We start from the raw sequence: 120,055 nt of genomic DNA, 5'->3' as shown, positions 1-120,055 counted from the left end.
AAACTCGTGGTTGCGGCGACGTGCCAAATGAAGTATGGCGTGTGGTCTCAAGACTTGATCAATGTACCGAACTGCTATGACACCATTGCCTCTCCCTGGACCGATGTTCTGGAAGACCACAGGGCCGACCCTCGGTGCAAGACCAATTCCAGCCCACACCATGATGCTCGGACCACCACAAGAGTCTCTCTCAACAACAGAAGCATCCGAAAAACGTTCCCCACGGCGTCGCCATACTCTCTCTCTCTCTCTCTGCCATATAGTAACGGCTCTCGTCTGAAAAGAGGACTCTTCTCCACTGCTGGTGGCGCCAATGTTGGTCCCGGCGATGACGTGGTGTCAGAATGGGTCCTCGGTGTGGCCTGTGACAGTGGAGGTGTCTGCTCGTCAATCGTCGACGCACTAATGTGTCGCTGGTGGTTCCCCATGGTCTTTCGAGCAGTTTTCGCAGCAGTAACAAAGCGATCTTGAAGATGCTGTCGCACAATCTGACGATCCTGACGTCGGATGCTGACCCTTGGTCTTCCACTACGTGGTCGGTCATCTGTAGTGTTGGTCGTCTGGTACCGTTGCTGGAGCCTGTATATGGTACTTACGTGGACTTGAAACGCATTGGCTACTTGCCGGGCGGTTTGTCCAGCTTGCAATCTCCCAAGGGCTTGATGTCGCTGATTTCTTGTCAATCTTGGCATGTGGTAGCAATTCAATAACGAATGAATGTTATCCGATCTGGGTGGATATTTATAGGGCAAGAAATGGGGGAACGCATGTGCATCGGGTTACCATGGCCGTTGCCGTGGTGCGTTTGGGCGATCGGTTTTATTGTAATCTGGTTTGGGTTTTTTATCGTCAAATTTCATTTTTCTGGACAAGGCAATGTTAAATTTCCGAAACTTTGACAAAAATTTCCCAGATATTTAAATGACAACTTTTCATGCAATGTTACTTGGGGTGACGTTTTTTTTGCGGTTCAGTATATAAACGCGGACCGAAAGTTGTTTCAAGTAGATCCTTCAGTATAGATTAGATAAGCATAAATTTCTATCAAGTAACGTTCAATTATTCAAGTTCATTCAAATGGACTTGTATAATATTCATATTGTCCAATGAGAACGTAGCATTTTACAGGTAAACGACAGCCAATGATATCATTCTTCTGTTGATTTAATTATTATCATGTATATATAAACAGCGTGTCGAGTTAGTTGTCAGGCTCTTGGTCGAAGCCTACCAGTGTCCGTTTATCAAAGGCTCTGCTTACAGAAAGACTTATGTTTTATGTTCGATCCCATATGGCCAGTATGTGACCTTGTTAGCCATTACAGTGTCAGTTATACCTGGGCTACGTACGTGGCATAAGTGAATGCTGCCACCATTGTGAGTGCATGGTGTGTGAATGCTGCCACCATTGTGAGTGCATGGTGTGTGAATGCTGCCATTATTGTGAGTGCATGGTGTGTGAATGCTGCCACCATTGTGAGTGCATGGTGTGTGAATGCTGCCAACATTGTGAGTGCATGGTGTGTGAATGCTGCCACCATTGTGAGTGCATGGTGTGTGAATACTGCCACCATTGTGAGTGCATGGTGTGTGAATGCTGCCATTATTGTGAGTGCATGGTGTGTGAATGCTGCCACCATTGTGAGTGCATGGTGTGTGAATGCTGCCAACATTGTGAGTGCATGGTGTGTGAATGCTGCCACCATTGTGAGTGCATGGTGTGTGAATGCTGCCATTATTGTGAGTGCATGGTGTGTGAATGCTGCCACCATTGTGAGTGCATGGTGTGTGAATGCTGCCATTATTGTGAGTGCATGGTGTGTGAATGCTGCCACTACTGTGAGTGCATGGTGTGTGAATGCTGCCACTATTGTGAGTGCATGATTTGTGAATGCTGCCACCATTGTGAGTGCATGGTGTGTGAATGCTGCCACTATTGTGAGTGCATGGTGTGTGAATGCTGCCATTATTGTGAGTGCATGGTGTGTGAATGCTGCCACTACTGTGAGTGCATGGTGTGTGAATGCTGCCATTATTGTGAGTGCATGGTGTGTGAATGCTGCCACCATTGTGAGTGCATGGTGTGTGAATGCTGCCATTATTGTGAGTGCATGGTGTGTGAATGCTGCCACCATTGTGAGTGCATGGTGTGTGAATGCTGCCATTATTGTGAGTGCATGGTGTGTGAATGCTGCCACTATTGTGAGTGCATGGTGTGTGAATGCTGCCACCATTGTGAGTGCATGGTGTGTAAATGCTGCCAACATTGTGAGTGCATGGTGTGTGAATGCTGCCACCATTGTGAGTGCATGGTGTGTGAATGCTGCCATTATTGTGAGTGCATGGTGTGTGAATGCTGCCACCATTGTGAGTGCATGGTGTGTGAATGCTGCCATTATTGTGAGTGCATGGTGTGTGAATGCTGCCACTACTGTGAGTGCATGGTGTGTGAATGCTGCCACTATTGTGAGTGCATGATTTGTGAATGCTGCCACCATTGTGAGTGCATGGTGTGTGAATGCTGCCACTATTGTGAGTGCATGGTGTGTGAATGCTGCCATTATTGTGAGTGCATGGTGTGTGAATGCTGCCACCATTGTGAGTGCATGGTGTGTGAATGCTGCCATTATTGTGAGTGCATGGTGTGTGAATGCTGCCACTACTGTGAGTGCATGGTGTGTGAATGCTGCCACTATTGTGAGTGCATGATTTGTGAATGCTGCCACCATTGTGAGTGCATGGTGTGTGAATGCTGCCACTATTGTGAGTGCATGGTGTGTGAATGCTGCCACCATTGTGAGTGCATGGTGTGTGAATGCTGCCACCATTGTGAGTGCATGGTGTGTGAATGCTGCCACCATTGTGAGTGCATGGTGTGTGAATGCTGCCACCATTGTGAGTGCATGGTGTGTGAATGCTGCCACCATTGTGAGTGCATGGTGTGTGAATGCTGCCATCATTGTGAGTGCATGGTGTGTGAATGCTGCCACCATTGTGAGTGCATGGTGTGTGAATGCTGCCACTATTGTGAGTGCATGGTGTGTGAATGCTGCCACCATTGTGAGTGCATGGTGTGTGAATACTGCCACTATTGTGAGTGCATGGTGTGTGAATACTGCCACTATTGTGAGTGCATGGTGTGTGAATGCTGCCACCATTGTGAGTGCATGGTGTGTGAATGCTGCCACTATTGTGAGTGCATGGTGTGTGAATGCTGCCACCATTGTGAGTGCATGGTGTGTGAATGCTGCCACTATTGTGAGTGCATGGTGTGTGAATGCTGCCATCATTGTGAGTGCATGGTGTGTGAATGCTGCCACTATTGTGAGTGCATGGTGTGTGAATGCTGCCACCATTATGAGTGCATGGTGTGTGAATGCTGCCACTATTGTGAGTGCATGGTGTGTGAATGCTGCCACTATTATGAGTGCATGGTGTGTGAATGCTGCCACCATTGTGAGTGCATGGTGTGTGAATGCTGCCACCATTGTGAGTGCATGGTGTGTGAATGCTGCCACTATTGTGAGTGCATGGTGTGTGAATACTGCCAATATTGTGAGTGCATGGTGTGTGAATGCTGCCACCATTGCGAGTGCATGGTGTGTGAATGCAGCCCCATTGTGAGTGCATGGTGTGTGAATGCTGCCACCATTGTGAGTGCATGGTGTGTGAATGCTGCCATCATTGTGAGTGCATGGTGTGTGAATGCTGCCACTATTGTGAGTGCATGATTTGTGAATGCTGCCACTATTTTGAGTGCATGGTGTGTGAATGCTGCCACTATTGTGAGTGCATGGTGTGTGAATGCTGCCACCATTGTGAGTGCATGGTGTGTGAATGCTGCCACTACTGTGAGTGCATGGTGTGTGAATGCTGCCATTATTGTGAGTGCATGGTGTGTGAATGCTGCCACTCCTGTGAGTGCATGGCGTGTGAATGCTGCCGCTGCTGTGAGTGCATGGTGTGTGAATGCTGCCGCCACTGTGAGTGCATGGTGTTTGAATGCTGCCACATTGTGATGTGTCCCCTCGGCGCAAGACCCTCACTCACACACTCACTCCAAGCTATGGCTGATTTAATCTAACGAATAATGTATTTGACCTGAGATATTAAAAACGCCACACTTCCCAGGACGAATTCGCTTACTTTCAGGACAGCCTCGCCTATTGTCTGGCAGAAAGAAAAAATGTCTCTCATGTCGTTAAAATTGAAAATTTGTACCAAGATATTATCTTGGCCTGGGGATGTCAGTGTGCCTTTAAGATCGCCGTCATATAACCGGCGTGACGACGCAACTCTTGCATTTCTCGGTCAGCTGTCGACATGCTTCTGGCACTGCTCCTCGCTCTGTGTGTTGGATCACAAGGTCAGTCTCGAATCTGTACATTTAGCAAAGTATCACAACAAAAATATGAGGATTGATAACGAAATGTATTAGGTTTTTTTCTTTACTGTTAATTTTTTCTATTTCGTGATTAGCATAACTAAGGTGAATTGTGTAAAGAGGTGATCCAGTACACCTTTGGTGACTGGAGTAAGAGGATATTTACTTCATATTGACACGTATGTAAATGATATTTGGTTCAATATTCAAAACACACATATGCGCATGGATCTATCCATGGAGCTATTTCTCTCGTTGTTTTTCTACGTGGCAGTAAGATCTGTACTTTCACCGACAAACAGTTGGTAAGGTTTGTTATTCTGCATTTTCTACACCGTCATTTGTTCTTCAACCGTCGCTGGTTTTGGAAATAGATAAATATAAAAAAACAGATCTGATTTTAATTTACAATGCAGGGAATATTCGCTAATACAAAACCCAACAGTTTTCTTGATATATTTGGTTATTGGTATAATTGTAGAGTAATTACATATCCCGTCCTATTGGTTTCACTGGGCCTTTTCGTAGAATAACCTCCTACCATTGACCTTCTACAAAAAGTCCATGGGTCTTCCAGAGGGAAACCAGCATAGTGGGTTTGACATGTTTTGAAAGTTTTACGTTATGGTTAAAACACGACTCTGAGGGTTTGGTTGAGATTGAAAACACGATGGGGAGGTGCAAACCCGAGGGTCGAAAGTGCCTCTGTCCCGGAGAAATTCCATAGACAGTCCCTCATTTGCACGCATATTCTGTAGATAGTCCCTCTGTCTCAGAGATATTCTACAGAATGCCGCTTCTGTCCCACGCATATTCCATAGAAAGACCCTCTGTCTCAGAGATATTCTACAGAATGCCGCTTCTGTCCCACGCATATTCCATAGAAAGACCCTCTGTCTCAGAGATATTCTACAGAATGCCGCTTCTGTCCCACGCATATTCCAAAGAAAGTCCCTCTGTCTCAGAGATATTCTACAGAATGCCGCTTCTGTCCCACGCATATTCCATAGAAAGTCCCTCTGTCTCAGAGATATTCTACAGAATGCCGCTTCTGTCCCACGCATATTCCATAAAAAGTCCCTCTGTCCAGAGATATTCTACAGAAGGCCCCTTCTGTCCCACGCATATTCCATAGAAAGACCCTCTGTCTCAGAGATATTCTACAGAAGGCCCCTTCTGTCACACGCATATTCCATAGAAAGTCCTTCTGTCTCAGAGATATTCTACAGAAGGCCCCTTCTGTCCCACGCACATTCCATAGAAAGCCCCTCATTCGCACGCATATTCAATAGAAATTCCTCATTCGCACGCATATTCAATAGAAAGTTCCTCTGTTCCAGGGAAATTCTGCAGAAAGCCCCTCTGTCTCAGAGATATTCCATAGACAGTCCCTCTGTCCCACGCATATTCTGTAGAAAGTCGCTGTCACACGCATAATCTGTAGACGTCCATCTGTACCACGCATATTCTGTAGAAGTCCCTCTGTACCACGCATATTCTGTAGAAAGTCGCTGTCCCACGCATATTCTAGAGAATGTCAGTCTGTACCACGCATATTCTGTAGACAGTCGCTGTCCCACGCATATTCTGTAGAAAGTCGCTGTCCCACGCATATTCTGTAGAAGTCCCTCTGTCCCACGCATATTCTGTGGAAAGTCGCTGTCCCACGCATATTCTAGAGAAAGTCCCTCTGTCCCACGCATATTCTGTAGAAGTCCCTCTGTGCCACGCATATTCTAGAGAATGTCAGTCTGGTTTGTCACCCTATCCCTATACGGTTCTTGTTTGTGCTCATGATGGAGTGGAAATCGTACAATTGACTTTGTTTTTTGGCAGAGATTTCTTATCAAAAAGGGTTTTGTCGCTTATATTCTATCCTTTACGTAAATACCTCAGAGATCTAATAGCAAGCAAATATAGTAGATTTTATATATATATATATATAAATTTACACTTTGGTGTGTTCGACACTGACGTCCATTGTGAGGTGACATTCACCACATGGGACTTCAGTTGCCGCACCCTCATCAGGGGAGATAACCCACATACCGCACCTCAGTAGATGGATCACCAGCAATGATGGTCAAGGTCGAGAAATTTGAATTGACTATCGAAACGTTCAATAAAATAAACCTACGTACCTGCAACGTGGGCAGATATTTATGTGGGTGCATGTGTAAGTGTGTCCGTCTAACAATTATGTGGTGAAGGTGGTGAATTGTTTAATAACATAAGGATCACATTTCAATCTTCCAATATATATACTTGATAAGAGCATAATCCCGTCAGATAAACGTTTTATATTACCCACATGTGGTGAGATACTGACCTTGTGTGACCTCGTATTTGTATCTGGATTAGACGTGAGCTCACTTCGGTCAGTCCATGATAGGTCCTAGATGAACCACGTGTGTCTTTCAACAAGCGCTAGGTGTAATCATGAATATATACACAGTTCTACTCAACATATACAAAAGTGTTCAACAAGCGCTCGGTGTAATCATGAATATATACACAGTTCTACTCAACATATACAAAAGTGTTCAACAAGCCCTAGGTGTAATCATGAATATATACACATTCTACTCAACATACACAGAAGTGGTCAACATATGCCTGGTGTAATCATGAACACATACACAGTTCTACTCAACATATACACAAGTGTTCCAGAAGCGCTAGGTGTAATCATGAATATATACACAGTTCTACTCAACATATACAGAAGTGTTCCAGAAGCGCTAGGTGTAATCATGAATATATACACAGTTCTACTCAACATATACAAAAGTGTTCCAGAAGCGCTAGGTGTAATCATGAATATATACACAGTTCTACTCAACATATACAAAAGTGTTCAACAAGCGCTCGGTGTAATCATGAATATATACACAGTTCTACTCAACATATACAAAAGTGTTCAACAAGCGCTCGGTGTAATCATGAATATATACACAGTTCTACTCAACATATACAAAAGTGTTCAACAAGCGCTAGGTGTAATCATGAATATATACACAGTTCTACTCAACATATACAAAAGTGTTCAACAAGCGCTAGGTGTAATCATGAATATATACACAGTTCTACTCAACATATACAGAAGTGGTCAACAAGCGCTAGGTGTAATCATGAATATATACACAGTTCTACTCAACATATACAGAAGTGGTCAACAAGCGCTAGGTGTAATCATGAATAGTTGTGCAGGGAATGTGGGTTCACTGACACCAAGACCAGATTCATACCCCAAAAATACTACCACAGAGGTAATTTTTTAAGCAAATTATGCAATGCAATCCAGTGATCGTCATGGATCAAGATGCATATCGAGGAAACAATGTATTCTTTTGATCGAATCTCCTGCTTAATTGCGTTGTATTTGTTGAGTTCTGACAAAACTAAATGAAACTCCTCCTCGGATATCTTGCAATCAGCTTGTGATATGATATTCAGTAACCATTCAATTTTTGTTTCGAGCGTAACATATTTATTGTTTTCGGCGTGAACAAGATTGTGTAAAGTGTTTTTATGGAGTCTACTAACGTAGACATAATTTAAATCCCCTAAATTAGGTGCTGGGACATAACGTGCTATGAATATAACTTCTTTCCACTTGTATACATTATCTTGTAAGTGTAAAGCATATAATATGCTCTAGATACCGGGTTTATCAAATCCTTCTGTGCCTCCAAGATCGGAAAGTGCAAATGTATTACATTGTCTGAGGTTATGCTTTCCAGGACCTGAAGAGTCAACCATTATTTATAATATGGAGTGACACACTCAAATATCCTAATTGTACAGGTTGATGTTTTACATCTAAAACAGAAATGTTGAGCTTTGTAATAATATCCCGCCTTAACTTCTTATACTGCAACGGTGAGAAAGATTCTGTTCTACCACTATTGTATTTTTCATCTTTGACTGAAATAGCTCTTAGCAGAGTTGAAGGACTTTTGAGTTGAATATTGTCTGTTGTACTAATCTGTTCAAGATGGATGCACAAATCTTGATAGGGAACTATATCGGGTAATTTAACTCCGTGCACTGTTGTGATGGCTGCCACTTCTCTTCTAATAAATCCCAGTGTATTTGCTAAGTCCCTAAGTCAAGTTTTTCAAAATAATTTTACTAACCCAGGAGTTGTAAGAGTTTATGAATCAATAAAATCTTATGTATGGGCAATCCTTGGTGCACAGTCACAAAGACAAACAGGAATAATTGGTTCTGGGACGTCGCTTGATGCACAAAAACAGTTTGTTGCAAAAGTAGAGGATGCTATTGCTTCACCAGTTGAAATACCATCTTCTATAAAGCGTTATCAAGATGTATTACACTACGCTCAATCAAAAGTAGACTATGTTTTGGTGGCAGGACTATACATGACTGTCTCCGAGTAGAATGGAACTTGAAATTGGTAATGTTGTAGGCCATAATAATAAAATTGTTATTGCTTACTTTCAACAAAAAACAGGTATAAATTCAGATATTAACACAGAATTTATACACAAAAAGTTACAGGCAAACAGGAAAAGTAAAACCACAGTCATCTTCAAAACCACAAGTTGTAAAGCCACATTTTATGGCCAAAAATCAACAATATATCAATGAAAAACAGTGCTTAAAGTAGGTAGAGTCACAGCGGGTTTACTCATGATTTGGATAAATAGTCTTTAGTGGCCACATACAACAGACCAGCAATCGCCACTATCACTGCCCACACGTATTGACTTAGCCAAGTGAAGTGGTGGTCTGGGCTAATAAATTCAAGAACTAGGATACAATGCTCCCTATTATACGAGGAAGTGCAGACGCGGCTTTCCAAGCGAGCTTTGCTAGTGCTTCTCCTAATGCTTTTAAATGCTTTTCTATCCACTCTTTTACACCATCCCTATCACTAGGTGGTGTGCCACCGCCTGTACCACCACCTCCAGTTAACGCGAGAGCCAAAGTTGATGTAATAAATCCCGATGCGGTTAAAATACTGGTAATGGTTATCCTCTGTTCTCTGAACAAGGTTTTAATTTTTTCAGCCAGTGTAGTATTATCATTGAGGAATTGATCAATAGTTTCTCAGATTCGACTGATTTGTGAACAAAGTGCTTCTCTATTAGTGGAAGCTGCTTCCAAACGGGCTGATCTTTCGTCTTCCAAGTTACGCAATCTTTCGAATTATAATATAACAAATCACAATACTGATTGGTTAACACGGCATTTGTTGCTAAGAAAAGGTTATATCCCTACGAATGTATGGATGATTGATCTAGATTCGACGAAACTAAATTACCACCCGTTGAATCCTTCTATAGAAACTGAACAGAATCTAAACTATCTGATGCTGATTATAAACACGCTGTAAATGTGTGGGATAAATTAGGCTGTAAGAATGTGGCGAATATCACGATCAGTACTTAAAAACAGATGTACTGTTACTTGCCAATATATTCGTGATATTTAGAAAGACATCTAGCATGGTACTATTCCAGTCCCGGACTATCGTGGGATGCATTGTTGAAGAAGACCGGTGTAGAACTAAAATTACTCACCGATTATGATATGCACTTGTTTGTTTAGAAAGGATTAAGAGGCCGTATATCAATGACGACGAAAAGGTATTGTAAGGCCAATAATATATTAGTGGAAGAATATGATTTGAGTAAACCTACTACACACATATTATATCTCGACGCCAACAATTTGTACAGATGGGCTAAGTGAGTGAGTGAGTGAGTATGGTTTTACGCCGCTTTTAGCAATATTCCAGCAATATCACGGCGGGGACACCAGAAATGGGCTTCACACATTGTACTAATGTCGGGAATCGAACCCGGGTCTTCGGCGTGACGAGCGAACGCTTTAACCACCAGGCTACCCGACCGCCCCAGATGGGCTAAGAGTCAACATTTACCCACGGACATTTTTGAGATGGTAAACAATATTGATGTGAATAATATTCCCACAGATTCCGATAAAGGGAACATACTAGGAGTTGACTTAGAAATATTCAATAGAGTTACACAAAAACCAAGTTATCCGCTAGCTCCCGAATGATTAATTTTTAATAGAGATTGGATATCAACATAACTTGATGGGAAAGACTAGGTAAGCTAATGTAGAAAAAACCCGTACCAAATTCTAGGATAAGACAAAATATATAATCCACAATAGAAATCTTCAGTTATATCTATCGTTAGGCATGAAACTAAAGAAAATACACAGAGTTCTTAAGTTTGATCAAAGCCCTTGGATGGAGCCATATATAAGGCTGAACACAGATTTAAGAAAGATGACTTCTAGTGATTTCGAAAAGAACATATATAAGCTCATGGATAACTCAGTATTTGGTAAAACTATGGATAATTTAAGGAAGCAAGTTGATGTTAAATTGGTCAGATCTAATGAGGAAGAAACTTACAGCTAGTCCAGCTTTTAACAGAACTAAGATATCTGATAACCACATAGCTGCATTACATATGCGGAAGTGTCACATTAAATTCAACAGACCAGTGTACGTTGGTATGAGTATTCTTGACTTATCAAAACACTCAATGTATGACTTTTATTACAATGAACTTAAGAAGCAATACGGTGATAGATGCGAGGTGTTATATACCGACACAGATTCTTTGAAATACAAACCAAGGATGTGTATAAAGAATTGGAAGAAAAATAGATATGTACGACACGAGCGGTTACCCAAAAGATAATCCATCGCACAGCGCAGTAAATAAAAGAGGTATTAGGTAAGATGAAAAATGAATGTGTTGGAACTCCTATTGCAGAATATGTTGGATTAAGACCTAAGATGTATTCTATAAAGAAGTCTGATAATGAGGAGATGAGAAAAGCTTAAGGCGTCAAGAAGTATGTGCAACAGTATAAAGAAGCATTATTCAATGTCAGAACATTCAAACATGAGATGAATACTTTAAGAAGTGACAATCACAGAATATATGGATTAAGAATGAACAAGACATCATTATCCCCCTTAGATACAAATAGATTGATTGATAAGGTCGGTGTAATACTGTATCGCTGGGAACAATGAGAAACTCTTCTCGTACAAATACTCTAGAAGTATTTGTTCTTTGCCTCTCCATGGTGCTGAAGATTCGGAAGTCACAGATTTCACTTTCACCACATCGGATGGTTTCTTCAATTATTTAGCGCTGATACAACAGCTGATAACCGTGACACCCATACCATTGGTCTTAATCAATCTGATTTCATTTCAATCCCATACTCATATTCAAACAAACGTTCTGCTTATGTCCTATCTTTCAACAATAGCTTGGCTATGGTGGTCCTCTTTTTCACCATGCCTAATTGCAACATCGTGCTTTGTTAATAGTTTAGATTGCTCCGATAAACTCGCGACCAGGATCTACTTGAAACAATTTATGCCATTTTAGTGGTCCGCGTTTATATACTGAATGAAAAGTTGTCATTTAAATATCTGGGGAATTTTTGTCAAAGTTTCTAAAATTTAACATTACCTTGTCCGGAAAAATGAAATTTGATGATAAAAAACCCAAAGCAGATGAAAATAAAACCGATCGCCTAATCGCATCACGGCAACGGCCATGGTAACCCGATGCATGTGAGTTCCGTGCAAATTTCTTGCCTTATAAAAATCCACCCAGATCATTCGTTATTGAATTGCTACCACATGCCAAAAATCAGTGACACCAAGCCCTTGGACGATTGCAAGCTGGACAAACCGCCTGGCCAGTAACCAATGAATTTCAAGTCCATGTAAGGACCATATACAGGCTCTAGCAACGGTACTAGACTACCAACACTATAGATGACCGACCACGTAGTGGAAGACGTTAGGATCGTCAGATTGTGCGACAGCATCTTCAAGATCGCCTTGTTACTGCTGGGAAACTGCTTAACAAATCATTGGGACACACCAGCAACACATTAGTGCAGACACCATGCGTCGACGATTGACGAGCAGACACCTCCACTGTCAGAGGCCACACCGAGGACCCATTCTGACACCACGTCATCACTGGGACCGTCTTCAGTGGGCAACACAGCACCAGCATTGGCGCCACCAGCCATGGAGAAGAGTCCTCTTCTCAGACGAGAGCCGTTACTGTATCTCAACAGCAGATGGCAGAGAGAGAGAGAGAGAGAGAGAGAGAGAGAGAGAGAGAGAGAGAGAGAGAGAGAGAGAGAGAGAGAGAGAGAGAGAGAGAGAGAGAGAGAGTCTGGCGACGATTATTCGGATGCTTGTGTTGTTGAGAGAGACTCTTGGGGTGGTCTGAGCATCATGGTGTGGGTTGAAATTGGTCAGCCCCGTTGTCTTCCAGAACATCGGTCCAGGGAGAGGCAATGGTGTCACAGCAGCTCGGTACAATGATCGAGTCTTGAGACCACACGCCATACCTCATTTGGCACGTCGCCGCAACCACGAGTTTCAGCAGGATAACGCCCGTGCCCACACTGCGAGAGAGAGACTTCCTCCAGCAGAATGGCATCAGAACCATGCAGTGGCCTGCCCTCAGTCCCGATTTAAATCCCATTGAGCACCTGTGGGATGAGATTCAAAGACAGCTGAATGACGTGCGACCAAGGCCAACAACTGCAGCTGAACTGGGTCAGCATTCCTCAGAGTGTTGGCTCAAGTGCCTATGACCTTCATCAATCACCGCATCCATTCAATGTATCGACGTTGCACGGCAGTTATCAATGCACATGGTGGACATACGTGATACTGACTTGTTTTGCCATTTTCTCAGAGACAAGTCTTGTGTTTCACTTTAAGAACATTTGGCACTTTAATTTCAACCTTGATGATCAGTTTTGCCAAGTTTCATCTTTTAAATATGTCTCAAAGTGTGTTTACATTGTTTGGACAAATAAGGTTTCTCATATATCTATCCATGGTGACGTTTCTTTTGAGGTTTAGTATATATGCGGACTAGTGGATTAGCTACTTCTGATGAATCTTTTGAGGTTAATGGTTCAGCCTACTTGTACCAACTAACCACATTCTGTACGGTTAAAGCATATTCATGTTTTGCGACTTACCTCATCATGTGGAAGAAAAAAGAGGTCAGTCTCATGAACTTCATCCGTTGTGAAAATATCAAACTTTTTCCTCCGTATATAATGCAGGGCTGGTAAGTATATTTGCCATATTGCTTGTTTCTTTAACTATGTTACCTTAGCCACTGCAACTAGTTTTTGTTTTGCCCCTATACCTTTCCAATATCCTCGCGGGCTATAGTAAATTTTATCCATTATTAATTAATATTGATCTTTCTTTAATACAATCATGACGATCATTTAATTGCATTGCATAATTTGCATAAAAAATGACCGCTGTAGTAACATTATTGGGGTATGAATCTGGTCTAGGTGGCAGTGAGCCAGAACCCCAATTCCCTATACTACTTGAATTCGGCAGATAAGGTCATGGTTCGTATGGTGTAAGCGCCGAGGTGGGTGTTCGTCAGATTATATAATAGTGTGTATGATGTACTGTAAGCGCCAATTGGGTGTTCAGCGGGTTAGGCAATGGGGTTTTGGAGTTAGCGCCGACATGACTTGTCTATAATGTTTCTAAGCATCATATAAGCGTCAATGCCGTGTTAAAAACTCGTTTCTTCTTTCCACCCATGTTGTTACAGGGTTCTTGTTGGTCACGAGGCGATGTTACGGCAAGTATGGATGTTTCACAAACCACAAGCCTTTCAACAACGCCAAGGGCTTTCTCCCAGAATCACCAGAAGACCAGGGAATTCAGTTCCTCCTCTACACGCGTAGAAATCCCACGCATGCCCAGATCCTGGACGAAGAACGGTTGCTCTCTGTGCAACAGTCTCATTTCAACCGGCACCACAAAACCCGAATGCTCATCCATGGCTTCACCGGAAGTGCCCACGATCAGTGGGTCCGCGACATGACACATGAGTTGCTGCAAAATGTAATTACAGTAAACTACGGTTATAACGAATTTCTTATTTTAGTTCGTTATAACCGTAGTTCGTTATAAGCGTGCTGGTTATAAACGTAGTTTACTGTACATTGCATAAACTACAGTTTTTTGATGATGTGCAAACCTTTGTTTAAACTATTTCCACTACACTTCCGAAGAAATATTATTTGGGTGAAAACTATCCAACAGTCCTCATAACAATAAAAAACCGATGCCTGATCTCGAAATCGAGGAAAATTGAAAGGTTGTTTTTACCGCTTCATTGTCGAATTTAACGCCATATCTTATATATTCCTGTACCGTCGTGAATTATGCTTTTGCCGCCACCTCATGAAGAAATGGTGACCAATAACTGGTCAGGAGGGTTGAAAAACGCCCAAGATACATAACTAACATGTGATGAACTGAGCTTCTCCGGCTAAGTTCATAGATTAGACTCCTAATGAAACACCAGTTCACGTCTTGAACGTCTTGACGATTGGTGTCATCACTGATTTTTAGTGATTCATTAACATTATGATGACCACATTGCCTTATGGACTCGGCAGTTATTCGAAATTGATTATTGTCTGCCTTGAACGTTTTGAATGTTTCATAATGCCAGCACCAAAGCCTTCGTCAAGGCGACCGATTAAAACATGTTGAATATCGCATTGTGGTGGTATGACACGAACGTCATCGTCATGTTGACGCGATTATAACAAGCTGACTGTAGTGTTGTTGTAGGTTGAGAGGAACGTTATGGCAGTGGTCACTGTAACAGCGATCATAACATGTTGATCGTCATGTGTGTGGAGGTTGACGGTAAAGTTACTGCAATCGTCACTGTAACAGCGATTATAACATGTTGATCGTCATGCTGGTGTAGGTTGACAGGAAAGTTATAGCAATCGTCATGGTTACAGCGATCATAACATGTTGATCGTCATGCTGGTGTAGGTTGACAGGAAAGTTATTGCAATCGTCATGGTTACAGCGATCATAACATGTTGATCGTCATGCTGGTGTAGGTTGACAGGAAAGTTATTGCAATCGTCATGGTTACAGCGATCATAACATGTTGATCGTCATGCTGGTGTAGGTTGACAGGAAAGTAATTGCAATCGTCATGGTTACAGCGATCATAACATGTTGATCGTCATGCTGGTGTAGGTTGACAGGAAAGTTATTGCAATCGTCATGGTTACAGCGATCATAACATGTTGATCGTCATGCTGGTGTAGGTTGACAGGAAAGTTATTGCAATCGTCATGGTTACAGCGATCATAACATGTTGATCGTCATGCTGGTGTAGGTTGACAGGAAAGTTATTGCAATCGTCATGGTTACAGCGATCATAACATGTTGATCGTCATGCTGGTGTTGTTTGACAGGAAATTTATTGCAATCGTCACTGTAACAGCCATTATAACATGTTGATCGTCACGCTGTTATAGGGGCACATAAATCACAGTGACAAAATTATAGTAGTATAACATCATCACGAGCATGATGTGCTGACCAGAATTGTGATGTAGAGGGCTGTGAACGTCATTGCCATCGTTATGGTGAAGCTATTATGTCAAATTGACCGTCACGATGTTGCAGGAGGACATGAACGTCATCGCCGTCAACTGGGAGAAAGGAGCAGATAAGATCAATTATTTTCACGTCGCTGCTAACACCAGAGTCGTCGGTGCCGTTACTGCTGAACTGGTCAAGACCCTCCACTCTGTCGGCGCCGCCTACTCCAACTTCCACCTCATCGGTCACAGCCTTGGCTCCCATATCAGCGGCTACGTCGGCGAGATTGTTCACGGACTCGGCAGAATCACTGGTATGAAGTGTTCTCGGTTTCTTTCTTGTTTTAATTTGAGATTTTACTCTCTTGCCACTTGCTGTAGTCTAATGTGAGTAGAAAGAATCAGATAAGAAAAGGTCTATCACTCATTGCACTACTATATATGGATTGGTAAGTATGTTTCAGGCTAAGCCCCTCTCAATCTTTTCCTTGCTTCCTCGGTATCTTTCTATTCTCTCTACCGTCGCCATACATTTGTTAAAGTTATGTTTCTAGTAAAGGTGATATGCATTCAATACTTTTACAGCTACGTAATAATGTGACCATATCATATTTTCTATTGCATTCATCATTGCTGCGTTTATTTATTGTCAGGCATGAATTACCTCAAGTCGTAGATGTGTGTTTCCACTATGTAGAACCTCAAGCCGAAGATGTGTGTTTCTACTATGTAGTACCTCAAGTCGTAGATGTGTGTTTCTACTATGTAGTACCTCAAGTCGTAGATGTGTGTTTCTACTATGTAGTACCTCAAGCCGTAGATGTGTGTTTCTACTATGTAGTACCTCAAGTCGTAGATGTGTGTTTCTACTATGTAGTACCTCAAGTCGTAGATGTTTGTTTCTACTGTGTAGTACCTTAAGTCGTAGATGTGTGTTTCTACTATGCAGTACCTCAAGTCGTAGATGTGTGTTTCCACTATGTAGAACCTCAAGCCGAAGATGTGTGTTTCTACTATGTAGTACCTCAAGTCGTAGATGTGTGTTTCTACTATGTAGTACCTCAAGTCGTAGATGTGTGTTTCTACTATGTAGTACCTCAAGCCGTAGATGTGTGTTTCTACTATGTAGTACCTCAAGTCGTAGATGTGTGTTTCCACTATGTAGTACCTCAAGTCGTAGATGTTTGTTTCTACTGTGTAGTACCTTAAGTCGTAGATGTGTGTTTCTACTATGCAGTACCTCAAGTCGTAGATGTGTGTTTCTACTATGCAGTACCTCAAGCCGTAGATGTGTGTTTCTACTATGTAGTACCTCAAGCCGTAGATGTGTGTTTCTACTATGTAGTACCTCAAGTCGTAGATGTGTGTTTCTACTATGTAGTACCGCAAGCTTTCCTTCCCAGGCCTCGATCCAGCAGGTCCTTTGTTTGAGAACTTTGATCCTGTTGTCCGTCTTGACCCAACTGATGCCAACTTCGTGGACGTCATCCACACCGACGCCGAGTCACTGCTGCAGCTAGGTACATGTTGACTATCATCAGTGTAGAATTTACCAAATGGTATGTCTGATACCCTGAATAGTGTATCTAGATTCCTGTCATGTACTTATTGAGTTTATCATCCTACATTCTCACTTATGAAATCTGAAGCAGACTTTAACATTAATCTTCAATTCTAACCTACATGACGTTGATAAATCTTAATTATTTAATGCATTACGGCATAACTGTCTCAATTATGCAAGTCGTATTATTTCTTGGTTGAACAGTTAAATCGTGTTAGGTTTCTTTGGGTTATTGTTGAGGTTGAAACAGCACGCGTGAGCTCAGTTGTCTGTCTGTCGCAGGTCTTGGAATGATGAAGGCAATCGGTGACGCCGACTACTACCCTAACGGCGGAGTAGACCAGCCTGGGTGCCCACGACATCATGGCCACCATTTCATCAATCTCATCACTGGCAGTTTTCCGAGTAATAATACACATTTACTCTCAAAGAAAACCCCTGAGTAGATGAATTTTCACACATTTAAAGTAGAATGACCCATCAAATGCGACATCATTTGCAGTTAAATCTCACAATAAGAAAGTCGGAATCGCAGTAACCAGAAATAAAAGTCAGTGATTACGTCAGTTCGCAAGTGGGCGTACCACTTTATGAATCTGAAATTGCTCTGCACCTTTTTGGGATGGAGGAAGCCTTTGGTTCCGAGACGTGGAATCCAAGCCCACTCGTCCTGCAATGTGTGTGACGTTGCTCTGAGGTGGCGGTTGACGTTGACGTACCTGTCTATTGAGTTCACTACACATGTTCTTTTGGGTTTAAGATATGGCATTTTCGAAGGCAATGGGAGAACTGTAATATCTCATTCTGTAGACAGTCAACAATAACACATAAAGTATGTGGCCTGGCATTATCTGGAACAATTCGACCTGGCTATCAATAATCGGAACATTTGAGGATGTAAGATTTCAACCCTGTAGGTGTAACTGTGGAATTCCCCCGTAAGTGCATAAGGTTTGATCTCTTTGTGTCGGAGTGAGTGAGTGAGTATGGTTTTACGCCGCTTTTAGCAATATTCCAGCAATATCACGGCGGGGGACACCAGAAATGGGCTTCACACATTGTACCCATGTCGGGAATCGAACCCGGGTCTCCGGCGTGACGAACGGACGCTTTAACCACTAGGCTACCCGACCGCCCGGCAATGTTTGAGTCTGACGTGTTTAACCCATGGAGAGCACACCGTCGTTGATCGCACCGTACTTTCAGGATGAAACGCATAGAAAGAGTTTTTACGGTGCGGTCAGCAATATGTTATGAATATCACAGTGGGCTGACCGATATATAGCAACAGATCAACGAAGAAAAGCCACACAGCTACACCACTCCAAACAATGTAATCATTGTCAATATTTGAATCCTGGTATTAAAATATCTGTGGTGAATGGATGGTCTTTGATGACAGTTCATATTCCTGATACAGGACATTCACCAACAAATTATTTAAATCAAATCTCATTGTTTATTTCAGAGTTGACTGACGGCGCCGCCTGCAGCCACAACCGCGCAGTCTCCTTCTTCATCTCCTCCATCAACAACCGCTGCCAGTACACCTCCCACCCATGTGTCAATCAGAACACATACGACAGAGGTCACTGCAACACGTGTGCCCCACACGGCTGCCAACACATGGGGTATCACGCCTCCCCGGCGCACCATGGCCGCTTCTACCTCAAAACATCAGCACAGGCTCCGCACTATTGCTGTGAGTTTTATCACTGTTTGTGAGTGAGTGAGTTGTTCAGTGAGTGAGTGAGTGAGTGAGTGAGATTTGGCTTCAGGGTGGAGTGAGTGAGTGATGCGAAAATTACTAAAATACTGAATAAAATGTGATGTTGAAGAAGCAAATACCTGAGACAGAAAAAGGAGACCATTTCATTATCCTAATTAGCTAATTCGTTGTAGATATAAATCAGTACAGGAAACGATATCATCGACAAACCTGTATGCATCACAGTGAAAACAGAAATGACTCTTGGGATTATTCTGAGTGGGCATACATCTTAATCAAACAATGTCTAAATCTATACAGCTCTTACCATGTTAAAACCTATCTATTGACTGTAGTTATTAAACAGAACGACGAATGACATCACCGACAAAACTGTATGCAATAAAGTGAAAAAAAGAAATATGGACCCACATGTTCTTATCTCTTCAAAGAGATGTGTCTGGGTGGGCCACGCTTTTGAAAACTGAGTAAATCTACTTGTCATTCCCCTCACAAACAACGAATGAAAGATCTTCACAGTAAGTAAGCAATAACATATTCTGCAAATGAAACTAACAAATTTTATTCATTCAAAACAAAGCCAAAAGACTCATCATATTATTATCTCCAACAGTTGTATGGTCTGGAGCTACGACCTATACATGTGACATCAGTGGCAATATAACAATGACATTTAGTTCATTGAGTATGTCTAGTTTTGTTATGAATCAACAACGTGCCGCAATATCATCAGTGATCACAATACCAGGTTTTTTATGGGAAATTTGTTTCATTTTATTTTTACAAATAAGGAACTCACACGTGAAGCATCATCTTTACATATTGACAGTTAACGTCCACACATATCTTAAATATATAGAAACAGTAACAAATTAAATAATGCCATCATTACAAACAAAACACCTAGTATGGGTATGTTATCGGGAACTGTAGTGTAATGAATATTTCACACTGAATCCGTGAAACACAATTTAGGCAATTTCAATTATCTGCACAGATGATGAAGTTTTTGTAACACTATCACGGGTAGTGTTGTCAAACTGTTGATAGGAACTATATGATTCATGTATATGCCCACCATGATATTTGTGAAATGTCAATTACATCATAAACATTTTATAGAGTAACAGTGTCACAATAACTGATGCTATTTTCATAATAATCTGAGATCGAAACATTTCTATTTTTTTTTTTAAAATGCATGAGGCACAATGGGAAAATTGATAACATAGATAGTCAATAGATAACGTTCTCATCAAGACATCAGAAATGATCAAATTAGGTTGATGTTCGCACACATGTGTACTATTTGGTAAGAAGGCAAAGAATGAGATTAATATACACGCATCTGTTTTGTTCCATCGGATGGTAATCCCATCAAGATGAGCAACTAGCTGTTCTTTTGGGGTACCATGCATTAACCTAAACTTTGCCATAGCATTGCCCCTCAAATCCCTCAGTGGAATTTGTATCAGCCCCAGTTTCGGGGTTCACATTACCATCCGTGTGTCATGTTCATACTCTGCTTTTTGTAGACCAATATATGATTTAAATTAATCCGTAATTTTTGTGTACTTCAACATGGGCATGAGTGTTGGCTAGGGAATGTCTGTTCTTTTGACATGAATATTAATAAGTAGAACCATTTTACGTTGTCTATCAATAAGACCAACGATCCAGAAGTTTGTTATACTCTGACTGGAATCCATTCTGTAATTTCTCTTCCTTCTTCCGTTTACTTTCATCCATTACCACCTCATTACCAACACCCCGAAGAATAACAGGAACCTCCAGAAGGGATCTTGATATTAAGTCACGGTATAAATTATACCAGTTATAAACAGTGTTCTCACACACGCACAATATTTTTACAGTGATGTGACCTGGAATGTCATGGCAAGCAAAGATACAAAATCATTAACAGTGTGACAAGTAAGGTTTTCTTGCCTTCCAGGAAACTTCCAAATCTCACACGTTTACAGGTTCTACATTTTGTGCAATGCCACACATAACCATCTAAGGCATGGACATATTACATTTATGAACTCCATTGTTGAGGCTATCAGATTGTTTTCTGTCATAAAATCAAAGGTCTTTTCCAAGTCATTACATAATGCACCAATCTGAATTAAATGATGTTTCAACATATAGAATGTCCAGAGACATACTTGAATGGCTTCAAGGCTAACCAACAACTGTATGGCTTAAAGTAACAACAGTGCACAAAGGTGACTCTACCCACCAGAACAATCTTCCAACTAAGGTTAATCAATCAAACCTTCTCACAAGTAGAATATTGAATCCTCCATGGGAAATACTTGCCAACTGGAACATCGTGTAGCTGTTCCCAAAAGATACGTTGGACTGAGTCATCAAGAAATGGTACATCTTCTGAAGAATTTGAAGCAATGCTGTTCACAAAATTAGTGTGGGTAAATATGACAATCTCGGTTTTGTAAGATTTGTTCTTTCTTTACCACCAAACTACAGTAAACTACGGTTAAAACGAACACGCTTATAACGAACTGACGGATATAACGAACTTACTTTTTGGTCCCGACTATTTGCTGTAGTTATGCTGTATATATGCTTATAACGAACTACGGTTATTAGTCCCTTTGAGTTCGTTATAACCGTAGTTTACTGTAGCAACTATTTAATTCTTACCTCTTTGGTAGGCAAATCCTCGGCCACACACCTTAGTTCACTTAAATGAACTGACACAAACATTATTACTTTTATCATGAATAGCAGACACAAATACTAGCACCAAGTTCCTCATACTTTTCACGAAATCCACACAAGTAGTTGGTTAAAAGAGTCCGGATAGTTAATTCAGTTGTATTCTTAGGTGGATACCGAAATGTCAGATGAATATAGAATTTCAAAGTAAGAATGTTCATAGAAAACACTGCATTCAGAGTATTTCTTTTATAGGTCCTTTTGTTGAAGGTTTTCTGTCGTGGTTAGGGTTAGGGCTAGGGTTAATGTTAGGGTTAGGGTTAACACAAGACATCTAAATCAAGTACAGGATATAGTGGTTTTAACTATATAGGGTATATAAGTGTTTGTTTACCTCTTCCTGAAATCCTCAAAAGGGACAAAGCTTTCTTCAGATATAAATCCACAGAAATTGCAGAATCTGTCCTTATTTTTGATGATGAATATTAATATTAATGAGCCCATGGCCTTGTTTTGCGGGACAAGTTTGCGTGTCGTTTGCGTGTCGTTTGCTTGTGTTTTACTTTATTGGTGCTTTTAGTCAAAAAGTGACCCTTAGATTGAGTAAAGAAGTAATTATTTTTGCAAGTATCTTTGATTTCATGTCGACCAAGTTCGAATGTGTGCCCACTTTCGCCCGTATGATTAGTGAGATGGAGACAGCTCCCTTGAAAAAACTGACAAAAAGATTCGCCGTGAGTGAGTGAGTGAGTGAGTGTTGTGTTACGCAACAGTCAACAATATTCAATTATATTCCATTCATAACACCGTAGACCCGTGAAGATCCGGGGTAGAAAATTTTCAGCAAACCAAGGTTGCGGAAAAGGGTTATACTTGTCGTAAGAGGCGACTAGCGGGATTGGGTGGTCAGGCTCGCTGACTTGGTTGACATGTCATTGTATCCCCATTGCGTGGATCGATGCTCATGACATTAATCACTGGTTTGTCTGGTCCAGACTCGATTATTTAAATATAGCTGGAATAATAGTGAGTGCGGCGTTTAACAACAAACAAATAAACAAATCATAACGCCGTACCCCGTGAGTAATTGGATCTCGATCAGGCAAAGAAATGAATGAAAGCACAAACAGGAAGTTACGTCATTGGGATACGATGACACGTCCGGCATTACTCTAAAGTAATTGAATGTTTTAAAGTGGTGCAGTAGACCGTGAACACACTTTGGCTGCTGTAATGTAAGTATTTTTATGCATTACCATGTGTATGTGGATAAGTTTTGTGATGCCAGTTGGACTGTCAGAAACGTTTGACGAAATCAAACTTCTGTGTTCATATTTAAAACAGACAATACGACTTTAACATCGGAATATATGTTCTTATGCAATAACATTCGAATTATTGTTTACAGTGGAACATCGTTTGATTGTGAATGTGATATTTCCTGACTTTGGAAAGTAAAATATATTTTTACATATATTATACATCTTATCAGTACTTGAGTTAATGTCCAACGATATGCACTTGTCACCATGTTCAAATGCTTAACTTTGAAAACTTTGGTAAGGCCTTGAATGCTATAACCCTGATCAAAGAACTTTTGAGAAGAAGTCGTATGACGTTCTTTGAAATCCTCGTAGTAAGGTCGTGATAGATTCTAACTTTAAAAAATTGAGAAAAGAAGACATCTAAAGCTGTAGCTGTTTGAACACTACTCGACATGAAGATGAGTATTGGAAAGTTGAAAACACACCTCTTATGTAGAGTCTTTATGCACTGGGCTTTGAGTGTATTTTGCCAGTCCAAGCAGAAATTCTTTCTCGTGTGCAGAAAGAAACAGATCCACAAGAAGGGGAGCACAATTAGTGTCCATGGGGAACCTACTTCTTGCAAATGTCTTATCCACAAATTGAGGTCGTCAATCACTCAAGCATTTCACATATTGTTTTCTCCTAACATTTTATACTCTTGAAGATCCGGGTTATGAGTTGTCTTCAACAATCCATGCTTGTGGGAAAGAGGCGACTAACAGGATTGGGCGGTCAGACTTGCTCTCGTTGATGCATGTATCGCATCCCATTTGAATATATCAATGCTTATGATGTCATTCTCATGATTGTCTGATCCAGTCACGGTTATTTACAGAACGCCGTCATAGCTGGAATATTGCCGAGTTAAACAACATACAGAAAGTAGTAAACTTCAAATGAGATTTGCTTTAGATTTTGACAAATTGACCTCAACCTTTGAAGATGAGGATGTAACCACATCTATGGTCATCACGTTCAGTGAAACATTCCCTGTGGATACAGGAATGCTGTTTCTCCTTGAGACATTTGATCGGTTTGGTATATGAACAGTAGAATTCAAAACGTCAAAGCCAATGGATGGGGTTTACTCAAATATACTTTTGCAATTTTATTCATAAACGTCCCTTTTCGCTTTTCTTGCCGGGAACTAAAAGGGAATTAGGCGTGAACGTCTAAATACATCATGATATCGTCATCTTTCCCTTTACACAGGAGCACCAGGCGTGTAGGTCTATATGGATCATGATATCCCCATCTTTCTCGTTATAGGAGCACCAGGCGTGTAGGTCTATATGGATAATACTATCCCCATCTTTCTGGTTACAGGAGCACCAGGCGTGTACGTCACTGTACTAGATGAAGTCGGCATCAAGCAGTACAATTACAAGTGCAGAAAATAAAAATGTACACATGTTTGAAACGAGTAGCTTTTCCGTCATTCTTTTCAATATCAGATACATTCAGCGCACAACAATCAGACATCAGGTAATATTGGATAATTAGAAATGTGCGAGTCTTGCGTAAACAAATAAGGTGAATCGACAGATCTCAGCAGTATAATGTAAAGAGGTGATCTCCAAATAGAATTAGTTCGTTGAAAATAATATTCTAAAATCGGTAAATGACCACACAAGATCAATGAACCATCAATAATACAGATGAAATGCCAAAACGTCAACGCCCCACAACAACCAGTCTCCAACAAAAGGGGCAATACAGTGGGAGATATGTGGCAGCAGCAATAATTACAAGAGTGCCTTATCACGAAAGCCTCTTAGCTACCGCCTCCTTGTCTCCACGACCTAGTGTAGGACGTGGTAAGCTGGTTACAAGTGCCCCTTACCTATCGTATGGGGTGTAAAGTTAGAAGGTCTTTTTTCACAACTATTTAAGTGGTGGTTTACGACGTGGTCTATCAGGTCGTAGCTGAGCGACTTTCGTGAAATGGGGGCCAGGCCCTTGACCTTAAGTTAGTGCACACGTGAATGTGCGGAATATGTCAGAAACGTAACTTCTCGAATGAGCAAGGCTGCCATGTCCGTATCCACAGCAAGCGCAGATAAATCTAAGAACAAATAAATCAAGCATTCAACCGCCATTTAATAAATGCACATGTGTGCACAGTCTGACCTTTCAGCAGCAATAAATACAAAAAGTTGACCTGCTTAGCCAGTTCCTTTTCCGAGTTCAGTAAGCAGAACATATTACCCCCAGTCCCGCACTTGCTTGAAAATGTCTGTGGTCACATTCAGCATCAGTTATCATGTTAAAAATAACAGCACTAAATACAGACAAACATCGACAGTTTTAATTCCTGCATTGATGTACATTAAAAAAGCGGAGAGAGCTGTAAGAGTTAAATGATATATATGTCACCAATGTTTTACAAAATGTATTTCATAACGAAGTTTCTACAATCATACACAGACCATGGCTGTTTATTCATGATTCATAAAAGAAGGGGGTCATTGGTCAATTTTATACATGGTTGAGGCTGCCTATGTCATATCACCCTAAAAACTATAAAAAAATAACAACAAATCTTTAAACCTCAAAACCAATAACAATACATGTTTTAAATTCATTAATGGTCGGTTGTTTGCCGCCCTGGTCTGATATCATCAGATCATAGCCGAGTCTTCAACATTCATGGAGTATGGTTTTGACACTCATGACATGATGTGATTGAGATTGTTCGAGATTCCTGGAATTTACATTCCTGAATTGTTTCTACTATCAAACTCCCTGATGACTGTCCACATTTGGTAAATCATCTATGGGAGGGCAAACACAAATGTTTGTGCTTTCCTTTACCCCCAAAATCAAAAGTTTAAGCACCTATGATATAAGCTGGTGACATAAGTACACATGGAAGGAAATCAGAAACATTATTCAGGTTGGACAGAAGGCATGGAATTCAGGCCAAAAATTGGCCATGGACACATAAAGCAGCTTTAAAGTTTTCATACATATTAGGCTAGGTAATGAACTTTTCCAGAAAGTATGAAGTAAAGGGGTGGATTACGGCCAGCAATCTCAAACACTGACCAGTGAACCATACCTATCTATCACAGCCGAGGAACGGAAGTGACCCCTCAAGTATAGAAGAAATCGCTTTGAAACCACAACATTAAAGAAAATAACACTTAAGTTAAATGATTCATTTAGTTAAGACTTTGAAATACTCCCTGGAAATCTATATATAATACTTTCTGTTGAATGTTTGTAGGATGCCAATTTCAATTATTCGCCAGTTTGAAGGAGACAAAGTAAAAAAGTCATATAATTTAGGACATTTGTAGGTTATCCCGACACAGAAGTTGTTATTTCTATTCACAATTGACAGTGTTTGGCAATACCAGCTTATTAGAGTATTTCTCTTCAATAATGTATGGGTTTATAGGGGATGGAACGATACAAGGCGTTTTACTGAACAGGGGAGATAATTTAGTGAATTAGGGTGTGAGTGAGTTGGGATTAACACCGCTTCTAACAGTATTCCAGTTATATCACGGCGTGTCAGCTTAATGTGGGTGGAAAGACCGAAGTGATGCAGGTCTCAGACGTTTCCCACTTCGGTGAAACCCACGAGCACGGGTATGGTGCTGACAAACCTAGAAACATAATCGGACCGAAACGGGATTCGAACCCACAATCATAAGTTTCTGGCGTGCCCAAGGGACGCAACTCTGCACAGAGAATCGCGGCGCCTTAGACAACTGGGCCACCCGTGCCCCCTAGTGAACTAGATGAATGTCACATTTTTTATAGGTAAATTTTAAACCACAATGTTACATTCCACAAGATCCAGTTGGTATTATTTTCATCTCTGCAGGTTCTGGTGAAAACAATTGAGGCAAAACAAGGGATGTCGATCATATTTTGCCAACACCGAACTTCAGCTCGGCTTGTCAAAATACCACTTTGGATGTGAAAGCTTCTGTTTCTTCTGCATGAGTGCACACATACCTCCCCAATCAGCATCAGGCATGCTAAAAGCTGAAGACAGTGTTGTGACAATATTAAATGTCAAATCATTTTGGACATAACTTCCAGGAGACAGGTGTTGAGGGAAATAAATAATTATTCGAAAATCATATAAGTTAAAAAAAGGTTTTTAGAAATATAAAAGATAAATTGGATCATCAACACACAAAAGAGGCCCCAAACGGAAAGAAACGATAGAATGCTACATTGCCAGCATTAAATAGGAGGGTTCGTGACATTTTCTGTATACACGCTTCATACTAATGACACGGGTATAACATGACTTGACCGGCAGGTGATTAAGACAGATACACAATTTGTTGTGGCAGTGGTGACGTTATCCTAATTAGTTGTCAAATTCGTCAGTTTCAACAATTGAGTGAGTGAGTTGGGTTTAACACCGCTTTTAACAGTTTTCCAGTTATATCAGCTTAATGTGGAAGGAAAGCCCGAAGTGATGCAGGTCTCAGACGTTTACCACTTTGTGAAACCCATGGGCACGGGTATGGTGCTGACAAACCTAGAAACATAATCGGGGCGAACCAGGCGTTTACCACTTCGGTGAAATCCACGAGCACGGGTATGGTGCTGACAAACCTAGAAACATAATCGGGGCGAACTGGGATTCGAACCCACAATCATAGGTTTCTGGCGTGCCCAAGGGACGCAACTCTGCACAGCGAATTGCGGCGCCCAGTTTCAACAAATTCAGAAGGAAGGGGGCCGTGAATTGATGTTTAGAGTCAACCTTGAGGGCGCTCTCCTCGGTTCCATCACTATTCGCCTACAGTACCGACTGCCTTCAGTCAAGTGCACTTAGTGCACTTTGCCTATACTATGAAAAATATGGCATATTGAATCACCATGACAACGTCGGACCTCGCACTAACAACCACCTGTGGGGATGGCATGCTCACCTTAACAGCACTGTCCAAAGTGGGCATCCCAACATCTTTGCCTTGACCATGTCCCCGCAACGACAGGAGAAAGCAGAACGAAACAAGCTGGCTCAGTACCTCCATGGCGCCCGACCCCCACCACGACAGAGGATGTACCGTGAACTGGAGCAACGTATCGTTTAGTGAGCCCGCTCCAGTTCCTAGATCCTGCCGGGCGACTGATGACTGTGTCATGACTTTACACAGACATTGCTGTAAAACGTGACCGCCTCAGTGGTCTAGTGGTAGAGCGCCCGCCCGGAGAGCGAAAGGTCCGGGGTTCGATCCCCGGCCGCGTCATACAAAAAGACGTTAAAATATGGTACTTGTTGCTACCCTGTCTGGGGCTAAAACAAGGACTGGTCGGCTCGGAGTCAGTAAACTGTGTCTGAGTGGGTTATTTATGTTAAACTGCGGCATGGTATCTCAGTGTGCTAGCACTATAAATCGGCATTAGTCCGGACTAGTACAAGCAGCCACACAAACACACACACGCACATGCACGTCGCTATATAAGTGCAATAATCTTGGACGCGACGTTAAACCCCATTTCACCTCACCTCACCTGTAAAACGTAATAGAACGTGCGCATAATCTTGAAGTTCCCACAGTTTGATGACGCCAACCCCATCAAATGGCGACAAATTACACATAACACAGGGATTAGTGATGTAGCATGGTACAAACTGATAAAGAGTACTGAATGTGTTCAAAGATCGATGTTGGGTGGAAAAGTAAGGAATAGTCAGTTAGTCAGACACAAATTTGATTTTTTGTTAACATACACTAAGTGCACCCTTTTGAACGTCTGAATAAGATAATTATACAAGGAATTCTAAACGCACACACACACATTTCTTTTGATGCACACACCACCAACAACACAGAACAACCCTGAAATCCACAATAAACTGTAACAACCAAATGTCTCTGGCAACACTTCTCAACCCACTACACGACCTACAAAACTTAAAGCAGTAGGCATTTTCCTAAATAAAACAGGCCTACTAGGCCGCATCTAATAAACTACAAAATAATGCTATCACCAATCTAAAACCCTAAAAAAACACCATAAAAAACAACAACAAAAACAAAATAACGCACAACCACACAAATTCCCTTAGTTCCCCCACGGCATTCTTCAAACTTATAAATTCCCCTAAAATTAATTAAGGAAGCCTTAAGTCCCCCAGGTTGCCCTTTCTTTTCGGACATACCCTCCTCGGCCAAACCACAAATTAGCCTGACTCCCACTAGAAACATGCCGGGACCGCCTCCGTGGTCTAGTGGTAGAGCGTCCGCCCGGAGAGCGAAAGGTCCGGGGTTCGATCCCCGACCGCGTCATACCTAAAGACGTTAAAAGATGGTACTTGTTCTTACCCTGTCTGGCGCTCGGCATTTAGGGGCTAAAACAAGGACTGGTCGGCTCGGAGTCAGTATACTGTGTCTGAGTGGGGTATTCATGTTAAACTGCGGCATGGTATCTCAGTGGGCTAGCACTATAAATCGGCATCAGTCCGGACTAATACAAGCAGCCACACAAACACACACACGTCGCTATATAAGTGCAATAATCTTGGACGCGACGTTAAACCCCATTTCACCTCACCTCACCAACATGCCGGGCAGCGACGACATGGAGAAGACAACCGACATGCCTAGGTTCAAATGTGCGAAATACTGATAAAGTCGGAAAGCGGACGTAAAATCCCCAAAATGTGTCTGAATGCCAATTTCAACAATATTCGACCTGTATCACGGTGTGTCGGCTTGATGTGGGAGGAAATCCTGAAGTGATGCAGGTCTTAGACATTTACTACTTTGGTGAAGCCCACGAGCACGGGTATGGTGCTGACACACACAGAAACCTTCCAGGTGCGAACCCACGATCATAGGTGTCTGGCGTGTCCAGGGGACGGAACTCTGCACAGTTCCCCATCAGTGTACAGACAAGATGTGAATCAGATCACTTCCCTACAGGTATGTCATTGCCAGCTGAACACCTGGGACCCGTTCCACAAAGAGATCGTAGCGCTGAGACGCTCGTAAGTCTATGTTAAAGTATAGGAGTTACGGTTGTCGTAGCGCTACGATCGCTTTGTGAAACGGGCCCCTGACTACCACCATCAACATGCCGGGCGGCGACGACATGGAGAAGACTACCGTCATACCTAGGTTCAAATGGAAAGACTCGGTAAATGTCACATAGAGTCCGCCGGTAGCAGAGCTTTATCTTACTCTTCATTTGACGACTGCAAACGTCAGGTCGCAACTGGTAAACACAATTAGTAGATATTCTTCAGAAATGTGCTCCAACATGTAAGCTATGATAAGTGAGTGAGTTGGGTTTAACGCCGCTTTTAACATTATTCCAGTTATATCACGGCGTGTCAGCTTAATGTGGGAGGAAAGCCCGAAGTGATGCAGTTTTCAGACGTTTACCACTTCGGTGAAACCCACGAGCACGGGTATGGTGCTGACAAACCTAGAAACATAATCGGGGTGAACCGGGATTCGAACCCACGATCATAGGTTACTGGCGTGCCCAAGGGACGCAACTCTGCACAGCGAATCGCGGCGCCTTAGACGACTGAGCCACCCGTGCCCCCGGGCTACGTATGAATAAAAATATATGAATAAAGAAGAAGAACAGTGAAGGCTGGTATGATGAAGCTATTCCGATGGAAACATGGATCATTCACAAGAGTACTACTTTCTCAAGGGTGTGAATAATATAACTCAAACATCAACAAGAGACAACTCTGACATATCCAATGTATTGTGGATTGAATATTTTCAAGGGCGTTTTAATTCAACTGATATTTCTGTTTATCATATAATGAGTAGGTTTCTCGGCAGGATAAAGCCAACGGATAAAAACGATATCCGTTGGGGTCATATGCGGATAGAGATGCAAAGGTCAAGTAGGGACTACTTTCTCTGTTTATAAACAAACATGGCGTCGCCCTCGTCATTTGGCGATCGAGTCAGAATTAACCATCGGGAATCTGGATAAACTACAGGGATAATTACTATCATTATCAAAAGAACAGTCTAATATACTGAAAATAAGTGTCTAACTGTGACGTAGCTAAGGCATTTTATAAGTTTTGGCAACTTTGGAGATATAAATTTCGAAACAATTTTGCGAGGGCACGAGGCCTAGCCAAGCGGGATCAGTAGGCATATCTGTGCTTGTAGACCTCTGCGACTTGAAACCTTCTCCACAAATTAAAATAGTTGGATTTTGAACCAAATATGTTTGAATTGTTACCTTGTTTCGTTTTGTCGCTGTGTGTACATCTGACTACACTTCTTAACGTTATGACAGACCGACGGTCAACAACGTCTCACAGTGGCCGTGACGTCTCATAGACTAGGGTTAGAGTAGCTTCCCTTTGACAAAGGGCAGTTACTCCAGCGGACAGACCGATGGATTGCCGCGAAAGGCAAATAAAAACAATTGTTGTTTTGCGTATATGTTCCTTCGCCACTGTATAAGAAACAGATTTCAGTTGGAACTATATTGGCTACTGTCACTGTCCGACTGACACATCACTTACCCTATGTCGTAATATATATTAATGCGCGCATTCCAGGAAAACTCGCATGTTTCGGTAATGTTTGTGAGAGAGGGAAAGCAATTTTGAAGCACAGAATTAAAGCATGACATTATATGATAAAGAAGTTATCACGCTTGTGTGTTTGGGAATGGTACATATCCTGTATTAGGGATAAACACTATGTATTTAGCTCGCCAAGGCTCGCTAAATACAATGTTTATTCCTAATGCTGGATATTTACAATCCCCAAACACAATCGCGTGATAACCTCTATTGATGCCATATTAATGATGAAGAAGATCACGTAAATAGACATTCATAAATGTGATAACTGTTATCGTGATGATTTAAGTAATATTTTCAATGCTGAAATTATAAAAGCTGGAAAGGGTTTGAAGAGTGGAAAGTCTGGTGGACCAGATAGTATTGTTCCAGAAGTGACAAAACGTTGTTGTGTCTCCATCTTGCAATATTTGACTATAACTTTCAACACTATTAAGAAAAGGTAAACGTCCTCTAGGCTGATCTGAAGTATCACGTTCACTTTACATAAGTTGTGAATAACTACAGAGGGATAACATCAATTGACGTATTACAACAGTTTTTAGTGATCGATATTTGCAGTTACACTTGAGAAAGTTCCTGACTCAGAAGCCGGATTTCGGATGTATATTCTGAAGTACCGAGCGCCGTTAGGACATCTAAATGCTCCATCTCAGTGTACTTATTCCTTAAGTGGTGTACTACTGGGATGTGTGCTCTGTCCATGGGGTCTTCAAGTTAATATGGCTGAGACAGAAAGTTTTGGCATTTAGAAGAGGGGGGCCTCTGCGACGTGACGAAAAATATTTTTTTGGGTTATCAAACCAAAGTTTCAGCACAGAACAATCATTTAGTTATTATATGTAGTTATTATGACTTTCATGGACCTCATGTATTGATGCACTTGGTAAAGCTAAAAAGGCAGTGTCTGCTGTTACATAAATGTAATTTAAATGTGTTAAGATGACAGTTAACATACTGTTTGATACTAAAGTTACCAAGTTATTAAACTGTGGTAATTATTTTGTACTTTTCCATGTAACTAACTGAGCTATACGCTTATCAAAATCGTCATCAAAATTGTCAAACCAATAATTATCCCCAATGACTTGCCTCCTGTAGTGTCTTATATAATATGTTCATGGGCCTGTGTACTCCAATTATGAATTAATGATAATTATAGAAGGAATTGTAAAACACACACACACACACACACACACACACACACACACACACACACACACACACACACACACACACACAGCCACATGCCGAATACTGTCAACGCTTCCCCTACATCACACAGATGGTAACACACGAAGAATCGAAAACCCTTTTTAAATACATCAACCCCTACACTAAGAGCAAAGACATATAAACAGAGTCTCCCAAGGTTCTTTTCATTGCTGTCTGAAGGTCCTGGCAAAACCCTGCACGTCTAAGATCTGCAATCCGCCTTCCCGATGTTTGGAGACTGGATCTGGAAAAGCTTACTGTGAACTTGGTATGTGTCTTATGCAGAGAAGTGTACGGTGTTGAGCTGAATCTTGTTTCTATTAATTTCATCACCTCAGTACTGGAGTGGAGGACGCAAACCTCGAACATAAACCAATCACGCTATTTGGTATACGGCCATGCGTCCATCATAGCCCATTATCTTTCAATTGTTTTCAGTGGGCTTATTACAAATGGATATTGAGATTCCTTTATGTCGTGTGCAGACTATCCTTTGTAGCACAACTGCTACATGCAAAGAACTTGTATTTATGTGTCATGTTTGTATTATACGTACCATGGGTGGGATAACAACATTACGATATTATATAGACTGAACCGCAATAGAAACGTCACCATTGATAGATATATGAGAAACCTTATTTGTCCAAACACTGTAAACACACTTTGAGACATATTAAAAAAATGAAACTTGGCAAAATTGATCATCAAGGTTGAAATCAAATTGTCAAATGTTCTTAAAGTGAAACAACACCGGTCCCTGAGAAAATGGCTTTACAAGTCAGTATGTCGTGTGTCTGCCCACACTCTGAGGAACGCCTGATGCAGTTCAGCTGCAGTTGTCGGCCTTGGTCGGACGTCATTCAGCTGTCTTTGAATCTCGTCCCACAGGTGCTCAATGAGATTTAAGTCGGGACTTGGGGCAGGCCACTGCATGGTTCTGATGTCATTCTGCTGGAGGAAGTCTCTTGTTTCTGTCGCAGTGTAGGCACGGGCATTATCATCGAGCTAAGGGACACCAGCTATATATATATATATATATATATATATATATATATGTTTTAACAATATCACATTAAGCTAAATATTTTTGTGCTTGAGCACGCATTGTATGAATTGGTTGTATTCACTGTGAAATTGGCTATCAGCCGAATGGTACTGCAAACACTAACATATTTCCCCTTTGTTTGAATGGGGCATGATACTTTTAACCGTTTTATAACAATACTGTTTAGACCATTATGAAAATGGTTTTAAAACACTTATCATTTCTTCTAAACAATCTAACGTATTTCAATACGTATCTCCCTTAAGCTCGTTAGATACGTTTTGAAAATGAATACACTCCTAATAGAAACGGTGTTTGACGGGGACTCGTTTAGTCATCTATATAACTATGTAAACCTGCATGCATATGACATGGTCTTTTTCCAAACTTTCTTTTACATGTCTGGTTGTAGTATTTGAATAAATACAAGCAATAAAACTATTTCCATACAAAAAGTACAAATTCAAAATGTCAACGGCAGAGAATAATCAGTCTTGATTATCAGCCAAAACAAATTCCTTTGGACAAAAACGTGAAGAAAGTAATGATGAAATTGAAGCCAGAATATCTAAAAGCAGAGTCCGCTGTACGAGGCCGACTTTATGTCCATCAGAAGCATGTTCGTGGATCACCATCAACTACTGATGATACCAACTGTTGTTCTCCAACCAGCTACTGCCGAAATGGATTGGTGTGCTGTGTACATGGATACACCTGGAGACGTGTTCGGCACATTATCTTCCACATACATAAAACCCTTTCTGTCATCAGTCATAGTTTTAAATACCGTATTTTTGTAACTGTTCCAAGTCAATAGCTATTAGAGCACCCTTCCTAGTGCATAATGTGCTTCTTTTCATACCATGTGAACCTGTAACTATCAATGATGACATACATGTACGGTGTTCCTTTTTTAATCGGGCATCCGTGGTGTCTTTGATATGAGATGAGATTAATGTCATATTCCAACGTTTTTTTAAATGTTCAGGATATATGAAAATACAGGAGTGGCGCTTAGGTTTTTCCGTAACTGCTTGGAAGCTGAAAATGCCGGTACCTTTCATGTCCAGCCAAAGCTCCAGCAATTTCACAAATTTTGAGGCTTAGTTGAGCATCCTCTTTCTGCACGTACGAACATTTAAAAGACCGTCATACGAGTTTTGCTCAAAACGTGTTTGATCAGAGTTTCAACATCCAAGGCCTCAGTAGATGACATGTGGAGGCCAATTCCAAATTTGACGCATCAGTGACACCAGTGATGTCCGATGCAATTCCCCATTTTGATTTGTACCATATGTGCAAGAGATGATATTGTGTTTCGATGAACATTTTAATGTCTGGTAAATTCGTTTTGCGCCATTCCTGTTTGCAGCACACACAAGGTGCACATACGTTGATTTTCAGCAAGCTGTGGCATTGCGTAAGCGTTATGTATGGTTAAACACAAGTCTTAATAAGTATGTGAGTATCTTGCACCTCCCAACAAACTCGTAAAGATCCAAATAATGCACCATGCATGAACATGTTCAGTTTTCAAAATTTTAATCGAGAACTGTGTAAACATATTTTCCATGCGTAGTCTGATAAGGAGGTCACCAGGTTAAAACGAGTGCTGTAAAGCTCGAGAAACCTGCTTGCTGATGTCGAATTTTTGTTGGACGTTTCAGTGGTCGGTCAAAGTTCGCGAAAGGTCGTTCTGACGTAACCCGTAATGGGATGTCCTCAGATCTTTGTTTAGCGATAACGAGGTCTAAGAACGGATTTGAATGAGATTGGATTTGTTTGGGATCACAGGGGTACTAAAATAACGGCGTTAAACAAATCTAGGCACCAGACAGAATACGCCCAAGGTATTCCGGAGCACGTGGATGGTAGCAACAGTAGACTGCAGACAGTAGACAATACACAGTATCTACTCGCATGAAGCATGTTTCGGAGGCTGTCCCAAGTTCCTCGTGTGTTTGAGACAAACACAACAATCCAACATCTTCCAAACAAGTGGCAATTTTAACAGGTTAGTGCTTTCTTCGTGGTTATTCGTTCACTAAAAAAGGGGAATCTTAATTGTTTTTACGGCCTTTGATGTCTGCTCCGACGTTACAAAGGATAAACGAAAAATATCCACAAAAGAGTGTCATGTATTCAATGTTTTTCTAAATGCCTATCAAAGTCTTCAGTAATTCTTAAATTTACAGACCCGTGAAGACCTGGGGTAGAATAGATCTTCAGCAACCCATGCTTGCCGTAAAAGGCGACTATGCTTGTCCTAAAAGGCGACTAACGAGATCGGGTGGTCAGGCTCGCTGACTTGGTTGATGCATGTCATCGATCCCAATTGCGTAGATCGATGTTCATGATGTGAATCGCTGGATTGTCTGGTCCAGACTCGATTATTTACCGACCGCCGCAATATAGCTTGAATATTGCTGAATGCAACGTAAAACAACAAACCAAACCTTAAATTTACAGGCTTAATTTATATTTATATAAGTGAAGCCAGTTGCAATCATGTACATATACGTGAAGCCAGTTGCAATCATGTACATATACGTGAAGCCAGTTGTAATCATGTACATATACGTGAAGCCAGTTGTAATCATGTACATATACGTGAAGCCAGTTGTAATCATGTACATATACGTGAAGCCAGTTGTAATCATGTACATATAAGTGAAGCCAGTTGTAATCATGTTTATATAAGTGAAGCCAGTTGTAATCATGTTTATATAAGTGAAGCCAGTTGCAATCATGTACATATACGTGAAGCCAGTTGCAATCATGTTTATATAAGTGAAGCCAGTTGTAATCATGTACATATACGTGAAGCCAGTTGCAATCACGTACATATAAGTGAAGCCAGTTGTAATCATGTTTATATAAGTGAAGCCAGTTGCAATCATGTACATATACGTGAAGCCAGTTGCAATCATGTTTATATAAGTGAAGCCAGTTGTAATCATGTACATATACGTGAAGCCAGTTGCAATCACGTACATATAAGTGAAGCCAGTTGTAATCATGTACATATACGTGAAGCCAGTTGTAATCATGTTTATATAAGTGAAGCCAGTTGTAATCATGTACATATACGTGAAGCCAGTTGCAATCATGTTTATATAAGTGAAGCCAGTTGTAATCATGTACATATAAGTGAAGCCAGTTGTAATCATGTACATATAAGTGAAGCCAGTTGTAATCATGTACATATAAGTGAAGCCAGTTGTAATCATGTACATATAAGTGAAGCCAGTTGTAATCATGTACATATACGTGAAGCCAGTTGTAATCATGTACATATACGTGAAGCCAGTTGCAATCATGTTTATATAAGTGAAGTCAGTTGTAATCATGTACATATAAGTGAAGCCAGTTGTAATCATGTACACATAAGTGAAGCCAGTTGTAATCATGTACATATAAGTGAAGCCAGTTGCAATCATGTACATATACGTGAAGCCAGTTGTAATCATGTTTATATAAGTGAAGCCAGTTGTAATCATGTACATATAAATGAAGCCAGTTGCAATCATGTACATATACGTGAAGCCAGTTGTAATCATGTTTATATAAGTGAAGCCAGTTGTAATCATGTTTATATAAGTGAAGCCAGTTGTAATCATGTTTATATAAGTGAAGCCAGTTGCAATCATGTACATATAAGTGAAGCCAGTTGTAATCATGTACATATACGTGAAGCCAGTTGTAATCATGTACATATAAGTGAAGCCAGTTGCAATCATGTTTATATAAGTGAAGCCAGTTGTAATCATGTACATATAAGTGAAGCCAGTTGTAATCATGTACATATACGTGAAGCCAGTTGTAATCATGTACATATAAGTGAAGCCAGTTGTAATCATGTACATATAAGTGAAGCCAGTTGTAATCACGTACATATAAGTGAAGCCAGTTGTAATCATGTTTATATAAGTGAAGCCAGTTGTAATCATGTACATATACGTGAAGCCAGTTGCAATCATGTTTATATAAGTGAAGCCAGTTGTAATCATGTACATATAAGTGAAGCCAGTTGTAATCATGTACATATACGTGAAGCCAGTTGCAATCATGTTTATATAAGTGAAGCCAGTTGCAATCATGTACATATAAGTGAAGCCAGTTGTAATCATGTACATATAAGTGAAGCCAGTTGTAATCATGTACATATAAGTGAAGCCAGTTGTAATCATGTACATATAAGTGAAGCCAGTTGTAATCATGTACATATACGTGAAGCCAGTTGTAATCATGTACATATACGTGAAGCCAGTTGTAATCATGTACATATACGTGAAGCCAGTTGTAATCATGTACATATAAGTGAAGCCAGTTGTAATCATGTACATATAAGTGAAGCCAGTTGCAATCATGTACATATACGTGAAGCCAGTTGTAATCATGTTTATATAAGTGAAGCCAGTTGTAATCATGTTTATATAAGTGAAGCCAGTTGTAATCATGTACATATAAGTGAAGCCAGTTGTAATCATGTACATATACGTGAAGCCAGTTGTAATCATGTACACATAAGTGAAGCCAGTTGTAATCATGTACACATAAGTGAAGCCAGTTGTAATCACGTACACATAAGTGAAGCCAGTTGTAATCATACACATATAAGTGAAGCCAGTTGTAATCATGTTTATATAAGTGAAGCCAGTTGTAATCATGTACATATACGTGAAGCCAGTTGTAATCATGTTTATATAAGTGAAGCCAGTTGTAATCATGTACATATAAGTGAAGCCAGTTGCAATCATGTACATATACGTGAAGCCAGTTGCAATCATGTTTATATAAGTGAAGCCAGTTGTAATCATGTACATATAAGTGAAGCCAGTTGTAATCATGTACATATAAGTGAAGCCAGTTGTAATCATGTACATATAAGTGAAGCCAGTTGCAATCATGTACATATACGTGAAGCCAGTTGTAATCATGTACATATAAGTGAAGCCAGTTGCAATCATGTTTATATAAGTGAAGCTAGTTGTAATCATGTACATATAAGTGAAGCCAGTTGTAATCATGTACATATAAGTGAAGCCAGTTGTAATCATGTACATATAAGTGAAGCCAGTTGTAATCATGTTTATATAAGTGAAGCCAGTTGTAATCATGTACATATACGTGAAGCCAGTTGCAATCATGTTTATATAAGTGAAGCCAGTTGTAATCATGTACATATAAGTGAAGCCAGTTGTAATCATGTACATATACGTGAAGCCAGTTGCAATCATGTTTATATAAGTGAAGCCAGTTGCAATCATGTTTATATAAGTGAAGCCAGTTGTAATCATGTACATATAAGTGAAGCCAGTTGCAATCATGTACATATAAGTGAAGCCAGTTGTAATCATGTACATATACGTGAAGCCAGTTGTAATCATGTACATATACGTGAAGCCAGTTGCAATCATGTTTATATAAGTGAAGCCAGTTGTAATCATGTACATATAAGTGAAGCCAGTTGTAATCATGTACATATACGTGAAGCCAGTTGCAATCATGTTTATATAAGTGAAGCCAGTTGCAATCATGTACATATAAGTGAAGCCAGTTGTAATCATGTACATATAAGTGAAGCCAGTTGTAATCATGTACATATAAGTGAAGCCAGTTGTAATCATGTACATATAAGTGAAGCCAGTTGTAATCATGTACATATACGTGAAGCCAGTTGCAATCATGTTTATATAAGTGAAGCCAGTTGTAATCATGTACATATAAGTGAAGCCAGTTGCAATCATGTACATATACGTGAAGCCAGTTGTAATCATGTACATATACGTGAAGCCAGTTGCAATCATGTTTATATAAGTGAAGCCAGTTGTAATCATGTACATATAAGTGAAGCCAGTTGTAATCATGTACATATAAGTGAAGCCAGTTGTAATCATGTTTATATAAGTGAAGCCAGTTGCAATCATGTTTATATAAGTGAAGCCAGTTGTAATCATGTACATATAAGTGAAGCCAGTTGCAATCATGTACATATAAGTGAAGCCAGTTGTAATCATGTACATATAAGTGAAGCCAGTTGTAATCATGTACATATAAGTGAAGCCAGTTGTAATCATGTACATATACGTGAAGCCAGTTGCAATCATGTACATATAAGTGAAGCCAGTTGCAATCATGTACATATACGTGAAGCCAGTTGTAATCATGTACATATAAGTGAAGCCAGTTGTAATCATGTACATATAAGTGAAGCCAGTTGTAATCATGTACATATAAGTGAAGCCAGTTATAATCATGTACATATACGTGAAGCCAGTTGCAATCATGTACATATACGTGAAGCCAGTTGTAATCATGTACATATAAGTGAAGCCAGTTGTAATCATGTACATATAAGTGAAGCCAGTTGTAATCATGTACATATAAGTGAAGCCAGTTATAATCATGTACATATACGTGAAGCCAGTTGCAATCATGTACATATACGTGAAGCCAGTTGTAATCATGTACATATAAGTGAAGCCAGTTGTAATCATGTACATATAAGTGAAGTCAGTTGTAATCATGTACATATACGTGAAGCCAGTTGTAATCATGTACATATAAGTGAAGCCAGTTGTAATCATGTACATATACGTGAAGCCAGTTGTAATCATGTACATATACGTGAAGCCAGTTGTAATCATGTACATATACGTGAAGCCAGTTGTAATCATGTACATATACGTGAAGCCAGTTGTAATCATGTACATATAAGTGAAGCCAGTTGTAATCATGTTTATATAAGTGAAGCCAGTTGTAATCATGTACATATAAGTGAAGCTAGTTGTAATCATGTAGATATACGTGAAGCCAGTTGTAATCATGTACATATAAGTGAAGCCAGTTGTAATCATGTACATATAAGTGAAGTCAGTTGTAATCATGTACATATACGTGAAGCCAGTTGTAATCATGTACATATATGTGAAGCCAGTTGTAATCATGTACATATACGTGAAGCCAGTTGTAATCATGTACATATACGTGAAGCCAGTTGTAATCATGTACATATACGTGAAGCCAGTTGTAATCATGTACATATACGTGAAGCCAGTTGTAATCATGTACATATAAGTGAAGCCAGTTGTAATCATGTACATATAAGTGAAGCCAGTTGTAATCATGTACATATAAGTGAAGCTAGTTGTAATCATGTACATATAAGTGAAGCCAGTTGTAATCATGTACATATAAGTGAAGCCAGTTGTAATCATGTACATATAATTGAAGCCAGTTGTAATCATGTACATATAAGTGAAGCCAGTTGCAATCATACACATATAGGTGAAGCCAGTTGTAATCACGTACACATAAGTGAAGCCAGTTGTAATCATACACATATAAGTGAAGCCAGTTGTAATCATGTACATATAAGTGAAGTCAGTTGTAATCATGTACATATAAGTGAAGCCAGTTGTAATCATGTACATATAAGTGAAGCCAGTTGTAATCATGTACATATACGTGAAGCCAGTTGTAATCATGTACATATAAGTGAAGTCAGTTGTAATCATGTACATATAAGTGAAGCCAGTTGTAATCATGTACATATAAGTGAAGCCAGTTGCAATCATACACATATAGGTGAAGCCAGTTGTAATCACGTACACATAAGTGAAGCCAGTTGTAATCATACACATATAAGTGAAGCCAGTTGTAATCATGTACATATAAGTGAAGCCAGTTGTAATCATGTACATATAAGTGAAGCCAGTTGCAATCACGTACATATAAGTGAAGCCAGTTGTAATCACGTACATATAGGTGAAGCCAGTTGTAATCACGTACATATAAGTGAAGCCAGTTGTAATCATACACATATAAGTGAAGCCAGTTGTAATCACGTACATATAAGTGAAGCCAGTTGTAATCATGTACATATAAGTGAAGCCAGTTGTAATCATGTTTATATAAGTGAAGCCAGTTGTAATCATGTACATATAAGTGAAGCCAGTTGTAATCAGGTACATATAAGTGAAGCCAGTTGTAATCATGTACATATACGTGAAGCCAGTTGTAATCATGTACATATATGTGAAGCCTGTTGTAATCATGTACATTTCTCGTTGCTTAAATAATCGAGTTTGTTTCTCTCGTAATTTCGATTATTTTTTTTTATTTCAAATTTATTTTAAAAACTCGAAATTTCGAATTTCTACTCGTTATTAATTAATTGCTTTGAGTTTTTTCACGTTACAGCGCTTGTCTCTAAAATCTGAATATTTGCTCAAATATTAAATGTAGAAAATTCGCGAAAATAATTGAAATAATGAGAATAAAGTCGAAATTACGCGAAAAAAATCGAATTTTCCCAATTGAGTAGATCGATGCTCATAATCACTGGATTGTCTGGTTATGTACATACCGCCGTCATATGGAGTCCGTGGTAGAATATAGTCTTCAGCAACCCATTCTTGTCGTAAGAGGCGACTAACGGGATCGGGTGGTCAGGCTCGCTGACTTGGTTGATGCATGTCACCGTATCCCAGTTACGTAGATCGATGCTCATGATGTCAATCACTGGATTGGCTGGTCCAGACTCGATTATTTACAGACCGCCGTCATACAGCTGGAATATTGCTGAGTCCGGCGTTAAACAACAAACAAACAAAAACAAAATCTTATATATCCCATAATCCTATTTTTATAGATATGTGGGTTATTTTGAGAATATGAACTATAATCCTAACTCTGGTTGATATTCTTATATCATTTTTTAAATGTCAGTTATAGTGAGTGTTTTTTAACAATATTCAATATATGACGACGGGGCACATAAAAAGATGTGTTTCACGCAATCATTGTACCCATGTGGGGAATCGAACCCGAATATAGAACCCGGGGTGACGAACGAACGCTTCAACTACTAGGCACCCAACCTCCCCGGTCAGGTTATAATTTGATAGAGTAAAATAACTAGCTAAAATTATTAGTGATTGTCCCTAGGAGTTTATCTTACACAACCTCCCTGATTGTACCAACGAAGGGGCTAACGTAGCAAACATTCTCCCCAGAGTGTTATGTGAGATCACATCAGTAAAAGTATGCGCATTGCTACTTGAGATTAATCACGAGCCTTTGTGTGCTTAACCATAATCACCGGCTGATCAAGGTGTTATGTGAATATGTTTAGAGTTCTCCAACTGGTTATAACTGTTGCTGGTTATTTTACTGTCCTTTCTTTGCAGGTTGTAATATTAAGAGTGAGTGAGTGAGTGAGGTTTTACGGAGATGGGCGGATTTGTCGATATTGATTTTTTGTTTGTTTAAAACCTTTTTCCTTGGGACTGTTAACTTGAACTTGATACTTATACAAAATCCACCCCCCCCAAAAAAAAGAAGAAGAAGAAGTTAACTACGGCCTTGCCTCCCTAAGTACTTATCAGCACCTGTATAAGGTGTTTTTGTCAAATTAGTTGTAAAGAGATGGCCATGTACGACGCTCTTCGATCAGCCGACAGATCCCCCTTGAAATTCCGGGTTACAGTTGTTTTTTCAGCAACCCGTGCTTGTCCCAAGAGGCGACCAACGGGATCTGGTGGTCGGGCTCGCTGACATGGTGGATGCATGTCGTCGTATTCCAACTGAGCAGATCGATGCCTATGATGTTAAGCATCGGACTGTCCTGCACAGGATCTTTTATTTACAGACCGCCATCATGTGGCTGGAATATTGATGGGTGAAGCGTTAAACAACAAACGAACAAACACACAAACACATTCGTGATAGAAGACAACGATAAGATTATCATAAGATACGGTAAAATAAGTGCAGCTGTGCCCATCTCGTGGATGACATGCTGTTTCAAAAAACGTAGCATTGTTCGGGATTATCTAATCACACTGGTGGGCAGAGAACTGTTGTCATGCATAACACTGCAAGCATGTCCCATATATGGCTGTATGGCCTTCACTTCAACATGATAACGGCACATGGGACAAACGCGAATAACATACGATTATAGTCTGATCTGTGTTATCATTCTCAAGGCCAAGGGCTTAGACCAGGATAGCGTTTGACAAGTGAAAGCACCGAGTCACGCCATCAGCGTCAAGGACAAATCCGACATTTTGACGCGCTAGGTGAGTATGCTGCCTGTTACAGCTTCAATGTGCAAGTTTAGAGACATTTTACACTGATTTTAACCTGTCTTTGTTATGAATCCGTGTACGAGTGAGTTTGGTTCAACGCAACTTTGAACAGTATAAAAATCAGTTAAATTTCGGTCACGGTAATTATAACACGCTGTAGCTTGTCGACCGAAGCGACTATAGGATCAGGTAGTCAGGCTCGTTGACTGAATATGTCTGGAATACTGCTGCCTGAGACGTAATTCAACAAACAAACGAACACACGCACAGGGGATCCATAGGGTTTGCAGAATGGTCTGTCCATGTCAAATTTAAGCTGTTATGCATCGATAATAGAAACATACATTTGTATTGTCACCATAATGTTACTATCAGTATCTGACGCCCTATGTTATGAGATCACCAGTGGTTCGCTTTGCATGTAGACAAGGAAGTGCTTCTGTACGTCTGACCGACCCAGGATGTCCTACAAGGTTGAAACGGTTCTAAAGGACGCTGCGTCCACCATCGGCGAAAGTCCACACTGGGACGACGCCACGCAGACGTTGCTCTACGTTGATATTCTCAAGGGAGACGTTCACAGATACGACCCCGTCACTGGCAAAGTCGACTTCATCCATCTAGGTGAGCTGGTACAGTTGATAGATACATCACACGTATTCTCAAGAAGTCGCGAAAACAACATCTATACATTAACATAGGAATATCAACATTAAACAGTATCAGTCATACATAAACATAGGAATATCAACATTAAACAGTATCAGTCAGACATTGACAGAGTATCAACATTGAACAGTATGACATTGCTATAAAATGCCACAACACTACAACACTACCAACCACACATACAAAACAATGTCTGCATGTCTCTCTCATACACATAGACCCTCAACCACCCAACCACACCTCCCCCCCCCCCCCCCCCCCCCCCCCCCACACACACACACACACACGAGAGTACAACATATTCAAAACACACACACACACACACACACACACACACACACACACACACACACACACACACACACACACACACACACACACACACATATCTCTCGTCATCATTACCAAAAGCAATAACCCTTGTTATTCCAACGTCTGTATATATCTGTACTTGTCGAACGTTAGACATGATTCATATACAAAAATAATAGTTCTTGGCTTAAATACATATTTAGTAACTGTATTGTATCAATTCCTCTTGTTTCAGTCGGCGATAATGTGGGGTTCGTTGTTCCTCGCGGCAAGGGGGGACTGGTAGCAGGGCTCGGCCAGGCGTTTGTATCAGTGGACTGGGAGACGAAGGCGGTGACTAAACTGGCGGAGGTAGATCCTGGAACGAACAACAAGCTGAACGACGGGAAGTGTGACGCTAGAGGGAGGCTGTGGGCAGGTCAGTGGATCCTGATCAGTAGAGTAGATCAGGCCTACCCTCGCGATTGTTATACACAGACCTCAAACATGGGCTGCATAGTTTTTGTCTGTGTGATGGGGCCCGTATCTTCTTATGGACGGACCGCCTCCGACGCCTCGTGGATATTGTGTCAGCTCGGAGGGGGGAAGGTCGCAAGATGTTAAAAGATGGTAGTTGTTGTTACCCTGCCTGGCTCTCGGCATTAAAGGGATAAAACAAAGACTGGTCGGCTCGGAATCAGTATACTTTGTCTGATTCGGGTATTCATGTTTAAACTGCGGAATGGTTTCTCAGTGGGCCAGCACTACAAAACCGGCATTATATATATTATTATATATTAAAACCTCTATATATGTGCACGTTAAACGTCACTAAACCTCACCCCACCTCATGGATGTATAATGTGTTCATATCTATATATGGGGGCCCGGGTGGACCAGTTGTCTAAGGCGCCGCGATTCGCTGTGCAGAGTTGCGTCCCTTGGGCACGCCAGAAACCTATGATTGTTGGTTCGAATCCCGGTTTGCCCCGATTACGTTTCTAGGTTTGTCAGCACCATACCCGTGCTCGTGGGTTGCACCGAAGTGGTAAACGAATGAGACCTGCGTCACTTCGGGCTTTCCTCCCACATTAAGCTGACACGCCGTGATATAACTGGAATAATGTTAAAAGCGGCGTTAAACTCAACTCACTAACTCACTCATATCCATATATGGCTGAACTATTGTTGATGTTAAGTATTAACACTCCCACCCAGCCACGTCAGCGGGGCCCTCATAATTCTGTGAAGAACGTACAGAAGTACTGATGACTTAAGATGGTACCCCTAGATTCAATAGATGGGTTGACACTCAGTTATTCAATGTCAAAGTGGGTCCACGAGATTGGCCATAGAGTTTCTACTATACTGGGGAAAGGATGTTTTATGAATGTAGTATCTATCGCTTCAGGTACAATCGACAGACAGCTGGCGCCCAACAAGGGTAAGCTGTACTGCATGGACACTAACGGAAGTGTCACCAAGAAGGAGGAGAACCTGACCATTTCTAATGGCATGGCGTGGTCCCCGGACAACAAGACCATGTACTTCATCGACACAACACCTCGCGAAGTATACGCCTACGACTACGACAACGATACGGGAAACATATGTGAGTATCGCGACATCCAAATATATATACGGGCAGTCAAAATACATCTTCCCGAGGCAAGTGAGTTAACTGACTATAAAAGTCTAGTTTCCATCATTGCCGAACTAGGCTGGTATTATGGAGTTACATTTTGGCTGGACTAACGAGTCTATGCATAGTCCAATCAAAATCGAACACCGAAATCGGAACCCGGTTCGTATAGTGTCATGCCGATTTCGTTCGACTGCAGGATTTACAAAGCATGTGCACCGCTAACTCGTTGTCAACAGATATTTTCTAAATCTTTTCATGTTTTTAATCAAGGTGCTCACGTGATTTGATGCACTTCGCTATGTAAGACTCGTTTTATCACAATATAGATCTTGATTATCGATCAGATCGTCTTGACTGGGCGCCACCGTTTTGTTTGAAACAAATGCAAGTGATACGAGAGGTTGAATCTGATTAGTCAATAGGAGAGGCATAGAAAAGACATAACACGTAATAGCCACTGGTGGCGCTACGATCGAGCCCAGGAATTCCAGCCTAGATCGGCAAGGGTGGAAACTGGAAACTTTTAAAGTCAGTTAACTCTCTTGCCTCGGGAAGATGTCAAAATATGACCAAACGGTAAACATCATTAACACGACATAACGTCTTTTTAACGTCAATTGGTATCTCGCGGGCAGGGGATCGAACTCCCGACCCTCTGATCTCCGGGCAGACGCTCTATCCATCAGACCACGGAGGGGTATGGTCACCGTGTGTCACATATACATTCCGTGCATTAGTACTAAGACATGCGCACAAATAGCACATTTCAGACACATCACACACACAGGACTTCGATCACAGTATAAAACACCTGACACCATCTACATTGCATAACTCATGGTACACGCTGTGACTCAGGGCACGCTGCACGGCAAGAAAACGTGCAACCAGAATCTACACGACTTGACCCTCATTCTCTGTCAATAAGCGTCGAGATGTCACCTTGACATTTGTAACTGTTGGCTGAAATACGTATGAGGATCACTCGACAATGTTCCTTAGCCTGTCCTTTGTTACAAGATCATCATAGGTAACATCACACCACCACAGGTATTAAAGGTAACATCATACTGACACAGGTATTAAAGGTAACATCATACTGACACAGGTATTAAAGGTAACATCATACTGACACAGGTATTAAAGGTAACATCCTACAGTCACAGATCAATATAGGTAACATCATAGGTAATATATGTAACATCCTACTGACACAAGCAATATAGGTAAAATCATAGGTAATATATGTAACATCCTACTGACACAGGCAATACAGGTAATATCATACTGACACAGGCAATACAGGTAATATCATACTGACACAAGCAATATAGGTAACATCATACTGACACAGGCAATATAGGTCACATCTTACCGACACAGGTATTAAAGGTAACATCTTACCGACACAGGTATTAAAGGTAACATCATACCGACACAGGCAATATAGGTAACATCATACTGACACAGGCAATATAGTTAACATCATACTGACACAGGCAATATAGGTAACATCATACTGACACAGGCAATATAGGTAACATCACACTGACACAGGCAATATAGGTAACATCATACCGACACAGGCAATATAGGTAACATCATACTGACACAGGCAATATAGGTCACATCTTACCGCCACAGGTATTAAAGGTAACATCATACCGACACAGGTATTAAAGGTAACATCATACCGACACAGGGCAATATAGGTAACATCATACTTACACAGACAATATAGGTAACATCATACCGACACAGGCAATATAGGTAACATCATACTGACACAAGCAATACAGGTAACATCATACCGACACAGGCAATACAGGTAACATCATACTGACACAGGCAATACAGGTAACATCATACCAACACAGGCAATAAAGGTAACATCATACTGACACAGGCAATATAGGTACATGTAACATCATACCAACACAGGGCAATATAGTTAACATCATACTGTCATAGGGCAATATTGTTAACATCCTACTGTCACAGGGCAATATAGTTAACATCCTACTGTCATAGGGTAATGTAGGTAATACTCTGGAGGTCTGTCAAATATATTAAATAAATACAATGAATATGAAGATAAATACATGTATGGTAATGGCGATGACTCGTAATGTACTAACACCAGTGCTTTTAGTCAATGTATGGTCTGTATTTCAGCCAGTCGTCGAGTTGTGGTTAATTTCAAAGACATCCCCGAACTGAGCGGCGAGAACGTCATAGGCCCTGACGGCATGACGACTGACACAGACGGAAATCTGTGGGTGGCCTGCCTCAATGGCGGATGTGTGGCTAAAATTGAACCAAATTCAGGTGAGCTACATCAGCGACTGAAAAACACTCGGTGACTGAGTGGGTTAGATCGCTGAATTTGTGGGCTGGCGATTAGGTGCCTCACTCTGAGAGTGTGGGTTCGAATCCCGGATTGGTACTGGCACTTTTACGTTACTAAGAAAGTGTCATCCAAAATATAACATTTGTTACATGTGACCACTTTCTGAAAGGACTACGATCATGGGAGCCTTGCCAATGTACACTTGTCAGAGGGGTACACAATGTACGTGATCTGGACTACCAGTTGTCGGACTTCCATTTTTGTGAAAGCCTCGTTGTCTGAGTGGGTTAGATCGCTGACTTTGTGTGCTGGCAAGTAGGTGCCTCACACTGAGATTGTGGGTTCGAATCTCGGATGGGGCTTGTACTTTACTGAGAAAGTGTAATCCCAAATACAAAATATTTGTAACAATAAAAGAATTAGGGAATTACGTCATGTATCTTTCCATTTCAGTTTTCCACAAGTTAATTATGTCAAAATATGTACGTATAGAATACATTCTGTTTTACGAATGGGGCTAGGCCACCTGTGGAAATAATAGTGTCGAATTTGCTGAAATGTTATGAGCCTTACTATGATGGATGCGTTGATGGATGCGCTATATTTCAACATAATAATAATAGAAGTCTTTGAGGATCCCAGAAAACTGAAACCATCACTTTGTAAGCAGGTGGGACAGATTTCGCCTGCTTTGGAGGATAAGACGTTAGATGTGTCCACAGATTTGACTGCTGTTCACTCTCAGGCTGATTGTGGTAAACCCAAGATATATCCATGGTTACAACTCGCTCAACGGAATGAGCAGAATCTGCTTAAGAACGGCGTAAAATCTCACGACAGATGATTAACCGGGAATCAGAAGCCTTGGAACCCGCGTGCTGTAACCTCTGCCCAGCTTTCTGTAGAATGTTCTCAACTCTCTCATGTGAGATGTCTATTGTGTTGGCTATGTGACGTGTGGTGAGTCGTCGATCACCCATACTCCCTTCATGTATTGTATCATCATTTTCCCCGGTGGTGGTAGGTCAAGGTCTTCTTGATTTTGGATCATCTTCGAGGCTCTCTCTTTCCCCCGTGAACTCCCTGCCCACCTCTTAACAGTGGCAAAGGAAGGAGCGTCATCCCTTAAAGTTGCCACCTCTCTGCATTGATATATGTTTGAGTTACTTGGAGTTCAGTTCTAGATACTTGATGACAGCAAGTGTTGTCTATTTTAATCAACAGAGAATACCTAGTCACTTTGATGCCTTCAGACATGCTCCCTGGTTGTGTATTTGGTTCAAATGGACAGTATTGTATTGTACATTCAAACTGTACTAGGGGCAGTCGGGTAGCCTAGTGGTTAAAGCGCTCACTCGTCACGCCGAATACCCGGGTTCGATTCCCGACATGGGTACAATGTGTGAAGCCCATTTCTGGTGTCCCCCAACCGTGATATTGCACTCACTCACTCAAACTGTACTATAATACTATACCTCTTTCAAAGTTAGACTCACACCCTCGAACTTTGAAAACATGATTATGGGAACGAAACATACTTTATTATTTATTATTTATTTGTTTTGTAACGAGGAGAATCATATAGTGGTATTGAATCAAACATGTCATGCAATGGTCGGATAGTGTCTCCAGTCCAAAAGGAATGTGAACTTTATGAATTTAATTACTCTGTGAGAAGAAAAAAACTGTATGATATTGTTTCTTTATCCTATGGTGAACTTAAGCTGTACAATGGCATTTGTTCTTCAGGAAAGCTGTTGCAGACAGTGGACATACCCGACGCAACTAGAATCACCTCTGTGTGTTGGGGCGGAAAGAACCTTGACGAGCTCTATGTCACAAGTCTGAAAATGCATCCTACAAGCGCCAGATTTCCACTGATCGACTCCCAGGATGGTTCGTTGTTCAGAGTTACCGGCCTTGGATCACGTGGTGCACCTGCAGAAGTGTTTCGCGGGTGAAACTTTCAGAGGAATCCTGACCACCAATCTTCCGAGATGATGAAATAAACAGTAAAAGTTTCCAGCCATTTCCCGTGGATCTGTAGTGTTAGGTATGCAGGGTTAATCAGATGCAGCTGCAATATGTGTTAAATGAACCATTGGATGACAAAAGTCAATACTATAGTTCCGTTGGGTTAAAATGTGTCACCAGGTTCTATCTGTGTACTTATACCTGGTGCAGTAGTATCTAGCGATGGTTCGGGGTAACCTTTGGGAATACATATATAAACGAAACATAGATCAAGGTCAAGATCAAGGTTCTTTATTCAGTATTTTGAGCCATGTGGCCTAGAGTACAATTACAATTACAATAATTGCAGCGTCACGTGATGTCTGGAAAATAAATACAAGTAGTCTTATTTCTCATTAAATACATGATTTAAGTATAAGGCCAAAGCCTTTACAATGTTGATATTTTTGGAGTTGAGTAGATTACAGAAACTGTGATTATCATGATGGACATTGGATAACCAAGGCAAATAGTGGTTTCTGACAGAAGAATATTTTGAACATATAAACAAAACATGAAATTCATCCTCTAATTGCCTCCCTTTACAGTGGATACATAGATATAGACTCAAGTCTTCATTTGTATGTTTTGACTTTCGTAGCATGTAAACATAGACACAGTATCATACAATAACGGAGTAGCTGTGCTTCATATAAATTTCAATAAAAATATATGTATCTCTTCGACTTTAAGGTCGTCCTTCACAATTTTCACGTGCCCTGTTTCTGCATGGCGAACGATTTGGATATTTGCGTGTTCGTTTTGAGCATGATACTCACACACGATTGTTTAGCTATCAGGAGCCGATTTCTGGTGTCCCCCGCCGTGAAATTGCTGGAATATTGCTAAAAGCGGCGTAAAACCATACTCACTCACTCACTCATTAGCCATGAGGGGTTCCTACAAACTATTTTGTTTGTTAAACCGTAAATAACGCTTACGGAGTGCCACGGCTTGATGAAAATCAACGTCTGTGCGGTCTGGGTGTCCTGCAGACAGGAATGGCGCACAACAAAGTTGCCAGATATTTTAATGTTCATCGAAGCACAATCTCTTTGAACACGTTATGTACAACAGAGCAACACTTATGACTTGCCACGGGTCGGCCGTCGACATGGAACGTCACGTCAACAAGTGGACCATATTCGGTTGGTGCACCTACGGAATCGATACCAAACTGCCACTTTAACAGCGAGGAAAATCCCTGGGTTGAGGCGAATTAGTGGCAGAACCGTACACAACTAGTTGAGACAGCTCAACATCCGGAGCCGGCGTCCTCCGATAGGCCCAATTTCGCTTCCACGTCACCGTCAGGCACGTATAGCTTGGTGTAGAGAACAAGATCTTAGGTTCAGAAGAATAGGTCAGTATACTATTCCAAGGTGAGTCCAGGTTTCATCTGGATTCCTCTGATGGTCGCTTCTCCAAACCTCTCCCCATAGACCATGTCTGGGGTGAGATTGACCGACGCATACGACAGGATCACAATCAGTCGGTAAAGTTAACTCAGGTGCCTCGTCTGTATCAACGCAAATAGTGGCCACACCCGATATTGACATTGTTAGCCATTCCTCTTTAGGGCGTGTCCCTCTGCCTTCTGTACCAGGTATGGACTTTGTCAATGAATTCGTTATGATAAAACATTAATCAGACGACTGATCAAATATCATGGTGTTATTTTCTATAACATAACATTTACACATCTTCATATGAAGCACTGTTACTTTTTTTCCGTTAGTATACAAGGACAATACAGTAGTGTGCTGTAAAAATATGTTCACCCATATCGGGCTCTACACACATTCCTCTTAGGAATTCTGTTGGCCATATGACATCTTTGGATTGTCATTGTGAGAATATACTAGAACCTTAATCACATTGGGAAGAATTATACTTATCATTACGAATTGCTGAAATCGCTAATTAATCATCGGCGAGTAGCTGCATACAGTAAACTACGGTTATAACGAACTCATAGGGACTACTAATTTTAGTTCGTTATAACCGTAGTTCGTTATAAGCATATATACAGCATAACTACAGCAAATAGTCGGGACTAAAAATTAAGTTCGTTATATCCGTCAGTTCGTTATAAGGGTGTTCGTTATAACCGTAGTTCACTGTATTTCCAACGGCTGCAGAGATAAACTTGCTTAACGATATACAATTACTGCTTTAAATATAAACAAAACATGATGAATCACATGTCTAGATTACATCAATCTCTTTAAAATCGGATACAAGTTCTCGCTACCGATGAGGACATCCTAGTACAGGTTACGTCAGAACGACCTTTCGCGAACTTTGCCCGACCAATGAAATTACTAACAGGAAGTCTTCAGCATTGTGGGACTAGTTTTAATTTGGCGAGTTCCATGCGAGACTATGCTTTAAAATGCATTTTGAATGTTAAAATTTATAGAGGTTGATGATTAGAAAACATTTCCGCTAACAATGTAACATAACAATAGGAATATTTCCTTTTTTCATTACGTGTTTGAATCGTTATCTATCGTGTAGTTGTCCGATTTTCAATCACAAACGTTAATACTACCTAATTTTGATTATCCGACATACTCCGAGTCGTTTATCCAACATAATCATATGTAACCAACAATGTCGGATTAATGGGACTTGACCCTAACACGTACCCTGTACAATGCTTGAGTAATATATATGAATGTATGTTATGAGACCCATATGGGCCAAGAAATAACAACTCATACACGCATACAGTGAAACATCGTAAATTCGGCCTCCTGTAATTGCATATGTTGTAAAAGACGATGCGACTTATATCGACACTAAGACGAATATTGACATTGAGATTAAGTTAGACACTATGATTAATATCGACACTATGATTAATATCGACACTATGACTAATATCGACACTATGACTAATATCGACACTTTGACTAATATCGACACTAAGACTTTTTTGTGACCATGCTAAGACTAATATCGACAATAAGACAATTATCCACACTGTGACTAATATCAACACTGTGACAAAGAATCCCTATCGACACAGATAATATCGACTCCAGGACTATGGACTCTAAGTCTAATATCGACACTGAGACTAAGACTAATATCGACACTGAGACTAAGACTAATATCGACACTAGGACCATGGACTCTAAGACTAATATCGACACTAAGACTAAGACTAACATCGACACTAAGACTAAGACTAATATCAACACTCTGCTTGCCTCTAACTACAACCCGGGTGATCTGCTTAGTTTCCGATGATTTCGTGTAAACAAGGTGGGACTGTTCATTGCTTATGTATCAAAACTGTAACGAAAAACCATCGTCCTACTATCTGAAGATGGCAAATGTAAAATTGTCTGCATGGTGAAGCCTATTTCATATTATACGATCGTACAACAACTCTAAAAAAATGTTGCTTTATGTGTGCTTTTGCACGGACGTTTTCCTGTCTCAAGTGACCTTGATAAAACCCGTGTACGACACCAGTGTAATGCAATAGCCGGATGAACTGGTGGGAATGCGGGCGATATGCTCTCTGATGTGTGTTTACGTTAATGCTTATAGACAAGGTCAGGACAAACCGCAGTTTCAGCAAGTTTTAATAAGGGTATATAAACAACACGGAATTTGTCTTATATGTGGGTCTATGAAGTGGTTGAATCCAGCAATAACTAGTTGCCCTGACAACAATCTCCAGGGACGCTGTCTCAGGTTCAGTGAACTGAACTGAACCTTTCAAACCCCATAGCAGTATGGTAAGCGTATACAGATATATATATCTTCTTTAGTAAATAATATGACATATTTTGTTTCCACGAAAATTGTCTGATCAGGACATGCTTACCCTTTTCGCGAACATCTGGTTTGAACACTGATTTTCAGTGATCCATTTATATACTTGTCATCATTGCTTTGCCTTATATGATCTTGGAATTTGTTTCCGCAGATGTTCAATAATGATTATTGTTGGTGTATTTACACACATTCACGTGTACAAACCGAATTCCTATCATACACTATATTCATGAACACAGTATATACACGACGTTTTAACAACTGACTATCATACCACATGTTCATGAACACAGTATATACACGACGTTTTAACAACTGACTATCATACACTATATTCATGTACACAGCATATACACGACGTTTTAACAACTGACTATTTGAAACACAATTAAAGTCAACAGTACCTGGAAAGATATAAAAGTGGTGCGCTGTAGCTCACCTGGATATGTAGCTAACAAAGAGAGACACTTATACAGATATGCTATCAGCATTGATATGCACATGTTTTCTACCATACATACTGAGGACTAAGGAAACATTCTAAAATCCTAATGATTTGAACAAATAATTTCACGATAAAGAGAAACATGCAAAGTTATGCTTCCTCAGTCTGGCAGTTTCAAATTTCAGATTTTTACAGAGCCAAATATGCATTTTGTGAGAATTTAAGAGCAAAGTCGAATCAAGGTAACATAACAAATAATGTGAAAAATGGAACACGTGAGTTGAGTCTCACTACTGACTTAACGCAATACCCTTTTTATTACGCTGACCAATGGCTATAAGTCGGTTTTCATTAAGGATTCTCGGGGAGGCCATGATGAAAGGCATATTTAAAATCTTAAACAAATTGAGTTGCCATGGGTCGTTGGAACAAGCCTGTGAAATGTCAGCTTCACTGCATTAGTGGTTTCCGGGGAGAGGATGTTTACAAAGAAATGCATTGTGGGAGAATTGAAGCGCACTGTCCAAACGCGAAGGTCAAATAAATCTCAAAACGTACTATTTTTACAAGCAATTGAACGTATGTGCTGTGTCCGACATCTAACTGAACATGCACAAATTAATGTACTGGCCACAAATCTTGAAAAAGTTGACTTGTCCTCATTTGTGGAAAGAAGCATGTGAAGTTTCATCGTCGTCAGTTTGAGGAGATGCCTACGACAGATAACGAATATTTTGTTTCGTATTTTCGAGTATCTTGCTGGCAGCCATATTTGATTTCCAAATTGAGATACGAACGAACTTCGAACTACATACACTCACGAACAATAGACACTACACGAAGCAAGATATGACGATCAGTTGAGACATGATAGTTGCAATTGCCAAATTCCTCATTTTCCATTATCATAAATTATTCAATGGTAAGTTAAATGAAGCCTATTTGGGCACAATCCTGAAGGTTGGGTAAGTTGTCCGGTATTCGATCATTCAAGAATACATTTAGTAAACCGTTTAATGTCGTGCGTTCCCACAACGGGCATGAATGCAGGCTCCAACTCGACGGCGAGCGGAGGACATGAGAGGTCGAATGACTTGAGGTAGACTGCGGCCCCAAACAATGACGCTACTGACATCCCAAATGCAGCAACACTCCACGTCGACGGTGAATACGAACTCTACGGTCAGGACTTACGAGCTTGAATCGACTTTCGTCTGAAAAGAATACCCGTTCCCAGTTTCTGTTCTACCATTGTGTGACGGTCCGTGTCCACCTCAATCTTTGACGTCGTTCAGGCGTCAATGTTATTCCGCTGTACGGTCTGAAGGCATGAATACCATGCTGTCGTAGTTGCATCGATACCGTTCTAATCCTAAATGCAATCAAGGAAGGTGAGGTGAGGTGAAATTGGGTTTAACGTCGCGTCCAAGATTATTGCACTTATATAGCGACGTGCATGCACGTGTGTGTCTGTGGCTGCTTGTACTAGTCCGGACTGATGCCGATTTATAGTGCTAGCTCACTGAGATACCATGCCGCAGTTTAACATGAATACCCCACTCAGACACAGTATACTGACTCCGAGCCGACCAGTCCTTGTTTTAGCCCCTTAATGTCGAGCGCCAGACAGGGTAACAACAAGTACCATCTTTTAACGTCTTTTGGTATGACGCCGCCGGGGATCGACCCCCGGACCTTCCGCTCTCCGGGCGGACGCTCTACCACAAGACCACGGAGGCGGCCAATCAAGGAAGGACTTAATATATATTCACAAAAGTATTTGAGACAAATGGAATTAATACCATGTGGATTCTCAAAACCTTCAAAGGACTGCTTGACGTTTTGATTTATCAGAAAAGAACCAAGTTTAGTTCTGTCCAAACATTTGATTTTTCAACTTTGTACACAACTATCCCACATGACAAACTTGGGAATACTTTATTCCATGATCCATGGGACTTTTGTTAAAAAACTGTGACGTTATGCATGGATACAGTTACGTATTTATTTTCTGAAATTCAAGGGGGCGGTCGGGTAGCCTAGTGGTTAAAGCGTTCGCTCGTCGCGCCGAAGACCCGGGTTCGATTCCCGACATGGGTACAATGTGTGAAGCCCATTTCTGGTGTCTTCTGTCGTGATATTGCTGGAATATTGCTAAAAGCATCGTAAAACCATACTCGCTCACTCGCTCTGAAATTCAGGGCAATTTGTCAAAATGAAAGCCTGAAATTTACTGTGAAGACAGCATGTGAAATGCTTGACTTTCTCTTTGATAACAACTATGTAATATTTGGGGGTAAGACATTTAGGCATGCCATAGGCACCAAGTGTGTTCCCCTTCATGCTGATCTGTTTCTTTATGCATATGAATCGGAATTTCTGCTCGGATTGACAAATACAAGGTAATTTGTCCAAGAAGAGTTTAACTTAAGCTCAAGGTATATCGATGATCTGGTCTTTACAAAACCATCAAATAGCCAATTACCTTCCACAATTTACCCACCATAACTGGAAATAAAGGAGACCAGTGAGACCGCCTCATCTGTTTCATGTTGAGATCTATGCATAAAGATTGAGAGTAACAAAACACTCTCCACAAGACTGTATGACAAGAGGGATGACTTCAACTTTCCAATGGTCAACTTTACCTTAATGTCGCCTTTGGTGTTAACATATCACAACTTTTGAGGTGCAATCAAGCATCCTTTTTCTACCAAGATTTCAAAGAGCTTCATACATCTCTTTGATCAATGTTACAACATACAAGACCTCAGTAAGGCTTTCAAAAACTTTGATGGTAGACATATGGATACATTTCCAAATTTGACGCATCAGTGACCAAAATGCTATCTTATGCTATTCCCTATTTTTATGGGTGAACAATTGACTTGCCTTCGCATGTGTTTATGACGAGTGCCACCGTTAGGGCAGGATACGCTCACCTGTTTATAAACACCTAGTATCATCAGTATTTGATAGTGATTCATGAACACATGCTCATCATATGGTCGGAATCGAAAAATCGATCCTGTTTTGGGCAGAGATTTCTTATGACTATGGAAAGTATTTTGTCACTTATATTTATTCGAATTACAGGATGTCCAAGGGCAGTTGCTAAAGATTTCAAAGTTATTTTTCTAATCAAAGATGGCTACTTGGAGGCAATTTTGAAATTATAATGTTGATGCCTTAAACATACTTGAATCTCCTTATTACTTTGTAACATCGGCAGCAAGTTGCTGAAGCGTCATGATGTGACTGCCGTTGACACGTGTAAACAGAAAAATGGTTAACACGGATTAAGACTGTATAGGTTAATCTAATGCTAGAGCTATGGGTTATGTGAGTGTTAGCAAATAATTAAACTCAGCAGGGTTAGCAACATGGCTTGGCCGGTGGATTGTTATTATTTGTTACAATATGGTTATCGACGTTGAAACGTTTCACGAAACCAAAGATGACCAGATAACATGTAATATTCATAACATGATGTTTGGTTTTCGAAAATACATTTTGTTGGTTGTCTCGAACCCCAGATAACTCGGACCTTCCCAAGTGCCCCACGAGTTCGACACAACGAGGTTCGACTGTAGTAACAAACCTCTGCACAAAATGTAGGATGAATCCATCTGGCCATTAAAGAGGAGACGTCTAAATTTGTTATAGTCAATGCACGACGCAGACGATGACGGGCGACTTGCCACGACATAAACTCACATGGCTTTTCAGGTAAGGTGAGCTAAAAAGAAACTTTGAGATTCGGAGGGCACTAATAGGACAATGCGCTTTTACAATAGCGGTACGTCTTTTCCTTTCCACTGAATTAACCACCTGAACTGAAATTACAAGAAACCAGAGGAACTGCCTTATTTGTTTCATATTTAGATCCAGGCATAGAAATTTAGATGGACACCAAACTATCAACAAGATTGTATGACAAAAGAGATGACTTCCACTTTCCAATAGTCAACTTTCCCTTTATGTCGAGCAATATTCTAGCGGCTCCAGCCTTTGTTGAATTCATGTCAGAACTTGTTTTTCAAAGATTTCAAAGAGCGTCACACGACTCTTGCTCGAATGATAAAGGCTACACCATTCAAGGTCTAGTTGATGATAGTGATTCGTGATTCATTCACTAGATTGTCCTGTCTAGACTTGATTATTTACAGACCGCCATCATGTAGCTGCAATATTGCTGAGTGGGGCGTTAAACAACAAACACACATGTAAACTCACTTGAGATGAAATGTTCACTGAAAGGGATCCTTACACTCATTCCCTAACAATAAGCAATGACCTTCACCTTTCACGTGACGTTGGGTTGTCTATTTGGACGTATATTCATTCCTGGGCACGCGCAAGTTACACCGTAACAACCTACAACAATATGCAAATGAAAACTTGACACAAAGACATTCTTTCTGTCTGCACTACATCGACGAGGCCGACACCTGTCACTCCAGCAGCAGGTAGGAGGACATTATTGGTACGTCTTAGGACATTCTGTTTGTTTATACACACAGTAGGTTTCATTGTCTTAAGATAATGGAAGGTGGGTGAGTGGCTGCAACGACAGGCTGCTGGGATAGCCGCACGAACAGTGTCCGCACTCATGTCCAATCGCACTGTGTTCGTTGAATCGTTACGAAGATGGGGTAGGAGCAGTCATTAGTAGTAACGCATATTGTTCAGTGCGTCGCGACTAAGGTGAGGTGAAATTGGGTTTAACGTCGCGTCCAAGATTATTGCACTTATATAGCGATGTGCATGTACGTGTGTGTGTTTGTATGGCTGCTTGTACTAGTCCGGACTGATGCCGATTTATATTGCTAGCTCACTGAGATACAATGCCGCAGTTTAACATGAATACCCCACTCAGACACAGTATACTGACTCCGAGCCGACCAGTCCTTCTTTTAGCCCCTTAATGCCGAGCGCCAGACAGGGTAACAACAAGTACCACCTTTTAACGTCTTTTGGTTTGACGCGGTCGGGGATCGAACCCCGGACCTTCCGCTCTCCGGGCGGACGCTCTACCACTAGAACACGGAGGCGGTCTCTCGTGACTAAAAATAGGTTTGTTCAGTGCTTCGTGACGAATATTACTTTTGGATTGACGTTCTAGAAGTTGTAAAGTAAATAACAACTTCTGGTTTGTTGCATTTAGTGACGTTTCGATGTATATTTTTACAACGTTATCAGTCTGGAGTGACTACAACCAAGTGATGAGATGGTATATATATACCTGCTTGCCATAAGCAACAGGTAATGGATAACTGCGTTAATGCAGTGGGACGTGACAAAGACTGCGTTAGTTCAGTGCGTCGTGACAAAGACTGCGTTAGTTCAGTGCGTCGTGACAAAGACTGCGTTAGTTCAGTGCGTCGTGACAAAGACTGCGTTAGTGCCGTGCAGCGTGACAGAGACTGCGTTAGTTAAGTGTGACGTGACAAAGACGGTTAGTTCAGTGCGTCGTGACAAAGACTGCTCATGTTCTTGTATTTTGAAGTTAAAATTAAGAATGATAGTTTGAGAATTGAAAGACATCAATTTTAAATCTGCTATGTTTCGTGATATTAATGTACGTTTGTCTACGGAACCTTTATCAGATTTTTTTTATTATTCGTTAGAGAATCCAGCTGTCTAATTTGCCTGTAAATAAAATAATAAAAGCGACGAAGCCCTCGCCATATTCATAACATAAAACCCCAATCTATATTCAGACATCCCTATTTTCGATTGCGGCCATATCATGAACATGTGTCTGTGAATTACAATAAATAAGTGATGATACAAGGTGATCGAGAAAGGTGAACGTACCCTGCTCCAGCGGTAGCAACCGTCACAAACAAATGCAACAACATGTCAATTGTTCACCTGAAAAACAACTTGGGAATATATGGTCGAAATAGGGATTTGCATCGGACACAAGATGCATCACTAATGCGTCACTGATTGACACAATATGCGTCACTGATGGACACAAGATGCGTCACTGATGCGACACTGATGGACACAATATGCGTCACTGGTGCGTCACTGATGGACACAAGATGCGTCACTGATGTGTCACTGATGGACACAAGATGCGTCACTAATGCGTCACTGATGGACACAAGATGCGTCCTCCAAAGTCTATCTCAAAATGTTTTTAAAAGATTTACTGAGGCATTGCATGTTTTAACCTTGCTCAAACAACTTTTGAATAAGATTTTACTTCAAACGTTGTGAACTGTAGACACCAGGGATTGAAGCTGCTTGAATATTGTCGGACATGAAGGGAAAGTTGACAAATGAAACGTTTAAATCATCCCTTTTGCATAGATCTCAAAATGTACATATTTCTATCTCAGATTGGTAAATCAGTGGAAGAGAATCCTCTATTTAACCATGTGAACTTTTAACGTTCATACACATAAGTGACAAAATTATTTCCAAAATCATAGCAAATTGATTTATGATTTCAACCTAGTATAAGCATGTGTTTATGATTTACTATCAAATAGTGATGATACTAGGTGTTCGCGAAAGGTGTGCGTATCCTGCCCCACCGGTGGCATTCATCACAAACACACGCAAAGGCAACTCAATTGTTCATCTGAAGAAAACAAAAAAAGTCAAAATAGGGAATAGCATCTGACATCATTTTTGTCACAAATTTGAAAGTGTCTCATAGTAATGACACAAGGTGTTCACGATTTCAGATCGACCGTATGACGTGGATCTCCATAACCTACATGACATGATACTAAATCAATATTACCTGGGTACTCAGTTGAGACGTGTAGTATTCCGTGTGTACACTCGGGATAAGCACTCACATTGCTGACTCGGCAATAAGCATAGATCACTGTGATCAGTAATGATAAAGAAGGCACTGTTATGGGTCAAGGATATGTTCAGCCACGTTCCACGTTCCACACTACAGACACGGGTCAAGGATACGTTTAATCACGTTCCACGTTCCACACTACAGACACGGGTCAAGGATACATTCAGCCACGTTCCACGATCCACACTAAGACACGGGTCAAGGATACGTTTTGTCACGGTCCACGTTCCACACTACAGATACGGGTCAAGGATACGTTTAGTCACGTTCCACGTTCCACACTACAGACACGGGTCAAGGATACGTTTATTCACGTTCCACGTTCCACACTACAGACACGGGTCAAGGATACGTTTAGTCACGTTCCTCGTTCCACACTACAGACACGGGTCAAGGATACGTTTATTCACGTTCCTCGTTCCACACTACAGACACGGGTCAAGGATACGTTTAGTCACGTTCCACGTTCCACACTACAGACACGGGTCAAGGATACGTTTAGTCACGTTCCACGTTCCACACTACAGACACGGGTCAAGGATACGTTTAGTCACGTTCCACGATCCACACTACAGACACGGGTCACGGATACGTTTAGTCACGTTCCACGTTCCACACTAAGACACGGGTCAAGGATACGTTTATTCACGTTCCTCGTTCCACACTACAGACACGGGTCAAGGATACGTTTAGTCACGTTCCACGTTCCACACTACAGACACGGGTCAAGGATACGTTTAGCCACGTTCCACGTTCCACACTACAGACACGGGTCAAGGATACGTTCAGTCACGTTCCACGATCCACACTACAGACACGGGTCAAGGATACGTTTATTCACGTTCCACGTTCCACACTACAGACACGGGTCACGGATACGTTCAGCCACGTTCCACGTTCCACACTAAGACACGGGTCAAGGATACGTTTAGCCACGTTCCTCGTTCCACATTACAGACACGGGTCACGGATACGTTTATTCACGTTCCACGTTCCACACTACAGACACGGGTCAAGGATACGTTTAGCCACGTTCCTCGTTCCACATTACATAAACGGGTCAAGGCTACGTTTATTCACGTTCCACGTTCCACACTACAGACACGGGTCACGGATACGTTTAGTCACGTTCCACGTTCCACACTACAGACACGGGTCACGGATACGTTCAGCCACGTTCAACGTTCCACACTAAGACACGGGTCAAGGAAACGTTTAGCCACGTTCCTCGTTCCACACTACAGACACGGGTCAAGGATACGTTTATTCACGTTCCACGTTCCACACTACAGACACGGGTCAAGGATACGTTTATTCACGTTCCTCGTTCCACACTACAGACACGGGTCAAGGATACGTTTAGCCACATTCCTCGTTCCACACTACAGACACGGGTCAAGGATACGTTTAGTCACGTTCCACATTCCACACTTCAGACACGGGTCAAAGATACGTTTAGTCACGTTCCACGTTCCACACTACAGACACGGGTCAAGGATACGTTTATTCACGTTCCACGTTCAACACTACAGACACGGGTCAAGGATACGTTTATTCACGTTCCACGTTCAACACTACAGACACGGGTCACGGATACATTCAGCCACGTTCCACGTTCCACACTACAGACACGGGTCAAGGATACGTTTAGTCACGTTCCACGTTCCACACTACAGACACGGGTCAAGGATACGTTTATTCACGTTCCATGTTCAACACTACAGACACGGGTCACGGATACGTTCAGCCACGTTCCACGTTCCACACTACAGACACGGGTCAAGGATACGTTTATTCACGTTCATCGTTCAACACTACAGACACGGGTCAAGGATACGTTTATTCACGTTCCACGTTCCACACTACAGACACGGGTCAAGGATACGTTTAGTCACGTTCCACATTCCACACTAAGACACGGGTCAAGGATACATTCAGCCACGTTCCACGTTCAACACAACAGACACGGGTCAAGGATACGTTTATTCACGTTCCACGTTCAACACTACAGACACGGGTCAAGGATACGTTTTAGTCACGTTCCTCGTTCCACACTACAGACACGGGTCAAGGATACGTTTTAGTCACGTTCCTCGTTCCACACTACAGACACGGGTCAAGGATACGTTTAGTCACGTTCCACGTTGAACACTACAGACACGGGTCAAGGATACGTTTTAGTCACGTTCCTCGTTCCACACTACAGACACGGGTCACGGATACGTTTATTCACGTTCCTCGTTCCACACTACAGACACGGGTCAAGGATACGTTTAGTCACGTTCCACGTTCCACACTACAGACACGGGTCAAGGATACGTTTATTCACGTTCCACGTTCAACACTAAAGACACGGGTCAAGGATACGTTTAGTCACGTTCCACGTTCCACACTACAGACACGGGTCAAGGATACGTTTAGTCACGTTCCACGTTCCACACTACAGACACGGGTCAAGGATACGTTCAGTCACGTTCCACGTTCCACGTTCGACGTTCCACACTACAGACACGGGTCAAGGATACGTTCAGTCACGTTCCACGTTCCACACTACAGACACGGGTCAAAGATACGTTCAGTCACGTTCCACGTTCCACGTTCGACGTTCCACACTACAGACACGGGTCAAGGATACGTTTAGTCACGTTCAAGGTTCCACACTACAGACACGGGTCAAGGATACGTTTAGTCACGTTCAAGGTTCCACACTACAGACACGGGTCAAGGAAACGTTTAGTCACGTTCAAGGTTCCACACTACAGACACGGGTCAAGGAAACGTTTAGTCACGTTCAAGGTTCCACACTACAGACACGGGTCAAGGATACGTTTAGTCACGTTCAAGGTTCCACACTACAGACACGGGTCAAGGATACGTTTAGTCACGTTCAAGGTTCCACACTACAGACACGGGTCAAGGATACGTTTAGTCACGTTCAAGGTTCCACACTACAGACACGGGTCAAGGATACGTTTATTCACATTCCACGTTCCACACTACAGACACGGGTCAAGGATACGTTTAGTCACGTTCAAGGTTCCACACTACAGACACGGGTCAAGGATACGTTTAGTCATGTTCAAGGTTCCACACTATAGACACGGGTCAAGTATACGTTTAGTCACGTTCAAGGTTCCACACTACAGACACGGGTCAAGGATACGTTTAGTCATGTTCAAGGTTCAACACTACAGACACGGGTCAAGGATACGTTTAGTCATGTTCAAGGTTCCACACTACAGACACGGGTCAAGGATACGTTTAGTCATGTTCAAGGTTCCACACTACAGACACGGGTCAAGGATACGTTTAGTCACGTTCAAGGTTCCACACTACAGACACGGGTCAAGGATACGTTTATTCACGTTCCACGTTCCACACTACAGACACGGGTCAAGGATACGTTTAGTCACGTTCAAGGTTCCACACTACAGACACGGGTCAAGGATACGTTTAGTCACGTTCAAGGTTCCACACTATAGATATATATGCAGTCAAAGAGTGTTTTCAGCGAGATATCATTGAGGGGTGACCCTGGCACAATATAACGGTAATACCCCTCAGCATTCACTATATGAAGATAATGGTACTCAACATTCACGGGTTTGCTGGACCTGCAATACATAGATGTAATCTCAATGGCATTAACAGACGATGGGGCTATATATCATACAGCTTCCACTAAGAAGTCACTGATACAGAGTTTTTAAAAATCGTAACATTGTGTATAGTCAGTATATATGCCAAGCAAACAAGTTAAGAAACCTATGATTGTGGGTTCGAACCCCGGTTCTAGGTTTGTAAGCACCATACCCGTGCTCGTGGGTTTCACCGAAGTGGTCAACGTCTGAGACCTGCATCACTTCGGGATTTCCTCCCACATTAAGCTGACACGCAGTGATATGAATGGAATACTGTTAAAAAGCGGCGTAAAACCCAACTCACTTAAGCATTATCTGAAGCCTTACTCGTTGAATAGGGCTTCCCGAGTGTGTCTAGTGTCTAGTGATCTCGAGGGTTTTTCGGTAAACTGATCTTCCATGTTTTCAGGACCCAGTCCCTGCCCCCACCCTCCCCTTACTCCCCCACCCCTCCCATAACAGATGACACGAAACACGTGGTACATCAAATGGCCAAACGTCAGAGCTCGCCTTGATCCCTTTCCCCTGTATTTGTTGTGTATTATATGGCGACTTCGTTCCTGTTGCGTCATGTTTACAAGTAAATCAAGTACCCCCTGTCTACCTCAATACATAATTATAAGTCACTGTTTGTGATTGGTGGTGCTGTCCTTGTGTGGTTTCTGCGTCATTGGATGTATTGCGCAGAGCCATGATCCATTCGACAGTAACCGACGGTTATAGCTTGTTACTGACACTCGTCAGAAAACCGTCACCTTCATCAAAAGGAATAGACACATCTTTGTTGGACGTTTAACTAGACAGTTGTATGTACACCATAGGGACCTATTGAATATAACGGACAACCAACCATAGCGTGAGTTTTGAAATGACTACTGATAGCACAAAATGGATTTTGATTAAGACGTCCCGAATCCTATGATCATTGGTTAGAATCCCAGATTCGCACTCATTATGGTGATCTTGGTTTGTGAGCACCTTAGCCGTGCTCCTGTTGATCCGAACTGGTAAATGTGTAACGTTGTAGCAGGCTCGTATTAATCCCTTAAAGATTCACTTTAGATTCATTTGAGCCTAGGTTCAAGCCGCTTTAGAGTGTTTGCAGTCAAGGCTCAGGTCACTCCCCTCCACTGGGCCCAAGGGGCGGTCGGGTAGCCTAGTGGTTAAAGCGTTCGCTCGTTACGCTGAAAATCTGGGTTCGATTCCCGACATGGGTACAATGTGTGAAGCCCATCTCTGGTGTCCCCTGCCTTGATGTTGCTGGAATATTGCTAATAGCGGCGTAAAACCACACTCACACGCCCCACTTGGCCCAAAACACCCCCTTATATTTTTACAGTATTTTACTTCTCCTGTTCAGCTTTAGCATACTATACTAAAACTTTTAAGTGTTTTTGCGTCTCACCTGAAAAGGTAGTACTTATTGTTCAACAGTCGACGTTATTATTTGTGGACAGTAGGTCTCTCTCTCTCTCTCTCTCTCTCTCTCTCTCTCTCTCTCTCTCTCTCTCTCTCTCTCTCTCTCTCTCTCTCGCTCTCTTCTCTCTCTCTCTCTCTCTCTCTCTCTCTGCCTTGGATAAAGTCATTCCTCCAGGGTGATCTCTGCCTAGGATCAAGTCATTCATCTAGGGTGATCTCAGCCTAGGATCAAGTCATTTATCTAGGGTGATCTCAGCCTAGGATCAAGTCATTCATCTAGGGTGATCTCAGCCTAGGATCAAGTCATTCCTCTAGAGTTGTTCTCAGCCTAGGATCAAGTCATTTATCTAGGGTGATCTCAGCCTAGGATCAAGTCATTCATCTAGGGTGTTCTCAGCCTAGGATCAAGTCATTCCTCTAGAGTTGATCTCAGCCTAGGATCAAGTCATTCATCTAGGGTGATCTCAGCCTAGGATCAAGTCATTCATCTAGGGTGTTCTCAGCCTAGGATCAAGTCATTCCTCTAGAGTTGATCTCAGCCTAGGATCAAGTCATTCATCTAGGGTGATCTCAGCCTAGGATCAAGTCATTCATCTAGGGTGATCCCAGCCTAGGATCAAGTCATTCATCTAGGGTGATCTCAGCCTAGGATCAAGTCACTCCTCCAGAGTGATTTGAGCTTGGGACTGAGTTGGGCCTCTCACACTGACAGCACTATTTGATTTCTAACTATATTATTTCGCTATGTAATCGACATACTGTCCAAGCCCAATTTTAACTCTCTCCGTTACTGACTTTGATCGAATGGCAGATTCATTGAAAATGTTTGAGACGTTTCCAGGTTAAGTCCGAAATGCTTCAGCTGTTAGCGTCTTTTCTCTTCGCGATGTACGATGTACAACTATAAGAGGTTGTTACCCAGTTCGATAACATTATTCAAAAGATGGGGTTAAATAGCATCCACTACCCATATCGATCACGGTCAGGCACACAGCTCGCCGCTTCGTCTCCTACAACGTTTACTGCCATCTGTAAATCGGAAGCAAGACCTTGATTTGTCTGTAAACATGATGTAACGCCATTGGCCCCCTATCCCGTCCCTAGCCCACCCGAATCTTTGCCGCCTATCGTCAGCTGTAAGGGTGGTGTCCTCCCATTAGTGACACGTCCCATTGGTTACACACCTTAAAACAACATGGTTATGGCTAAAGGCAGTGACTGGTCTACCCTTAGTTACATACGTATTATAATGGAGGGATCCAAGAAAAGTAGAAAAGTAATCTTGTGCTTTTTGTACTTTACGTACATATAAATATGTATGGCTGAAGTGGAAGTAGCTGCACTTCACTTCAGTAGCTGGGAACTCAGACTGAACAGCGCGAATTGCAGCTATTTCAAAGTCGGTCTGGACTCGGCTGGTGAAAGTTTTCGCTAGAGTCTATCTTGGACGTCTTAAGCTGGCTGAAGAGTCACTAGTATGTTATCATCTGGCGATGACAGATGTAAATACATACACTACTAACCTTAAACCCGCCTGGGTTATGATGTAAATCTATTGTGTGGTACATTTATGTAAAAAGTCGATCTTGTCTAGGTGTCGTTTGTCAGGCCTGTCACGCCCGTGTCTCATTGCAACGCCACCCGTTTGGCTGTTCTTGTCACATAGTCGAGAAATTACATTTTTCTTTTGATTTGCCAAACATTCGGGACTACGTTCCTTCTCTGTCGTACCCACAATTCGCCATTTTCATTACTGAGGCATATTTATGCAGGTGCTTAGCTTAACTGCATTAGTTATTGTGAGTTCCCCTCTCGGCGCACACACTTTGGCTTCTGTGGGCACGTGCATCGCCTGCTGTTCATGTTCACGCTCTTTTTTGAAAGTTAGTTTTTAAGTGACAATTCCCAAGAGTCCAAGTATTTATGCCTTGGGCTCGCCAGAAACCTATGATTGTGGGTTCGAATCCCGGTTCTAGGTTTGTCAGCACCATACCCGTGCTTGTGGGTTGCACCCAAATGGTAAAAGTCTAAGACCTGCATCACTTCGGTCCTCCCACATTAAGCTGACACGCCGCGATATAACTATAACACTGTTAAAACTGGCGTTAAACCCAACTCACTCACTCGCTGATATCGTGTTTATCCATCACCTGGTACACACCTGTAGTTTCAATCTTCTGCTGATCATCTTTTTATTTATTTTATACACAGTTTTACAGTTACATATGTCGTCTGTCAAAATGAGTATTGTTTGAAAGAAAATTATCCCAAAACAAACAGTTTCTTATGAAGTAATTAGTGTGGCTTGTAGTGTCTGTTGATTAATTTTCGATATGGAAATTTAAAGATAAAATGATATGAAGGATACAAGGATTGTGCACGTGTAAAAACTATATTTTGTAGTCAACTAAAGAAGATCTTCAGCACGTTGTATACATAGCTGCATATTGTTTTGAAATGTCTCGCCTAATGAACACGTTCAATATTTCAATATCGTATTCAATTCCACACACTACCGTACACATCTATCTATGTTACATGTATACGACGGCTACATAGACTAATTGAAATCAATTCGCGTCTGACTTGAAGGTAAGTATATTGGTAAATTGGCAAAATATATATTAAATAATTCAAGAACATAAAAAACCCAAAATCATACATGGTTAAAGAAGTTTTTTAATGCAATTTATTAAATATAAACGAGAAATCTTTCTCAGTAATCATAAGAAATCTAGGCTCAATGCAGTGTCCATCGTTCAGTTCAGATTGTGTCTTTGAATCACCATCAAATATCACTCAGTCCAAATTGAGACATTTCTGACGTAAATTTTTTTTTTTCTTGAGCTTGTAAAGAAGTCATGACCACAGGTCGGTTCAGGATGCGTATGTTGGGTAGCGACAACATGCGGGGGGGGGGGGGGGGGGGGGGGGGGGGAGGAGACGTTTCCAGGTTAAGTCCCCGATTCTTCAGCTGTTAGGGTCTTTCCTCTTCGCGATGTACGATGTACAACTATAAGAGGTTGTAACCCAGTTCGATAACATTATTCAAAAAATGGGGTTAAATAGCATTTACTACAGATATGCATACCCATATCGATCACGGTCAGGCACACAGCTCGCCGCTTCGTCTCCTACAACGTTTTCTGCCATCTGTAAATCGGAAGCAAGACCTTGATTTGTCTGTAAACATGATGTAACGCCATTGGCCCCCTATCCCGTCCCTAGCCCATCCGAATCTTTGCCGCCTATCGTCAGCTGTAAGGGTGGTGTCCTCCCATTAGTGACACGTCCCATTGGTTACACACCTTAAAACAACATGGTTATGGCTGAAGGCAGTGACTGGTCTACCCTTAGTTACATACGTATTAGAATGGAGGGATCCAAGAAAAGTAGAAAAGTAATCTTGTGCTTTTTGTACTTTACGTACATATAAATATGTATGGCTGAAGTGGAAGTAGCTGCACTTCACTTCAGTAGCTGGGAACTCAGACTGAACAGCGCGAATTGCAGCTATTTCAAAGTCGGTCTGGACTCGGCTGGAGAAAGTTGTCGCTAGAGTCTCTCTTGGACGTCTTTAGCTGGCTGAAGAGTCACTAGTATGTTATCATCTGGCGATGACAGATGTAAATACATACACTACTAACCTTAAACCCGCCTGGGTTATGATGTAAATCTATTGTGTGGTACATTTATGTAAAAAGTCGATCTTGTCTAGGTGTCGTTTGTCAGGCCTGTCACGCCCGTGTCTCATTGCAACGCCACCCGTTTGGCTGTTCTTGTCACATAGTCGAGAAATTACATTTTTCTTTTGATTTGCCAAACATTCGGGACTACGTTCCTCCTCTGTCGTACCCACAATTCGCCCTTTTCATTACTGAGGCATATTTATGCAGGTGCTTAGCTTAACTGCATTAGTTATTGTGAGTTCCCCTCTCGGCGCACACACTTTGGCTTCTGTGGGCACGTGCATCGCCTGCTGTTCATGTTCACGCTCTTTTTTGAAAGTTAGTTTTTAAGTGACAATTCCCAAGAGTCCAAGTATTTATGATAGCTTTATAACAGGGGATTCCCCGTTTACACGACCTGTGAAGATCCGGGTTCGAATAGGTCTTCAGCAACCCATGCTTGTCGTAAAAGGCGACTATGTTTGTCGTAAGAGGCGACTAACGGGATCGGGTGGTCAGGTTCGTTGACATGGCTGATGCAGGTCATCGTATCCCAATTATGGTGATCGATGTTCATGATGTCAATCATTGGATTGTCTGGTCCAAACTCGATTATTTACAGACCGCCTTCATATAGCTGGAATATTGCTTAGTGCGGTGTTAAACAACTAACAAACAAATTTAAATTAATGTATACACTGTCCTTAATAGTTGTTTATTTCGGAGATATGAAATTTACGCCTCACGCTTTAATATAGACTTAATTATAATCACTGTGATTGGAGATGTGATGATGAAATCTGCCGGTTGTTGATTGTTGTTGTGTCTCCCGATCTTAAATAAAGTATATATGAATATGTGTATATATCCAAAATCCTCAACCCTGTAAAATAGCAAGATGTAATATTTGATACACATGTTTTAATCTTCTTAACAATAATATCGACATGGAAGTGCATTGAATCCATTGTCAGACCGTCTCCATGGCCGAGTGGATAGAACATCTGTTCGAAGAGCGGATGGTCGGTGGTTCGATCCCTGGCCGTGCCGTACCAAAAGACGGTAAAGATTATATACTTGCTGTTAAACTGCCCGGAGCTCGGCATTAAAGGGATATAACGAGGACCTGTCTGTTCAGAGTCAGCATGCTGTGTTTGAGTGGGGTATCCATGTTAAACATGGTGCCTCAGTGGTCCTACTTCGAAAAAACAGCTTAACTCCGTACTTGTACAAGCAGCACGTCGGGGGCAGTGAAATAATCTTGAACGCGACGTTGAACGCCATTTCATCCCAGCTCACCATCCCAGCTCATCACTTAACCATGTAGCGTATCACTCACAATTGACAAGAAACAAACAGCTGAAATGCCTTCAAAAATGCATCATTCATTGCCTATTTCACCTCATAATATTTTTATTTCCATTTTAGGTAAATATTAGACCAGCGATGTCGTACAGGGTGGAGACTGTGTTGAAGAATGTGGCGACCAAGTGTGGGGAGGGGCCTCACTGGGAGGACTCGACACAAACGTTGTTGTTTGTCGATCTCGACAACGGCAAAATCTTCAGATACAACCCCGTCACCGGCACCAACGACATGATCCAGCTCAGTAAGTGTCACTAATCATCCCCATGATATTAAGGGCGGTGGGGTAGCCTAGTGGTTAAAGCGTTCGCTCGTCGCGCCAAAGACCCGGGTTCGAATTCCTACATGCTTACAATGTGTGAAGCCCATTTCTGGTGACCCCCGACGTGATATTGCTGGAATATTACTACAAACGGCGTGAAACCACACTCACTCACTATGATATGACATTAACAAGATAATTTCTTGAACCGTCGTATTGAAATGTACGTCTGACGGACATGCAACTTCTTATATTACACATTCAACCTTATACATTACACATGCAACTTCTTATATTACACATTCAACCTTATATATTACACATTATACCTCTTATAATACACATGCAACCTCATATATTACACATGCAACTTCTTATATTACACATTCAACCTCATAGATTACACATTATACCTCTTATAATACACATGCAACCTCAGATATTACACATGCAACTTCTTATATTACACATACAACCTCATATATTACACATGTAACCTCTTCTATTATACATGCAACCTTATATTTTACACATGCAACCTCTTATATTACACATTCAACCTCATATATTACACATGCAATCTTTTATATTACACATTATATCTCATATATAACACATTATACCTCTTATAATACATATGCAACCTCTTATATTACACATGCAACTTCTTATATTATACATGCAACCTCATACATAACACATGCAACCTCTTATATTACACATTCAACCTCATACATTACACATGCAACCTCTTATATTACACATTCTACCTCATATATTACACATGCAACTTCTTATATTACACATGCAACCCCATATATAACACATGCAACCTCTTATATTACACATGCAAACTCATACAGTACACATGCAACCTCATACATTACACATGCAACCTCATATATTAAACATGCAACCTCTTATATTTCACATTCAACCTCATATATTACACATTATACCTCTTATATTACACATACAACCTCATATATAACACATGCAACTTCTTATATTACACATTCCACCTCATATATTACACATGCAACTTCTTATATTACATATGCAATCTCTTATATTACACATGCAATTTTTCATATTACACATTAAACCCCATATATTACACATGCAACTTCTTATATTACACATACAACCTCATTTATTAAAAATGCATCTTCTTCTTTTACATATACAACGTCATATATTACACATGCAACTTCTTATATTACACATTCAACCTCTAATATTGCACATGCAACTTCTTATATTACACATGAAACTTCTTTTATTACACGTGAAACCTCATATATTACACATGAAACTTCTTATATTACACATGCAACTTCTTATATTACACATACAACCTCACATATTACAAATGGAACTTCTTATATTACACATGCAACTTCATAAATTACACATGCAATTTTTTATATTACACATGCAACCTCTTATATTACACATGCGACTTCTTTTATTACACATACAACCTCATATATTACACATGCAACTTCTTATGTTACACATGCAACCTCTAATATTGCATATGCAATGTCTTATATTACACATACAACCTCACATATTACAAATGGAACTTCTTATATTACACATGCAACTTCATAAATTTCACATGCAATTTTTTATATTACACATGCAACCTCTTATATTACATGTGCCACTTCTTTTATTACACATACAACCTCATATATTACACATGCAACTTCTTATGTTACACATGCAACCTCTAATATTGCATATGCAATGTCTTATATTACACATACAACCGCATATATTACAAATGGAACTTCTTATATTAAACAAGCAACCTTATATATTACACATGCAACTTCTTATATTACACATGCAACCTCTAATATTGCATATGCAAGTCTTATATTACACATACAACCGCATATATTACAAATGGAACTTCTTATATTACACATGCAACTTCTTATATTACACATGCAATCTCATATATTACACATGCAACCTCTTATATTACACATGAAAATTCTTTAATTACACATAAAACCTCATATATTACACATGCAACTTCATCCATTACACATGCATCCTCTTATTGTACACATGCAACCTGCTCATTTAAAGTTCATATATTGCTCATGCAACTTCCTATATCACACACACAACCTCATATGTTTACACATGCAACACACACTCCTGCAACATAATCTATGTATTTATATCACGCATGCAACCTCCTTTACACACACAACGTATTCGATGTACTGTTTCCGTCCGTCCTTCAGTGTAAAGTAGTGCTTGATAATGGAATCTGCCTGTGTCTGCAGTTGTTGTTTCTACGTCACAGATGGGTGTGTAGGGTTCGTCGTGCCCCGCAGTAAAGGGGGTCTTATGGTGGGACTGGATCGCACCTTCTCAGCTCTAGACTGGAACACCAAGACCGTCACCAAGATGGCGGAAGTGGACCCCGGAAAAAGCAACAACAGGATGAATGATGGGAAATGTGACGCTAAAGGACGTCTATGGGCAGGTTGGTTACCATAGTGTCCTTACCGTGTAAAATGAAAGTGTCTATGACAATGCATCGAATGTCACATCCTGACAAGGGCCGTAACTCGACTGTTGGGCTAAGTGAGATATTTAATAAACCATACATGTGCCCCACAAATTGGCTGGTCTCAACGGTAGAACACATACTAAGTATGGAGTCGAGTCCAAAGGGTATACACTATAAACACTATAAGCAAAACCCAAAGTTTGAAACTTATCCGTTACTCCCTATAAGCAAGTACATGCCTATATTAAAATTTCGTACTTCAAATCATAACTTGTCCATTGAGACTGACCGATGGCAGAATATACTAAGAGATCGAAGACTTGTCAACTCTGTGATTTCACTTTCAGGAGGAGATGAGTTTCACAATCTTTTCAGATGCGAAGATCTTCTCCAACAAGGAAATTCTGTATATTCCCCCGAAATACTACTTGTGGCAAAATATGTTTCACCCAAAAGGTTATAAGAGATAAGAAATATTGTATATATAAAATTAAATTTTAATACATATATCAATGCTTATGTACCACCGGTCTGAATCTGGCCGGTAATACATCATCAGTTGTCTTGGATAGCACAGGTCCCTCAAATCCCGCGCTTGCGTAGTGGTGGTTTCCGGTACATGATGAGTGTTGCTTACGGTACAATGTGATTGCTGTTTCAGGTACAATGAGCAAGTCGCTGGAGGACGACCAGGGCAACTTGTACTGTCTGGACACGGACGGTTCAGTGACCAAGAAGGTCGAGCGAACGTGCATCTCGAACGGACTGGCGTGGTCGGTCGACAACACCACCATGTACTTTGTCGACACGACGCCACGTAAAGTGTACGCTTACAACTACGACATCAACACTGGAAATATATGTGAGTTATAAAAGTGACACAGGCAAGCGAACACTTTTTGTGACAGAATTGTTTGGTCGGTGTAATTTCACAAATTACACCATTGTGTGTTTTTGTAAACACTAAATGCTGGAGGTTGTTTCTTTTTCCTAACTCGAATTTACAACAGATTTATTCATTAGAAAACTAGCACTGATACCGGACCCCTGACAGTAGAATACTGATGTTAACTGCAAGTGTGGCTGCTTGAACTTGAGACAAAAAGAGCTACCATGACTGTCAATCTGCAATTTTCTGCACTGACCGTAAAAAGTAAAAGTATATATAAATAATGAACACGATTACAACGAACTGACGGATATAACGAACTTATTTTTTGGTCGCGGCCATTTGCTGTATATATTCTGTATATATACCTATAACGAACAACGGTTACAACGAACTAAAATTAGTGACCCCTTTGAGTTCGTTATAACCGTAGTTTACTGTAGTTAACTTTGGCAATTAATGACGGTGTAACAAGCAGGTTATGGGACAAGCACTGTGACACATTCGTACAAAAAACAACTACAAATATACATGTATATATAATTATGGCAAATGTATTGGTATATACGCACAGACGGCGAGACAAATGCCATACGGTGTTGGTGATTATCATTTGTAAAGTACTGTAGAAAGTCAAACAAACGTCCAGCATAGTTCTTGGCCATGTAGGTGGTTTATATCCGTCACGTCGACACAAAGATGATAAGTAAATCTGATTTATGTTTCTTTCCAGCCAATAAGAGAGTAGCTGTAGACTTTGACAAAGTCCCGGAATTTAAAGGGCATGTACCAAGCCCTGACGGAATGACGGTGGACACGGATGACAACATATGGGTAGCATGCTTGGGTGGTGGCTGCATGGTCAAGTTCGATTCCAGAACAGGTGCGCGCTTGGTTGAGGTGACACAATTATAGCAGGGTTGTATTTCTGTTTACACGATTCACAAAGGATTCGCTATTTCGTTACACCTCGAACGTAATCCTTGGTGTACTTTTAAGGGGGGGGGCATGCCTATGTGTAACGTAATTAGACGTTGAATAATTTCCGCCTTGGAAATTGGAAAATCAGATTGATAATTTAGAAAAGCTTTTCACGAATAGGATGGGACTGTCAATCTATCGTTCCGTACTTACCGTTGCATTTTAGTTGTTGTGCTTCCTTCTTTTCCATGTAAAAAACAACTTCTGTAGATATATGTGGGTAAACAAACAAGTGACACAAAGGACCGGGTTGTTATTCGGCCTTGGGACCAACAATGTTTACAGGTCTAGAGTTGTCACTACCCCTAGTTTAGGGTACATACACCCTGTGCACTCACAAGAACCCACTCGTCCGATGGTAGATGACCAGATGGTGGAGACACGAATACCTACATACACCCGAAACACAAGTGTTAAAACTTGTGGTGTCACCCTCGGCAAGTGACTTAGTTCAAATGTGCCTCTGTTCACAGCAGGAACTGGGTACCCGATATATGTGAGGTGGATGTAAAACCCTTCAAGCACCCCTAGGCAGCTTGCTTTGTATACTCCCCAGGGAGTTAAGAATGATAACCGGAATGCAAACGGATCCAGTGGCCTTGGAACAAATGAAACCGCGTTTGAGCACGTACTAGTACCTGGATACCTGCCGTTTATGAATATTTAATATAATAATATAATATTTCCATATTCTTTCGCGTTAAATAAAATCCTATTATCTCATTTTCAGGAGCAGCGCTTCAAAAGGTTTCCCTGCCTAACGCTACCCAGATCACGTCAGCGGCGTGGGGAGGGAGGAACCTGGATGAGTTGTACGTGACCAGTTTGAGGAAGGAGATTCCAGACAGCGAGCTCCTGACCACCAACTCACTGGCAGGGTCGCTGTTCAGAGTTACCGGTCTTGGTGTTAAAGGCCTCCCAGCTTATGTCTACCAAGGCTGATGAATTTCTGCCTCGTCGCTTGATGGGTTTTAGTTGATCAACACTGTTGAGTTAAATCGGCCGAAACTACGTAAATCAAATACATGGTTCAAGTTCCTAATGGCTCGCATATTTCGACCCCTGTCCTAAATTCTATCAATTAAATCATCTGAATAGAAACTTTAATGCAAAATTAAAGGAGGGGGGGGGGGGGGGGGGGGGGGGGGGTCCATTTCCCCCACCCTTTTCATGTAGTCTCTTGGTGCTAAAATATAACCAAATCGCCGCCTGTATGAATTAGACAATATACTGCACGGATGTATCAAGCATCAGATCAGAGATCTGAGGTTTTCAGAATAATGACAATCGAATCTCACTTAGTGGCACAAGCCCAAACTCTCCCTGTCAGCATCCCCCCTCTCACTGAATCTGATACTCTTTAGCCGTGATCTTATCAGTTGTTCCCCTGCTCCAGTGAAGCAGCTGGTCCGAGTTTGTTTACATTAGGGCACTGATGGCATGGGCCAGAATGACACACTAGGATTAAGACATAACACTCTCCAACCTAAACCAGAGTGAAGGAAACTGCAGAGACCACATGGAATCATCCAGACCACATGGTCACTTGTGGAATAAAGAAGTGCAACACTCATCTATTGTTTTGAGAAAGAAAGTTATTGAATTGTCAGCGAAATCAACGAAAGAAAACGCATTTTCTCCATCCTCAGGTAAGCATTTGACGTAATCATTAATTTTACATGATTGGAATACAAAATATGCTCTAATGTGTATGTTTATGTAAACTTATTATGTGTATATGGTGTATGTCGACTATATTGCCTTTGTTCTGTAATAGAATGTTTTGCAATTAACACATCTTATCTTGTCTTACCTACAGAAGAGTTTCGTTATATTCATATTGTATTTGTAACAAACTAAATACCTAAACAAATCAGAGGAATCCCACATATATGTAAATTTAATTTAGGTCTGTGATCCCTCTTATCCAGATGTTTCATATACTTATTACATATACTTAAACTAGTCTGTTGATTTGTGGACAATCAGAATGTGGAACTTGTACGTACTGTAATGTTATACCCAATGAACCTATATTAATACATGTAAGTGATCATAAATACTGTGGTCAAAGTAGATGACGTTTTGAAGTATTTCAGTGCATAAACATAATATTCATTATCCGATATAACTAACGAAACTCTTTCCATATTCATAAGAAATCTCAGTCTATTGTACGATTATGACTATATAATGAACATGTGTTTTAGAATCACTATCAGATTGTGATGATACCAGGTGTTCGCCACATTCGTTACCATTCACATATATTACCAGTTCAAAAACATTTAACAGCTTTTAAAGCCTATTCTGATATAAAAAGATGTGGACTAGATGGTCACTAATCACTGAAATAGTGTTATTCCGTAATTATACAATATTCATCGCCGAAATCAAGGCTAGGTGAACCATCTAGTTACTAGGATGAGTGAGTGAGTATGGTTTTACGCCGCTTTTAGCAATATTCCAGCAATATCACGGCGGGAGACACCAGAAATGGGCCTCACACATTGTACCCATGTCGGGAATCGAACCCGGGTCTTTGGCGTGACGAGCGAACGCTTTAACCACTAGGCTACCCGACCACCCCAGTTACTAGGATGATTATAAGAACATGATATCATCTGGATAAGCTAGTTCTTCATGTTTTCTCATAATTTCCAAAATAAACAAAATACTCAGAATTCTATACACATATAGATACACGTTTTACACAGTGAATAACACATGTATTCAATTATTAGCTGTTAAATAGTGGTCAATTTCACTTCCAGGTATGATGAAATACAAGGAAAGTAGGAGTCATGGGTTCTGCTCACATTTGGGACTGTCTTCAAATCATACATGATGAAAACACCTCAGAAAAATGGATCAAATTTGAGGATTTTATAAATTTCCTGAAACAGCACCAGACTTCAGAAGATGATGTGAAAGATATCCGAAGAGACAATATATTGCGATCTTTGAAGAAACATAGAAATTGTGTTCGTGTGATTGAAAAGAATACTTGCAAGAAAGGAAACGTGCTGTCTGTAAATGAGACTCAGTTAAATTTCAAAGCATTTTTAAGATACTGTTTTGATCATTGTGACCGTATCAAAGTATGTGGCAAAGTTGTCAATGAAGTTCAATCATGGGCTCTGTCAGAAGGAAGTTCAAGCGCTGATGCTCTCTTTGAATTTTACACTGTTGTGAGCAGGTCGGTCTTTAGATATGATACAATTGATAAACTCTTGTGTGACAAAATACATCGTTTTGAAATTCCTTGTTTGTACAAATCATACGAAAAGAACTTTGAAAAGGAAGAATGGGAAAAAATAAAAATATTTGAAGTTCACTTCTGGAATAGCATCAAAGATGAGTCACCAGTTCATTCTTCTGGCTACAGTAGTGATCTTTCAATCACAAAGCGTCAGGAACTGTTTAGTCAGTGTAAATGGATTTATACATTGAAAGAAACCCTACTCTACTCAATTAAAGACGCAATTAAAACCAACTCTAATAGAAAACTGGCAGCAGACAACATTGAGGGAGTTGTGTTAGAAGCAAAGACAAAGCACCTCCCGTCATTGCTTGATGAAACAATCACAGATCTCCTGGAAGACAACTTTCCAGGTTCATTCTGTCCAGCTGTTTGTCTAGACTGTGAGCAGATCTGCAAGGCAAAGCATTCCCCTGGCATTCACGTCTACTTGGAAGTGACGGAAGATGCTGGTGAAATAAATATTGACGACACTTTTACTTTGATTAAAAGTGAACTTGCTTGTCATCACAAAGAAAGGTGTGCAGAGGTTGTGATTTTCGAAAGCAAGACCTTCAAAAGTTACAGCGTGGGTAACAGAGTCACCAAAAGGTTCCATCTCCGCGATGACGTCAGTCAAGGTAATCTATCCCGAAGGACATCCACATTCAAATCAGAAGACTTCTTTGAAGAAAGTGAAGAGGATCTGAGGGATAGCATTTGTCCGACATGCGCGCCAGTGCTTACACATACTGATCCGTTGGACTTACATTCATTTGATATCTTCAAAGAATGGAAATTTTACGTACCCCTACCTTTCCAAATTGTTCTTGAAACATTCATTAATTTCCAAAGTGTAAGAAAGTCTCAGAGGCCTGACAAATTTGTAAAGGAAAGGATAGAGAAGCTGTACCTCCTTTTTGATGCCATGTTAAACATCAACAACAAGAACTATGCTGGCATTAATCAGGAAATTAACACTGATGAGCTTTCAGCGTCTTACCACAGCATTACAAATGTGTTTTCTGTAACATCACATGGTGGGCTTACTGGCAGTCTGAAGAATGCAACTGAAAGACTACAGAGACAGGCAGACCCTGACAAGTGCTATTATAACACTTTCATAAAAAAGTATGACCTTGACTATGAAGCACAAGATGGCCACAAGCACCAGGTTTCCCTTCGAGATTGCCACCTTATTTTCTGTTTGGACAATCTTGTTAGGTTGTCCTTTCACAGGGATCCAGACAGAGGAGATTCTAGGTCCTCACAAATATGCACTTTGCCAATGACCTTGATGGGAATACCAAGGAATGCTGCAGTTCTCCAAGAATGGCATGATGACAACATATGTGATGGCACATCCACATGTCAATGCAGAGAAGCAGTCAAGATGAACAAAGAGGATTTAAAGTTTGTATTCCATCAACTAACAGTTGCAGAAGAATCCCAAAGGGCCGACTTTCAAATGAAGCTTACTTGGAATTTACATTACCTGTGGTCTGAGATCGACCAAACAGTAGCCGCATCACATTTGACAAGTGCAATACAGAATATATTCAATGGGCATGAAGCTGCTGGAGGACAGGAAGACACAATGGAAAATGTTGTATCTGAAGAATGGCATGACTCATACAACAACGAACTGGACACAGTGCTAAGACAACTTGACAAAGAAGAAGGTCTGATGGACATGTCTCTTTCTGACATTATGTCAGATACTGAGTTTGACGGTAGTTGTGAAAGCTTGATGCCAGATTCAGACTCAGAATACAATCAGAATGAGATGACAGATGTCGATCTTGAGCTTTCACAGATGAATGACAGTTTAAGCGTTTTGAATTTAGGATGCTCGCCCCTACCTAACAATCAAGGAGACATGTCATCTGAGGACCTGGAGGCCAATGTCACTGTCATTGAAGATCTCATCTCCACACTGGGATACACAATATACAAACCCCCCTCTGTCTTGGTAAGGCATCCACCTCCAGCAATTGGCCGAGATGATGACATTCATAAAATGCGTGACATTTTGAATGACATACTGGTCAAATCAGCAGCAAACCCTGATACATGTCGCATTTTGTTTGCTCCTGACAACAAAATAGGAAAGTGCCTTTTCAAGCTGATGGATGAAGACATGCAATTAGGAAATATCTACCAGAATTTCCACTACTACATCTGCGGAAGTCAAAGATTGTGAACCTTTGCAGTGCATACAAAGATGCTGGCCTCTTTCATCTCCTGAGCTACATGCACGACACGACTGAAGACTGGAAGAAACTCGTCAGCACAGAAAACATTGAAGCAGCAACCCATAACGTCCGAAGAGTTTCCTATGCGCTTCACGTAGCCTTCATGATAAAATTCCTTTCAACAAAAGCCCCAAATAATGCAAAGATTATATTTAACTCTTTGAAGGAAAAAGCTCTGACGATTGAAGCCAGATGGATGGAAGAGTATTCCGTTTTCATGAAGGAAGGAAGTAAAACAAATGCCACATTTTCTTTGCATGCAGAAATGCTGAGTCACTGTGATGAAATTCTTGCCCTGGCGGTTGCAGAGAGGATTGGAGGTCCAGACGGTTATAATCTTATGCTTTCAGCTGTTAAGACATCACTGCCATTTTCTTTCCTAAATGGAGCAAGTTCATATGGAGCCTTTTGTTGTCGACTGCTCTATGAACATTACAGTTCGGGTCCATTTCATCAACATATGAAGCAATCTTTCTTCAGCACCCCTTACAGAGGAAGTGAAGGTAATTTTGCCTTAGATACCCAACGAGAAATGGAACATAGAGATGCACTCAAGGGTTTCAGGCCAAGATCTACGGTTACATCTGTTCTTCCGCGGATGTCACTGGTTGATAGATTCTTGGATATTGAATCTTTCAGGGAAGAAAACAACACAAGCCAAACAAAGGAAAATGTCAACAGTAAAACATGGAGTGTAACACGGCAAGACCTTAATCACATCTATCCCACTGCTGTCCTTATACTTAGACAAGGAGGACTTGACATGAATGCAGAGACCATTCCAAGAAATGTCTATGCACCTAAGCCAACACCACTCCCAGAAGTTGCACTGGACAGGAACACCTATGAAGTTGGAAGATATCTGATTGACAAATTTGTATTTGAGAGCAATTTCCATGAGTCTCAAGAAGATGAAAAACCTTCAATTGACTCAAGCTCAAAGGCTAAAGAACTTGTGAAGAAAGTTCAAACAATGAAGGGCGTGACAGTAAGAAGAATGAACTGCAAAAGTCAGGTACCCACTGAGGAAAAACAAGTTAAAGAAATAAAAAGGAAGAGAAAAGTAAAGTCCCTCCTGGGTATTGCAGAAAGCTTGTCATCAGAAATGAAATGTTGTCAGGCAGTTGTCAAACCCGACTGTTCAAAGTCAGCAGTGCAAAAGTCAACTGGCATGAAAAAAGCGCTTGTTCATCAACTTGAGAAGCTACTGCAACAGGACCATCAGGATGGAGGCACCACCACAGAAGACATCCTTAAAGAAGAGAAATTACTGCAAAGTGGAATGAAAGATTTTCCAGTTGGTTTGCTGTCAAACGTATCAGTTGCTATTGTTGAATTTGCAGGACAAATTCAAGACAAGAGCGAGATCTGGCCAGGAATATTTGAAGATGGTAGAAGATAACATAAAGAAAATCTTGAGACACATCTACAAAACACATTGTGATATGTGAGGAAAAGTACAAGTTCACTCCTGATGACTTCAAGGCTTCAACAAGAGTGAATAGAACCAAATCGCAGATTCAGTCAATTTCCCACCTGAAGAGGGGCGACGAAATCATCAGCAGTTCAGTTTTTGACAAAAAGGCAGTTGTCGGAACTGAAGAAGGTAAATCCCTTATAAGCTGTTTTCTGGCCAAGAATGTCAAGTCACTGGGTATTGACAAAGAACTCAAACTGGACATTGACAGTGAGTGGATCACTGATGGCTGCATCTGCGACAGAGAAAATAACTGTAACTGCTCGACAAAGTTTGCAATACCAACCCGAAATATATTTTCAAGGGAAGGCTTTGTGCAGCAAATTAAGCTTGAGAATATTCAACAAAGGAAAGGAGAGGCGGAAATGTCCCAAATGGACTGGCTGGTGCACATCTCATCCAGTCTTGAAGCTACAGATGAAGTTGTGTCAGTCGTGACATCTGGGGACATTGACGCCATTCCAATTCACCTTTTTGCTCTTACAGCTCTGTGGCCTAGGAAGGATGACAATTCTTTCAGAAACAAAGTCCATGTTTTACTGCAGAAGCCAGGTGGTGTTGATGTCTATAATATCACTGGCATTATTGAGCTGCTGGAGAAGAAACTTGGACCAAATGCAGGAATGAAAGTTGCCATGGGACTCTGCCTTGGGGGAAATGACTACTTGCCAAAGTATTCTGGAGTTTCTCACGACAAGATCCTGAGAACATTCGTTGACAATGCCAACTTTTTCCAGAATTTGTTCTGTTTTGATCAGCGAGGCAGTGGTCACGTGTCAAAGGAAACCTACCATGAACTCATAAAGTCAATATATTGTCCAAGCACGTTGGCTTCTCAAAAGCTGACCTTTGAAGAAGTACGTCAGCTATCAATGAAACATCCTAAGAAACAAGACTTTGCTAGACCCCAAACGTGGCTTCCCCCAAAGAGTGCACTGGACCAGATTTGTCTTCTTGTAGATTATCAGGTCGAATATCTTTTTCTAGCTGGCAACCACTCAGCAATACTCCCAAACTTCCTTCAAAAAGGCTGTCTCAGAAAGAACAAAGAAGGGGATGTGCATTACTATCTTGGAGATGAAGTGAGCACAGAGAAACTGGAGGATTTGATTCAAATTCCAGAAGCGACACTGCTGAAACGTATCACGGACTGCAAAATACCACAAAAGAAACTGGACAAAAGAAAGAGGACACTAGAAGATACACCACAAAGAGGTGCCAGGAGAAAACAGAAACCAGTTACATCAACTCCAAGGTACACGTATATGCCATTTCTCCTGTCTTCTACATTAGAAGTATTACCAGTAAAATACTGTATGCATCATGCTTTTAATAATTCAAATAATCTGGTTTACTATTATTTTGATTCACAGTATTGTACTTATGTCTCTTATATAGCAGGTTAAGGAACTGCTTACAAACATAATAATATTCATTGACGCAGCCAAAATGCATTCAGTCAACACTAAATGTTTTTCCTTTTTTCCTTACTACAGGAAATAGTACCACAGATTCCTGTTCTGTTTACCAACCTGTGGAATAAAACTGTTCATAGTGATGTGTTTGAAGTTGGAACATGGACTGATCAAGAAAATGTGATAATATTCGCTGCCATACTGAAGATGTGTCAAGTTTAGTGCAAGGCAAGGAGTGCAAGTATATCAAGCAGATCCAAAGGTTGCAGATATTTGTGCTGAACATTTGGTACATTAAATACATCCATTTTGTGTTTGGTACAGTCACGGGAATGTATGAATGTACTTGCTCTTGTACTAGTAGTGGGCAGAAAGACCATGTCTATAGCATCTGTTGTTTTATAAAGTTGCTAACAGCCCTTTAGAGATGTTACTAATTACGACAAATCACCAAAATAATGCAAGTGTCCACCCCTAGACGTCGTCATATACCAGTAGCTGGAATATTGCTGAGTGCGGTGTTAAACAACAAACACACAAAAATGCATCATGATATTAATGCGAGTAGCCCTGCCTGAACTATAAAACCTAATCGGCGAACTATTACAACAAAACTTTTGCCATCTTCACCAACTTAACTTCAGCTGCTTGACATGAAATGAAAGCATGGGATTCAAATATCGTATAGTTTTATATTCTATTAGACTGCTTTACGTTGTCGGACTTATTTAAAGACGAAGGTGTGCAGCGTTTTCCTTATAATGTTAAATCTTTAGATTATCTGACAGGTTACCATGAACAAAGACGACGTCACAAACGGTTGGCAACTGTCATAAACGGGTGATCAACCTGTGTAAACAAACTGACCATACCTGAAGCACTGTCCACGTCTAGCACTCAAGTACATTGTTTTCGGCCATGTGCAGTGAATTTGACATGACATGACAATGTAATCCAATTTGTCCAGATAAAATGGGTCACTTGCATCTTGGTATTAATTTCATACTCACATTAATTTCATGATTTACAGTATGTCATTTGCTGGATCCACTTTGTATGTATTGTTTCTGCTACATGTAAAAACTTGATTTATTAATTATGAATTTGTTTGAATACTTCATTAATGTTTACTGTGTTACTTTGATATTTTCATGCATAAATGACTTAATAAAAATTTCATGGTAAATGAGTTATATTTTGTAATGTGTCTTCTCTGCTTTGGAAAGCATTAATCAGGCCACTATGTTATCCACTATTAATGTATATTTAAATGGTTTAGCTACAAGTTGACCAATATTTATTCTTTTAATCTGCAGAAAATTTAATGGTGTTTCAAAAGTAGTTTAAAAACATTAAATATCAATATTTTAATAGCAGACAATTTTTTCTTCACCAAACACACACACACACACACACACACACATACACGTCGTCTGCTACAGATGAGCTTGTGGTCATTAATCAGTTGTGACACACCAGGGAAGCTGGCAAGACGACCCCTGCTGATAGCAGGAGTTTTGGGGGGATTGGAATGCAGTTAGCGGTTCCTCACTTTGAGGATTTCTGAGACCCTTATTCCACTAACTGAATCTGTTAATTGTGTCAAATGAATAATAAATTGTTAGTTACAATATAAGTTGTCAACCGACCTCGAGGGGTATATGTGAACCCCGTGTGTGAGTCTATGTACCCCGAACCGTCAGGCTCACACACAGGGTACATCACACCATATGCCCCGAGGTATCGGTGGACAACGAATTTATCTGAACTAGGCTGGTATCATTGAGTTACATTTTGGCTGGACTAACGAGTCTATACACAGTCCAATCAAAATAACGCAACGAAATCGAAATCCGGTTCGTAAACTGTCATGTTGATTTCAGTCTTTGCAGGATTTGCAAAGCATTTGCACCACCAACTCGTTGTCAGCAGATATTTTCTGAATCTTTTCATGTTTTTAATCAAGGTGTTCACGTGATTGGGTGCACTTGGCGATGTAAGACTAGTTTTATCACAATATAGATCTTGATTATCGATCAGATCAACTTGCCTGGGCGCCGCCATTTTGTTTGAAGCATATGCAAGTGATACGAGAGGTAGAATCTGGTTGGTCCACAGGTGAAACATAGAAGGGACATAACTCGTAATAGGTGGGGCTACGATCGAGCCCAGAAATTCCAGCCTAGTTCGGCAAGGATTGAAACTGGACTTTTAAAGTCAGTTAACTCTTTTGCCTCGGGAAAATAACAAACTATCGATGACATCTGATTCATTCATTTCGTTCAAATGTTACGTAAAGTTTTCTTGCTTGGACACTTCAGTAAACGATTCCGAAAATCAGCATACGTTGACCAAGTACTTATTGAGAAAAAGTAAGCAAAGTCATCGTGGTGTTAGCTTAATCAGCACTGGCAGCAATCAGTCATGGGTCAAACATGCATTAAAACCTTTATTATCGTCAATGTTACCCAAGTGTCCAAGCTATAACTCATTCAGACAAAGTTAAACAATGCTCCTTATAACAGTTCCTGTATTGTTTGCTATCAGCGTGTGTATCTCTCCTTTATGCAATGATTCATTCCAAGTTGTCATATCAGTTATTTCTGATTGGTCAGCTAGTTTATCTTGTAAATATGTCATTTTATATAAACTTTATTCTGTCCAACTGTTTGATTATGTTTTCTGCATCACTTCGCATCAGTTTCCGTCTCTCTGGGCATGGTTTGGATGGTGATGGTAGGATGGGGATGGGGATGTGGGGAGGGGCGGGCCGGGGCGGAATGGGATGGGGATGTGGGATGTGGGATGTGGGATGAAATGTTATCTGAGGAAGCGACACGCTCACCACATAAAAGCTTCCTGGGAAGATTCTCTTGGATAACATAAAACACTGAACTGTGTAAAGTTAAATGTAGCTGTTCTATCTTGAGTGTTTGCATTAAGATGATTTGAATCTTTAATGCATCTTATTAAGTCAGACTGTTTAACGAGTCGCAGTTAGAAATCGTTTTTATCACAAACCGTGTCTAGCGAGTCCATTATACATACGTACCACGAGACGTCTGATGTCATATCACAACACACTGACCCACATGTTATACCGATCACCTAGTTCTGGATGTCGCTGATCAAACATTCCGTCACAGATGCGTATATGTGTACACTCAGTGTTAGCATGGCAATAGTGAGTGAGTATGGTTTTACGCCGCTTTTAGCAATATTCCAGCAATATCACGGCGGGGGACACCAAAAATGGGCTTCACACATTGTACCCATGTCGGGTCTTCGGCGTGACGAGCGAACGCTTTAACCACTAGGCTACCCGACCGCCCCGAGCATGGCAATAAATCACCGAAGGCGTTTTAATCATGCCTGCAACGAATGTGTGCGTTGAAATCTGATTGGTTGGAAAATGTAATTAATTGAGATTTGAAGCACGTATATCTCCCGGACTATTCACTTTGCATAAAAAATATTTTATCAATCCCAAATTTGAAAAAAAACGCACCTTGTGGCTGGGTAAAATGTATACCACGTTACGTTTGTTTTTACTACGTAACACCGTCTGTTCCAAAATCATCATGTTCACAAACATATCTATATATAGTAAAGTCTTCATATAGGCCGGTGGCCTTCAGTACAGTGAATATACATGACCTATATAGTTGGGATTCAGTGTGGGTCAACCTGACCTTGATGTCGACATTCTCTCCCTGTATACAGTTAATGTGGGGCTGTTTATGCCTACCTGAAGTGTGGTACGACGCCACTCTATGTTTTTTTACAGGTCTAACTATATGCCCGATGGATATAGATATCTAAACATATATAAAGCTGGTAACTGACAGTCGCCGCACAACCAGGATCGTCTCCAGTAGGTATACAATTTCTTCCTTAGACTTTATACTTCATATTTCAATAGGGGTATGTCTGTAGTTTTTGCACAGTCATACCTCATGTTTTAAAGAGATATAATTTGTCAGAGTTAATTGTGTTACCTGTCTACTTTGGAGCTGAAACAGTATTTCAGTTATATCACGACTTCAACGGCATTTCAGTTACATCGGGACTTCAACAGCATTTCAGTTATATCACTATTTAAACAGCCTTTGAGTTATATCACGACTTGCACAAAGTATTTCAATTATATCACCACGTGTCACCTCTGTGCGGGATGAAAGGCGACAGTAACACAGGTCTCAGATGTTGGCCTACGGGCACGGATCTGGTGATGACAAACTAGGATCATGTCAGGGTGAATCAGCAGATCCTATCACGACAAAGGGGCGTACCTCTGCATATATAGGTGGTCAGGTGATGTCTGCACTTCTATAGGGACGTGAATGAAAGTGCGTGTGTGTGCTTGTACTAGTGTAGGCAATATCCGGTTTTATAGTGCAAACTAACTGAGATACCATTCCGCATTTTAACATGATTACAGCACTCATATAACGTATACTGACTCCGAGCCTACCAGTCCTTGTTCACAGCAAGTGCTAAAATTAAACGGTTTTGGTTTGACACGGTCTGGGATCAAACATTTGACCTTCCGCTCTGGGGGTAGACGCCTTATCCACTAGACCACGGAAGCGGCCAGGCGCATATCTTAAACTCCATTCAAAGGCTATGGATGTACTCTGAGTTTTAGGAGCATCACAAATTGGGTGTCAGAAGGCGACCAACGATGTCGTACAAGGTGGAGACTGTGTTGACGAATGTGGCCAGGGTCGGGGAGGGACCTCACTGGGACGACGCTACTCAGACGTTGTTGTTTGTCGACATCATCAACGGCCAGATCTTCAGATACAACCCCGTCACGGGCACCAACGACATGATCCAGCTTAGTAAGTTTGTGATCAACCTGACATTTAGAAAACTTTATACTTCCCGTGTAGATGGTTTTCAGCGACCAGTTTCCAACAGTAGCCTAGTGGTTAAAGCGTTTGCTCGTCACGCCGAAGACCCGGGTTCGATTCCCGACATGGGCACAATGTGTGAAGCCCATTTCTGGTGTCCCCCGCCGTGATATTGCTGGAATATATCTCAAAGCGGCGTAAAACCATACTCACTCACTCCAACAGTGTGCTAACAGTTATCAGCATGGATGGTGTTACGAGTGATTCACATGTATTAACGTGTCCTGCTTATATATGGGTGTAAATTCCACACGAAATAAAGGGTTAAATATCCATTTTACCAACATTCTTATCATAGCGAGGAATGCCTTAAATTCTTCTTTCGTATCTTGCTGTACATTCACTGTTGCCTTCCATCTGCCTCTAAAAGTTGGCCATTTACCAAATAAAGCAGTTTGTCTGTTCTTGACATGAACAGCTCCTCGTAAAGGGAAGCTGTTTTGTGTGTTTGCTAAAACTGTACTGTCGACAAAATTAGTTTTCTCAAGCACACGCTTTGAATTGATATGTAAGTACTGCGAAAAATTCCTTAATATGATTGTGTGACGTTGAAGATCAATATCTCTGAAAAATGCATTTGCACAGGACATTTTGAGTATTTATGACTTGATCAAATGTCTTTCATATGGGATTTTACATTGTGAGAAATGTGAAATATTTACTATCATTTTTTAATTGTGTTGAATTATATAATACATTAAACGTTTATTATTCCTTGTTTGTTGACAATGACATTGCATGGATATGATCATTACGGCAGAGGGGTGAAGATATTGCTGTTAATTGCCCTGAACCATAAATTTGTTTTGATAACACTGTCGGTAAAGGTCACTGTAGGCAACAGGAAAATGTAGCTATAACAATGTCAAGGTCACATTAAAGGATGAAAGGTGACTGACGACGATTGAATGTCAAGGTCAATCGGTTACTTGGATACTGTTTAATAGGAATTTGATCAAAGCTGACAAATTTACAGGAAGGATGTCATCACAGGAATACAGGAAGGATGTCTTTAAAGGAATACAGGAAGGATGTCATCACAGGAATACAGGAAGGATGTCATTAAAGGAATACATGAAGGATGTCATCACAGGAATACAGGAAGGATGTCATTAAAGGAATACAGGAAGGATGTCATTAAAGGAATACAGGAAGCATGTCTTTAAAGGAACACAGGAAGGTTGTCATTACAGAAATACAGGAAGCATGTATTTAAAGGAATACAGGAAGGATGTCATCACAGGAATACAGGAAGGATGTCATCACAGGAATACAGGAAGGATGTCATTAAAGGAGTACAGGAAGGATGTCATCACAGGAATACAGGAAGCATGTCTTTAAAGGAATACAGGAAGGATGTCATCACAGGAATACAGGAAGGTTGTCATTAAAGGAATACATGAAGGCTGTCATCACAGGAATACAGGAAGCATGTCTTTAAAGGAATACAGGAAGGATGTCATCACAGGAATACAGGAAGCATGTCTTTAAAGGAATACAGGAAGGATGTCATCACAGGAATACAGGAAGGATGTAATCACAGGAATACAGGAAGGATGTCTTTAAAGGAATACAGGAAAGTTGTCATTAAAGGAATACAGGAAACATGTCTTTAAAGGAATACAGGAGGCATGTCATTAAAGGAATACAGGAAGGAATGTTAACGGACATTTCTCGTATGTTACACTACGCCGGGCATATATTTACCAAAGCAGAAGTATATTTTTTTTGTTACACCACAAGTTTGGAAGCAAGAGCCATGTGACTTTCTGATGTAGAGCCATATTGCAAAAGAAAGGTTAATTCCCAAGCCGAAAAGGGTTTGCTTGTAACCTTTCTATTAGCTGAGGTAGAGACACGTTGCAATGCGTTAAAGAATAAGAGGGATCAAAGATAGAGTAATGAGGTCAGCTGATCTGCTGAAGTCCAGACGGATTACGTCGCGTCTTCCTGAAGGGAATTAATAGGGTACTGCTTCTTGTGCGTGCTCTGTGCATGTATGTTGTTATTTCAAAGTTACAGATGGAACTGTAGGGTTCGTCGTGCCCCGCAGTAAAGGGGGTCTGGTGGTGGGACTAGATCTCACCTTCTCAGCTGTTGACTGGAACACCAAGACCGTCACCAAGCTGGCGGAAGTGGACCCCGGAAAAAGCAACAACAAGATGAATGATGGGAAATGTGATCCAAAAGGACGTCTGTGGGGAGGTGAGTGAGTTGGTGTTTAACAGTATTTTAGGCAGCCTATTGTGTGAAATCTTAAAGGGAGACAGATCATGGGCGTTTACCAGTTCTGTAAAACTGCAAGAACAGCTGTTGAGGTCATAGCAGGTAGTGAGATTCAGGTTCTGACAGATTAACGATCATAATCTGGGCGGATATGGGATTCGAACACACGACCAGAAGATCCGGTCAGCAAAGGAGCGCAACTTTAAATTACCCATTGGTGCCCCTTTGCCGTGTACAAGTGTATTTTTTGTTGTTTAACCCCGCACTCAACAATATTCCAACTATATTACGGCAGTCTGTAAATAATCGCGTCTGGACTAGACAATCCAGTGATTAATATTATAAGCATCAATCCACGCAATTGGGATACGATGACATGCTTCAACCTAGTCAGCCAGCGTGACCACCCGATCCAGTTAGTCGCCGCTTACCAACTTCACAACTGATGGAGCATAGTCGACTCTTACAGAAAGCATGGTTTGTTCAAGACCTATTCTACCCTGTCATATACGTGGAATATTGCTGTGTGCGGCCTTAAACAACAAACAAACAAACAAATACGGTGTGAGTGTGTTTGTTTCAGGTACATATAGCAAAGAAGCTGAGCAAGGCAACCTGTACTGTTTGGACATTGACGGTACACTGACCAAGAAGGTTGAGCACGTGACAGTCTCTAACGGCCTGGCGTGGTCTCCGGACAACACCACCATGTACTACAACGACTCGAGACCACACAAAGTGTACGCATTCGACTACGACATCAACACTGGAAATATATGTGAGTCACATAGACTTTAAGTGTCTGATTACTGAAATGCTACTGATTACTCACTCACTCACTCTTCTTCTTCTTCTTCCTCTGTCCATCTATATACTGTTAGTATTATTGTTGTTGTTTGTGACATTTATCTGTCATTGAATGACGGGTTAGCTATTATATCATAAAATACTCAGGTGGTCCTTAACTTCTTTTGAGTAATATGCACAGCGGAATATAACTTCAACAGCATACCCGTCTATTCGTAGATCACGTCTCTCATTGCTCTGGTTCGGTTCGTCTTTTAGGGTCTGTATTGATGTTCAATGGAGAGTGCGATATCTCATTTATGTCTTATAAACAACAGTCCTGTGAGTTTTGCTGATTGGTCAGTCGGAAATATTGATGTTTGAGAGGATGACGAAAGGTTATAGGTTCCAGTTACCCTGGGTAAAGATAAATCTGATGTTTCATTGCAGCCAATCAGAGGGTGGCTGTAGACTTTGACGCCGTGCCGGAGTTTAAAGGCAACGTCCCCGGCCCTGATGGCATGACTATTGACACGGACGGCAATCTGTGGGTGGCTTGCTTCCGGGGTGGAATGGTAGCCAAATTTGATCCCAAAACAGGTGAGCAAAGAATTTTAACATAAGATAGTTTCACTCTCTATTTTCCTTAGGAAACAAAAAACAATGTAACTCTTGTAAAACTGTTACTAAAGAGACACGACGGTCATGCAAGTGTGCAGTCCCAACACGTATGAGTGAGTGAGTGAGTATGGTTTTACGACTTAGCATTATTCCAGCAATATTACGGCGGGGGACACCAGAAATGGGCTTCACACATTATACCCATGTCGGGAATCGACGAGCGAACGCTTTAACCACTAGGCAACCCGACCTCCCCCACCAATACGTATAAATAAGGTCATTAAACAAAATTAATTTAATTTGAGGATTTTGAAAAACCTTAACGCTTGAAATCTGTGTTATGACATTACAATTCTTGACGTCAATATGAAAGGACTGACAAGGTAAATGTTGGTTAAGGTTCAATCAGCAGTATGTCGGCTATGTCACGGTTTTGGTTAATTGAGTCAGGGACAGCGAATTCCGTAGCATGGATTGAACAACGACCCAAGTGGCCAGATCCACCATTGCACAACCACCATCCAGTGAAGATCAGGGATACAATAGGTCTTCAGCAACCCATGCTTGCCGTAAAAGGCGACTATGCTTGTGGAAAGAGGCGACTAACGGGATCGGGTGGGTGATGCATGTCATCGTATCAATAGCGTGAATCGATGCTCATGATGTCAATCATTGGATTGTCTTGTCCAGACTCGACTATTTATAGCTGGAATATTGCTGTGCTGACTGCGTTGTTAAACAACAAACAAAACTAAATGGCGTATGACAATGGCGACATACTCGGCCCCGAGTCCTCAAGGACGTAACTGTGTACTGTATATTTTAGAAAATGATTTCACAGATCTTATAGAAATTACAGTCTTGTGTACAATCTGTTTCAGGGTCATTACTCCAACAGGTTTCCCTGCCTAACGCTACCAAGATCACGTCCGTGGCGTGGGGAGGGAAGAACCTAGATGAGTTGTACGTGACAAGCTTGAGAGAAGGAATCCCTGACAGCGAGTTCCAGACAACAGACTCGCTAGCTGGGTCGTTGTTCAGAGTTACCGGACTTGATGCAAAAGGCAGCCAAGCTAATATCTACCAGGGATGAGGGTAGCGAGCGAAGAGGAACAGAAATCAATTAAAGACAAGCAAACTCTCAATATCTGTTTTGTTTTGGTCTTTGGGTAGATTTGTTATAGGCAATGCTTTCAGCAATTATATTACATTCATTAAATTAGATGTATATAAACTGTCCTCAGACATTATAAGAACTCATTTATCTGCGTTCCCAGAAAATGTGTACCAACCTTGAAACAGAGGAACCCGGACAATTTGTTCTTTTCTGAGACAGTTATCCAAGTCACAGAAAACTCACTGACAACCTGAACAGTTAAATACTATTTGACTTGTTGATGTGTATCTAAAGAGACGGAAATAAGAGATGGGAGCCAAGTGGCATACATAAGCTGATATATCTTACATATTCTTTGTATCATTTTTCCATATACAGACGAATGATGTCACTGTATATAATACAAAAAGTGTCGAGAAGTGCAGCCAAATGTGATATACACTCTCAAGTATAACGGCATTGAGTTCCATTGTTATCTGACCCTGGCTGTGTTATCTTATCTGGACTGGTAGAGCAGTATCAGCTCTATAACGACCATAACAATGGGGACAGATAATCTGCTCCACACGAATAAAGACAGGAGATCCTTTTATGTATTCTGTCAAATCTTGAGTTTCGTCTGTCTACTAGAAGCCCTCCTGTAAGCCACACACGTGCCAAACTTTCGCCTTACAGAAGGTGGAAGCAATTTTACTATACAGCTCCCATGATAGTGAGTGAGTGAGTGAGTTATGGTTTATAGTCACGCTCCCATGATAGGGATATCATACACATAACTAATTCTAATATATGACAGGTGTATATTTTAATGTGTGATTGCTTGACATCATTAGAAGTGTTAGGCGCTTAATAGGTCTTCTTTCTACAAGACACGTTGACCCACTGTTTCGGGGATAAGCTATACGTTTTAATATGATGTACACAACTTCTGTTTATTAATGTGCAACATGGATTATACTGCCAAATCCCTTAATAAAATGTTAGCTCGACGGGAAGCATTGTTACATTCTTAATGCCTTAGCATGTAAATATATTATGCTGCAATATATATACATAGCCGATCGTCAAACTATTCAAATAAAATACCACAACACAAATGAACTCACACTCAGACAATTCAACCATAATCCTTCACAAGCTCTGTAATCCCTCACAAGCTCTGTACCTAACCCGACCCGTGAAGATTCCGGGGTAGAATAGGTCTTCAGCAACCCATGCTTGCCGTAAAAGGCGACTATGCTTGTCGTAAAAGGCGACTAACGGGATCGGGTGGACAGGCTAGCTGACTTGGTTGATGCATGTCATCGATCCCAATTGCGTGGATCGATGCTCATGATATTAATCACTGGATTGTCTGGTCAAGACTCGAATATTTACAGACCGCCGTCATATAGCTTGAATATTGCTGAGTGCGGCGTTAAACAACAAACCAACCATCCAACCAACCAACCTAACCCACCTCCTTAAACTCACACGTAAATATAAACTAGTAAACATAACCTTTGCATCACTAACGGACAAAGACATGCAAGATAAACCATCACCTGAAACAGACATAACCCTCCACACTGCCTTCAAAACATGCCCTCCTATCCCAAATGCGTGGATCGATGCTCATGATGTCAATCACTGGATTGTCTGGTCCAGACTCGATTATTTACAGACCGCCGTCATATAGTGGGAATATTGCTGAGGGCGGCGTAAGCCAAAAACAAACAAACAAAAAAAGCCTTCCAAACACTCCCAAAACTAACTACAACAGAAAAATCAACAATCACACTCAACCATACACACATATACTCAACCGCAAAAGAAACAGAAGTTGTACATAAAATGTGGATAACGTAAAGACCATTAAAAGATATGAAGATAATATTAAGAAATCATAACAGAGAAAACAAATGAGTGTTGATTGTTTTATTGAACAATCCCACCGAAAAAAGGGTATCCCACACAGACATGTGTCAGTCGTGTCCATCAATAGAATTTGCGGCCTCCGTTGGCTGCGATAGAGGCTGCACATCGCCGTCTCATTGAGTCGATAAGTCTTTGGAGGAAGATTTGAGGAATCCCGTTCCATTCCCGCAACAAAAAGGCTTCCAGTTCCTGAAGTGAATGTGACTGCCTTGCAGCCTGAAGACGTCTCCCAATCTCGTCCCAGAAATGCTCAATTGACGCCATGTCTGATGACAAAGACTGCCAGGGCATAACATGAATGTTATTCGGAGGAAGTCGATAGAGACCCGTGCTGTATGGGGACGAGCGTTGTCCTGAAAGACCTGGAGTTGAGGATGACCAAGGAAGAAAAGGGCTGACGTGATTACGAAGAACATCATCCCTGTACCTGTCAGCAGTCACACGCTGACGGAACACGTGTAGAGGGTCCTGTGATGATAACTGAAGGTTCCCCACGCCATGATGCTTCTTTCCCCCCCCCCCCCCCCCCCCACCCGCCTGTAAGACACAGCAGTCAGCGTAACTCCCATTACGTCGCTCATTACTCTGATGCGGTCATCGGAGTGAGAAAGGTTGAACCTTGTTTCGTCTGAGTTGAAAACTTGTTGCCACTGTTGACGTCGCCAACGCAGTTGCTGTTGGACATACTGCAGACGTTGATGGCGACGTTGAGTCAGTATGGGACCGACGTAAGGACGACGACATCTGATTGCCCCCGCTCTTAGACGACGACGAACTGTGTCGGCTGACACGGGATGACATGGACCTTGAATGGTTGCAGATGTCTGTGTTGCTCGTCGCTGTTGGCCACGTAGATGTGTCACCCGGATGTCACGGTCCTGCCCTTGAGTAATTACCATCGGCCGTCAAGAACGAGGCCGGTCTTGGACACTGCCTGTCTGTTGATGCCTTGCGACCAATCTGGTGATGGTAGGCACAAGACGCCACTGCATTTGACGTTGTTCCGGCCTGTATCATCCCAATGGCAACGAGTTCAGTTTATCGAACAATGTCGAGTGTGAAATGCTTCGTGTTTTTTATTGGTGGCTCACAAAGGATGGACAAGAGGGTAAATGCATGCATTTTGCATGTGATTTGCGCTGCACGTGTAAAAATCGTCAAACGCGACGAAACGACTGCGTTGTGCGACATGCGCAGAATGAAGTAAATAGTGAAACGTTTTTCTTCAATGTGTCTCATTACGTTTGTGTACATTTCTTTTCACAAATAACTATTTTGTGCATTTCACAAACAAAATACATGACTTGCGTTTCTTTTGCGGTTGAGGATATACACACATGCATGAATAAACTCAGACAAAACAACAGGACTAGGAATTCATGTTAGTCAACCAAAAAACATCACCAAACTAACAACTAACTAAACATTATAAAAATTATACTCACACTAACATTGCAGAACTCTTGGCTATACCGGGGCGGTCGGGTAGCCTAGAGGTTAAAGCGTTCGCTCGTCACGCCGAAGACCCGGGTTCGATTCCCGACATGGGTACAATGTGTGAAGCCCATTTCTGGTGCCCCCCGCCGTGATGTTGCTGGAATATTGCTAAAAGCGGCGTAAAACCATACTCCCTCCCTCTTGGCTATACCCTCCATCAAGCCTAGAGTCTTAACCACAAACACGTTCACATCATTTCAGATTCTTTAGGTTCTGTACAACAAATCAAATCAAATATTTAAAAATTCCGTCCCGACTTAATTAATAACATCATAAATCTTAACTCAGTAATGCATTCCAGTAGCTGCAGCAAGAGATCCTTCCCTGTGACCTTGGTAGCCGCCACATTGTCTCTCCACCTGGACTTGCCCTCACTTGAGCCGGCGGAGGATATAGTTGGTCGCTTTACTTTCTCGACTTTGGCTGAGCTACTACATGTGTGGTCATGGTGTGGACCGTTGCATTTGCAGTCAGGAGTGCGGCAATCACCACAGAGTCAACATCTTCTGTTAAGAAGGACCGCCTCCGTGGTCTTGTGGTAGAGCGTCCGCCCGGAGAGCGGAAGGTCCGGGGTTCGATCCCCGACCGCGTCATACCAAAAGACGTTAAAAGATGGCACTTGTTGTTACCCTGTCTGGCGCTCGGCATTAAGGGGCTAAAACAAGGACCGGTCGGCTCGGAGTCAGTATACTGTGTCTGAGTGGGGTATTCATGTTAAACTGCGACATGGTATCTAAGTGAGCTAGCACTATAAATCGGCATCAGTCCGGACTAGTACAAGCAGCCACACAAACACACACACGTACATGCACGTCGCTATATAAGTGCAATAATCTTGGACGCGACGTTAAACCCCATTTCACCTCACCTCTGTTAAGAAGTCACATGATGGGACCGACACTATGCAGTTGGCATCGTGTTGAGTTTTGCTCTAACTCTGAAGCTCTCGTCTTCAGATCTCAGTCATAAATGTTTGTTTGTTGTTTAACGCCCTACTCAGTCATATTCCAGCTATATAACGGCGGTCTGTAAATAATCGAGTCTAGACCAGGCAATACAGTGTTTTATATCATGAGCATTGACCTGTCCAGGTGGGATACGATGACATGCATCAACCAAGTCAGTGAGCCTGACACCCGATCCCTTTAGTCGCCGCTTACCAACTTCACAACTGATGGAGATCTGTAACTCAGAACATGGAAACAGAACGAAATATTACACGTCATAGCATAATGTACATATAAACTAATGTCCAAAAGAAACGATACCACGTGTTTGAAAGGACATTACAAAAAAACTTGCCATTCATGGAGGAGGAGGCATTTTTCCAATTCCTGGAGGTTAACTGGAGGCACAGGGCGATTCCTGATTTGCGGCCGAGAATGACCCACATGTGTTCGATTGGGTTCATGTCCGGTGAACATGCCGGCCATGGTAAAACGTGAATGTTGGCGTTTGCTAGGAGGTTCTGGGTCAGCCTTGCCGTGTGAGGCCTCGCATTATCGTGCAGGAAAATGACACCATTAGGCTGTTGTTGGATGAATGGCACGAATGGCATGAATAATATTTTCTCAATCCCAAATTTGAAAAACGCGCCACTCGGCTTGGTAAAATGTATACCACGTTACTTAGATAAGTATAATTATTTATCAGAACAGCTGCTGGAAGATAGATTTTTTCACTTGGTAACATCGTCTGTTCCAAAGTCAGCATGTTCACAAGCATATATTCTCTGGACATTCTCTGCCTGTATATAGTTAACGTGGGGCTACCTTGGGGCGGTCGGGTAGCCTAGAGGTTAAAGCGTTCGCTCGTCACGCGGAAGACCCGGGTTCGATTCCCCACATGGGTACAATATGTGAAGCCCATTTCTGGTGTCCCCCGCCGTGATAATGCTGGAATATTGCTAAATGCGGCGTAAAACCACACTCACTTACTCACTCATGACTATCTGAAGTGTGGCACGACGTCATGTTTTTTAACAGGTTCAATGATATGTCTGATAGATATAGATAGCTATACAAACATAGCTAATGACTGACAGTAGCCGCACAACCAGGATCGCCTCCAGTAGGTATACAATTTCTTCCTTGAACTTTATACTTCATATTGCAATAGGGGATTGTATGTTGTTAATGCACAGTCATACCCTGATGTTATGTCTGTTGGTTGTCAGAGTTAATACGGTAAATAGCATTAATAGGGTCAGCTGTCTTCCCTGGAGCTCTTTGGGAGGAGTTTGTGAACACTGGTTAGTTTCAGTAAAATCTAGCGTTTTAAACGCCGATTTGGATTGTACTTCAGTTTATATCACAGCTAAAAGCAACATTTCAGTTATATCACGACTTAAACAATATTTCATTTTATATCACCACGTGTCACCTCTGTGCGGGATGAAAGGCAACAGTAACACGGGTAAGAGATGTTGGCCTACGGGCACGGATCTGGTGATGACAAACTAGGATCATGTCAGGGTGAATCTGGCATTCAAACGAACAATCAACAGATCCTGATCAGATCAGCGAGTTAGCATACCGCTCGATGCCATTATGCCCCCATCACATGTAAAGGGTGACAATAACTTGCGTATAGCTGAGGTGGTCAGGCGAAAAAGGGTTTAGCGTCGTAGCGTTCACGATTTCTTCACTTCTAAAGCGATGAATGTGTGTGTATGTGCGTGCGTGCGTGCGTGCGTGCGTGCGTGCGTGCGTGCGTGCGTACGTGCTTGTACTAGAGCGGGCAAAATCCGGTTTTATAGTGCTAGCCCACTGAGATACCATTCCGCAGTTTAACACTGCGAATACAGCACTCATATACAGTATACTGGCCAGGCCTTGTTCACTCCCTTTTGGGGGGCACGGGTGGCCCAGTCGTCTAAGGCGCCGCGATTCGCTGTGCAGAGTTGCGTCCCTTGGTTGTGGGTTCGAATCCTGATTCGCCCCGATTATGTTTCTAGGTTTGTCAGCACCATACCCGTGCTCGTGGGTTTCACCGAAGTGGTAAACGTCTGAGACCTGCATCACTTCGGGCTTTCCTCCCACATTAAGCTGACACGCCGTGATATAACTGGAATACTGTTAAAAGCGGCGTTAAACCCAACTCACTCACTCACTCACTCCCTTTTTGCCCAGCGCCTGGTAGGGTAATAGCAAGTATCATATTTTAACGTTTTTGGTATGATGCGGTCTGGGATCGAACCTCAGACCTTCCGCTCTGCGGGTAGACGCCTTATCCACTAGACCACGGGAGCGGCCAGGCGCATATCTGAAACTCCACTCAAAGGCTATGGATGTACTCTTGAGTTTTAGGAGCATCCCAAATTGAGTGTCAGAAGGCGACCAACAATGTCGTACAAGGTGGAGACTGTGTTGAAAAATGTGGCGTCCAAGGTCGGGGAAGCACCTCACTGGGACGACGCTACTCAGACGTTGTTGTTTGTCGACATCAGCAACGGCCAGATCTTCAGATACAACCCCGTCACCGGCACCAACGACATGATCCAGCTCAGTAAGTTTGTCATCACCATGACATTTAGTGCACTGTATGAGCAAGCTGAATCATGAATTTGTTATAATGACACTGTAGGCAAAGTGCACTGTAGGCAATAGGAGACAAATTAAGCTATGAAAATGGCTAGGTCACATTGAAGGATTAAACGGGTCTGTTTAAGATTGAATGTCAACGTCAATCCGAAATTTGACTAAAACTGACAAATATAACAAACTTGATTAAAAGAGTGGGATCAAGAGCGAATTAGAATTTGGCTGACATTCAGAGGTCAAGGCAACATTTATCAATGTGTAACAGATGGTGCGAAACATGGAAATACTTAATTCATAAGATTTTCGAACATTTTTAAGGAATTGATGGGTACATTACAGGAATATTTTAATGGACATTCTCGCGTTCTCGCACTCTCGCATTTTTGGCATATTTAACTCGTTTCCAAAGGTCGAGATGTTCTCGCATTCTCGCGATCTCGAGCTTTGGAGATCGCGAGAACGCAAGATTAATGAGGTCGGATTTCCTGAAGTCAAGACGGATTATGATGCGTGTTCCTGGAGGGAATGTAATAGGGTACCGAGGTGCCATTGCGTGTGCTTCTGGTGCGTGTTGTGTGCATGTATGTTGTTAGTAAGCATATACTCCGAAACGTTGTGTTCCTCATGATAAAGAAGTTAACATCCATAAAGTTTCTCTCTTATGTTTATCACTTCTAGATGCTATTTAAAGACTAGATTAATGAGGTCTACTGCTGGTTTTGCTGAAGTCCAGACGGATTATGATGCGTCTTCCTGGAGGACAAGTTTAAGGGTACTGAGGTGCCATTTGGTCTGCTTCTTGTGCGTGTTGTGTGCATGTATGTTGTTGTTTTCAACGTTACAGATGGAACTGTAGGGTTTGTCGTGCCCCGCAGTAAAGGGGGTCTGGTGGTGGGACTGGATCTCACCTTCTCAGCTGTTGACTGGAACACCAAGACCGTCACCAAGTTGGCGGAAGTGGACCCCGGAAAAAGCAACAACAGGATGAATGATGGGAAATGTGATCCAAAAGGACGTCTGTGGGGAGGTGAGTGAGTTGGTGTTTAACAGCATTTAGGGCAGCCTATTGTGTGAAAACTTAAAGTGAGCCATTTCTTTAAAACTGCAAGAACAGGTATTGACGTCATAGCAGATAGTGAGATTCAGGTTCTGACAGATTAACGATCATAATCTGGGCTGATATAGGATTCGAACACACGACCAGCAGATCCGGTCAGCAAAGGGGCGGAACTCTAAGTTACCCATTGGTGCCCCTTTGCCGTGTATAAATGTACTTTTATTTTTTGTTTAACGCCGCACTCAGCAATATTCTAACCATACAGCGGCGGTCTGTAAATAATCGAGTCTGGACATACCACCCAGTGATTGACAACATAAGCATCGATCCACGCAATTGGGATACGCTGACATGTTCAACCTAGTCAGCGAGCCTGACCACCCGATCGCGTTAGTCGCCTCTTACGACAAGCATGGTTTGTTCAAGACCTATTCTACCCTGCCATATACCTGGACTATTGCTGTGTGCGGCGTTAAACAACAAACAAACAAACAGATACGATGTGAGTGTGTTTGTTTCAGGTACATGGAGTAAAGAAGCTGAGCAAGGCAACCTGTACTGTTTGGACATTGACGGTACACTGACCAAGAAGGTTGAGCACGTGACAGTCTCTAACGGCCTGGCGTGGTCTCCGGACAACACCACCATGTACTACAACGACTCGAGACCACACAAAGTGTACGCATTCGACTACGACATCAACACTGGAAATATATGTAAGTTACATAGACTTTGAAGTTTGATAACTGAAATGCAAGTTTCGTTATGCTACATCGCGAGCCTTTGATGTGTCTGCAATTGAAAGTTACAAACAATGCCACGTTTTGCCTAGCAGTTCAAAGCTGTTATATCAATGAAGACATGATGATTGTTGGATGCCACTGTCACTACTTATAAAATGGTACAAGTCTTGTTTGTTTGGGATTTTTGTTCAACGCCGCACTCAGCAATATTCAAGCTATATGAAGGCGGTCTGTAAATAATCGAATCTGTACCAGACAATCCAGAGCTTGACAATATGAGCATCGATCCACGCAATTGGGATCGATGACATGCTTCAACCAAGTCAGAGAGCCTGACCACCCGATCCCGTTGGTCGCCTCTTACGACAAGCATAGTCGCCTTTTATGGCACCATGGGTTGCTGAAGACCTATTATTACTCTGATCTTACAAGTAACTAGACCGAACCATCGTATTGAAAGAATAGAGTCCAGCATCTCGTCAGCATCAGATGATGAGTTCTTCTTCTTCTTTATATAATATATATTGTTAGTATTATTGTTCTTGATTGCGACATTAATTGCTCTCTTTGCTAAGGTTCATTTTGTCTAAGGGAAGAGCACAAGCAATGATGTTTGGTTATGTATCGAGGCAGACTTACGACACTGTTCAATGGAGAGTGCGATATCTCATTAATGTCTTATTAACAACATTCCTGTGAGTTTTTCTGATCGGTCAGTCGGAAATATTGATGTTGAGAGGATGACCAAAGGCTATAGGTTCCAGTCACCCTGGGTAAATTTGAAACTGATGTTTCATTGCAGCCAATCAGAGGGTGGCTGTAGACTTTGACGCCGTGCCGGAGTTTAAAGGCAACGTCCCCGGCCCTGATGGCATGACTATTGACACGGACGGCAATCTGTGGGTTGCCTGCTTTAGAGGTGGAATGGTTGCCAAATTTGATCCTAAAACAGGTAGGCAAATAATTTTAATACGAAGTAGTTTTACTCGTGTATTTTTCCAGTTTTCCTTAGGAAACAAAGGAATGTCTCTGTTGTATAACTGTTACTAAAGAGACACGACTGTCATGGTATTGTGAAGTCCCAACGCGTATGAACAAGGTAACCTAAACAACATTATTTTCGTGATTTTAAGAGTTAGCTAAACCTTAACATTTGAAATCTCAGTTATGACATTACAAGTCAAGACTTCAATATGAAAGGAGTTACTTGTCGTAAGAGGCGACTAACGGAATCGGATTGTCATGCTCGCATGTCATCGTATCCAAATTGCGTGGATCGATGCTCATGATGTCAATCACTGGATTGTCTTGTCCAGACTCGATTATTTACAGACCGCCGTTATATACCTGGAATATTGCTGAGTGCGGCGTTAAACAAAAAAACAAAAACAAAAACTAACAACCCGATCTTGGGAAGGGCGTAGAGTGAGTGAGATAGTGAGTGAGTATGGTTTTACGCCGCTTTTAGCAATATTCCAGCAATATCACGGCGGGGGTCACCAGAAATGGGCTTCACACATTGTACCCATGTCGGGAATCGAACCTGGGTCTTCGGCGTGACGAGCGAACGCTTTAACCACTAGGCCACCCGACCGCCCCGGAAGTGCGTAGAACAATTGCGAGTCCCCAAGGATGAAACTATGTACCATACATTTCAGAAAATGATTTCACAGATCTTATAGAAATTACAGTCTTGTGTACAATCTGCTTCAGCGGCACCGCTCCTACAGGTTTCCCTGCCAAACGCTACAAAGATCACGTCCGTGGCGTGGGGAGGGAAGAACCTAGATGAGTTGTACGTGACCAGCTTGAGAGAAGGAATCCCAGAGAGCGAGTTCCAGACAACAGAATCGCTAGCAGGGTCGTTGTTCAGAGTTACCGGACTTGATGCAAAAGGCAGCCCAGCTAATATCTACCAGGGATGAGGGTAGCGAGCGACAGGGACAGAAATCAATGAGAGACCATCTTCCCGAGGCAAGAGTGTTATATGACTATAAGTCCAGTTTCCACCCTTGCCGAACTGGGATGGAATTCCTGGGCTCGATCGTAACACCACCAGTGAAGCGCATCCAGTCACGTGAGCACCTTGATTAAAAACATGAAAAGATTTGGAAATTAACTGTTGACAACAAGTTGGCGGTGCACATGCTTTACAAATACTGCAATCGACCGAAATCTGCATGACAGTTCACGAACCGGATTTCGATTTCGTTGCGCGATTTTGATTGGAATCGTAAGTCCAGCCAAAATATAACTCCATAATACAAGCCTAATTTGGCAAGAGTGAAAACTGGATTTTTATAGTCAGTTAACGCCCTTGCCTGGGGAAGATGATGACAGACAAGAAAACCCTCAATATATCCGTTTCCAATCTGTTTTGTTTTGACCATTGGGTAGATTTGTTATAGACAATTATATTTATTTCTTTATGCAGTTTATTCAAACTTTGCTCAGACATTATAAGAACTCAATTATCTACGCTTCCACTATACGTGTACCTATCTTGTCAGCACAGGCACCTGATAGAGTATACCCCCTGTGGCTGGCTTATTGCGAATAAACACTACGGACAATTAATAAACTGACGTCCAATAGAAACTTTCCCAGAGTTTGAAATCATGCTAAAAAAAAATTTAAAAATACATGCATGAAGTAAAGTGTATTGAGAAGATCAATATATCAACATAATCAACACTGAAAATGACAATCATACCGCGACCGAGAATGACGTCGGAGCCCCCCAAAGTTGGGTGTGGTACAAAACTCGAGCTTTCAGAATCATGGACAATAGGCGGAGTACATAAACAATTGCTCACGTTCAATAACAAGTCATTAGTAGCGTGTGTGACCACCAAATGCCTCAATACACGCAAAAACTCTTCGACGCATAGAAAAAGTCAGTCGTCTGATGAGGTCACGTGGGATTTGACGCCATTCTTCTTGGAGGGCCAAGATCAGTTCTTGCCGGTTGGCTGGAGAGTGTGGTCGTTGTCGAACACGACGATCCATCAAGTCCCAGAGGTGTTCTATGGGAGACATGTCGGGTGAGCGTGCAGGCCATGGCAGGACGCTGACGTTGTATGCTGCGAGGAAGTTAGTGACAATTCTGGCTGTATGGGCTCTAGCGTTGTCATGTTGATAAATGACACCACGTGGCTGCTGTTGGAGAAATGGTAGGACAACTGGACGAAGAATGTTATCCATGTAACGCTGAGCTGTCAAGTTCCCGTCAACGATTACCAGCGGTGTCCTCTCCTGCCCACAGATCCCCCCCATGACACTCCCTCCACCAAATGGTACGCAACACGCCGCCGTTCGTTCACCCCTTCGGCGGTAAACACGTTGTCTTCCATCAGCCCTAAACATACAGAATCGACTTTCGTCAGTGAAGACAACCCTCTGCCAGTCACGTCGTTGCCAACGTCGTACAGTCCGGGCCCATCTAAATCGCAGACGACGATGTTGCGCTGTCAATAGCTGTCCTCTGTATGGTCTAAAAGCCCTGATTCCATGAGCCCTGAGTCTCCTGGCCACGGTCTGTCGACTAACATTTGTCGCCGATGACGTCACTGTCAGGAAGCGATTTCGGAGGTGCAAGGTACGCAAGTATCGGTCATCATGGGGCGTGGTCACCCTGGGTCTGCCTGTTCTTGGCCTGTCAGCGGTCCGCCCTGTCTGTCTGTAACGTTGCATCAAGTTGGTAACGGCACAGGGAGAAACCGAAGGTTCGTGCGATATTGATGTGGGTGGCTCCCATATGTACCATACCCAAGGCTCGTTCATGTTGTTCGACTATGAGTCGTGGCATTTCTTTTGTGATTTTTTTTCAATGTGGATGTCTGACTTGCCGTTGCAATCGTTTTATACCCTTACCCGCACGTGCATTTGCAGTTGTCCGTGGTGCACGTGTTTTTCACTTTTTCGCGTGTTATCTCGCAAACATGTAACAGACGATTAACATTTTCTGCATACACTATTGTTGTATTTAGGTTATGTGTTTTAGATAGACTTCATCGAAAAAAAAATTATACTTTGTCTGAAATTTATATTTTCAGTTGGTAAAGTTTCTTTTGGACGTCAGTTTATTTTTCACTGCAGTGATATATATACTTTTAACAGTATTACAGTTATATCACGGCGTGTCAGCTTAATGTGGGAGGAAAGCCCGAAGTGATGCAGGTCTCAGACGTTTACCACTTCGGTGAAACCCACGAGAACGGGTATGGTGCTGACAAACCTAGAAACATAATTGGGGCGACCCGGGATTCGATCCCACAATCATAGGTTTCTGGCGTACCCAAGGGACGCAACTCTGCACAGCGAATCGCGGCGCCTTAGACGACTGGGCCACCCGTGCCCCCTCATTGTATTGAGACATTGCCTAATTGTGTTATCAGCTAGATTGATATAAATGCCGTTAATGAAACTTGAGGTTGGACTTGATAGGGGTGCCATCAGAGTGTCTTGGTGCCAGGTCTGATTGTGCTGTGTTATGTTGGTTCCAGCTCATGTCGGCTTGCAGGGTAATGAAATAGCAAGCAATCCTGCTGGGTCGGGCTAAAGGGGGACGTTCATATATCTGAATTCAGGCCTTGCCAAAGACATTTCGAAGAAGCTATTGTGGGTGGTCTCCTTTAAATGGCAACCGTTGCGGGATGTTGGTTCTCCTGGACGACATACGACGCTGCCTCTGCGTTCAACAAGCTTGTAAAATGGTCCCTGTGCAATAACGCCTACAAAGTTTTGTTGATAAGGAAGTATCCCCTCCGTGTGGCCACAGTGGTGATAATGCAACTGACACTATTCAGCATTATTTATTTCATTATGTATTTATATGAACTTGTATATGGGCCGATGGCCTTTGATACAATAAACATCTTTGACTTGACTTTGACTATTCAGCTTTACCTGCGTGAGTGTCCGCATTATGATAACATAAGACAAAATTATTTTGCCTTGCTGCAAAATTGGACCCCGTTGTCATTCAAAGGTCTATAATATATGTTGTTGTGTGTTTGTTGTTTTGAACGCCGCTCTCAGCAATTGTCCTGCTGTTTGACGGCGGTCTGTAAATAATCGAGTCTGGATCAGACAATCCAGTGATTGACAAGAGCATCGATCCACGCAATTTGGATACGTGACAATTTGGCTCGGCGAAATGGACAATATGTAATAAGATATGAAGTTGGATCATTGTTGATAATAAAAACTGCTTGAATTTCGTAACGCGTCTGTTCCAAACATAACATGTTCACGAATATATCCATATAAACTGACGTCCAAAAGAAACTTTACCAGAGTTTGAAATCATGCTAAAAAAAAATTAAAAAATACATGCATGAAGTAAAGTGTATTTAGAAGATCAATATATCAACATAATCAACACTGAAAATGACAATCATACCGCGACCGAGAATGACGTCGGAGCCCCCCAAAGTTGGGTGTGGTACAAAACTCGAGCTTTCAGAATCATGGACAATAGGCAGAGTACATAAACAATCGCTCACGTTCAATAACAAGTCATTAGTAGCGTGTGTGACCACCAAATGCCTCAATACACGCAAAAACTCTTCGACGCACAGAAAAAGTCAGTCGTCTGATGAGGTCACGTGGGATTTGACGCCATTCTACTTGGAGGGCCAAGATCAGTTCTTGCCGGTTGGCTGGAGAGTGTGGTCGTTGTCGAACACGACGATCCATCAAGTCCCAGAGGTGTTCTATGGGGGACATGTCGGGTGAGCGTGCAGGCCATGGCAGGACGTTGACGTTGTATGCTGCGAGGAAGTTAGTGACAATTCTGGCTGTATGGGCTCTAGCGTTGTCATGCTGATAGATGACACCACGTGGCTGCTGTTGGAGAAATGGTAGGACAACTGGACGAAGAATGTTATCCATGTAACGCTGAGCTGTCAAGTTTCCGTCAACGATGACCAGCGGCGTCCTCTCCTGCCCACAGATCCCTCCCCACACCATGACACTCCCTCCACCATATGGTACGACCTCCTGCACGCAACACGCCGCCGTTCGCTCCCCTTCGGCGGTAAACACGATGTCTTCCATCAGCCCTAAACAAACAGAATAGACTTTCGTCAGTGATGACAACCCTCTGCCAGTCACGTCGTTGCCAACGTCGTACAGTCCGGACCCATCTCAATCGAAGACGACGATGTTGCGCTGTCAAACCTAAACCTAAACCTGTGACCTAAGGCATTTGTCGCCGATGACGTCACTGTCAGGAAGCGATTGCGGAGGTGCAAGGTACGGAAGTACCGGTCATCATGGGGCGTGGTCACCCTGGGTCTGCCTGTTCTTGGTCTGTCAGCGGTCCGCCCTGTCTGTCTGTAACGTTGCATCAAGTTGGTAACGGCAACACGGGAGAAACCGAAGGTTCGTGCAATATGGGCGTGGGTGGCTCCCATCTGTACCATACCCAAGGCTCGTTCATGTTGTTCGACTGTGAGTCGTGGCATTTCTTTTGTGTTTTTTTTTTTCAATGTGGATATCTGACTTGCCGTTGCAATCGTTTTATACCCTTACCCGCACGTGCATTTGCAGTTGTCCGTGGTGCACGTGTTTTTCACTTTTTCGCGTGTTATCTCGCAAACATGTAACAGACGATTAACATTTTCTGCATACACTATTGTTGTATTTAGGTTATGTGTTTTAGATAGACTTCATCGAAAAAAAATTTATACTTTGTCTGAAATTTATATTTTCAGTTGGTAAAGTTTCTTTTGGACGTCAGTTTATAATAAAGTCATTAGATAGGTCAGTAGCCTTGAGTACAGGGACTACGCGTGACTTCAGTAGGGGTCACACTGGCCTGATAACGATACGTGAATACGTCTCTGTTTATATGGCTGGTGTGTACTGTCCATGCCTTCGTGGTGTGACAGGTTAAATGATATGCCGGATAGATACTTATATCAAATATAGCTGGTAACTGACATTCGCCGCACAACCTTCATCGTCTCAAGTAGGTACAATTTCTTCATTGTATATTGCCATTTTTTTGCGCAGCCATACAACATATCGCCACTTTCTGTAGTTACCGCACAGTCATCATCTGATATTTCAAAGATCTATCGCTTGTCAGAGTAAATAGAGCCATCTGTCTTCTTGAGAACAAGGAGTTTGGAAGGAGTTTATGAAACTCTTTCATTTTCAGTAAGATCTAGCGTTGGGGGGAATGAGTTAGGTTAAACGCCACTTTAAACAGTATTTCAGTTATATCACGACTTAAACAGTATGGCAGTTTTATCACGACTTTAAAAGTATGCCAGTGATATCACGATATAAACATTGTTTCAGTTATATCACGATCTAAACAGTGTGTCACTAAAATCAGCATCTAAACTGTATGTCAGTTATATCAGGATCTAAACAGTATGTCAGTTATATCAGGATCTAAACTGTATGTCAGTTATATCATGATCTAAACAGTATGTCAGTTATATCATGATCTAAACAGTATGTCAGTTATATCAGGATCTAAACAGTATGTCAGTTATATCATGATCTAAACAGTATGTCAGTTATATCATGATCTAAACAGTATGTCAGTTATATCAGGATCTAAACAGTATGCCCGTTATATCAGGATCTAAACAGTTTGTCACTTAAATCAGCATCTAAACTGTATGTCAGTTATATGAGGATCGAAACAGTATGTCAGTTATATCACGATCTAAACAGTATGTCAGTTATATCACGATTTAAACAATATGTCAGTTATATCACGATTTAAACAATATGTCAGTTATATCACGATTTAAACAGTATTTCAGTTATATCACGACTTAAACAGTATGTCAGTTATATCACGATCTAAACTGTATGTCAGTATATCACGATCTAAACAGTATGTCAGTTATATCACGACTTTAACAGTATTACAGTTATATCACGATTTAAACAATATGTCAGTTATATCACGATTTAAACAGTATTTCAGTTATATCACGACTTAAACAGTATGTCAGTATATCACGATCTAAACTGTATGTCAGTGTATCACGATCTAAACAGTATGTCAGTATATCACGATCTAAACAGAATGTCAATTATATCACGATTCAAACAGTATTTCAGTTGTATCACGACTTAAACAATATTTCATTTTATATCACCACTTGTCACCTCTGTGCGGAATGAAAGGCGACAGTAACACAGTTCTCAGATGTTGGCCTTCGGGTACGGATCTGGTGATGACAAACTAGGATCATATCATGGTGAATCTGGCATTCAATCGAACAATCAGCAGCCTAAGGGGCGTAACTCTGTACAGCAAGTTAGCATGGCTCTTCACACCACTTCGCACGCACGTACACACGACCCCAGTGCGGGTTTTAGTGCGGACACCACTCAAACACAGTAAACTGCGCACATAATTTTAACCGACCTGTCCTTGTTTCCCCTGAATTCCGAGCTCCAGGTAGAGAAATAACAAGTACCATAAGTTATCGATTTGGGTATGACGCGGCCGGGGATCGAACCACAATACGTCCTCTCTCCTGGCAGGGCTCTGTCCACTAGACCACGGACGCGGTCAAGCGTCTAGCCTACATCTGAATCTCCCCCCAAAGGTTAGGGCTTTACTATAAAACATTCACTTATCTGCCAGGTTTAAGGAATATCACATATTGAGCGTCAGAAGCCGATCAACGATGTCGTACAAGGTGGAGACTGTGTTGAAGAATGTGGCGACCACGGTTGGGGAGGGGCCTCACTGGGACGACGCCACCCAGACGTTATTGTTCATCGACATCAACAACGGCAAGATCTTCAGATACAACCCCGCCACCGGCACCAACGACATGATCCAGCTCAGTAAGTTTGTCATCGACATGACATTTAGTGAACTGTTTAAGCAAGCTCCCGTGTAGATGGTTTTCTGACTCCTGTAGAATTAACAGGAAGACGGAACTCTACGACCAGTGTATCTTGCTGAACATACACTGTTTACTTCTATCTGCCTTTAAGTAAAAGTTGGTTATTTACCAAATGAAGCAGGACAGAAAATTCAATGATATAAATGATTTCATTGGATTTATCAAGGCCAATTATTTTTTTTATTATCATTATTATTATTATTATTATATCAGCAGATAATAACCAAATAAACCTGTGTGAAGACTTTGCCTAGTTGACCTGATTAGACATCCTGAACATTTGTGTTTTGACTGTTGAACATCTGGTTTCTCTGTTCTTGATATGAACAGCTTCGTGTTATGGGAAACTGTTTAATGTGATTGCTAAAGCTTTACTGTCGACACAAATAGTGTTCTCAAGCAGATGTTTTGAATAGGTATGCCCATGGGGAATTCTCCTGTAATGATTTAGTGACCTTGAAGTTAAGGTCGCATTGTGTGAACAAATAGCCTCTTGACAGGATATTTTTAGTTTTTATGACTTGAATTGAATTCATAAAAAATAGACATTTCATAATCTGTAAAAAGCTAGTAAACAGCTATTAATATACTAAGGTCACATGAAGGTATTTCATTTATGCAATATTGAAAGTATAGAGTGGTTACTTCATATTTGTAAACCGAAATTAGTTTGAAGTTGAAGTGCTCTTGCGTGTGACTGACAAAGCTTGAATGTCAAGGTCAAACCATGATTTGAGTCATTTTGATAGGAATTTGAACAAAGCTGACAAATTTAACAAATCTCACCAATAAGCTGTGATGAAGAGTGGATTAGACTTTGGCTGCCATTCAACCAAGTCAGCACAGATCATTTTGTAAAACATAGTGCAGAACTTGGGAGTACTTATTCAGGTAATCCATTGGGTAATTATTCATAAGCAGTTCAACCAGTTTTAAGTGATTGAAGGATACAATAAAAACACTTTTCTTCAACACCTGCTGTATGTCAAGGTCATGCAAAATGTCAAGGTCGATCACGGATCGAAAGATTTGAAAACATTGTGAGCGAGGCTGTCATGGCTGAGATTGAAAATAAAGGTTATTATTCGACTGCCTTATACAGGTAACGATATTTCTTAAAATTATATTGCGTGAGGCATGTTTAGCAGAAGGGATGTTATTGTGGGATGCGGGAGGACTGTGAGACAGAGGTTTGTCGTTACACCGGAAGTTCATAGAACTTTGGAAGCAAGAAGCATGTGACTTTCTGTTTGATTGTTTAATTGCATTAAAGAACACCAGGTATCAAAGATGGATTAATGAAAGCGAGGCCTTATGGATGTCATTTTCTTTATAATGTTATGAGGAACAAAACGCTTCGAAATATATATTTACTTCTTGTTAGGACTGAAGGAGTAAGCATATACTCCGAAACGTTGTGTTCCTCATGATAAAGATGTTAACATTCAATAAGTTTCTCTCTTATGTGTATCACTTCTAAATGCTCTTTGGGGGCACGGGTGGCCCAGTCGTCTAAGCCGCGGCGATTCGCTGTGCAGAGTTGCGTCCCTTGGGCATGCCAGACACCTATGATTGTGGGTTCGAATCCCGGTTCGCCCCGATTATGTTTCTAGGTTTGTCAGCACCATACCCGTGCTCGTGGGTTTCACCGAAGTGGTAAACGTCTGAGACCTGCATCACTTCGGGGTTTCCTCCCACATTAAGCTGACACGCCGTGATGTAACTGGAATACCGTTAAAAGCGGCGTTAAATCCAACTCACTCACTCACTAAATGCTATTTAAAGATTAGATTAATGAGGTCAGCTGAAGTCATGGAGGGAAGGTTTTGCTGAAGTCCAGACGGATTATGATGCGTCTTCCTGGAGGGCAAGTTTAAGGGTACTGAGGTGCCATTGGGTCTGCTTCTGGTGCGTGTTGTGTGCATGTATGTTGTTGTTTTCAACGTTGCAGATGGAGCTGTAGGGTTTGTCGTGCCCCGCAGTAAAGGGGGTCTGGTGGTGGGACTGGATCTCACCATATCAGCTGTTGACTGGAACACCAAGACCGTCACCAAGCTGGCGGAAGTGGACCCCGGAAGCAACAACAGGATGAATGATGGGAAATGTGATCCTAAAGGACGCGTGTGGGGAGGTGAGTCAGTTGGCGTTTAACGTCAATTTGAACAGTATTTAAGGCCTGTCAGCTTGTTCTTGTGGGGAAGCTTACAGTGAGGCAAACCATCGGCGTAGACCACAAAACTACAAAGTCGGGCATGTTATAACAGATGGTGATGTTAAGGTTCTGATAGATGAAAGATCATAATCTCGGTGGATTAGATTCGAATACACGACCAGACACATTGCGAAAAGTAGTTTGTAAAGTTTACTAACTTAATGAATTTCAATCTCCACTTAGACACTAGCATGTTAGTAGACTTTTCTAATCAGTTAGTACTTTTTATGGGGTAGCATAGTGGTTAAAGCTGCGCTCATCACGCCGAAGGCCCGGGTTCAATTTCCACATTGGAACAATCTGTGAAGCCCATTTCTGGTGTCCCACGCCGTGATATTACTGGTGTCCCACGCCGTGATATTACTGGAAAATACTGGAATACTAAAAGCGGCGTAAAACAATACTCGCTCACTCACTCACTCACCTAGCGTCACTGACTCAAAACGGTTAAGTAGGTTACATTTTTTGTTAATATTGTTTGTATCGTGTTCGTTGTAGTCCTGGTGGTATATGTCTAATGCAAGTGCCTGTGAAATCTGCAAATCTAATTTCAATATATATTATACATCGCATCCATATTTGACTCCTAGCCTGATAACATGCAATTCTAAACTAAAATATCTAAACATATTTAAAGGTATAAAAATTCTAAATATTTTTAAAGGCGTTTATATTCTAAACATGATTGGATTATGTGGATTTTGCGATTAGGCTATGAGGCGATAGCTCATTTCATTTGTTTAGACCTTAAACGTGTTTCGATGGAAGACACCAAATGTGCATACCGTTTAGGATTGAAACATATCCGTAAACATGTTTTGGTTGTGTTTACATTCTTTTTTTAACAGCTTGGTTTAAGTAGTGAATGATACTAATTTAATAAGTGATATGTACTTCTTCAGCATCTTCGTGCTATCTACCAGGCAGGCAAATTCACTGTTTACTAACCTTCTGGCCGCTGTGATAAATTAAGTTCAGGGCGTTTTTCTCAGTGCAGGAGTACTGCTGTGTGGCGTTAGGCTACAAACAAACACAAATGTACCTGTTTGTGCAATTTATCTGTTTGATCATGCTGACCCTTTTCCCAAACACCTGGTGTCATCCGTCATTTTCGTGATTTTGCCTTTAAAGCCCAATTTAATCTGTTTCGGCAAATAATCAAGACTGATTATTCTCTGACGTTTTATATTCAGTATGCGACCTAGCTGGTCGCTATCGTTTCTCGACAGCGTTCAACGTTGTTCATGCTGGGGCAATGACGTGATTGTCTGGCCTAGACCGACGTAACGTACTTGGGTTATTGCTCACTGCAGAGTAAAACAAAATATACTTACTCACTTGCTTCTGTTTTATTAGGGGGCACGGGTGGCTCAGTTGTCTGTGCAGAATTGTGTCCCTTGGGCACACTAGAAACCTATGAATGTGGTTTCGAATCCCGGTTCGCCCTGATTATGTTTTTAGGTTTGTCAGCACCCTACCCGTGCCCGTGGGTTTCACCGAAGTGGTAAACGTCTGAGACCTGCATCACTTTGGGCTTTCCACCCACATTAAGCTGACACGGCGTGATATAACTGGAATACCGTTAAAAGCTTTATTGTTGATTTGTTTTTCTACAAAATCTTTGTGTTTCTGTTTCGTGTCTTAAAACAATTATCCGCCTTCGAAATAAGGTGTTTTCACTCTGTGTGTATGTTTCAGGTACAATGAGCAAAACTTTTGCACCTGACCAGGGCAACCTGTACTGTCTGGACATCGACGGCACGCTGACCAAGAAGGTTGAGCGCGTGACGATCTCCAACGGCCTGGCGTGGTCTCCGGACAACACCACCATGTACTACATCGACACGACGCCACATAAAGTGTACGCATACGACTACGACATCAACACTGGAAATATATGTGAGTCTTTGACCCGACCGCCCCTATTACTACTGATAAAATGTTACAAGTAACTGGACAGACGCATCGCATTAAAAGATCAAAAGTCAAGCATGTCTTCAACAGCAGATGACGGGGATGGTTGTTGTTACAATAATAATAATAACCATCATCATCATCATCATCATGAAAACAAGGCATTCCACAGTTTTCTTAAGCGAGCCAAGGATGTGGGACATATGTCAGTGTTGATTTTGTTGATGGTTCTGTACTGCTGGACGGTACAGAGATGAATGTCAACCAAGCGAAGTGCCATATCAAATCGGCCCAGACTCAGTTTTACAAGGAGAGGCTATCTGAACGACCACTGCATCGAGTTTATGTGCAGTGTGTTGAGAAAATAGGCAACCCTGCAGAGTCCTCCGTTTGGGTGAAGTCGGCTGGCCTGAAAAGCTGCTCAGGACCAGTCACTTCCCTTTGAGAGGATGATCAAAGGTTGAGATGCCATCGAGGGTACAGATGAAACTAATGTTTCATTGCAGCCAATCGGAGGGTGGCTGTAGACTTTGACGCCGTGCCGGAGTTTAAAGGCAACGTCCCCGGCCCTGATGGCATGACTATTGACACGGACGGCAATCTGTGGGTGGCTTGCTTCGGGGGTGGAATGGTGGCCAAATTTGATCCCAAAACAGGTAAGCAAAGAATTTTAACACGAGGTAAATTTGCAAGAGGTTTTTAAAAATATCTCTCCATAAGAACACAAAAGAACGTCATGACATTGTACAGCCCAACACTTAAGGTCATTTAAACAACATTATTTTCTTATATCTTTTCTTGATAATCTTACAAAACCTTAACACTCGTTCTTGAAATCTCGGTTATGAGACTACACTTCTACAATTCTACAAAGTGAAGGTGATTGTTGGTTTACGCTCAATAGCAATATTTCAGCTATGTCACGGTAGTGGGTATTTGAGAACAGCAAAACCAGTAGCTTGGATTGAACAACGACGTTGTCTGGGTCCCATCACGTACGATTAGCCAGATCCACCATTGTAACTTTCCGATCGTGCGTAGAGCGTAGAATAATGGCGACATACTTCGCCCCCAGGGCGTAACTGTATACTAAACATTTAAGAAAATGATATATTTTTCTTGCCGTAAATTGGTCCTGTGTACAATCTGTTTTAGGGGCAGCGCTCCAACAGGTTTCCCTGCCTAACGCTACCAAGATCACGTCCGTGGCGTGGGGAGGGAAGAACCTAGATGAGTTGTACGTGACCAGCTTGAGAGAAGGAATCCCAGACAGCGAATTCCAGACAACAGAATCGCTGGCAGGGTCGTTGTTCAGAGTTACTGGACTTAATGCAAAAGGCAGCCCAGCTAATATCTACCAGGGATGAGGGTAGCGAGCGACAGGGACAGAAATCAATGAGAGACAAGCAAACTCTCAATATTTCCGTTTCCAATCTGTTTCGATTGTCCATTGAGTAGATGTGTTACCAACATATATTCTTTGCTCAGACAATAAGAACTCATTTATCTGCGTTTCCACTACACGTGTACCTCCCTTGTCAACACCGGCACCTGATAGAGTATACCCCTGTGACTGGCTTATCGCGAATTAACACTACGGACAGTTAGGTTTATCAGAGACAGATAACTCTGAATCAAGTCAAGGTAATCTCGCAACTGACAAACTGAACAATGAAATAATTTTTGACTTGTTGATATAGGAGAGGGAAGTATTTGATCCGAGTAATGAAACCAAGTAACATAAATATTCTGATATATCATGGTCTCGCGCGCATTCTATTGTATACTATTATTTCTACTATTTTACCATAAACAGTCGAATGATATTACTGTATTTAAAGAAATAAAATGGTAGAGAAGTGCAGCCAAATGTGATATATATACCTTCTGAAGTAGTATGGCCTTGCGTTCCATAGTTATCTGACACTGGGTGTGTTATCTCATTTGGACTAAAGGTTAATTTTATAACGCCCAGGAAAATAGGAGGTAATCAGCTCTTCTAAATGAATGACTAACCCTATCAAACCTTGACCTATAGCGGATCAGTCCACTAGAAGCTTGAAACCGTCCTGTAATCCATACGCTGAACAAACGTCAACCGTATAGAAGGTGAAAGCATGGTTACTATCCTACTCAACCAATGAGAGGGATAGTTTTTTTATCTGTCCGTGATGCAAACAAAACTGATACTTATAATTTGACAGGTGTTTATTCAAATATTGTACATATATTGTACATCTCATTGAAGTGACGTCATCACGTTATATTGTACATCTCATTGGAGTGACGTCATCACGTCATATTGTACATCTCATTGAAGTGACGTCATCACTTTATATTGTACATCTCATTGAAGTGACGTCATCACTTTATATTGTGCATCTCATTGAAGTGACGTCATCACGTTAAAATGTACATCTCATTGAAGTGACGTCATCACGTTATATTGTACATCTCATTGAAGTGACGTCATCACTTTATATTGTGCATCTCATTGAAGTGACGTCATCACGTTAAAATGTACATCTCATTGAAGTGACGTCATCACGTTATATTGTACATCTCATTGAAGTGACGTCATCACGTTATATTTTACATCTCATTGAAGTGACGTCATCATGTTATATTGAACATCTCATTTTGCACACCTCCTTGACTTCATCCACTACAGTTTGGGAACATGTTTTGTGCACATGTTGGTATATACTGTTTCATATAAAATATGTCATTGTCACTGCATGGTTGTGTTTGTTTGAGCTGTGCCTGTCTTCAAGGTGTTGTGTTGAGGTAGTGACAATGGCGGTTTAGGTGGGGACCCGTGAAGATCCGGGTTAGAATAGGTCTTCAGCAATCCATGGTTGCCGTAAAAGGCGACTATGCTTGTCGTAAGAGGCGACAAACGGGACCGGGTGGTCAGGCTCGCTGACTTGGTTGAAGCATGTCATCGATCCCAATTGCGTGGATTGATGCTCATGATATCAATCACTGGATTGTCTGGTCCAGACTCGATTATTTACACCGCCGCCATGTAGCTGTAATATTGCTGAGTGTGGCGTTAACCTACAAACAAACAAACCAAACCAAACCAAACTTCTGTTTAGGACAAAAGGCATTTTGTCACCTTTATACCAAGCAGGAGCGAACTTGTTTGGGACAGTTGCGGCACACTCTAAGATAACATGGTGGGTCCCAAAACTCAGTTTAAATTCTAAACTTTTAGATAATACGTATGCAGGTAGTGGGCACATACCGCCATTGTTCTACCAAGGATTCCTCGCATGACATGCACATATATACCTTGTAGATATATACACTGTAGTTCGGCTTTGTCAGTGCAATGCTTACAACAACGAAAGCATACGACATATAGAACTGTGACACTTAGCCTTG

The 120,055-nt window shown here is 41.4% G+C and overlaps 7 protein-coding genes across 19 annotated transcripts; all 7 read left to right on the top strand.

The window, feature by feature from the left end:
* Positions 1-4,249: 4,249 nt before the first annotated feature.
* LOC124114366 (pancreatic lipase-related protein 2-like) lies at positions 4,250-24,546 on the top strand. Of its 2 annotated transcripts, none has more exons than XM_046474903.2 (7): positions 4,250-4,366; positions 14,032-14,327; positions 15,927-16,155; positions 17,245-17,361; positions 17,688-17,810; positions 18,874-19,107; positions 24,450-24,546. In XM_046474903.2, coding segments are annotated over exons 1-7 (1,044 nt in total). In that variant the 5' UTR covers positions 4,250-4,323; the 3' UTR covers positions 24,452-24,546. The 2 variants fall into 2 exon arrangements, with proteins under 2 accessions (XP_046330859.2, XP_046330860.2); XM_046474904.2 differs by lacking the exon at positions 24,450-24,546 and adding an exon at positions 24,336-24,359.
* An 11,187-nt stretch (positions 24,547-35,733) lies between these two features.
* LOC124114368 (regucalcin-like) lies at positions 35,734-51,686 on the top strand. 2 transcript variants are annotated; one of them, XM_046474908.2, is made up of 7 exons: positions 35,734-35,951; positions 43,933-44,025; positions 44,460-44,658; positions 45,251-45,433; positions 46,406-46,606; positions 48,815-48,967; positions 50,739-51,686. In XM_046474908.2, exons 3-7 carry the CDS (start codon positions 44,496-44,498, stop codon positions 50,948-50,950), a joined length of 912 nt encoding a protein of 303 aa, XP_046330864.2. In that variant the 5' UTR covers positions 35,734-35,951; positions 43,933-44,025; positions 44,460-44,495; the 3' UTR covers positions 50,951-51,686. The 2 variants fall into 2 exon arrangements, with proteins under 2 accessions (XP_046330864.2, XP_046330863.2); XM_046474907.2 differs by lacking the exon at positions 35,734-35,951 and having other exon boundaries at positions 43,886-44,025.
* Positions 51,687-59,561: 7,875 nt separating this feature from the next.
* Positions 59,562-77,975, top strand: LOC124114365 (regucalcin-like). 4 transcript variants are annotated; one of them, XM_048400121.1, is made up of 6 exons: positions 59,562-59,711; positions 72,231-72,411; positions 74,759-74,941; positions 75,630-75,830; positions 76,591-76,740; positions 77,569-77,975. In XM_048400121.1, exons 2-6 carry the CDS (start codon positions 72,249-72,251, stop codon positions 77,778-77,780), a joined length of 909 nt encoding a protein of 302 aa, XP_048256078.1. In that variant the 5' UTR covers positions 59,562-59,711; positions 72,231-72,248; the 3' UTR covers positions 77,781-77,975. The 4 variants fall into 4 exon arrangements, with proteins under 4 accessions (XP_048256078.1, XP_048256079.1, XP_046330858.2 ...); XM_048400122.1 differs by having other exon boundaries at positions 59,571-59,728; XM_046474902.2 differs by lacking the exon at positions 59,562-59,711 and adding an exon at positions 66,400-66,482.
* Positions 77,976-78,214: 239 nt separating this feature from the next.
* On the top strand, positions 78,215-86,372 carry LOC124137364. Of its 2 annotated transcripts, XR_007222301.1 has the most exons (3): positions 78,215-78,487; positions 79,613-85,066; positions 85,308-86,372. XR_007222301.1 is itself a non-coding variant. In XM_046503638.2 (2 exons), the coding sequence occupies exons 1-2, from the start codon at positions 84,177-84,179 to the stop codon at positions 85,312-85,314; spliced, it is 897 nt and encodes a 298-aa protein (XP_046359594.2). In that variant the 5' UTR covers positions 82,344-84,176; the 3' UTR covers positions 85,315-86,372. The 2 variants fall into 2 exon arrangements, 1 of the variants encoding a protein (XP_046359594.2); XM_046503638.2 differs by lacking the exon at positions 78,215-78,487 and having other exon boundaries at positions 82,344-85,066.
* Positions 86,373-88,883: 2,511 nt separating this feature from the next.
* LOC124114359 (regucalcin-like) lies at positions 88,884-94,920 on the top strand. Of its 5 annotated transcripts, none has more exons than XM_048400116.1 (6): positions 88,884-89,100; positions 89,875-90,070; positions 92,159-92,347; positions 92,952-93,146; positions 93,605-93,754; positions 94,657-94,920. In XM_048400116.1, the coding sequence occupies exons 2-6, from the start codon at positions 89,911-89,913 to the stop codon at positions 94,866-94,868; spliced, it is 906 nt and encodes a 301-aa protein (XP_048256073.1). In that variant the 5' UTR covers positions 88,884-89,100; positions 89,875-89,910; the 3' UTR covers positions 94,869-94,920. The 5 variants fall into 5 exon arrangements, with proteins under 5 accessions (XP_048256073.1, XP_048256072.1, XP_048256074.1 ...); XM_048400115.1 differs by having other exon boundaries at positions 89,869-90,070; XM_048400117.1 differs by having other exon boundaries at positions 88,884-89,104.
* A 5,416-nt stretch (positions 94,921-100,336) lies between these two features.
* Positions 100,337-106,257, top strand: LOC124114361 (regucalcin-like). 3 transcript variants are annotated; one of them, XM_048400119.1, is made up of 6 exons: positions 100,337-100,380; positions 101,615-101,813; positions 102,693-102,875; positions 103,427-103,621; positions 104,451-104,600; positions 105,362-106,256. In XM_048400119.1, exons 2-6 carry the CDS (start codon positions 101,651-101,653, stop codon positions 105,571-105,573), a joined length of 903 nt encoding a protein of 300 aa, XP_048256076.1. In that variant the 5' UTR covers positions 100,337-100,380; positions 101,615-101,650; the 3' UTR covers positions 105,574-106,256. The 3 variants fall into 3 exon arrangements, with proteins under 3 accessions (XP_048256076.1, XP_048256077.1, XP_048256075.1); XM_048400120.1 differs by having other exon boundaries at positions 100,350-100,376; positions 105,362-106,257; XM_048400118.1 differs by having other exon boundaries at positions 100,353-100,376; positions 101,609-101,813.
* A 4,222-nt stretch (positions 106,258-110,479) lies between these two features.
* LOC124114360 (regucalcin-like) lies at positions 110,480-119,399 on the top strand. Its single transcript, XM_046474893.2, has 6 exons — positions 110,480-110,624; positions 112,272-112,477; positions 114,491-114,670; positions 116,450-116,650; positions 117,172-117,321; positions 117,821-119,399. Exons 2-6 carry the CDS (start codon positions 112,315-112,317, stop codon positions 118,030-118,032), a joined length of 906 nt encoding a protein of 301 aa, XP_046330849.2. The 5' UTR covers positions 110,480-110,624; positions 112,272-112,314; the 3' UTR covers positions 118,033-119,399.
* The last annotated feature ends 656 nt before the right edge of the window (positions 119,400-120,055 follow it).

Source organism: Haliotis rufescens, unplaced genomic scaffold (assembly GCF_023055435.1).
Source record: "Haliotis rufescens isolate VD_foot unplaced genomic scaffold, xgHalRufe1.0.p SCAF_2, whole genome shotgun sequence".
Classification (NCBI taxonomy): domain Eukaryota; kingdom Metazoa; phylum Mollusca; class Gastropoda; order Lepetellida; family Haliotidae; genus Haliotis; species Haliotis rufescens.
This window is presented reverse-complemented; position numbering and strand designations above follow the sequence as displayed.

Excerpts from the sequence above, each read along its gene's own strand:
- LOC124137364 (XM_046503638.2), top strand. The coding sequence starts at position 84,177 with ATGTCCCAAATGGACTGGCTGGTGCACATCTCATCCAGTCTTGAAGCT.
- LOC124114366 (XM_046474903.2), top strand. The coding sequence starts at position 4,324 with ATGCTTCTGGCACTGCTCCTCGCTCTGTGTGTTGGATCACAAG. Across the intron at positions 16,156-17,244 it reads CGGACTCGGCAGAATCACTG|GCCTCGATCCAGCAGGTCCT; the intron begins GTATGAAGTGTT and ends TTTCCTTCCCAG. Across the intron at positions 17,811-18,873 it reads CATCACTGGCAGTTTTCCGA|AGTTGACTGACGGCGCCGCC; the intron begins GTAATAATACAC and ends TGTTTATTTCAG.
- LOC124114365 (XM_048400121.1), top strand. The coding sequence starts at position 72,249 with ATGTCGTACAGGGTGGAGACTGTGTTGAAGAATGTGGCGACCAAGTGT. Across the intron at positions 72,412-74,758 it reads CAACGACATGATCCAGCTCA|ATGGGTGTGTAGGGTTCGTC; the intron begins GTAAGTGTCACT and ends TCTACGTCACAG. Across the intron at positions 76,741-77,568 it reads CAAGTTCGATTCCAGAACAG|GAGCAGCGCTTCAAAAGGTT; the intron begins GTGCGCGCTTGG and ends TCTCATTTTCAG.
- LOC124114360 (XM_046474893.2), top strand. The coding sequence starts at position 112,315 with ATGTCGTACAAGGTGGAGACTGTGTTGAAGAATGTGGCGACCACGGTT. Across the intron at positions 112,478-114,490 it reads CAACGACATGATCCAGCTCA|ATGGAGCTGTAGGGTTTGTC; the intron begins GTAAGTTTGTCA and ends TCAACGTTGCAG. Across the intron at positions 117,322-117,820 it reads CAAATTTGATCCCAAAACAG|GGGCAGCGCTCCAACAGGTT; the intron begins GTAAGCAAAGAA and ends AATCTGTTTTAG.
- LOC124114359 (XM_048400116.1), top strand. The coding sequence starts at position 89,911 with ATGTCGTACAAGGTGGAGACTGTGTTGACGAATGTGGCCAGGGTCGGG. Across the intron at positions 90,071-92,158 it reads CAACGACATGATCCAGCTTA|TTACAGATGGAACTGTAGGG; the intron begins GTAAGTTTGTGA and ends GTTATTTCAAAG. Across the intron at positions 93,755-94,656 it reads CAAATTTGATCCCAAAACAG|GGTCATTACTCCAACAGGTT; the intron begins GTGAGCAAAGAA and ends AATCTGTTTCAG.
- LOC124114361 (XM_048400120.1), top strand. The coding sequence starts at position 101,651 with ATGTCGTACAAGGTGGAGACTGTGTTGAAAAATGTGGCGTCCAAGGTC. Across the intron at positions 101,814-102,692 it reads CAACGACATGATCCAGCTCA|ATGGAACTGTAGGGTTTGTC; the intron begins GTAAGTTTGTCA and ends TCAACGTTACAG. Across the intron at positions 102,876-103,426 it reads AAAAGGACGTCTGTGGGGAG|GTACATGGAGTAAAGAAGCT; the intron begins GTGAGTGAGTTG and ends TGTTTGTTTCAG.
- LOC124114368 (XM_046474908.2), top strand. The coding sequence starts at position 44,496 with ATGTCCTACAAGGTTGAAACGGTTCTAAAGGACGCTGCGTCCACCATC. Across the intron at positions 44,659-45,250 it reads AGTCGACTTCATCCATCTAG|TCGGCGATAATGTGGGGTTC; the intron begins GTGAGCTGGTAC and ends CTCTTGTTTCAG. Across the intron at positions 45,434-46,405 it reads TAGAGGGAGGCTGTGGGCAG|GTACAATCGACAGACAGCTG; the intron begins GTCAGTGGATCC and ends CTATCGCTTCAG.